Source organism: Athene noctua, chromosome 13 (genome assembly GCF_965140245.1).
Source record: "Athene noctua chromosome 13, bAthNoc1.hap1.1, whole genome shotgun sequence".
Taxonomy (NCBI): domain Eukaryota; kingdom Metazoa; phylum Chordata; class Aves; order Strigiformes; family Strigidae; genus Athene; species Athene noctua.
In genome coordinates, this window is record NC_134049.1 from 15421054 (window position 1) to 15529395 (window position 108342).

Sequence of the window (108342 nt, forward strand, 5' to 3'; positions counted from 1 at the left end):
AAACCTGAGCCAGCAGTGTTCATGTGCACTCACGAATCCAAGCACAAAGCGAAGCCCCAGCACTGGTTTAATGTGGGGCAGATGAACTGTTTTGAGTTGTTCAAATCAGAACCATCGTCTGCCGAGTTGTCGCAGACAATAGATGGTTCATTAAAAATGGGGTTTTATTGCCAAAAGTTGCAGTTTTACAAAACATTATCTGACTTTCAGGACCAAGCTAACAGCAGTAGCTTTCTCCTCATTCCATCAAATTTATGCTGTTTAAAGGAAGCTCCTTCTGTGTCACTCCGATATGAGGGAAAGCAGAATTTTAAAAATAACTCCTTGCTATCATTCAGTGCTGAGAAGCTGCACATAGCAGTTCCAAGTGCTCAACCAATTCCAGAGCCGTTCCCTGTCCCCAGATAATCACACGCATACGCGCGTTTGCACCACCCAGCTGGGTCTCTGCTCTTCTGAAGGCTCAGCCGCCACTGCAGGAAGAAGATGGCATCTGCCTTGTGAACCAGTTTCCTGCTGCTGGAGTCGATCGTGGGTGAAGCTTGTCCCAGTCACACCACGCTTCTCACTAGCCAGCTCTGTGCAGGGTAAAGCAATCAGCCAGATCAGCCTGAGCAGAGCCTTTCCTTTTTTTCACTCCTGTCAACGCAGAAAGTTCCCTATCTGAACACCATCTTTCAGCCCTACTGCTGCATGTGTCAGCACAAGAACAAGATGTTTCACGTTAAATTACTAGGGACTGACTTGCACATTTGACTGGCATCCAGGTGGTATAGATTCAGGAGGGAACCCAGCTCATCCTACCACCTCAGCAGCACACACACCTTGGACTCACCACCCCAAGCTGGGCCATAGCAGTACAGCCTGCACAGAGGTCCATGCTCTGGCCCTTCCCCTGACCCAGGTGCCAGAACTATTCCCCGATTCTGGACACATCTACTACAGTCTTTTTCTCCGGACTTCTCCCTTTGCTCTCCAAATTAATTCAAGCTGCTGCTGCTAAGATTCTTGGCATGCAGTTCCCACTACATCACCCCTCTCCACATCCCATCCCCTCTCTGCCTGTTAGCTAGATCTATCCTCGTTTGTTCTGCAGTACGCTCTCACCATCACTCTATTACTGGTTCTTGGCTTCTATCGCCTCATTCCCTACTTGTCTGGCTAGACTTTCTCCCAGCTCTCTTGTAAGTGTGACGAGCCAACACAAGCCAATCTGCTATGGCTTGTGTTTGCTCTGCGTGGGCACAAACAGCAGAGCACAACCTGAGGGTGGTTAGATAAGGTCACTTCGCTGCTGACAGAGACCAAATGGAAATCTGCAGCCCTTGCTGGAGATTTGTCCCGCTGCCTCCCCAACTCCACGCAGTTCTTTCTCTGCAACTTTATCCTGCAAACCACAGGTTTTTTTCAAAGAATGACTGACACCATACGTCTCCCTGTGCACCGAGGCAGGGTTTGGTGGATGCCCGTTAGGTGCTTCCCCATCAGCACTGCTGCGTGCACGGCAGCCGCTGCCCATGCTCCCCGCTGCCACGGGGACTGTCAGAGCACTGCTGAGCGTGCCTGGGCTGCACGCGCTAACACACACTTAGTGCCGTTCCAGTAACCACGGCTAAAATCTGATCTAAGCAAGCAGCTTATGTAGCTCAGAAACTATCACGCTCTGTATCTGCTCAAACATTTCATTTTTGTGACAACCTTCACTTACAGCAGCACAACAAAGGGTATTTATTCCAACAATGTTTGTGTGATAAGTACTGAGTTAATGGCACACAAAATTTGCTGGCCAGTGCTCTAACAGGCCTGGGATCTAATTAATCTCTGGCAAGTTCCCCTGAAATAGAAGCAGTGTTGGCCTCCACATCTAGCAGTCGAGACAAACTAATTGGAGCCAAGCTGTACAGTGAGATAGGAATAGCTTCACCAGGGTGGAGGTTTTTGCAGAGTTACAGTGCCAAAGTCTGCGTTTCTGCTCTATTAGAAGAGCACCATTTGTGCAATTCTCTCACTCCCAGTCAGAGTTCAAGAAGTATTTGAATCAGAGTCACAAACTAGCACAAAGCTGGGTGGTCCCGCACTCTGCAGAGCGAGGTGGTACCAACTTCTGGAGGTTGTGAGCAGCAGAGACAACTGAGCAGCAGGTTTCTGTACAAACCATGATGCCGGGACCTCGACCTGTGCTCGGTGGCATCTCCCTGCAGCCACGCAGGGAGCTGGCTGGGGAGCACCCTCTGAATGAACCACCAACCTGTCTCCAGTAAGATTCTCAACAAGCTTTGGTTCTTGGCTATTTTATGTGACAGAAAAGCAGATCAGTCTGAATATGTCACGCTTTCCCAGGCATTTGACTTATCAATTGATTTGTGCCAGGACATAAAAATCAAACCCCAATATGACTGACAGAGAAACACACTCCTCGCTTTCTATTTCTACCCGGGTCATTAAATTACCCAGCCACTTCCTGCATCACTTGCTGCCATCATCATCGGGATAAATCAATCTCTGTGCCAAGCACACACATGGAGAAGGATATAATTTTATCTCTCTTTGCTCTTGAACCCCTGAAGAGTCCCAGTCTTCACTGCAAGGATACAGCAAGGCCTTGTTCTCTCAGGGCGTCCTGCTCCCCGCTGCATGCCCCGGATCTCAGCTGGGTGCAGTGCCCTGGCAGAGGCACGCTTCTCCAGCTGGCGCCTGTCTGAGCTAGGTCTCGTGCCCACGCCAGGCGCCTCCTGGGAGCAGCCTGTGGTGATGGCCATGCAGAACCAGAGCCCGTGTGCAGTCGCTGGCAGGTCCCGGAGCCTGGCTGCTCTCCTGGCTGCCTGACTCCCACTTTCCCCTACGGCCGCTTCTCCCCGTTGCCCAGAACCACCAGCCACATGCACACAGACCCACCCGCTCTTCTCGCTGCCGCTGTGTTGGGGTCGGGGAGGAGACGTAACCACAGGTTAGCAGTGGGAAGTCTGGAACAATGCACTGCCAAAGCAATCCAGTGTCCGAGCTTTCATTTTACTCCTTTCACCTCCATTTTGTTCTGTGTTCCAAGAAAGGAAGAAGGGAGGAAACATGTTTAGACGGAAACCTTCATGCAGCCAGTGTTTACACACTGTGCTCCTGAACCAGTCAGGCATGATGCCGAGCTTAGGAAAAAACAAAGTGTGTGCCAGCCTCTTAGGAGCTGAATTTGACAAAAGCTCAGCTGCCAACTTGGCTGCTCTTGCTTCTTACTAGCGGCAATTTCAGAACAGTGCCTGACAGTCACAGGAAACGCTCTGCCCTGCACACGAAGCACCATGCCCAGACCAAGCGCGAGACCGTGCCTGCCACAAAGAACTGCCTGTGCGTAACCAACAGGGCAGGAGTGGGAATGGGAGCAGGTGGGGTACAACTTCCCAAAGCCGTACATCAGGTCAGAAGTGGGTGTAGAAACCAGAGCTGCTGCCTGCACCAAGAGAGCCAACAGAACAGGCTGTCCTATGTATTCATTACTGATTAAAACACACCCCAGAAGAAGATAACACCCCAAAGGAAGGGAATCTGTTTTGGCAGCAAGAATGGGTAAAGCTCAGGTTGTGGATGGAGACTGAGACAGAACAGCTGCTCAGTTTTTCTCACATACATGCATTTGCAAGAAAGTGGCTCATTTAATTTTCATGCCTGTGTGGGACTCTAGTTCCAGTTGTAAGGGGAAGATTTTGAAATATTGCTAGGGAAGATGTACATGTAAAGGTATCTATCTTGGGTCTCCAGGCCTTGCTGAGCACCTCTGCTGCTGAGAGAAAGCAAATTTGTTTTCAGAGGAGTGAAATTGTTGTGATGAGGCAACAGCACTGAGAGACAGTCAGTAAACCTGTGTTTTTAGCACTGTGGTCTGCAGCATGTGTGATAAATTATAATTAAGCAGCACATTCCAACAAGTATAAGGGAGCTGAATTTCCAAGTGAAGCCGAAGGCAGTGTGTCACATCCAAGCTGCAGTGCTCACCCCAGAAAGCTGGGACTGGACTCGGTAACACGTGCTCCTACCCGAGGGTGTGAATGCTGCGGAGCCAGGATTAGAAACAGAAGTGGGTGCAGGAGACATACCAAAAACTTCTCTCATTCACACATGCACCAGGAGATTGTCGCCATTAGATTCTGGTTCCCCACACAGCAAACAAAAGTGGGGTTTTCTGCTGTAGTAGGCAGGAGCTCCAGTCAGATAATGCAGCTCCTAAACACAGGAGCTTCTGCCTGGGGCCTCCTGGGGTGCGACGGTGCCCTGGGCAGGGCTGCAGAGTGAAACAGCAAACACTCTGCAAACCCGGAGCCCGGGGTAGCCCCGCAAGGCCCAGTGCATTAGCAAAGCAGTTTGGGAATGGCTGCGGAGGCAGAACACATGAAACAAGCATCTGGGTATGTGGAGATCCTGAGCTCATCCTGTAAGCACTCCCTGAGAAGCAGCTCACCCGTGGGCTGGCTTACGGCAACGAGGTGAGAGGGAACTGCAGGGTCTCTTTCGTTTGGGAGGGCTCTTAAACTGCCCCCCACCACGGCTGCCCCGCCCAGAGCAGAGGGAGCCTCGGTAACCTCCGCGCCTGCATGGGGCTTTCTGGGGCTGTACCGGGTGACACAGCCATGGCAGAGCAAAGCCCTGTCCCCGCGGACTGATTCTGTCCCAGAGGTAAAGCCTTATCACAAATATGGTAAATGGGAGGGCAGACAAGTAGAAGGGATAAAGAGAAGTGATAAGGAGCCTAAAGGAATGTAAAGATCAAAAGGAACTCAACCAGACCTGAATGCCTTCATGGGCCTGACAGAGCAGACTAGCCATGCTCCAGTTTGAGGACTGATTCATTTGCAGTGAAAGCGTGAGAAAAACGTGTCTCTGGGAATGTGCAGCGTTCAAATCCATCCCAACACTAGCAGAGCTGCAGACACGTCTTCAGAAAGATGATGCTCTGGCTACGAGGAGCCAGCCCGGTTCAGAGGAAAACGCCTCAAATAGCCTTTTGTCCTTAGCACATCTTTCTCCATCCTCACTGGGGCAATTTTGCTGGCTGGCTACACTGGAAACCAGAGCTCCTAGGCAGCAGTGGCTGCAGTTTCCAAAATGTTAGTGGTGGAGTCAGTAGCAAAGGGAAAGCTCTTCTTAAGCTTCTTATCCTTGAGCGTGTGATGTCTGAGGTTGGACCACCAGCAGCTCAGAGCCTTGTTTAAGCTCAAATGGATAAACAGGGAAACCAGAGCCCCTTGACCTTCAGCAGCTCCCTCATGCCGTGTCTCCTCTTAGGAACTCCCGTCAGCACAGGAGATCCTTGATTCATTTTTAGGTCGATGAGGAGCAAAGCAAGCAGTGTCCCAGGTTAGCAACCATCCAGGCATGGATTTGCAATGTAATAATAGCAAGCGCAGCGTCTCCTGCAATAATGCTAAACGGCAGTGTCTCCTGAAGCCAGAGAAACACCACCCGGCTCTCCAAGCCTTGCAGAATAGCTTCATTATCTCTGCCATACTTTGCTCTCCATCTGGTCTGAGCCGCGGGAAACCAGCAGGGTTTGAAATCCCGCCTGCTGCTGAGAGCAGCTGAACCTGCAGCAGCACACCCGGGGGCAGCCCGGGGTTCGCCGGAGGAGCGAGAAGGGACCTGCAGCAGAGGAGCAGGGGAGGCGGCCGGGGGATGCACAAACCCCCGCGGTGACGCAGGGGGAACGGGAGAGCCTGGGCTGACCCGCAAGGCTGGCGCTCAGCTGTCAGCTCGCACTGGCACTGCCCAGGTCCTGCACCCGTCACTTCCATGAACAACATAAATCAATCTTCCGCCTGTGTTTACTGCTCCCCCTTGGCTGCTGGCCGGTGGTCAGTGGGGTGTGAATTTCCTGTGAATGAGATTCAGTTCTGGAAAGGAGCTTTGGCTCACACTAGGCAGCAATCTGTATGCAAATCCGGGAGCTGATCTAGCTGTAGAGCAGAGGCCTCAGCCCTTGGAGCAGTCCTGGAAGAAGGTGGCTGGCATGCTGTGTCCTAATTCCTGTGCCTCCCCGAGCATGCTGGACAAAGCCAGCAGGCAACGAGAGGCTGCCTGAAATACCTGCCCGTTCGGTTCAGCAGCCGTGTAACGCGAGCCGCTCTCTGTGCCGCAGCACTGGAGAGCTATTCAAGGACGGATTCTCTCCAAGTCTTGTCATTTCAAAAGAGGAGGAAAAAAACCACCCATGGGTCAAAGCATCCAAACCGTCTGAGAACTGCTGCGAGAAGAGTCCTTTCCTCTGCCCCTTTCACATGCCTCCGCATGTGCCAAGCGCCGGGGGGCACTCAAAGCAGACACCAGTGTCTGACAGCCAAGAGCTCCACCAGCACGGCCGGAATGGCGTGTCCCCCCCAGAAGAGGACGTGCACCTCTAAGCCCCCCACACCAGCTGCTCCTCTGCTCTCCAAGAGTTTGCCTTCCTGGCCACAGGAGCAACTTTTGCTCCCAGACCTGCTGCCTAAAGTCAGGGCTTATTTTAGCTGCGGAGACTCCAGCCCTGTGTCAGTCTTCATCTCGCTTGGATTTTGTGGTTTGAACATACTTGTTTGCTCAGTTACCAGAGTGAGCAACCTGCGATGTAACTCCACAGATAAAATAACCTCTGTCCTGCTAACAGGGCAGCTTCCACTTTCAAATTCCTCCTTGCATACGTCCTGGGAGACATTCCAGAGTGGCCTCTGCAGCCAGGGCCTCTGAAACCATGAGCTGTACAGCATCGAGTGCCCTGTGTGCAATGGCACGGCTCCGCTCCTGCCCCAGCCCCCGGTGGGGCCCAGCCAGCCTTGCCCGGCCTGTGAGAGTGGGGGTAGAAGCACAGGGAACTCCATTTCAGTTCCAGTTTTGCTGAGGTGGTGTGAACTCTGCCGTAAGGATTCCCCCACGTCATATTCCCCTCCACAGCAGGCAGCTCCTTGGCCACATCCTCCCCACATTTCCACCTCGAATGGAAACAGGAGGAGCCTGAGTTACTTCAGCAACATTAACCACAAAGGCTCGGTAAATGAGGGGCAGGATAACGCAAGCAGCGAAAAGCACTGAAAATAGGGACTGAACAGTCTAATACAAATATTAAGTGTTAAAAGCTGAGGAGATCACCTTCGGGCACAGAGCCTTTCCTTCTGCAAACCCGCACAGCAAGGCAACCCCTCCGGCACAACGTGTTTTCCAGTGAGATTGGCAGGTCCATACAGATGTGCTGTACTCGCACAGATCTCTCCAAGATCCGTGTCCTGGTTTGCACATTCAGGCATGGAGAAAAACCTGAGTGTACTTTGAGAGTCCCATTCGCCATCCGGGCCGACCGCGTCTCACACAGACCCACTCAGTCGCCGGCCCCTGCATGACACAGGTCCCTGGCATGCCAAATCCTGCCGAGCAGGCGCTAGCAGGGGTGTTTATGTTAACACTAATTATCTGCCGCTTTAATGTGTCCTCAGCAGAGTGTTCAGTCTGCCTGCACACACCACTGTGCCAACCTACAGCTGCTGTATATTTTGACATTTTTGTTGTCCATGCTGAGGAGGGAAAGAAAATTGCTTCTACTTTAAATAAAATCTTAAATCCTGGAGCACAAGACCCAAACATGGGGGAAGAGACCCTGTTGCCAAGCCACCCTAAGCTGAGCACTCTCCTTCTCAGTATTTAGCATTCTTGTTAATGGAATTTGGACTGCAGCTAATGCTGATTAACATTTCCACGTTAGTTATTTCACATAATCTTTTCTCCAGCTGTGGCAGAGACTAGAAACACGCCGTTTATGCTTGTTGCTGGTGAAGTGTGCTTCCCTAGCTCTTGCCAGCCACTGCGAAGGAAAGGCTGCTGTGTTTAACCAGTCCTAATATGGATCGATTCCTAAAGGCGGGAACGGGGTTCTTGCCCTATAAACCTCCGCCTGGATAACAAGATTTTGATTGCAGGCTAATCCTGGGGTGGGAAATCGGCAGTAGGCAATTGGCATGAAGCATGGGAGGCAGAAGTGCAGGCACGAACCAGTGCTGCACTTTTTAGTGATGGAGCACTGGTAACCGCCAGCCCAGAAATAATACAGCTAATTTTACACCTGCACTCATTCTTCCCTGCTGGGAATTTCGTGCTGATATACCACCGCCTAAAATTAGAGCAGGTTACAGACATGATCTTTAACATATTAAAAGTAGAAACACGCCAGTGGATGCGATGTCCTCGCCCTGTTGTGAGGGTCAGCAGGGACATACCAGCCACTGCTCAGGGCACCTCCAGCGTTGGGTGACATAGTGTGGGCAACGTGGCACAAACATGGCACCCGCTGGGACCCAGCACAGTGCTGCCTCGGGGCTCTGCTTGGAGCTGCCCCTGTGAGGGCTGGGAGGTGTTGGGGGGTTGCAGAAAGCATCCAGAGGAGGGGCTTGGAGGGCCGACCACCGAAACTTTGTCACCTCTGTCAATTGGCAGCTCTGGCAAGCAAACCTGCCGTGATCCCCGCCTCAGCTCCGCCTGGTCCCGTCCCTCCTGCTGCCTTCACCGCTGCCGGCGGCACCACGGTGAGACGCAGGGAGCTGAGCGTGGCTGAGCAGAGGGAGAGGGTCCCTGAGCCCGCTGCCGGTAGCTCCCCGGGACTGCAGATGGCAGCTGCTGGGTCTCTGTCCTGCTGCCTGTTCTCCTTCCAGCCCTGCCCTGCTCAACCTCCTCTTACCTCCACCTGCCTCAGTTTCCCCAGCTCCTGTGGCAGGACTGATTTCATCCCAGGGCTGGCTCAGGCACCAGCATGGGGTTATTCTGGGGTAGATGGGTTTTCCCTCATGGTAAAATAAAAAATCCAAAATGCTTTGTGACACACCAGTTCTTCATCAAAATTAATTTTTATGTATCAATTATTCTCCCAGGATGAAAAAAAATTAACACTAGCATGTGTAACTGCATCTGTTTGCAAGGTATTATTCGGGCACCAGAGGTACCTCTGCTGTATGAAGGTGAGAAGAGCAATTTCTGGAAAGCAGAGGGTCCCTCACAAACAGCAGGGAAGACACATTCCTTGAGCTCTGTGGACCCTTAGACCCACTGCAGATCTTAGCTTTATGGCAGGACCAGCATTTTATTCGTCTCAACCTGCGGGCAGGTGAGGTTACGGCTGCTGTGCAGGTTCAGCTGGGGCAGACACACATCAGAGCAAATTACGGGGAAGAGCTTCTGATGTGAAACTCCCGTGAGAAAGAACGAACAGGAGAAACTACTCCCCAGCCGCTCCCAAGGGCTAATTGCTGAGAGCGATGGACCAAGAAGCATGCCAGGAAGGCCCAGGCAAGTATTTTTTCCTCCTGAGGAGGAGGAGCATCACCTTCACCCACAGCCAAGTTCAGGCAGAGGCCTGGAGGTTCGTGCGGGTCAGGGCTCCCAAGCGGCTGCCCCGTTGGGCTGGTTTGGGCGCAGTGGAGATTCCAGCCCTAGGCTGGGCCGGCAGCAGGACCAGGACATCAGGACTGGCAGGGGCTGCCAGCAGCAGGCAGGGGCTCAGGCACCCTGGCATTCCCCACTCCTGGGGCCTCCGGCAGTCACATGCTGTCACCAAGGGGCTTAAGGCAATCCAGGGAGTGACCAAATCCCTTGAAAATCAGCACGGCCAAGGCCCTGCCATGTGGTTCTCCTCTTCTGTCCCCTTGTCCCTCGGATGTCAACGGGCATCAGAGCAGTAGTGCTGGGCAGCCGGGAGCGCCAGGAACCCACCCTGTGGACCCACGAGCAAAGGGCCGACCAGCCTGTAACCCCCAAGCACCTTTGCAGACTGAGGGAGCTGGAGGTGATGGGGAGCAGAGCCGGGAGAGAGCACAGAGCCCCCAGGTCTCCACTTGGGGCAACCTGCCCTTCCCTGCAGTTTAAAGAAATAGAGACAAGAGAGAGAAGGAAAAATAGACAGGAGATGCACATGCCCTCTGTCTAGAGGAGAGGGGAATGTGGATTCCCTTTGTCCTCCAGAGCACCTTCAGGAGAGGACAAAAGGAAATCCCCTTGCTGCTGCCAGCTCTTCAAAAAAAAATTCCCCTTTTTCTCTTTTCCATAAATCTGTGCATTAGGTGTGCACAGCAGCAGCTGTGGCTCCTGCAGGGCTCACTCTGGGGCCTAACTCTGCCTCCGACTTCAGAGCAGTGCCCAGGCACCAGCGCCCGGTGCTCGCTGTGGTGTCAGGGCCAGAGAGAGGAAAACCCTCGGCTGCAGCCGGTCCCGTTGGCGGGGCTGGGCTGGGCTCCATGAGAAGCAGTGCTTTGCTCCTCCACTTATTTGTTGTTGGAGCCTCAAGAAATTAGGGAGTGGGGTTATTTTTGCAAGCTGTAACCATGCTGGCAGGAACTCGAGAGCCTCTTTCTGAACCCTCCAGGGGCATTTTGAAATAATGTTTTTAAAAGGAAAACCAAGACTGACCAACTGCAGATTTTTCTTGAGCTGTCTGTGGGGAAGGGAATGGGATGGAAATCACTAATTACCTTCCTCTGATTAAAACTGAGCCCTCCCAGCCACACCTGCAGCAGCTGTCCCATGGCACGTGTCCCCCACCACTGCTGGCAGAGCTGCTCGGTGGGACCCATGCTGGGACCAGTCAGCAGCACCATCAGCAGGAACCCCGGGCCAGCGGGAACCCCAAGCTGTTTCAGTCCCAACTTGGGGCACATCTACCCCAGCCCTGACAGACCCAGCGTTGGGGTGGCCGCAGGGACGATGCTCAGCCTGTTTCCATGGAGAGCTCAGAAACGAGGAGAAGAGATGAGAGAGGGGTGGGAGCTTCGTTAGCCCAACTCAGAGAGCTGGGCCCCTGGATTATAAATCCCTCTTGTTTGCACAGAAAGGGGATGCCATGTTTCCACTCTCCACCCAATTAAAAAAAAAAAACAAAAGCAGCGATTGCAGCAGCAGCAGCATCCGGCTGATAATGTTCCACAGCTCTGCGGGAGCCAACGCAGAGCGGGATGCCTCAGGCTGGGCTGCACCACACCAAAACCGCGCTGGCTCCTGGGTTCAGGTGTGACTGTGCCTCACTGGAGACCCACAGAGCCCTCTCCGCCCTGCCGGGGCTGGCAAAGGCACCGCAGGGCCAAAGCGTGAGGAAACAGCAGCAAGAGGACAGCAGGTGGGAACAGGGCTGCGTTTCACGCCTGGCACCAGCTCAGTGCTCCAGATGATCGTCAGTGTGCTGCAGCCCGAGAGGCCACAGCCCCAACAGCAACGGTGACAACACCCAGCAAATGCAACAACAAATGCAACAACAGCAGGCAGCGGCCTTGCCAGAACCATCCCACATTAGGGACCAGCTGGTTTTTTTGCTCCCAGAGCAACACCCCAGCAGCACCTCTGGTCCCCTCACCCCCCTGCACCCCAGCCACCAGCTGCCCTTCCTTCCCTGGGCCACATCCTTGCCAGCCTCTGCCCTGTCCGATGCCCTTCGGGGGTGTTCAGCCAGCAGCATAAACCCTCTGGGATGCTGTGGAGAGGTTCTACAGCCTCCTCCTGTGCTTCCCCAGCTGCACCTCAATGTCCCCAACCTGCCAAGGGCTCTGACACGGGGGACAGGCAGCTCTGGGCTCTCAGGGTAATGTCAGCCACTGGTTTTATGTCAGCACCTCTCCAGCCCTGAGGAGGCCCACAGGGCACCTGCCTGGCCCTGCCCACAGCCCCCAGCTCTCCCAGACACGTGTCCAGGCAGGAGCAGAAGATGATGGAGCAGGCAGGGACCCAAAGCTGCAGCTGCCCAAGGCATCACTCCCAGCAAACCCTACGCTGGCTGGAAGGGAGGCTGGTCCTGCACCATTACCCTGCTGCCCCCAAGCCAGCAGCTTTCCCAGCCCTCCTGGGGCCTGGACGCAGCCCCCCAGGGACACTGCGGTGGGGTCACCACAGGAGGCTGGGAGCAGCTGAGCCCACCAGGGCAAGAGGGAGAACTGTGGGCTCCTGGGCCAGGTCTGTACTGAAACAGCTCAGGGACCAAAGCAAGGAACCGATGCTGTTCTAAGGTCACAACAGCAGCTTTGGTGTTCTTCTGGCTTTTAAGCATCATCTCATTTTGCTATCAAGGGACTCAGGACTTCCTCAGCTGGGTCTGTGTTCACCAACTACGGCTTTAAAACCTCAGGGCAGAGGCAAGGCAGCTCCTTCCCCACCCTCTAGCTTCCTACAGCAGAACAGCCCTGCTCCCTTCTTCCCAGGGACAGCGGTTGAATCCAGCAGCCAAAATCCAGGTGGAAAATGGTCCGTGGCAGACTGTGGCGGGCAGCTGCCAGGACTCAGCTGCAAGGCCTAAACCACAGTGTGCCTGGCCCAAACCAGCTCCCTGCCCACACAAAAGTTTTAAGCAGGCACAAGGCAAACAGCCTTTAAGGAAAGGTATGCACAGGCATGTCCAGGCAGCCTGCACAAGCTCTACCCGGGCACTGAAAGCCTCAGGGGAGGTGGTGCAGGGCTCCAGGCTGTACCTGAGAGCTCCAATGCTCTGGAGTTAAAACAAGGACAAGCTTTTACTTCCCCAAGGACAACCAGAGGCTGCACAGAGGGAAAACATCTCAGCTTCTGCACTGAAGGGGTTCCCAGCACCACCAGGGCTCCCAGACAAGGGGCTGAGCGCCTTCCAGGCCTGGTGCTGCTCTTGGAGCTTCATCCCTCTGTGTGACCACAGTGGCAATGTCCCACACGGTGAAATGGTGGCTGGGGGGGGGGGTTGGAAAGGCCAAGGCCTACAGTGGTTCCACCCTCCTGGGCCTTCACTGGGAGGATGAGGAGTTCCTAAGACTTTTGTAGGGACTAGGGGAATCGCTCGGCCCTAGCAGAGGTCTGGGAGCAGTTAAAAACAAAACCAAAACCAAACATGTTCTGAGGGGGCATTTTGAATAAAATGACATTTTGGGTAAAACTTCTTTGGGCTCAACATTCTCCAAATTTAAAAAACAAACCTAAAGAACCCACCCAAAACTTTCTAAAACATTAGTGTCCCCTCTCTTCTCTGAGGACACGCTTTCCTGAAGCCAGGCTCCTGGGGATGTGAGGGAGGGAAGGAGTAGGGCAGAGAAAAAAAGTGAAATGAAAAACCAATGAAGGAAAAATTGCATGGCCCTGTTATTTCATTTGTGGAATTTGTCCAAATGCACCATTTGCCTTTCACAAAATTTCTCACATTCTCCACAGAATCCCAATCAGCCCTGGGAATCGGCACGATTTCTCAACCACTCTGCTTTTAAAAGCACTCCCGGCAGGAGCGGGGTGTCACATCCTCGGAAGCAGTGGGGCTGGAGCACATGGCCCCGGCCGGGCAGCAACACCCCCCCGGCACAGCCGGTGCTGCCTGTTCCCAAAGGAAAGCACTGGGGCAAGCAGGGCTGGTCTCAGCCGCTGCTTCCAACTCGCACCACGACGCGCTGTCACCCTAGCTTTGATCTCCACCAGCACTGGGAGATGCGAAGGAGGGAGGGTGCATGCAGGTTTGTTTTCTTTCAGCTCCATTAGCTGACCTAACAAAGTAACGACATCCCTCGGCAGCCCTTTCCAAGATGATTAAAGCAGCCTTTCAGGAGCAACTTAAAGAATAAACTAATTAGCAAGCAGCCTTTGTTTCGGGATTTAGCAACCCTTCAGTGCTAATTAAAGGTGAGGAGCAGCATCGGAGCCAGGCGCTGCACACGAGCCTGGCTGCGCTGGGTGCTCCTCACCCTCCCGCCAAGGCTGGCTCCCCTCGCTGGGGTGGCCTGACGCACCCAGGGGCTGTGGCACTCAGGGGTGACACGAAGCCCTTGGAGCACTTGCCACAGCGGTTCTGTGTGCATCGGGCATCCCTCCTTTTGCACACAGCTGGAGGCTGATGCAGGCAGGGTGGCATTTTTAAGAGCAGACACACCTGCGACACAAGCCCTGCCCTGCCTGTGTCACAGCATGAAAAATGAGAAGAAATGCTGTGATTTTTGCACGGAAATAAGCAGGGCCCAGGCACAGCCATGGAGGAGCCAGGCTGAGCTTTTCCTGTGGCCAGGAGCACAGCAGCAGCCCATGTCTCCAGGAAGTGCCAGTGTGGGCTGCGATTTCTCTGAGGGAAGGATGCCCACGAAAAGCCCGTCCTCCTGCAGCCCCAGAGGTGGGGGATGGCCTGTGGGCAGTCCCTGACCCCACTAGGTCTTCTGCCATTGTGAGATGGCAGCCACAGACTGGTCCACAGCCAGAGGGGGCAGAGAAAAGCACCCAACTGTTCCTCTGCTGCGCCTCGGCTTCCTCCTGTGCTTGCTGTCAATCTTCCTTTCATGAAGCCGACCTTGGCTAAGGGACTGGGGGTTCCTCTGTGGCTCCTGGGGTGCCCTCAAGGCCCCCTCACCCCTTCCCCAGCTGCAGGTGACATCCTGTGCCTCTGGGCAGTCACTCCAGCCTTTTCCCTTCTCCCTCCTGGCCCACAGACCGGTCTCCCTCCTTTACAGGGATATTTAACAGCAGCAGGAAGGTTTGTGCAACGCTTTGCAAACCAGCTCGGGGAGGAGCAGCAACGCGTGGCCCCAGCTTTGGGCAGGGTGGGCTCTGGCTTTACTGAGCAGGGAGGAAAACCAGGCGCTTGAGGGGGACAGTGTTCCTCGGAGTGTCTGATCCCTAGATACACCGTGTCTCCAGGCCCTGGGAGCTGGTGTCGGATACCAATGGGCAAAGAGAAAGGTTTTGAGCTCCATGGCATCCCCTAACAGTGCCACGCAGCAGCAGCTGCAGGAGGATCCTCAAGGGGAGAACAGGGTTTCTGGCAACCCTGGGCACCCCCGCTCCCTCCCGGGCCCAGCACAGCTGCAGAAATCCGATTTACTGGGAGAGAAGCCGATTACAGGTCCCTGAGGCCCAGGCAGGCGGCGCAGGCAGAGCCCATGGTGGAGCTGGGAGACTCCGGAGCCAGAGGCACCGGGGGGGGGGGGGGGGGGGCGCACTGGGGAACGCACTCCACAAGGCCTCTCCGCATTCCTCCACCGTTCAACTCCTTAATTCCACTTTGCGTTACTAATTAAGAGGAGCAAGCAGGGCAAGGCTTTGGCATAATCCCCACATGGCATTAGAGCGTGTGTAAAGCCCAGCGAGCACCCGCAAAAGCTGATTGCAGTTAATAGGAGCCACAGAGAAACTTAATGAACTTTGTCTCCAGCCCCATGGGGACACCTATTAGCCCATTACTCCCTGGCCTAAGTGCCTTCTCTCTCACGGGGACACACAGGACAGTGGGAAGGTGTTTCTGGGGGCAATCACTCACCTGTAAGGTGGCCACAGCTGAGCCAGGCCCAAGCAGCCGGGAGCTACTCTGCAACCTCCTCTCCTGCCCCTTCCAGGATGTCAGGGAGCAGCAGCTGAGGCAGCCAAGCGAGCTCACGGTGGGGCCTTGCCCCAGTGATGGAGGAGCTTCAGGATCTTGTTTGACACCATGTTGCTGCTCAGGATGGATCCTTCCCTCAGCATGTCCCCTGCACCACACAGCTGTGTCGATGGGCAACACACTGAGGGTGCCTCGATCCCACTGTCCACGCCCCCAAAAATGTTAAACAGCTCCAGTCCCAACCCTGCCTGGTCAGTGCTCTCCACTTGGAGACTGAGCTGCTGACCACAACTCTGAGTGCAGCCACTCAGACAGTTCCTGACCCACTGAGTGGTCCCTCCGTCAAACCCGCCTCCAATGTAGAGACAATGCTGTTGCAGGATGATGGTTTAATTCTTTGCTATCCGCAGATGAAGCCACTTAGAGGGAACTCCAGATCCTATCCCACGACACAGAACCAGGGGAAGGCAGCGTTTGCCAGGCAGAGCAAGCCTGACACACTGAGCACGGCCAAGCTGCCCGCCCTCACTGGGCTGGGGAATGAGCTTCCAAGGGAGGAAGCGTGTGTGCACAGAGTTTACAGACAGACAGGAGTTACTATAAAATTGACATACATGAGCTGTCACAGAAGAGTTTCTGAACAGGCCTGAGGGCAGAGGGAGACGCAGACACAGGAGCTGAACAGGAGATGGCTCCCAGACAGATTTCACTGAGGGGGCTGGAATAGCAAGTTTCTACTTCCTGATGCCTGGGTGCAGACAAGCTGCCTTGGGGAACACACCAGAAAGAGAAAAAGCCAGACAGGACAGACTTACACAATAGCATAAGCCATGTCCTGCACAGCTCAGAGCTAATGCCATTAGTGACCTGCCCCAAAAAAGCATGTAAACTTCCAGGGAACTTGCAACATGAAGAAGCAAGATAAGCTTTCCATGTCTAATACTGAGAGAGCAAAGCCAAGCCCGACACAAATCTGCCCATAAAATAATACACAGGAGGCACCTCACAGTGTCAGACCTTTCCCAGCAAGATTAGTTTATTTCCTTTACCGCTATTTCTTTACCACCTGCTCCAGATTTTGCCCCAGCCCTTCCTGCAGTGCTACTGAGACAAGAATCAGGAGCATGAGGAATTACAACAGCTTCCAGGAAGCCACTAAAACCAGCAACCCAAGCGGCCCGACTCCCAGCACCCCTCACCTGCCCTCCAGTCCATTTCAGGTGCTACAATACTTGTAAAACTGAATTGGAATAGCAGAGTGATTGACAGAAGTCAGGCAAAGTGTTCTCTGGGGGTTTGAGCTTTCAAGAACAAGCCTTTTAAGAATCCTGCAACAAAGGCAGTGAAACTGCATCATCACTACTTACAGACTCTATTATGATCCTGGAGAAGAATCCACTTTTTCCCCACTGGAATTGGATGCACAGGCTTTAACTACTAGTCCTTCAAATAAGAAACACACCATCTCCAAGTTAATATTGCAGAACTTTACACTCAATACACTTGGATCATACTTGACAGGACACTATAATAAGGCAGCAACCGATGCAAATACAAATATTAGAAACAACAATTGAAATTTAAAAAGTTTATTTGAAGATTTGTAAAACAGCTCTGTGAAAGACCAACAATTTCCAAGACACTACAATATGATAATGCATTTTCCTATTGTTAGAATATAAAAAAGTCACAGTCCTTCAACTATCTAAATAAAGGCATACATTTATGGACCAAACATTTTAATTCCAACACCAAGAAAGTAAATGGGTTTGAAAGTCAGACTAACCCATAGCACCAACACTGAATGATCACAACCCTCACGGGTCTGAGTCTGCGTTTGTCATTACTACGCCATAAAGCAATTAGTGAAGCAAATCTTACAAGACAGACCCACAAGCACTGAAGGTTCACACAATGAAGCATCATAATGTATTCTTTTTATATTCCATTGATGCAAACAACAGTAGCAAGCCAGAAACATCAGAGAGTTCCCATTAAACTCCAAGCTTCCATCTCGGGACAAGAAATCTTCAGAACTTACAAATGCCAGTTCTGTTTTAAACACACAACTTTATTCACTTCACGTGTACATCATTTGTGCAAGACACATGTGCAATAGGAAGGCAAAGAACAAGATGTAGAAGTGGACAGTGTTACAAGGATCCAATTAGCACTTCACTGCAAAGCAGCACAGTATTATACTGCTTTCCGGTGATACTCGGGAGGGGCTACTTCATAGTCACTGGCACTAAACAACGCAGAGGAATTCTTTGCTAAATACCTATGAAAAATAATTAAAAGATTAAATGACCTTCTTGCCTAAAGTCTCTGTTGTTTAGCATCACATGAGTGAATTGTCAGGTGTTTGCTGAGACCACAGAACATGACATCAAGAGTAGAAACCCAACATGTATCCACTAAAGAGTCAGTTGTGTAAAGCAATTGGAGATCTGACTGCTCATGCCAAAAAACCCCCCCAAAGAATCCCAACAAGTTGTCAAGCAACTCTGGCTTCAAGAGAGCACAGGGTGGTTATGATTACAGGATGAAGCAGTTTATGTCTGAGGTTCAGGCAGCTGCTGAACCAAGAACTGATTTACTACTGTTCATACTCAAAGGAAAAGGGAGAAGGAATAGGACACCATGAAGTCCTGTCTGCACAAATATGGAACCTCAGCTGCTAAAGGAATGATGGCTAGAGCAAAACAGCAACAGTCAATGAAGTGCAACAGCAGAAGATGAGCATTATCTTATTACCTTACTATTATCTTACTATTACAGTTGGACTTGATCTTAAAGGTCTTTTCCCCCAACCAATTCTACCATCAGGTGCCATGACATCTCATGGGATGGGTTCAGGGGTTCCTGGCCAAGGCACTGGCCTTGCATGTCCGTCTTTACAGCCAAAAGCTCTTCAGCACGTGCATTTACTTCAGACTTACCCAAAGGACTATGATACACTCAAGACTCTAGGACTACCCCAAGGGAAGTCTGCCCTGGAAATCCAGCTGATCCATTCCTAGTTCTACTGCAGAATTCTCAGATTTGCTGAGGGTTTTCTTTCAACTTCTGATAGCTTACCCAGTCACACCAAGGTAAAAGATGCTGGCAAAACACCTTAGTGCTTTGTTACCTTAATTATTTACAAATCAGTATCTCCTAACAGCAGACCACTAAAGCCTTGTATGAACATACACAGAACCTTTCTCTTCTCCATGAGACAACCACAAACAGAAGTTCATGGCTTTACTAAATTTGACCAAGAAAATCTGCCAGTACAGCAAAAGCAAAAAGCTGTGCCAATGCTGTAAGCTCACATACGGTTTCAGACCAGCCACCTGTCCCTACATCTAGGTGTAAGGGAATTGCAGGAGCATAACACCAAGTTCCTCCAGTGCAGCACGGACACACACAAGCTGCTGGAGTCATGCTTGTACATCCCTATGGGGGAACATGGGTACAACACCTCAGACACTAAACTGAAGCTTAATTCCATTTTAGACTCTCATATTCAGGAAACATTTACAAGCAAACTAAGCAGCAAGTGACTCCACAGTTCCTTACAGCAGTGAGGAAGTGTTTCATCACCTGTCTGAAATCAAATGTCTGGGTTTAAAAAAATATTTCACCTTCAAATCTTATATTATTGTTCAGGATGGGGTTTTCATCCTAAATACAACACGCCTACAGCACCACAGGGTACCACAGTGCACTACAGCTACCATGACAGTTTGTCCCAGAAATAACACCATCAAGGTTCATCAGTTAACATTTGCTCAATTGTTGTTGAGTAACTGTTGTGTAATTTAATAGCTTGTTGTAATTGTCATCTGCTTTTTTATAGCAACTACAAATAAACACTTCAACATTTATTTTGAAACAAGTAGCAGACTTGACAAGTTTCAAAGTGCAGACTAACAGATACATAAACACATGTCTAACTAGTAATAACCTCAGTGTAACTGGAGAGAAGCTAAAACCAGTCTTACTGGTGTTCCTGTAGAGCAGAGTTTGAGAAAGCTCCACTGCAATCTTCACTGAAGATCCCACACACAGGCCCAAGACAATGTGTGTTATATAACACTGAAACTGTTCACTGAAAATAGGCCACATGACAACAGTCTGGGCTTATGGAACTTTTTTCTTGCCAATAGACTTAAAAATTACTTACTTTAAGAAGTCATGCAGATAGTTTAACAGCAAAGCCAGGCTCTTCTCATCAAGAGGAGTGTAAGCAAGCATAGCTCCAATTCGTACTGTTTCAAAAGAAGTGGCACTTCTTAGTTATAAACAACAGCTTTAACAATTATTTAAGTACCACTGAAAACCTCACAGTAGCACATAAAAAGCAGCCCAAAAAGAAGCCCAGGAATCTATTCCAACACATCCAAGCTCACCTATAATAACCAGACTGTTAACAATCCATTTCCATTCCAAATCTCTGAACATTTTAGGTATATGGGGTGAACAAAGAATGAAACCATGTTTCACAGTTGCTTGTCATTTCTGTTGTTGCTATGCACTGAGACTCAGGACAGGACGAGAAAGCCTCTGAATACTTCTAACTACTCTTCTTCAATCTGTGGATACTCACCAAATAACCGCAGTAGGTGTGGGGCACCGTAGACTTGAGACATTGGAGCATCTGGGTGATCTGCTAAAATTTCAGCATATTGGGGCCTCTCAAACTTGTACAGTAGTTGAGTTCCCAGCATGACATTGAAGTATTCTTTAATTCCAGCCACAACTTCATTGACTGCATACTCCCTGGGGAACAGAGAAAACACTTTAAGCCTTGTTTAGTGACTGGATGGACCAAAATGAGAGTTGGCTTGGTAGGTCCAAAATCATAAATATCTTTTACAGGCTTTCAGATTTTTCAAGGAAATTTGTCTGGAGACCTTAAAACATGCAGCCGCAGGGAGCGCTGCATTTCAAAACCTCCTTTAGAAACAGACTGTTCTGAACTCGGAGTTTAGGCAAACGAAGTCTTCCATTTAGTTATCCACTCAGAAATTACCTCTTAGAGCAGGCCTTTCAGAGCAACAGTATTTTATAAAGACACCAGCTCTTCTGTTTTCAAACAAAGTTAATCCCCCCCCACACCAGTTTTAAAGCACAACACTAGTGTAAGTGATCAGACTGAACTCCTGCTTAAGAGAAAGAGACAGCCACCCAGTATTTCAGGCACCGACCCTTCCTGACTAGCCCTGCAACGCCACAGTTCTGCAGGCCTCCAACTTCTCAACTACTTGCAGAATAACTGTAAGGAATTAGCAGTGACACTGCACATCTGAAAAGTATAACCCTCACTCCACCCTGCAAACAAATTTAGAACAGACATTAGGGCAATTACATGCAAGAATGTTAAAACACCCTGACAAGTCAGTAATATGCTTCCTCTTGAATGGAAGAAAACACCTTCACACTTCCAGTTTCTCTCCCTTAAAACAGGAAAGCTTCATTGAAGAATAAGATCTTCAAAGCTATCAAAGTAATTAGCTTTGACCATCTGATTCTTTTAAAAGTCATCATCTACCTCCCTGTCCCCCACCCCACTACCTCCATGAGTCCACCTGCACAGTCATGCTTTGCTCACCTGCCAGGTAGCTTTTCTGACAGTTTGTGCAGCTCACACTGAGCAAGTGCCACTGAATTTATTCACCCAGTGTAGGAAGCCTGAGCTAGAACAAAGGGGTGAGGAACTCTTCATTTGGCTTGTATCAGCCTCCTTTTGGAAAAGGCTTACGGAAAGTGGGCGAAGCAGAAATAATATCCGGAAAGCAGAACTGCATTCTTGAATTACCACCTCAAAGATTTTAAACTCGATCACCTTGGTCTTGGAGCATGAGGCTGGACATAGGGCTGGGACACATTTAACAACCTTACTAAATTTTCCATGAAATATGAGTCCAACAACAACAGCAAAAGAAGTATTTAAAGTTTGCAGGGACCACTACTTACTTGTTATCAGTATTTCCTCGTGATTTTTTGTAGTTTGCATAATCCTCTAAAATGGAGTCAACATTTTTCTTGGCAGGAAGATAGAAGAGCTACACAAGAAGCAAAACCAAACAAATACAAGTTGTCTAATTCTTGCAGACATTTATATCTGCATGCCAGATTTAAATCAACACACATACGGACGTTTCTAGAATAAGATTAACAGGTTAAGATGTTAACTATTATGAAGGGAACACCCAACTGTTGTGCATTCCAAAAAAAACCCCGGAGACTATATCCATGTTTCCATTTAATACTTGTGCTGTTCAACAGTGACCTTAGTGAATATAAATCTTAAACTACTGATGCCAGTTATTCACCAAGAAAAGTCAGCTTTGTCCATATAGGACTTGGTTGAGATTTTCACATGTCTGGGATTGCAAGAACTGAGACAGCACTTGGGAGTAAGTTCCAGCATGCAGTTGCAGCCTTTCAAACAGTAAGTTTTTAACAGAATTATTTTCTATGCTTATTGCCAATTTTCACAGCAGTTTCATACAGGAAAAGTCAGGATTCATTCATACATTTTAAGTTCATGCAAGTGTTTTATAATGGAAAGCAAAGTTTAATTGACTGTATCAGGAAGCTTTATGTGGATCCAGCCCGGCAGAAGTTAAAGAATCACTATCCTCAGCAATCGCTTTCTGTCAAAGCTGTAGAACAACTTAAGGTACTTGCAGAACTTGGCAGCTAGTGACATGTCAACAAGGCAGGAAGGAGCTGAGGTAAAACTGTCATCACGTGTGATGCTCCTACAGGCCAGTTCTCTACCAGCTGAGTAAACTGTTCAAAACAAGCCAAACATGCTCAGAATTAGCACCACACTGAGTTTAAATAAGTTTAAATTATTTGCCTTTCTAGCTTAGACGTGGTCTAATCAAGCATATCCTACAAGTTTAGATGCAAATCTGCCAAGCCAGTGTCCTACTCACAGATGACCTCTGGTTAAAATCCAACCAGAATGAGAACTGTCAAGTGAGCCATCAAGGCTGCTGTCAAATTCCACAGGAGATTTCACTACACTGCACTTGAGGATATGAAATTCCAGTTTTTGTGTCTGCACTGATATATGCCCAGGTTGTTCTTTTGACAAATTACCTGCTTTTGCCTAGTGATCAAGTCCCAGTCATCTACCAGCCACGGTTTCAGCTCCTCTGGGATCTTCACCTTCACTTCAACTCTGTTCATAAATGTTTCTTCCTGAAAAAAGTGAAGCCAGACTGTAAGATAACTGTCCAAGCTAAGAGTCACCCATATTCCTTGTTTTTACAATTGAAATACAGCACTGGACTGAGGAATTCCTACGGTAATTCCTGTAGGCTCCACAGGGAACAAGGAAATAACTTAGATTTTTCAAGGCCACTTGGGAACCTTAGTTTTGCAAGTTGTAACATTTCACACTGCCATACTGCAGGACAAAGTATTGCTGTCTGTATTTCCAAGCAAAGCAACCTTCCCATTTTCTATCAAAAATCCTGTGAGAGAATCAAATACATACACTTTCAACCGTTGGATCTACTCGAGCCCTCTTCTTCCTGGGAGGCTGAGGAGTCTCACTGGTACTGCTCCCTTCTCCAATTCCTGGAGCTGTACAGAAGACAGACATTATGCTGCTTAAGAAATACCAGTAAAGAAAGATTTAGAAGGATTTAAAAGTAAAACTCAGATTTCTCTCATGTTATCTTTTCACTTGTTTTTCTGTTTTTGTTTTAAACACTGTATTCTGGAAGTCCCATATATTTGTGACCATTTAAACTACAATATTTATACTTAACTGAAAATGGAGGTTTCTGCACTAAAAAAAAAACCAGTATGTCAGTATCTGTAACGTTCTTCGGAAAAATTTTTGAAACCAGCAGTTCAGCTTTGCAGAAGTCACATTTCCATCTCAATAAAAAAAAGTAAGTTTGACTTAAAATTATTTCAGCAGCTCCATGGAGATACCACTTTGCTTTTAATTTGCAAGAGATCAAAATCTTCACAGACTGAAACCAGCAGCTTGTGTACACACCAGAAAAGCATGCATTTCTCCTGAGAGGAAGAGACATCTGAAGTCCAAGAAGAACGGCACAAGGTGATAGTAAGTAAACTTAGTTGAGGCAGATTTAAGGTCTTATTCGAGCTAAGAATCCTTCCCTAAGGATATCCACTTACATACAAAATAAAGACATACTTACTTTTCTGTTTGTTCTTTTTTGTTTTCCTGCAAGAAGAACACAAGTTATTGCAAATGTGAAGACAGCAGTACTTAAAGAATTGAGTGTAGAAAGCCAGAAAAATTGTCCACCAAGTTCAGAACAATGAACAAATACTCATTGGCCTATGGAGTATTTAGATAGAAGCACATGAAAGAACTGTCTGATCTGATTTAGCATCAGGGTTACGATAGTGCAAGGTTTTTCATGTAACAGGTTAGAATTTACCATTTTTGTGGGGAATCACTAAACCTGAACCTATAAAACCCCAGAAGGCATGCCAAGAATACATGAGTATTTAAAAACAGTACAGACACTCATGCAAGTAATATCTACAGATGTTTTATACTTTCCAAGTGCTCTTGGGAAACAATACTATATCTGCAGGTGTTTTATTTCTGTATTTTAGGAATCACTTAGAGGCAGAATATGGGACAAGGAAACAGAAGCGCTGGGAATCATCAGATAAATCTCAGTCATGGGAATTAACTTCCAGTAAAGCACTGAAAAAAACACAGTTTTATCACTACAGCAGTAGAGGGAAGTTTAAATAGCACTATCAGAATTATCTGCATGGATTGCCTACAATTCCATCATCAACTTTTAGGGGAGACTGTGATTACACTTGTCACTTATTAGAAACATTTAGAACAGTACTAAATAGCTTTGTCCCTAATATTTATCTTCTCCTAAATGCTTCCCTCAACATTTGTTTCTAATTTACACACTTCCCTAAAGTCTCTATCCTTAGCCCTTATTTTTATTCCAGATGAAGAGCTGTACCTCCAAAAGAATTTAAAGACATGTAAAATCCATTGCACACAACATGTAAATATTCGGAGATGTCAAGAGTATTAATGACAGAATTAAACTGTTCTACCAGGTATTTTTGTAATTACCTGAACTTGGTATATTTACTAACCATTTTCAGAAAATGTTCATTAGGAGTACTACTAGCTGTGTTCCAGTTTGCTCACTATTAATAGGAGTCCAGTTAAACCTCTCAAAAAATTGCAGATTGTGTGGATAAAACTCTTTACCAGTACAAAATTATTTCCTTGGAAATTCACCACTATCTCAAGTGACTCTTGTGTTCAGGCTTTGAACTGGGTTTATCTGGGTCAAGAAGTAGGCAGTTTCTAGGAAGGTCTGAAGATAGGAAGAGTAATGCTTTTTTTCAAGCTTCAAGTCAAACAAGCATTAGGCTTAAACTGTGGGCAGAAAAGATCATCTCTCTCCAGGAAGAAGGAACAATTGCCAAGTTAAGTCACTGATAATGGACTTGTGTATTGAAGAGAAAGTCTTTTCTTCCAAACCTAGAGTAAACAAGGAGGAACAGGGAGTTCTTTCCAGAATTAAAATCACAAGGTAAAAATAACGTTAAGCATTAGTCTAGAAGCAGAGTCTTAAAAAAATGGAACAGACAGTCAATATAAAGTACTTAAAGAACTACTGCAATTAAGACAGCAAACCACATCTATGTTACTGAAGCACAAAGTCTAGCATAAACCGTTCTAGGCAGTTGCTTGTGCTCTCCCACCTCATTCCTTATATTTTTCAAGTCATATGCCTCTGCTTCAAGTCAAAGCAGCCATCTGTTTGCAAAGTCTAAAAGACAAATCTGAGTTAGGGAACAAACAGAAAGAGCTAAGGTTAGAGACAAAACATTAGCATTTGGCAGCCTTTGATAGCCCCTACGGCAGTCTGTTGGGAATGATACTCTCACTAGGTGAAGGCAGCTGCGCAAGGCACAGTGCTGCTGCTTGTGCAGTAACCACAGCATGCTGTGCACTCGGCATCCCAGAGAGATGCAGCATCTGTATCAGAGGTTACAGACAGCCCTGCTGACAGAAGCTGTACCCGAGACGAGCAGCACATCTTAGCAAGCTACATTCTATTGATGGGACCAAGTAGACTCTTCTTGGGACATGCAGCTGAAGAACACCATGCGTGTTCCTCATGATGGTAGATAAAGCCCAAATGGAATGCAAGCCCTGAAGTGACACAAAGAGATGAAGCACAACCTAAGATAGGTTAAAACACATCCTTCTGTGCAACTTCAGCTACATTATGAGCAGCAAGCCCTACACTGCGGTACAGAAGCAGTATAAAAACTTTCATTGACTTCTCTTTATACAGCCAGTACAGCCCAGTTGCTGTTCTTCATTCATGTATTTCTCTATTGACTGGCATTTTTCACTGAAAACCAACAACAGAACTAAAAAGCAGCAGGGAAATTTCAAGGAAGCTTCTGTGGAAAGAGTTTTAATTAAAAGACTGAACACAGGTGCGAGGTGATGAAGATCTCTCTGTTCAAACTTAAAGGATCCATCTCACCATACTCCTCAAGTGAGCAGGTTGAGCAATCAGTTCTGGCAAGAAGCTAACCCAGGCCTCATTGCAGGGTTTTATTTCAGCAGAACAAGAACACGCAGCTATAACAAGAATAGTCAAGTATTAGGGATCAAAATGTGAGACTGAATCAGAAAGCCAAAAATAAACAAACTACTGACATAACCATCTAAGCTTGTGTAGATAATCAGAAGATGACAAACAGTATCCCAGCTTCCACAACAGCGCCCAACAATGAAATGTGATATATCAAAAGGGACAGACTCAGAGGAAAATAAGCGGTCTGTGCCACAAGAGCATAATACTGACATTCCAATCTCAGCGTGCAAAACAGGCCTGCATTCATGATCAAATGGTAAGACTAAAGAGGATGCTATAGGAGACCACATGCTGGAAGACTGCACTTCACCTTTCCACAGACATTCATCAGAAGAAAGAGAATCAAGTATCTGTCACAGAACCTTGGGTACCACCTGAAGAAGCCAGCAATCTTTGCCCAAAAAGAGTTGGTGTTCATGCTTAGAGCTCTAAACTGGAGTGTCTTCTGGGACATGTCTAGAGTACTGTCAGTCAAAAATAAGACTAGCTCAGAACATAGAATTCAACACAGACAAATGACATCAGGAAAAACACCAATTCTTTGGAATACTTACTCCACAACAGTCAGGAGTCTGTGACCAGGCAGACAAAACTGTTGTGGACAATAACAAGTATTTTCCTTTCTCAAAATCCATGTGCCTTTTAAAGGGACTTTGAGATCAGTCAGAACCTCCCTACAATAGTTGGTTGAGATAGGAACTGCAGAGAACAAAGGCAGCTACTGCTTGGTCTCAGACATTTGAGTTCAATACATTCATAAATGCCAGAAAAAGATTAGGTACCAACTTACTGATAAAACAGTTGTAACTAAGCTATATGAAATCATGAAGTCCCTCCTAATACAAGGTGTGTAGTAATAAAAAAGTTAAAAGATTGAAGTGTGAAAAATAAGTATGTTGGAAAAAAGCATGGTCAGCCACTCAAGCAGCTTGGTCAGTAACTTAGCTGTGAGAAGCAGCATTCCTATGGAGATTCAATTAAAACATTGAACATTATTAGCGGAAGGATGAAAACCAAAGTCAGAATTATATACAGATACATCCCCTGTGCCTGGTCAGGCAACCTAACCCTAGAAGGCACACAATAAAACTAGAAGAGGTAAAGAGAATGAAGAATAGTTGGAAGCATGCAACAGCTTTATACCAGGAGTAACCTGGCAGACAAGGGCTTTCTCAAGCTGACAATTGAGCAGGAAGAAGAGGGGAAATGTGGTAGAGGGATCACTAGCAATAAAAGAAAAGGCTTGAAGAATGAACCAATCCTTCCTCAAGATGGATGAAAAAGACCAAAGAAACCAAAGCAGCAGACATTAAAAAGATAGGAGTCATCATCCTCTTTCCTCCCCTCTTCAGAGTACTGAATTAAAACAAGAACACAGTGCCACAGGCTGATGGGGATACCAGAACTCCAAGCGGTTCAGGAGTTATTAGATAAATATAAGCCAGCCCTACAAAGGGTTATTATACCCACCGCACGGAGAAAGCCTCCAGCTCTAATGTCTCAATTACAAACTGCTAGAAGCAAAAAGGGTATTTGGGGGAGCACATAATTCTTGACTTGACCCACTGGATTATCCCCAAGCACTCGTTACTGGTAACCATTAGAGAGCGGAATAGGTTCTGAAAATCTGCAGCCTGAGCCAGTGTAGCCACCCCACTGTTGCCACAGCCCCAGACAACTGGCACGTAGGCAGCGTTCATATGCCGCTTGACATTTAGAGGACTCAAAGTAGCTTGTGAGAGCTACAAGCTGTGCCAAAGATAGCAAAGGATGCCACAAGAGACGTGCAGCAGGAGCATATGCTTTTGATAGTACGTTCAGATTAAGAATGAGACTACTATTAGAAGAAAAAACAGTAACTCCCAAGTTGAGATACTGTTTTGAGAGCATCTCTGATGCAATTGCTTGTATATCATTTAAAAAACAGATGCTATTCTCAGATTTGTCATTCAGTGACATATCTTCCCTTCAGAACACTCTCAGGTGCCCTTATTTTTCAAGCACCCATTAACTCTGTTTACTAATTTTTTTGCAGACTGATCACATTAGGCCCATCCATGAAAGGTAGCAGTGCTGGAATTCAGCAGAACTACACAGAAAAAGTCTGGAAAAGCCAGTATCTGTAGTGTTGTATTTTGGTTTTGGCCACTTGCTGTAAACATACCAAATTTTCTATGATAGCTTCTAGATATCATAAAATGAATAATAATTTTTTTAAAAAAATTAATACAACCTGCACTTCATGCATATTTCTATTTGATCAAATATTGTTTACAAATAGTCTCAAAAGCTTTTTGAACCAGTTGCTGCAGTATACAGAAACAGTTATTCTGAACAGACTCAAGCCAACAATAAAAATGCAGCATATTAAGCAGCAAGGTCAAGCCTTGCATTTCTAACAGCACCTCTCACAGCAGCCTCACTCCCAAGACTTACAGAGACAGCGCTGTCCATGGAAGCAGAACTCCAGGCTGCAGGATGCATGCAGACCCACCGTAACCTTTCACAACTATCCAGTTTCAAAAACCCCAAGTCAGTTGTCCTCTTCTTTTTAAGCAGCGGACACACTGAATGCATTTGACTACTCACATTGTACCCTATCCCAACGAAAAAGGTAAACATTTCAGAAAAAACTAAAAAAAAAGGTAACCCATAGTGGCTTTTAAAAAACCAAACCAAAATTACATACTGCAATACTTATAATCGTTAACTGAACTGCTACCAAAGCTTATATTACAACTGAGGACTTTAAGAGTCCCTAAAATAAATCTATGAAAGTAAGATTTGGATTTCAGGATGAAAATCCTGGTTTGACAATCCATCCTTAACTCACCGCGTCGATATTGTAGGGGTCTCCAAACAGCAAACAGTATGCGCTCCATCTCGTCTGAAAAATCTAGGCACAATGGGGGTTGAGTTAAGGAAAGAATGTCAGACCTAGTGTTTAGCCTTAAAGAGAATCTATTTAAGATTCAAAAATTTACCTTTTTAGCAGCATATTATAGTCTTATTGAACATTCCTGGAGGATAAGGTAGACTTAGACTGTTATTTCCTTTCCATTATTGTTTGGCTATCTGAAGAATGTTTCAAATGTATGTTACCTTTCCCTTTGTTTGATCCTCCAAGAATGCTACAAAAGGTAAATTTTGAGGCCCAAATAGGTTGACAGTGTTATCCTTTTAGAATAGCTGCGTGATCAGTTTCTCCCCCTCCCCACCATCAGTACTTCATATATCTACAAGGACCTTAGATTTACAACAAGAGAACAATCCAGAAGTTTTATTTTGGAAGTGTATTTTGAGATTTTTCAGAAGCCATCTTGCCTTTAGCTGTAAGCAGGATGCTAAGCAGCAGTAGTTTGGTCAATAACACATCAGCATCATAACCCTGCATCATTGCTAGGGTAAGTCAAAGTCTTTCCCTCAGCCTCCAAAGAGGGAAGAAAAACGGAGACTTTGTTGAAAGAAGCACAGGTCTAATTTAGAAGGATGCATTGGATGCTGGTAATGGCTAGAGACTAGGAGCAAGATCAGTGCAATAAGTATATGGGACCCTGTTCTAAATAACTGTGACAACACAAGACTGCTGTTCTAATGGTGATAGCTTTCCTCCTTCCCCTTTACAACTCTAGAAATCCACTGTCAAGGACTTAATTTTTCCAATCAACATGAAACTTAAGTTTCAGAGAATCAGTTTATTGTCTGTTTTGCTATGCTGGAAACCACGCCCCATGCTTAGGATAGTGATGACAGCAAAAAGCAAAGCTGCTTCCTTTCCCCAACCAGTTTCAACCAGAGTGAAAAGACATGCTTTCAAGCTTTCAACTTACACAGAGGCTAAAAATGAAGTCATTTTCACTGTGTGGGTCTCCCTTGGAAGCAACATTATTAGGTGTGGTTGAGAGGATTAGGCCAGGTTAACATTTAGCATTTACTCAGACAGAGAACAACTCATCTCGCTGCATCAGCCTGAATTACCAAGATGACTAAAGCTGACAGTATGGGGAACCTCATCCTGAAGTTACCATTGAGATGTTCTCTCTAAGGCAGATTATAGACATGTACAACTGAGTCATCCCTAGCCATGTCAAAGTTACACATGAAATTAATCCTACTCCCACTGACTAAAATGCAAGACAACTCTGGTGCAACAACCCCTTAAGCAGCCAAATTAGTAGTGGTCATAATTTACATCTGTATTAATTAGAATAATCAGGAACTGTCTAAACAGACATTTGGGTTGGGTTTTTCACCCCCCAAATGAAGACAAAGAGGTGACTAGGTCCCTGTCAGAGCCCACCAAACCCGTGGCGTTGAAGCAGCTCAGAACCCGCGGCAGACCCCGCAGGAGCACGCACGCAGCGTTACAGCCAGCTCCACTGGCCTGCCCAGTCCAGAGACCAAAAGCCAGTTTACAGTCTTGGCTAGGCTTTGACTAATCCCAAAGTGAAATCTGCGTTCAGGATCTAGAGCAAAAACACCTGCACCCACTACCACTGCACTTCTCAAGTCAATGATACATATTTCATAACAAAGTTGCCCATAAACGAGATGTGAAATCTGAGGCTGCTGTCAAATGCTTTTCTTAGGAATTGATGTCATTTCAGCAGCTTCCTCATGAAAACTAGAATTGTAAGTGTATTAAGAGTTCAAAACATCACATTAATAATGACAATCTTCATAATCAAGTACTACCCCACACAGAAGAAGTTTCACGGCACATGAGCAAAGCAGTAGAGCTGTACTGATTGTATAAGAATCTAAACATAACACCATAGAAGCCTATTCTGAAAAACAAAAAGAATGGAATGAAAGAAATCTGACAGTTACGCCCTGGAATTTTTTCTAATAAATGTCTGAGCTTGCTTCTGGTCTCTTAAGATGAAAAATTCATTTTTAATAGCATATGGGTTTAGTTTTGTCAAAAACAGTACAACAAAGACTCTTTAAATGCAGTTTTAACAATTGTACAGTAAGAAGGCAAGGCATTTTAAAGATTTTATTCAGAAGTGTTAGCACAGCTTGGAAGAACTGTAAAATTCTATATAGAAACTGATTTCACTGAGACACACGAGTCTTACAAGGACTCACCACTTTCTGAGTGTCAGGTCACTAACTCAGGAGGAATAGAGTATAAAAAAAGTGTGTTAGTTTTTACTCAGTACCTTGATTCAGTATTAAACACTGCACAATCTAAGGCAGTTTTAATGACATATGTCAAAAAAGGGCCTTTGCGGTATCACAATAGTGAAACACAACTTTTGTCTGGGTTGTGTCAGAAGTAATAGTTTAGCCTGCAGAACCATTCTAGCAATGACACTATTTAAGGATCAATAGTAAAACTGACAAGGAAAAGTTTGGGAGGTTTTTTGGGAGGGCAGTTTGGAGGTGGGTTGTTTTGTTTGTTTGTTTTTAAATAAAAAGCTTCTTACACTTCAACATTTTTCTGCTGCAGACCAGAAGTCTTCTTGCCCGGAGCAGCACCTCTCATCTTCCCCTCTGCATATTGTTCCCTTTAAAAAGAATAAATTTGTAAATAAGACTATAATGGAAAGCGAAGCTTGCTTTCTCTCAAAGGAGACCAGGTCATGCAAAACATTTAGAGAATGTCTAGTAAATGACACTGCAAATCAGTGTGTCATGAGCAGGAACAAATTTAAGTCATTATCAAGATTTAGGCTTCTTCACACAACACTTAAGATGAACACCCATTTCCTCCCCTTCCACCATCCTTGTTATTCTGAATCACGTGGAAGCAGCACACTGCTTCTGGAAAATATAAAACAACTTCTCAAAAGCATTTTATGAAATAAATACAAGATTAGCATTCATAAAAATCAAAATATCTGTAGGCATCTTGAAGCTGTCTGAGAAGATTCTTACCACTTCACAATATATGTTAAGGATACTGCATAAGGGTAATTTTTAGCCACCTAATTTCCTCATTACAGGATCTATTTGCAGTTAATCAGGCTGCCTCTCCATTTCATCAACCTACCCTTCCTTAAAACCTCAAATCACCATTTTAAAACTAAGTAGCTCTTTGTCCTCTAGCAGCTCAGAAAGAGCAAAGATCAGCACACTTCTATAAGCCAAAGCATCTGGAGAATAAATTAACATATGAACACCTCCTGAAGGCTTTTTTTTTTTTAAAGTAACTTCCCTTGATATATAGTTGTTGGACTGGAATTCCACAAAAAAATTATTTAGTGAGAAGGACTTCTAACAAAAATACTTACTGATTGGCCTTTTGAAGTTCTTTTTGTTTCTGCAAATTGGTATCCACGTATTTGAGCACTCTGCTTTCTGGAACCCATTCATCCCAGCTGAAAAAATTAAAAAAAAAATCAAACGATCATTCAAAAACTTTATATAACTGCATTCTACACATAACAGTCAATCAAAACTTCACAGAATTTGAGAATGAACTCTGATTTTGTATCAGGTCATGGACTGGCACAACTGAAAGTGTAAATTACCGAACGCATTCCCCACTGACTGAAGCTGTAACAATTTTTCTAGGGAAGTGCAACCCTCAGCCATTTCCAAAGAGTTTCCCAAACTTGAAGGGTGGGCAATTTAGGAGGGAGGGGACTGTAATTTAAAAGAAGCATCTCATGAAAATAAAAATCTTCTACACTTACTAAATTATGGGATGCTTGTAGCCATAACCATATTATGAAGCAAGTTTCCTTTATCTATTTTCAACATTGTATAGGTTAACAAATTCAGCAATAAGATCTTACTGTAAGAAGAAGAGCTCTGATTTCTGTCTGTGAAGGAAACCAAGATGGCATGAATATTTGAAGAATCTGAACGATTTAAGAGAACAGGTGTTGGGGAAATTGCCATTACGAGCAAGAATTCCACTTTGACAAAGAGTGGATCATCTGAGCAATCTGACAATTTAAACACATTAAAAGTGGCCAAGTTATTCTAAAGTATCCAAGTTAAAGCTCTATAATAAAGAGTTCGGTGTAATTTTCATTTTATGGCAACAGCTGCCTGTCTTGGAGCATCAAGGTGGCAAAACCAATACTACTGCAGGAGTATAAGGTCTTCAAGAGTGTTAAGACAAGGCAAGCTCAGCACCCAGAAGGCAGAGAAACACATGTCCAGCTGTACACATTCTAAGACTATGTGTTTATGCTTTGGTCAGATATTTAAGTCACTTCTCTTACTCCTGCCAGCACAGCCACAAGAGACCTTCAAAAAAAGTGCTATGTAACTGTGCAGCACATTGAAGTGTATAATGAAGACACTTTTTTTGTTTCCTAACTGTTGATATTTGCAAAAAAAAAATTAAGAAGTCAAGCAATTAACAAGTAACAAAGGACCATAAATATAGAAACCAAAATTAAGGAGTCATATTGCCCCAGTGGTCTAGATGTTGCAGCAACGCCACTTTTAATGTAGTTAATTGGAAGCTTGAAGGCAAAAAAACTCAAACAGCACAAGCAAGAAAAGCAGGAGTCATGACATCGCTTATGGCACCCTTCATCAGAGATAAACAAGGAGAGGAAGTATCAAATTCATGCTGCCTCATTAATATACAGCAGCCACCATACAAACCAGTTACAGTCCCTGTAACTGTTGGTGTTTACAATGAAACATTTATCTGTCCATTTGGCAGAGAGGGTGTGCAAATGCATTAAAGAAAGTTACATATTAAAACAGGAAGTTCAGCTTTTAGTCACATCAGTGAGATCAAGATACTAGTGACTAAGTCTTCACTCTAGAGTCTGCAGCATTCAAATGAAACAAAACCAAACTGAACAGGGACATGTTCTCTGAAAGACTGCTGGAGTCTGAAGAGATGAAGCTTTTAATTACCAAGAAAAAACTACATTCTCCTTAAATTCAAAACCTAGTGGCAGAACAGAATTCAAATGCAATTTAAAAAAAGAGAAGTACATAAAAGCAATAATCTTGTGAAAGTATTCACTTACAATAGGCTCAACATTTATCTCATGAAGCCACCTTTATTCTTCTGCAGTCTCTCACCTAGAATCCTACCATTTTTGCAGAAGGGAAAAGTATCTCTACCTTTACCTTAGCATGAGAGGCAAGAACTGAAATACAGGCTAAACCTGCCCCTGTGAAGGACTAATATAGACAGCCTTTCCCATTCTGAACACAGCCTTGGGTAAGGCATGCTTCTCCAAACCTTTGCCACCAAACGTGGTATAAAAGTAAAGTACACCATGTATTTGAGTAAAGAGTTTTGCTCCACCTCAGTAGGGGTTGCCTCTCCTACCAACACATAACAAGGAAGTTTTTGTACTAGATATTTCTGCCTGGGAGGAATTACAGCAACTATTCTCAAGCTTGAACAGAATGTTCTACAGCATTCCCAGTAGTGTACTGACACCCTAAGCTAGTCTGTCCATACAACCAAAGCTGTGAAGGAAGTGGTTAGTTAGGCAATGTTTCCTCTGTGTTACTATAAATCACTGGCTTATGTATCAAAATCATTTATGTTGATTCCAGAAACAATCTCCTGATGACACGGACATGGCAGAGCTAGTCCATCAAGCTCACATTCAAACTGACACACTTGTATTCTCCCATGAGGGAAAATGAAATACAGCTTTCATTTTATGCAATACTTACTTTTTATTCCAACCACTGTAATGGATAAAGTATTTCACTTGCTTGTCCTTTATAGCAACCTTTACACACTGGAACAGAGAAAAGAGTTCAGTCAGTACCAATGAGAACAAAGAGATCTGAATGAGTTTTGCTTTTCTTTTTTTAGTTTTCAGAGTTTAAGCATGCAGAGATTTCCATGCAAGCAACTGAAATACCAGCAGCTATTTCACAGCAGAAAGTAAGTTCTCCAACACAAGTCACTGCCTATTTACAGATTCGGAAGGGCTAGGCAAACAAGCGACTCTGCTCAGCTATCCAAAGGGACACCTTCAGTCACGAGAAGGATCAGAAACCCCTGAGGGTGACCAGAAAAGTAAACAAGCAGTCCTTCACTACCCCCAGGTTAGCCAAAAGCCATTCACTAGAGAGCTTGTTCACATGCAGGCCCCTACCTCACAGACAGGTAAGCTGGCTGAAGTAGAGGAGTCTTCAAAAGTAAAATAAATAATATGGATCTCTACAGCCACAAAGAGAGCATTATATTCAGTAGAAAGGTTGCAGTAAGGGCTTTTTCTAGGTTAAGAGTGTATACGTGAGGTAAATAAAAACAGTTATTTCCATCAAAGACTGACCTATGAATACAGTAACTTCCTCAAATACTGAGGCAAGCACATTAAAAGAGGAACATGTACATAACAAGGTGGCTCCAACCACTCCACAATATCACTCAGATTCAGAAGTGTCCCTCACAAACTCATCTGCCTTTAGTTTAGCACAGCCCTACTCGCAGTCTGCAAGACCTTGCCTCAGCTCAGAGGAACATGTCCAGGTGAGCTGGAATAACTGTGCATGCTGCCTGATAACAACACAACTTCCTCCTACCCCTGCAGTCTGGCAGGTAAGAGCTCAAGCTACCACATGTGGATAAAACAGCCAGAGACAAGCCTCAAAAAACAGCCCCAAACAGCCCAAAGCAGAAACTACATAACCCTAGGTAGTTTAATTATGTGCCCACCACACATCCCTGAACTTCTTGGCTATACCAAATTAAATGCACCAACTCTGGCACTTCACCCAGAAAGTTACTACACCTTGTTCTGGAGGTGCTGAGATACAGATGCCACTGTACCACTTTAACAGTGAAATAACGAGGGTGTTGTAAAACATGAAGAATCACACTCTTCAGCTCTACCTCTTAGTCCCTTTTCAAGGATTTTTTTTCCATTGAAGTAAAAAAATTACTCACAGAAGTTGTAATTGCTACTTTCTTGCCATGCTAATTGAGTCACCTTTAAGTATTTGAGGGGGCAGAGCCTTCTGTTATGCAACATTTTCTCAAGACCATTGTGGTGACCTCCATGTTGTGTACCCTCTTCAATTAAAAAGTTGTCAGAGGGGAACATCATATTTCAGTACTAACCTCCGAAATGCCACATATGGAACCTAAACTCAGTCTCACCTAGACTTGCAACTAGGAGTAAGGATATCCTAATCCTGCTTGATATACTACTGCTCCAGTGGCTCATTTTGACAGTCCTGAAGTTAATGCCAGCCAAATACAGACTGTGTGCTTAGGAAGCATCTACTTGTTTTGACAAAGAACTGAGCATGAAGTAAAAGAAGATTCAAATATATTTCTGTACCAAAATATCTTCCTTTCTGGAGGTTAAAAGTGTCTTAAGTGCATCTCATTTAACTCTGCATTACAAGTCCATACAGAGATGTACAGTTACTGTTTGCCATAATTTCTCATATTACTCTAACACAAACAAGTGCTTCTCTGATCATCTTGCTACGGGAAGCCAAGGATATGGTCACAAGGAACAAAGTAACTCATGTCTTGAGAATCACAGAAGAAAAACAGATCAAAGGAACAGGAGGAAAGTTGAGGTTATTATTCATTACTACCTACAAAGTACATTTGTAAAATTAAACCCAGTTCCTTCTGCCATTTCAGGAGTCCAGAAAGATCCCAGTTCTCAATATAAATAGCCAGCCAAAAGCTATCTTGCCAACTGGAAAACCCCTTCTAGCACCAAGTTGGCAGAGCCAGTTCCTGCAACACTCACTCCACCCTTGCATAAAGGAGAAGAGGGGCACAGCATAGCAGAGAGTAGCAGCTCTGGGCTGTTTAACTGACCAAAGAATTAAAATTACTGCTAACAGAAGTTTGTTTCCACAAAACCAGAAGCCTTGATTACTCTCCTCTCTGTACTAGCACCAGGGCAGGCACTGGCAGAAGACAACACTCGGAGCATACACTGACAACAAACTTGTCCTCCAGTTCTAGAGCAAGGGAGAGAACAGAGTATAATCCCTGAAGTGAAAATGTTTTAGACAAGCACGGTCCCTGTCAATGCTCTGGACATTAACATTAGAATGACTATTTCCTGATAGCATGAAAAGAGATGTCAAGTACTTCTAGCTGCCTCCCTACTACCACCTATCTGGAGCTGCCCCCTCAGTTAGGACTTACTGACTCTAAAACCAAACGGATTTAAGTATCTGTTTAAGGTGCTCTAGGAATTTTTGCAAGTCTTCTAATCCACACAGCTACAAAAGCCCTTTTTTCCCATGCCAGAGGAAGTAGAAACAGGCAGTCAAACCAGGAGCTATACGTTCAGTAAAAGAGACAGCAGGGCAGTGACATATACTTAAGGCCCACAAGAAGAGCACGTCACTGGGACTGCCATGGAAGGGGCCTGCAACTGAAGCAGCAGGGATATCCTCCAGGTCACAGATCTGCAGTGCATGGTCTCTGCGGTTAAAAAGCCACTTCCTTTGTCACTTTAATCCAGCATTATCTTCTGCTGTGTTGTCCCCTCTGAAGAGCACTGACCATACCCAGCCACCCACGTCTCCAAGGAAGCTCACGCTGCAGCTACCGTACCAGCTCATGCATTAGCACCAGCACCAGGTCCTGTGGGCACAAATGCTCTCCAGTGGCCTGGGAACCCAGATGTTCAATACATAAGACCACCCAGCCTTTAGTAGTTTATCAGAATAGCTGCATAGTACCACTGGGTTTTCTGAATTTTTTTCTGTAATATAGAGCTCCAGGATTTAAAACTGATTTCATACACTGTCAGGTGTTTGTTCATTTTAGTTTTGGTCCTTAATCCCAACTAGCGAGACACAGCAGGTAAACTAATACAACTCCTTATTTTTTTGAGGAACTGTCAGCAGCAATAAGCAACCACACATACCTTTGCTTCATAAAGGAGAGGTCCATGAAAACAAAGCACTCGTTCACCTGAAAGAAAGTTGCAGACAAACATCTTAGAACATCACCAATGTGCCATTTCTGTGAAACTTGTCATCAAGTACAATATAGAATGAATCCAGCATCAGCCTAGAAAGAAATTCAAAGGCAGATTCTGATATGAGAAGCAGACTGGTTGGTTGAGAAGCAAATGCACTCTCATACAAAAGAGGATCGGGGCCCTGATGATTTAGGCCACAAAGCAAAGATCCCCAAGGCCCTCCCTGAAGAGCACTCATGCAGGGACAGCAGCATGCAAACCACGTCCAAGCCTGCCCAGTGCTCTGCAGAATGGCTGCTGACTTCAGCAAACTGGCACCAAAACGTACATTCCTGCCCTGACCGCCAGCCACTGCTACCTCAAGTCAGACAGCCCTGCACCCTGTTGCAAGGCTGGCACAGAGAACCCCTTCACAGCCTTGAATTTCGGCTGCAGACACCAAAACACGCTGGCTCGATGCGAATGGACTACTTCAGCCTAAGTACTCAAAAAGTAATCAGGTAAAACTGTCTTACTACAAGGGATTTTTTTAATCTCCATGACATTGCATTTTGATTCACAGCAGAAAATTAGCTCTCATAAGAGATGTCATCTTAAGCTTCTACACAAATGGAAGCAAGTATTATTACCACTCTTTCCTGCAGGAAGTACACCACCTGGTATTTCTAGTTCAATGAAGTCAGGAAAAGACCCCGACATCATCTCCCCATCCAACTTGTCGGACAGAAGAATGCCAGGTTTGTGCAACAGCAAGAAAAATAGTTCACTTTGTGGTTTTTAAGTAGGAAGAGATTATTCTTCAGCCTGGTTTTTTTTCTTCAATGGCAAGGTCTTATTGTGCGGTTACATTGTGGGGATTTGAACATACTTAACACAGGATATCTGAGTACAGATGTTTCCTTCTTGAAAGCTGCAGTATCTCACAAGTTCAGGGGCAAGCTGCATAATACACTCCAGGGTGGAGCACACATCCAGTTCTTGCCACTGTTTGCAGGACACAGAAGACAGAAGAGAGCTGTCAGTCCCCACGAGCAGGCTGTGCAGCAGGCAGACACAGGCATTTGTCAGCCAGTCCCCAGACCGGGCACCTCACCAGCAACAGAACCCCAGCTGCTGCTGTCCTTGGGAGCAGCTCGGGAATGACATGGCATGGGAAGGACCAGGACATGGACTATAGGTTTAAAAGTACCCTCCACTGTAAATTTTCCTCTGCTCTTCAAAAATCCTTCCTGTATATTCAAGTGACAAGCAGTCAGTGGCACATCGTACCACTAACTGACTCTCCTGAATCCTGTTCAATTCTGGCTTTATTTGCCTCTTTACCCCACAGACACATAACACACACTGATGAAACTTTTAACCAGATGGGCTCTAAACACTGACTCTGCAAACAGGAGCTGATTTTTTTTTTTTTTTTTGCTGTGAGGGCACAGCAGGTCTTGCACTCATCCCCAAAACACACTGCTGGCAGGGTCAGGGAACTTACACAGTTTCAGGTGGCTGATGCCAAAGCACCTGATTTTGCCTGAAGCAGATGAGGGAGGATTCAGACACTCCACCAGCAAGACTGGGAGACAAGCAGGTACAGCAACAGCCTCTTCAACCAGCACAGCTCCTGTCACATCTCATCTAATACATCCAGACTCCAACTGAACAAGATGCAGCTATAAATTTACTACTTCATTCCTACATTGACTAGAAAGAACCAGTCGTGCTTTAAGACTTCATGTCTTCATGGTCTGTAGGATCCCATGCTCTCCATATAAAGCTGACACAAGTATTCACAGTAGTCTACCACCACCAAACTAGGTCAGAAATGTATTGTAAAATGCTTCTATGTATCAAGAAAGAAAAAGGTTTAAAAAGGTTCTTACAGAAGTGCCCATTTTGATACATTCAGTACTTTTATTTTTTAAAAAGTCTTCATAATCAGGGCTAGCAATCAGAAGTTACGTTATTATCCTCAGGCATCATAGTGCTCACTCATGCTACAGGAAAACACATCTCTATTTTAATTATTATGCAAGGTCTTTCTAGGTAAGATGTCCACAGTTACCAAGCATTATTTTATTCTTAAAAAACACAACATGAATCTGTTCTGCAAAAAGGGTTCTTCTGTTTTCATGATAACCTAAGGGGGTCTTGCTCCCTCACAGCTGACTGCAGACACGCACAAGGCCTCGCCTCTGAATCCACAGACCACTCTTTCCTACACCGCCACTGCCGCAGCGAAACACTCACACCTATTCCTTACCTCAAGGACAGCGTTCGTAGGAGAGCAGCTCTTCAGCTGAAATAGCTTATAGAAAATATCAGAACATGCTCCGTTAACACCCCTGAATGCCAAGTTGCATGGAGCCTTTCTGCTGCATATGAATGGCTGCCACACCAGCACCTGGACAGCAAGCATTTATTAATTTATAAATAAAGTATTTATCGAAACAAGAGGCTCTCAGTCTGTGCATCAAGGACTACCAATGCAGACCAGCTACCAATGAAAGTACTCCACTGATATCACAGCAGCAGGCTAATCAGCATCTTCAGAGCAGACCAGAAAACCCTAAAGTCTCATCAGCTTTGACAGAAGAAAAACCCTGCCTGAACTCAGAAGTTGAATCTGGCATCTGAGACTCTTCTGAATTTGCTTTAAAAAAATAATCAGTGTCAAGATGCAGAACACCTGAGTACCTACAACCCTTAACTCAGTTGCCCCAATGCTGATCTCATTTCTCATGCCTGCATAAATGCACCAGTCCCCTCATTGTAAGGGGTACTTGTACCTCTAGCCTGACATGTAGGTTTTCCTATCTCTTATAGGTTTTTCACAATAAATTCAGTCTCCTCATCCTCTGCTCTGTGAAAAATGAGAAAAATGCATAACTTCTAAGTCCACCTACCACTCTGATGTGCATTTAGCTTGAAAAGCTACAATTAAAATAATTTTCACTTGTCATGTTGTGAAGGGCCACAATAAAGCATTTAAGTTTTAGGCCTGTAGGATACTTTATTCACAGAACTTTTCTCCCTTTTAAGGTTATGGCTGAGATCACAAACACATTCACATTGTGGAAAATAGCCTAAAAATTTTAACTTATGCACTATATTTAGGTTGCTCATATTCCTACAGCTGTGAACATAATTTCAGCCTGGAATTCTACTTAAGTTTTAGTTTCTGCAGTTCACTTGATTTCACGTTAATTATTCTAATATGAATCAGACATTCAAATCTTGATTATTTCTGCAGGTTAATAATACCACTGGCATTACTGCATGGCGCAGAACGCCACTGCACGACTGAACACACTCCAACACAAGCAGCCATGAAGCGCACACACACAATTACAGTGTTGTCTAAGCCACCCAGAATGGCCGGCTTCCAGTCAGCCCTCTGCAAACTGCTCTTTTAGAGATAAAGCACAGTCGTGGGTAAAGTCCTGCTTAGATGCCAAAACGAGGGACAGACAGAGAGGAAAAAGTAAGCTCTCATTTACCACTGTCTAGCATCTTCATTCATCTATATGAGTATCGACCACAACCAGTATCTAAAAATCAAAACGTATGCAAAGTAAGTCTCAGAAAAAGCATAATCCTAGCCCTCATTCACCTAAAAAAATGTCCAGTGCTTTGTTGTAAATATGGATTCTACACCTGCCAGCTGTAGCCCAAATTCTGTCCCCATGAATCCTCCTGCATGAGGATCCCTAACTGAACCCCCCTTCTAGGAGGAACAAATAATAACGTTTCAAACTCCAGAAAATAAAAATCCTGACAAACTTAGGAGATTTCAACAGCTTTACTGCCAATTAACATCCATGCCCGCAAGAAAATGAAGCATGTTTAGAACAACAGGGGATAGGAAGGCCCCACACCTTCTCGCCAGGAAAGATGAGGAACAGGAAGAGAGACAAAGACTACAGGAATTCATTTTTCCCACACATTCTCACATTGTCAGGGCTGAGAAGTGAAAGCTAAACCCCAAACCACCCCCCTGTGCTGAGGATCGTAAATAGCGGGGTCCAAACCTGGCCTAACTAAAGGCCTTACCAAAAGCTTGCCTCAGAGCCACAAGCACTGCAAGATGGAGCAGCGGAATCGCCCTCGGCTTTATTACAAAGGAGAGAACTGGCCGCAGGCAGAGGCCGCCTCCAGCCCCACCCCAGCCCCGATGCGAGAGGGACAATTATTGACCTGCCGGGAGCCTCCTCCAGGGCCGCCGCGGGCCCGTTCTCGCCGCGCTGTCCCCGCCGCAGGCACCTCCCCTCGCAGCCTCGGCCCCCCTCGGACTGCGGCACTTCAGCGCGATCCCCCCCCCTTTAAACCGCTTCCTTTGTTTCTTCGCGGCCCACCCACTCCCGCGAGGGCCGAGAACCGATCGGCACCAGCCGGGCTCTCCCGAGAGAGACGCGGCAGCGGGAGCACACCGCGGGCCGGGCCGGGGGCCGAGTGCCGCCCCCCCACACCCGCACCGCCCGCTCCCACCAGGCCCCTGCCCTCCGCCCCCCCCAACACACCCTCAGACCTCCCCGCCTCAGCCTTTACCTCACACACACCCACCCTTACCCACACCGAGCCCCCCCCACCCGCACTCACCCTCCTGGAATTTGGGCTTGGGGTCCTGCTTGGGCGCCATTTATAAGTGACTCTCCCTCCTCCCGCCCCCTCCCCGCGGGGGCCTCACCACCTCCGCCGCATTATGCGCGGCCGCCCCCAGCCCGCCCCGCGCCGCGCAGGCGCGTTGCGCCCCCGCCGCAAGGGGGCCCCTCCGCCCCGTGGCATGCTGGGACTTGTAGTCTGGGGCGGGGGGAAGCATCGGGTGGGTTGTTCGTTGTGGGCCGCGAGGGCCGCGAGGAGCGCGAGTGGGCTCAAAAATTCGACAGAACAAAAAAAAAAAAATAAAGTCGCAGGAGGGTAAAAACCTCATACGCCCAACGTGGGGCTCGAACCCACGACCCTGGGATTAAGAGTCCCATGCTCTACCGACTGAGCTAGCCGGGCGACACGCGGGCTTGCCTCCCTCCGCTGTACTCATCAGCGCGCTCCCCGCCCGCCGCCAGGGGTTGCTGTCCCCAGTTCATTTGCATAATTAGCATTTTCCCTTAATTAATAAAATATAACCCCGCCGGGGCCGCAGCAGACATCACTGTCGAAGAAAGCTGCGGGGTTGCCCGTGGCGTCTGGACCACCGACAGCCCCCACTCCGCACGCTGCGTAGAGCAGCGAGGAAGTCAATTTATTTTATTTCACTTTTCTACGTTTATTCTGCTCCCTCCGCCCAGGTGGGACGCGAGGGCTCGGGGAGCATCCGGAGGGTGTCACCCGACTCCCCCCTGGTGGTGGACCTACACCCCCTGTGACAGGTATTTTGCGATGCGTTCGGACGGGACCGCGCTCAGAAATGCGGATTTTTGATCGTCCCGAAGGTGTCAGAGCTGCGGATAAGCCCGGTTGGAGGCCCCACAGCCCGGCTCTGTTAGACCTCGCTCCCCAGTCACCCTTAGAACGGGTTTAGGGGAAGTTAAACACGCGCTTTGCTGCTCTTTTGGGTTTTTTTTCCCGCCTGGCCGATTCCCCACGCAGCGGCCGCGCTCCCGCAGCGGCACTCGCTCGCGTTCCGGGCGGAAGGACAATTCCCCGACGAGGCGTTAGTTAAAGCGCGGCGGCTCAGCCGGGCTGTGCATTCCGCGCTCATTTTCGTCTGACAGGAAAATTTTAAAAAGAAAAAGATGCAACCAGAGAAAGCCTCAGCCTCGCTCCCGTGCCTGGGGGGGGGTTGGCAGCCTCGGAGAAAACCCCGTTTTCCCGTTTCCACTGAAATTTGCGCAGCTCCCGGCGGCGGGAAAAGGGAGCGGAGGCGGCGCTTCCCCGCGGCCGCGAGGGGGCGCCCTCGCCCCAGCCGCCCCGCCGGCCCGGCCCCGCGCGCGCCCTCCGCAGGCGCGGAGCCCCGCCCCTCCCGCCCCGCCCCGCCCCTCCCGCCGCCGCCCACCCCGCCGGTAATGCCGCCCCCTCCGCCGAGCTGCCGCCGCTGCCGCCCGCAGCCATGCCGGGCCCCGTCGGGCTCCTGCGCCTCGCCGCGCTGGCGCTGGCCGCGGGCGCGCAGGCGGGCGGAGGGACCGCGCGGACAGGTCCGTCGGGGGGGCGGGGAGCGGTGGGCGCGTTGGGGCGCGGGGGTGTCCGCGGGGCAGCTGCCGGAGCTGCGGAGACCGGTGACCCCCGACGCTGCGGCCCCCGTGCGGGGGGTGGGGGCGGGCACCCGGCTGTCCCCCGCTCCCCCTCGGCTGCCCCCCGGTTCTCCTCGGCTGCTCTAGACTCCCCACGCCCGCTCCCCGGTTCCCCTCGGCTGCCCCCCGGTTCCCCCCGCCTGCCTCCCGCCTACCCCCGGGTTCCCCTCGGCTCCCCCGGCCGCAGTACCGCTCACCCGGGGGGTGCTTTTCCCCTGGCGACGGCTTCGAAACACCATTTCAAAAGCGAGATTTGGGGTTTTTTGGGGGACAGTTCTTTGGCTTTTGTTGGTTTGTTGTTGTTTTTTTGTGTTGGGGTTTTTTTTGTTTTTTTTTTTTTATTTTTTTGTTTTTTTCCCCGGTAACTGTAATTAAACAGTGGGAACGTGTGCATGGAAACCGGGACCAGCCCCTCCTGAGCCACCTCCATCGCCCCTACCCCCGCCCTTAACCCTCTCCCGGGGGAGACCCCAGCCCTGACCCGCCGAGGGCAGGAGGGGCTGTGTGGGGTTCCTGCCCTTCCCCGCTCCGGCAGCAGACACCAGTTGCCAGATCCAACTGGTATTTGGGCACCCGACCCCACTGGGCTGCCTTGGGAGATCAGCACCCAGCTAAAGGGGTGGGAGAGGAAAGGTGAGCCCTAAAGCTGACCACTGCACCCCTTTTTTTCCCAGAGCCTGTTCTGCCGTACTCCAGCAGTGACATCGTTCATCCCATCAAGGTTGACGAGAGCGGGTCCTTCCTCTCCTACGATCTGTCCCACCGAGCGCTTCACCGAAGGTCTCCTTCCCCCAGGAGCAAGTCTCTCGCCTTCTATGAGCTGCACTACAAAGGACAACCCCTAAAATTTAACCTGAGCCTTAATAACAACCTCCTGGCTCCCGGGTTCGTCAGCGAGAGGCGATACGGGGGGATCGCTACCGCCAAGATCCAGTCCCACACCTACAACTCCTGCCATATGATCGGGGAGGTTCGGAGCCGGGCGCTGCCGGGGGGTCTGGCTGCGCTCAGCACCTGCGACGGCCTGGTGAGTACAGAGATCTTTAATCGGTGAGGAAGCAGCAGAAGCAGTGTGAAACTCTTTTTTGCACTGAAAGCGATAGCAAGACTCCCTACAGCAGCAGAGTCAGGTTCTCATCGTGTGGGTTTGATGCGGCCGTAGATGAGCTGACTCTGAATTTCCCACGGATTCCGGTGGTTTGGGAACGCCTGGACCGTGTTTCCTTGTTTGTATGAAAATTCCCAAAGAGAGCAATTCCCATATTGCCTCCGCCTTCTAGTACGTAAATGTAGGAATATGTGAAACACATTGAAAACAAGGTGTTCGCAGCCTGGAGGCGTTTATGATAACACAGCTCACGTGTAGCGAAGCTACTTTGTTTTGTGAACACCTCCGCTGCCTTACTCCACTGCAGATATTTTCAGAGGTGGTAGTGACCTGTACAAGTGTAAGTTTTGCTGAAAGGTGGATTGACTTTCACAGATAGGACTGTTGTGTTGACGCTCAGCACAGCAAATTCAGCATAAATGTGTGTATCTGCGCGAGCTTGCGGGTACTGGGTCCCCACGGGGGTTTAAAACCCCTTGGGGGTTTGCAGAGGTGTTACCACATAACTGGGTGGCTCCCGAGCAGGGGCTGGGGCATGCCAGAGGTGCTGGGGTTCCCCAGAGGTGGTGGGTGTATGGAGGGGGGGTGGTGGTGTCTCCTTTTTGGGGGGTGGAGGGAGGCAGCGCCAGGAGTGCTCATGCACAGTGTCGCTGGGTTTGGAGGGACGACAACCCCATGGGATCATCGCTCTGCTGGCTGCCACAGGTGGCTTTGTTCGCTGGGGGCTGCCTTTGCTTTTTAAGCTTCCTGTGTTTAAATAAAGCAGCGTGGGTCTGTGCGCTGCGTTAGCCCGGGGGCAGCGTTTAGATGGAAGGGGTGCAGAAGCCACCCAAAATCACTGCACTTCGTCCGGAGGCGCAAGAGCGCGTGGCTGGATTTTGGGGGGAGCAGAGCGCGGCGTGCAGGCGTGCGACAGGGAGCATCGCTGCTGCCTCTCCACCTCCTGGAGATGCCATCAGAGAGCTCAGACCTTCCCTGCCTTGGCTGCTGGCAGGGCAGGAGCTGGGCGTGTCCTGGAAGGTGCGGGTTGCTCTTTTCTTGCTAAATTTAACAGCAGCTGAGGTGTTTGGCACCCTGAGTTTCGTGCAGCACCCCTGTCTCCAGCAGGGTGAAGGCTACAGGAAATAACCAGGCTTATCAAAAATATAAAAATAATCAGGCTATTAAAAAATAGACCGAGGATCTTAGGAGGAACCTACAACCTTTTGATTAGCTTTTCTGTGAATGTTTTCATGAGAGAAACACTAAAGGCTGCAGTGTACACAGAAGTAGAAAGTGTTGTGACGGCTCCCGTGAGTGTGTGTTTACACGTGGACACCTCCAGTAACAGATGATGGTTCTGGGAATGTTTGTGTGGCCTTGTCCTGCCAACGAGATGAAATCTGCCCCCAGACTTAAGGATCCTGTCTTGCAGTGGGAGTCAGGCAAAGCCAAGGTGCTGATAGCAAATGGGCTGAAGCGATTAACCCAGGTCATTTGAAATAGATTCAGGTTAAGAAAATTAACCTTCTCTTTGTGAAGAACCACAGACAGGAGAGCAAAAAAAGTTATTCATTAAATAATTTGACATCCTCATTTTGTGTCACCTGAAAACACTCATTTCGTAGGGGTGTTTGGCAAACCCCACCATTAATGTCTGTAAAGTGGGTTGAAAATGAACAGTATCATGCAAATGCTACAGATTAGTATTATCTTTTAAGAATCAGAAAAAGTGACTAATTCACAAAAGGCATTAGCACAACATTGTGAGAGGGTCTGCAGCCCATAAACTGTGAGTAGTAAGCAAAATGCAGCCTGAAGTTGCTTTAAACCTTCACTACTCAGACTCAAAATAACTGTGGCTTTTTGTCCGACAGGTGCTAAACCATGGGAAACTGCGTTTAGCAATGTGCTGCATGTCTCTAAATTATTATAGGAAGTAAAGTGTGTTCTGAACTCTTGCTTATTACAGGGAGTTACTCACAGGTCTCTTGCAGGCACAGTTGGTATTACAGGGTGTGAAGAAGGGACTTCCTGCTGGTGTGGGGAAGCACAGAGCTGTAGTCTAGGGCAGTATATTACATTTATACATGTAATTTGGTGGCAATACCTTGTATTTTGAGCCCAGCACTGCTGCGCTGAAAGCTCTCCGCTGTTCCCAGTTTTAAAGCACAGATGGGCTATCCCAAAATTCCTGCTTCTGGCAGCTTCATGTGTTGAACCAGATCACATCAGCACCTCGGAGGGCCAAGTTCCGCTTTAGTGTTATTGGTGCAGCCTGTGCTCTAGCATTACTAATTGTACTTTGATTAACACCCTTGGCCAGCCTCTGCAACCCCTGTTCCCATGGCCAGGATTCATCTCTCTTACAACACTACTATAAGACTCTAAACTCCTTCTGTCAGTGATTTTTAAAATCCAGGGTAGTCGTAAGAGCTGGTTTCTGCTCCCACTGGGGTAGTTTTGCCAGTGCAATTCCACCTTCTCCAAGGCTATTTCCTACTCTTGCTCCAAACTGTGATGAGTGAGCGCAAGGGAGGCTAGTGTTAGGGATGCTGGTGCTGCTTACTGGGGTGGACTGGGACACACAAGGTGCGGAAAGCTGTGTTTTAAACAGAGAGAACCGGACCCTTCCACAGGTAATAAATGCCACTCTGTACTACTGCACAACCAACTGGTGACAAAACGTGCCCCCTGGGTAGATTTCAGCCAGGGCAGTGGTCTCTATTCTGAGCCAGGGAGGGAACAACCTGCATCAGGAAATGGAGAAGGAATCTCTGTGACCACCTTCCCTTCCTTCCCCATCCCCATGGTATTTCCTCCTCGTTATTTGACATTTGCAAGGAGTTAATTAGGGAGAAAGCTGTTTTCCCTGGCACTGTGTGAGCGCCAAGAAAGCGTCACTGATAGGCAGGGTCCTGTTGTATCTTGGAATGTTGGAAACAGTTGTAGAGGCATGTTTTGATCTTTGTCCCTGCCCTGTCCTGGGGTGTGAAAGCAATAAACATGTCAGAGCAGAAGCATGGTAACGGCTCCTGGGTAAGCATAGGACACCTCAGCCTGCTCTGGACGCTGTAAGGCTGATCCGAAGCAACTGTGGGTGGATGGAGTTGTCTTGTGGCACAAAATCCCTTTACAGAACGCTCCTCACGGCAACAGCCTGACTGGCCGAATGACGCTTGCAGGCTCCCGCCCAAGCTCCTTTCCTTGGGATGGAGCTTCCTGTGCAGCAAATGCTTGTGTTTGTTCTGGAGATGCAATGTGGAGGCTGGGGAGTCCTGGGGGGGGGGGGGGGGGGGGGGGGGGGCGGGCGGCAGCATAACAGTGTGTTGCAGCTGTGCCAGGTCAGGGGGGATCGTAATTAACCAGAGAGTGGTCATTTCCTGCTAAAGGAGAGATGCCAATAATGCATCATCCTGTTGTTGCATGGAGGAGCCATGCTCCTTGTCCTGGGACTGACTTTCCTTGATTGGAGCCCCTGCCATCACCAAGTGCTCCTGCAGGTTCCTCTTCCCTGGATGTTTTCTGGTCTCCGACCACAGGAAGTCTGTAACCCAATGGTTCACATCGGTGGTGCTTCGACAGCGCAAAAGGCCAGAAGCAACTTCCTGGGGAAACACCTCTGCTTGTGCAACGCTCACTCCAAGGCTGGGGCTGCGCTAGGGTCACGGCTGTCCTTTGAACCATCGGCCTGGCTGCCCCAGAGCATCTCCAGAGGGGTCAGAGGGAGGTGGGGGGGAGCACAGTCTGACTATATGTGCACCTGTTCCTGGTGTGGTGGGTCTCTGGAGAAGGTGTTGCTCTGTTTTGGCATCCCTGAGCTCCCCACTGTCAGGCACCCACTGAGATCACCACCCATCTGCACTTTGCAATGGGATCTCTCCAGCTTTTTGTTTAGTGATCACTCCATGCTGGCTTGTTCTCTTTTGTCTGGGAGTTTAGAGCTCAAAATATCCATAAAAACAGTTTCTCTAGAGAAGTCCTGTTTCCTCCAGGAAAACTTTCCAAACCCTCTCCCATTCCCAGGTGCTTCAATGTCAGTCTGTGCTAGATGCATCTTCATGGTGACAACTTTGTCTCTCCCTGCCAGAAAGGCGTATTTCAGCTCATGAACGAGGACTATTTCATTGAGCCAGTGTCCACCAGCTTTCGGGAGGATGGAACGGCGCAGCCCCACAGGATATACAAGCGCCAGGCGCCTGAGCATGGGTCAGAGCAAGGCAGGAGGCCACCAGCTCCACGGGAGACCTGTGCCGTGCAAGGTATTGTTCCCTTCCTCTTGCATTTTTGTAATGAGCTGGTAGCAGCTGCGCCCTGTGATTTGTATGAAGCACACTGTGGAAAGATAAAGGGAGCAAGTCCAAGCTTTAGCCCCCCACATTGTCTCCGCAGACTTGTTAGTCTTAAACCCCAGCGTTTGCTCCTGTCTTAAATTCAGCATCCATCAATGACGCCGGTTTCTTTTAGTCTGAGTTTTGCAAGTCAGGCTGGAGGTCCCTCTTGCTGTGTAGGCTGGCAAGAAAGAAAACCCTCGGACCAAGACACTGAACCAGCAGCGGGGAGTCAGCATCCTGCTGTGGAGTGGCTTTTGGCGTGGGGGGTGCGTGGTCAGCAGTGCCAGTGGTGGGTGGGTGTCTGATGGCTCGGAGCTGCTTGCACAGAGGACAGCCCTGGGGATGCCCACACAACCAGCCCCACGAGTGGTTTTATAATGGGAAGGCTCAATGAAATTGCTAGTCAGGAGAGCTTGCTGGCTGGGTGCCAGGCGGTGGGTTTGTGGCACTAATGACCAGAGCCCGCAAGTCACGGGAATCACTGCAGAGTACTGGCTTGTTTTTTTCTCCTGCCAGTTTTTCTGTATTTGCTTATGTTTCTCACATACAGGACTCAATGCTTGTCGAATCTCAGGCCTCTCGCTCTCATGTTTTTCTCCCCCGCCCTGTTGCACACGTCCCGTGATGTGGAGACTGAGTATTTGTTTTCATTTCCTTGCAAACATCAGTTTCTGGCCTGCCAGGACATTGGTGCTTTCAGAGTGAAAACCTGGTCACTGCCCCGGGAGTCTCTGCTGCGGGGAAGAGTGCATGTTGGTTCCTTCTCTGTCTGGAGCAGATGGGTTGGATAAACTTCCAAACCGAAGATTTCAAGCACTGAGGGATTCAGTGCATCCCCAGCAGCTCACGGGTGCTTTACTCCTCATCTGCATTGGTGAAGCTGCATCTTCCAGGCAGTGCATCTTGTTTTCCATATCTCCTAGAGCTCTGAGCTTTCAGAAACAGTTGTTTGTGGGGTTTTTTTTCTGTAATCAAGTTATCTTCGGCATTCTTCTGTTAATCTAAATTAATTATTTAATCTATGGTAATACTCATAATGGCTTCTTCTAGACTTCAAAGTCTGTTCACTGTAAATTAATTTCACTGGGTGTAATATGGCCTGTGTGTAGTGCACATGGATCTCTGCTGCAGTCTGGGCCAGCAAAGTGCATGTGGTGCCTATGCCCTGGCAAAGAAGCCAAGTCTGTAAGATTTTAATTACTGCAAGCCTTTCATTTTGTACTGATGTATTGCTGGTTTTCTTTGAACATCACCACCCAGGCAGATGGTGTTAGGCTGTCAGGTGTTATTTAGCTTCTGTCAATACCTGGTGCTGGCTGTGTGTACAGCTGGGCAAGGGTTTAAGAGGGATCTCAAAGGGAAAATGCCATATGAGCTCTCCCTGGGATCCCGGGAGCCCTCGGCACCCATCTCTGCAGTACTTTCACGTCCTGGCTGGGAGCTTAGCAGTGAAGGACACAATGGAAACAAGCTCCAAGGAAGCTCTTGCGATTAAACTGTCGCAGTGGTATTAGCAATTCGTCAAATTATCCAGATACTTGGGATTTTTCAGGCTGGGGGATGAAACACTCTTTCACAGCTAACGTACAGTATAGTCCATAAAATGTAAAAGTCCATTGTTAACAAAGTACAGCTCAGCCCTCAGAAACTGGTCATAAAAGCAATTCCCACTGTGTGGGATGTGGTTTGTAAAGCCTTTCCCCAGCTTGGGGCTGACCCTGACCTTGATCTTGGAGCAGAGTCACAGGAAAAGTCTCCGCATGAGAATTCCCAGTTGCTGGTGTGCGTGAGGAGCATCCGAGCTCTCCTTTGCCTCCTGTCTCGCTTCAGTCCATGAATGTTCCCGTTGTTTCTCCCGCGAAGGAGCAGAGTTCAGTTTCCATGTGGCCGAGGAAGTCTCTGTGCAATCCTGCAAGGGCTCCATCTTGCCCAGGACACAAATCTTTGGGATTTGGCTCAAGACATCAGTCCGGCTTTGGGGGTGCAGAGTTTATCATGTTGGGGAACTGCCTCTCCCTGGGAAATTCAGATTAGTGATGATGATATCCAGAAATGTGGAGCCACTGGGGTTGTTTCTCAGTGGTATGTGCTCAAGCATCTCTGCTGGGTTGCCTATAAATTCATATGTCAATACAGACCCTGAGCACTCTGCTCTGGGAGGCTCCGTGTTCCTGGGGGAATATTACAAACCCTGTTCCAGTCAAAGAAATTTCTTCAAATGCTTTTTTTTTTTTTTTCTACCATGCTGTGCAACAGACTGAGGTCAGAAGCTTCACCTCCCAGTGATTTTTTTTGGAACATACAGCACAGAAAAATCCACGTAGATTATGGGTCTAAGAGTGGTCCTTCCTTCTCAGCACCAAAAGGTTATTTCTTTGAAATTAAAGAAGAAAAGCCCTGATGATATTTTACCGAAGTTGCAGACATTTTACAAAAAAAGAAAAAGTCTTTTTTCCCCCTTTAACCCCTCAGAAACTCAGGAAAGCCTGGAGAGGTCTGAGAAGCGGAGGGAGCGATGGGAACAGAAGCAGCACAGGAAGAGAAGAATAAGGCAGCGCTCCATCAGCAGGGAGAAGTGGGTGGAAACGCTAGTGGTGGCAGACACCAAGATGATCGAATACCACGGGAGCGAGAACATAGAGAAGTATGTGCTGACCGTGATGAACATGGTGAGTCCTGGTCCTCTTAAATGGCAGAGCCACCCTGGGGATGTGGCTATGAGGCATATAGGCCCTGGAGCTTGCCAAGGCTCATCCCTGGTGAGACCTCGGCAAGCCAAAATGAACACGGGGGAGCAGCACAGCCTGCAGCGGTTTCACCTTCCCCATGGGGCTCAGGGGCTGTTCTGTCTCCTTCTCTCCCTGGGGATGGATAATGTGGCCTCCTGGGGAGATACCCCATGGGCAGAGCTGCTCCAGGGAAGGGAGGTGGTTGTGCCACCACCACCGCAGCTCTCCCCAGGCAAGCTTGGGCACGGGGACACAGCTGGAGCTGAAACCACCCCAGAGCCTGCACCAGGGGTCACCCACCGACTGCTGGGTGATAAGGAAACCTCCTCACAGGAAGAGAGACCCTCAGGGACCTGGGAGCTTTGCCTCAGGCTCCCCTGAACGCAGGGGAAGCATGCCCAGCAGCTGCTGTTGGAGCCAGTGCTGGCACTAGCCTGGTTAGCAGGAGGGACATGATCAGCTTTCCTGGGAAGGTGCCACTGAGGACAGTTAAGGGAAGGAGCACCAGGCTGTGGTGGTCTCCACTGGAAATCTGGAGGCTGTTTGCTGGTGCCGTAAAACAAGCAGATAAGTTTGGGTAAATTGGTTTAGTCTGTTCACTCTGCTGCTGCTGTGGTAGCACCTATTTGCATTTCAGAGGAGGGCTTTGGTTGATAGCCAAAAAAGAGGGTGGGATTGGGCAGAGGTAACACCCCTGCATTCCTGGGGGTTTGGGGAAGGCACCCAGAGAGCAGACTTCCTTTGAGATGTTAAACACCTCTACTAGGAGTGAAAGCAAAGGTATTCCTCCGGGCATTACTGGTTGAGTTTCAATCACAGATGATGTGATATCCATTTTAAATGGACCACATCATCGCACTCTGAACGCTTTATCTAGGTCTGCATCTGGTTTTGTCTTTTATTTTGGGGAATTCCCTGCAATGTTGTCAACAACCTCCAGTAGCTTCCCCTCGAGCTCATGTTTCCCTGCAGATGTACTTACCAGCAGCAATGTCACAGGGCAAGGTCTGTCTTTCAGGCTTTATTTATTTTTCCAAGGTCTTTCTTTCAGGCTCTGTTTCTTTGGCTTTTCCCTGTTGCAGGTGGCGGGTCTGTTCCACCATGCCAGCATCGGGAACCCCATCAACATTGCGATAGTGCGACTCATCCTGCTGGAAGACGAAGAGGTAAAAAAAAAAACACCAAGAAAACACAGTGACTCACCCTCCCGTCCTGGCAGCTAGGCTGGGGAGCTGGCCTCAACAGCCTGTAAGCTCTCTCTTGTGCTGTCTTCAAGGCCTGGATGAATTTGCATAAGATAAACGCAGGCACCTGTGCCTTGCTTCCTTGTCTTCTGCACGGGCTGTGTGTCCAGGGAATGGTGTGGTCAGAGGAGCTGCAGAGTCTGATTCCTGTAATCATTTCTGATAACTCAGCATTGCTGACGGTAGCGAGGGCTGTGAATTGCTGGTTGTTTGTGCTTCCAGCTGCAGCAGTGACTCTCAGGGAGCCTGACGATGCTGGGACGGGCTCCCCAGCTGTGTCCTTCGCCATCAGCCAGGATGGGATATTTTCTTGCAGTGTTTCTTAACCCTCATTACCAGATGATTTAATGTTTTGGTTGAATTACAGATGAAAAGAAAGCAGAAAAGGACTGTATTCCCATCCAGCCCACAACCTATAAATATGGAGCAATTCCATCTGGATGGCAGTGACTCCCAGTTCCACTCTGTGTCCGAGATCAGACCCCTCCTCGCTGCATCCTAAAAACCAGATCCAGCAGCAATATGACAGCAGGCTCTTAATTATCTTGGCAGGAGGATCTGAAAATCTCCCACCACGCAGACAACACCTTGAAAAGTTTTTGCAAATGGCAGAAGAGCATCAACGTTAAAGGAGATTCCCATCCCCTGCACCACGATGTCGCAGTCCTGCTCACAAGGTATTGTGCCCACATGCTAATTTTATGCTGTAGATGCTACGCTGGCAGCTAGAAACATGTCTGCTGGCTGCAGGCAGTGGGGCAGCCAGGGGAACATCTCAGGGGGAGCTGTTGAAATCTCACTGTCCATGGCTGAGCCCTGCCTGGACACCTGCACATAAGATAAGTAGCATGAAATCTGAAGAAAACCTGGTCCTAATGGCTGGAACTGATCTCAGGTTTAAACCTGGAGACAGCTCCCAGTTGGCTAGCAGTTGAGGTTTCCAAACCAGGTTTTCACCATGGCCCTATTGCCAAGCCCCAGAATGGCTGGATCCTCCCAGGAGACCTATGCAGGGATTAACTCTCCTTTTTCCCTGAGAGGCTAATGCTGAGACTGGCAGAGGAGCCTCGAGAAGGCCCCTGACCTCCCATGAAGCTCCTAGGAATTCGTGCCTCTGGCCAAGTTTATATACCTTGCAGCTTGATGGTTTCAGGCTGCAGTGACTTGGCTGTTGGCAGCATTGTGCTGGTTTGTGTGATGATTCACAACCCACAACAGTTTTATCTTCTTTAGAAAGTTTGCTTTGTAGTAGAAATAAGGCACTTAAGGCCATGTACTTCAGTGGAGTTGTTCTTCCTGGGTGGCTGGAGCTCCTCTGCTCTGGACCACAGCACCCCTGGGATGCGTTTCCCCAAGCAATGTAGTAATTGCTTAATTATTCCCAGCATCAGCTTTATTTATACAATGGAATAAACGTAGCCAGGCTGGCTAGCAGTTCCCATTAATCAGGCTTAATAATAAGCCGGGGATATGGGGAGAGTAAAGGGGAAAGGAAAGGTTGTAAATCTTTCCGTTGTGGAAAGTCGTTGGATGTCTCCTTTCTCACTTCTGTTTGGCCAGTGTCTGTGTGTCTTCCTCCGTGGGCTGGGCCACGTCCCGTGCTCCTTCCTGTGTCTCACGTTGGGTCCTGCTGCTTTCAAACTCCCTCTTTGCTCTGTGTCTATGTGTTTGTTGTCTCCATCGCCCAAGGAAGGACATCTGCGCAGCGATGAACAGACCCTGCGAGACCCTGGGTCTGTCCCACGTGGCGGGGATGTGCCAGCCCCACCGCAGCTGCAACATCAATGAGGACACGGGACTGCCCCTGGCCTTCACCGTGGCCCATGAGCTCGGACACAGGTACCACCACCCTCCTCCTCCTCTCCTCTGACCTCTGTCTGCTGCGCTGCTCAGTCAGGGCTTGAGAAGACACGGGTGGGAGGTGGGAGAAGGTCGCTGAGTGGTTCCTCACTGGTGCAAACCTTCCTCTGCACCTGCAAGGACTTACCCTGGGAATTTAATTCAGAGTTAAGTGTCTGGTTGCCTCAGGTTCAGTGAAAATCAGATAGTTCAATGCAACCTGGACAAACTGCACTTGTGTTGCTGATGCTGAAAGTTTTGGGGAAGAGGATTGCCCATTAAGTTTTAAAGTAGGGTCTGCATATAGAATCAGCAACAGAATTTTGCTTGCCCTAATTTCAATCAAATTTTGACAAGATCACTTGAACATTATAGTTTACAATAAATATTTTTGCATGGTAAAAACACATACCCAGTAAATTTAATTAATGTGATCTTGATCAGTAGTCTCACTCCTTTATTCTTGACTGAGTTTTCAGTAAGAAATCTGAAATAAGAGCATGGAGCAGAGTCCCTGGTATCACTAAAATGTCCCCCCCGGTGCCTGTTAATGGCCGAGTCCCTGTGCAGCTGGGACAGTTTGCGATGTCTGGTGTTGCGTGTCGTGCTGGAAGGCAGAGAGGCTGCGCGGTTGTAGCGGCGTGCGGCTCACCTCTCCTTTGTGGGGCTGTGCTCTTACACAGTTTTGGGATTCAGCATGATGGAAGCAGCAATGACTGTGAGCCAGTTGGGAAAAGACCTTTCATCATGTCTCCACAGCTCCTGTATGACACGTCCCCACTCACCTGGTCCCGCTGCAGCCGGGAGTACATCACACGATTCCTCGAGTAAGTCTTCCCTTCCTCTTCTTGCTCGCAGGATGCTGGGGGTGGCTCAGGGCTTGGGGACTGCCCCCGCCGATCGCACTCAGAAGCCAGCCCCAGGGCACATGGGGATGCTCTTACCTCGCTTGGTTGCCTTAGTCCTTGCTGCGAAGGATGGGGCCTTGAACACAGAAGCAGCACGAGCGTTCAGGTGGTGGGACAGGGGTTGTGGCTTGAACAAATAAAGCCAGAGTGGTTTTCTTCAATGCTCTGTGCAGTTTTCTTCAGTGCTCTGCACGGGGCAGATGGTGTTTGCCTCTAGGCGCAAGGCATCACGTGAGGAAGTGAGAGCGAGCCAAATTCTTCTGTGCATTTGTTTATTTTTAGCACCCCATGGCCAATTTTTCATCCTGTTGTTATTAAGTTCCTAGGAACATGGCCCAGAGATTTATGTTTGTCAGCCAGTGGCTTGCACTGGAGAAACATTTCCCTTTCTTGCTACGGGAAGGTTAGAAAACAGCGAGAGCATCGACAAGAAACGGTGATGGGGAGAGCTGGGTGAGGAACCAGCAGTTCCATAGTGGGGAGGCTGCCTGGGGCTGGGCTCCCAGTTCTAAATCCCAGCCTGGAACATGCGGGCTTGGCCCCCACGCAGGGTGAATTATTGTTGATTTACGGCTTTCGGTGGAACGGAGCTTTCTCGTATCCGCAGCGTTCTTGGCCCTCTGCTTTTAACCTTCACTTTTGGATTAAGAATTTCCTGCTTGCAATGACCTTGGGCTGCTACAAGCTTCGACAGGGAAGAAACAGAGCAGCTGGATGCTTCTCCAGTTGGGTTTTGGTGTGTCTGCTCCCCCAAGAAGGGGCAGCTCTTCCCTCAGAGTGGAGCAGAGCCCAGCAGGCGTCTTTTACCGGCTGCGACATCCTCCAGGCGAGGGAGAGGCCTGTTGCCAGCACAGCCCTGAGTGCGTTGTAATACGATGTTGGCAGGAGAGCAGGAAGGAGTGAGCCAAGAAAGTGAGACCCAGGTGACCTGGGGTTTCTGGATGTGCTTGGAACAGGCCTCATGTCTGGGGGAAAAGAAAAAGCACTCTCCGATAATGATTATTTGCAAAAGATTGTTATTTACAAACACTGCCGAACATATAAGTATTGGAAAATGATTCCCGTCATCGACCACAACACAGCCCCAGTGCCGTGGGTCCGGCCCTGGGCGCACCCTCTTGGTGAGGCTGAGGGTTGGGGCTCACTCGAACACCTGGGGCCATGGAAGAGGTCACCCCCCTGTTGTGGCATGGGGGCCCCTGAGGAGCAGGCACCCCTCCTTCGGGCTAACAAGGGGGGCCAGTGTGGGGATGCTCCTGCGGAGGAGGCACTGCTTCAGAGCCGGGCACCTCGTCAGCCCTGGGGTGTGCCAGCGCTTCCCAGGTGAGGCTGTTTTGGCATTCCATTATTTTTTCCCCTTTAACCCTCGGAGAAGTTGGAAGATGCTTTGCTCTCCACCCCTTGCCGTGGCGTGAGCTCTTTCACAGCCTGGCGGGTGGAATAACCCTTGTAACATGGGGTCTGGAGTCTCACACGGGCCCTGCCTGCACCACGCAATGGCACGGAGTGGCCTCTCTTCGCCCCAGCAGCAGCCTTGGAACAGCTGCAGGTTGTCTCCTCTCCCTTTAGTCTTTTCCCTAGATTGGGGCAACCAGTTTTTCAGCCTCTGTGTACAGTGCTGGAGGTCATCTTCTGTCATCCTCCTATGGGCTCCTTCCAGCCCATCCCCACCTTCCCAGAGCCTGGGGACAGCCGGTCTTCCCCCGCTGCCTCCCTTCTGCCCCTTCTGCCAGATCCCCTGTTTGTGCAGCTGATTCTTCCCAAGCTCCAAGCCTTGACTTTGTTTTTATTGAATTCCATCCTGGCTTTTTGGACCCTTCCTCCAGTTCTCCGAGATCTTATTGGGAGTGGGAATTTTAATCCCACTCTCAAATGTATCTGCAGATTTCCTCCAGCCTGATCACATAGGGGGATGTAATCATCACACCATCTCCTCCATCATCCTGCTCATTAATGAATGGACTGAAATAAGCAGACACAGCGCAGACCCCTGTGCATTTTTACTGAGGAATGGGGTTTATTGCATATCCCTGCAAAGCCAGAGGGAAACTCATGCCAATTTTTACTGGCTCGGTAATGTGTTTTGGCCAATTCAAGAGACGATTGTAAAATATTTGGATGACTGTAAAATATCTGAACGATTGTAAAATATGTGGGACGATCATAAAATATTTAATGAAGAAATAGATTTTGAACATAGCACTGGAAAGCTGACAGCAAATCTAAATCACCCGCTGTACCGGGACAGAGATCTCTCCATAAGCTGGGGGAAGACAGAAAGTGCCTGGAGCAGATAGAGGGGAGGGAGGGTTGGGGGTGGTTTTGGGGTGACGTGTGAGGCCCCATGTGCTGGTACCTGAATAGGCAGTTGGTGAGCTAGTCCAGAGGAACACCAGTATCATGCATGTAGCCCATGCAGGAACCCAGTGCTTAAGCCTGGACTTTTCCCAATAAAGATATCATTCCTCCCATGTTTAAAGAAAATACTCTTTTAAAGTGTTTTTCATCAGCAGATAAAGAAACTACCTGTGGAGGTGCAATGCAGTGACCTCTCTGCATGCCTGAAACAGGCTGCCCCGTGATACTGTGTCCAGCTGCCTAATCCACGCCTAATTCATCCCAGCTCAGCGCTGTGTTGTCCGCAGCAATCCTTCCCTCCCGGCCAGGCTGGGAGAGGCAGGATGCTCCCACAGTTGTGGACTTGAGAACAGAGAGTTTCCAGCCCCTGGGCTGCCGATTTTTTTCTGATTTTTTCCAATAAGGAAGCTGCTTATAAAAAACTATATATCAGTGATACTTTAAAGGGCTGTCTCCAGCCAAGTGAGCTGTTTGCAGGTGGCTGGTGTGGACCTCACTGGGGTGGAATGGGAGGAGGGGGTGTTGGTTCTGTCCAGCATCAGCCCCCAGCACTGCCGGCACCCTAGAGCTGGAGCTCTCCTGTCCTTCTGGCCCTTGTTTCTGCATTGCTGGTTTGGGTTAAAAAGGAATCTTATTTCAAGTTAATTTAGACCTGTTCCCAATCACAACAAGCCAAAGTAATCTAATCTGCTGAGAAACCCTCACCAGAGATTTTGCCTTGCTGGAAACAAGTTTGTTTAAATCAACACTGAAAGTTAGACTAGTGACAATTTCTTGTGTATTTGCGAAGTATCAGAGCAGGGAGTGGTGGCCATGACCATCCCTTGTGGCTCCTGCAGCCTGGCTGCCTGCCACCGGCTGCCTTGATGGCTTCATTTTAATATCTCTTTCCTAAAGACGTCCTGTCCAGCACAGTTTGAGCATGTTTGTAGTGGCAAATATGAGGATGAGTGCGTTTGCTGCTGACAGTCTACTTTATTTCTATTAGCAGGGCATTGACACGGGGGTTGTGGTGTCTGCAGGGATGTTTCTGGGGTCAGCATGATGTACAAACGCGGGAACACCATCTGTTTCTTGGCGATGCAATGTTTGTTCAATGGAACCTTTCACCTTGAATGGCAAAAGCAGAGTCCTGCCTCAGGGCTGAGCTGATGACCTGTTCACAAAGCAAAAATCTGTGGGGTTATTCCCAGGGAGAATGGCATTTCTAGCTTTCTGTTGGGGGGACGGGGGCATTTCAGGGGGAAGAAGGGAGCATGCAAGTCACTGGCCCAGCAGCTGCACGGAGAAGCCACCACTGCCTTTGCCTTCCCCTGTGACCCAGGGGCTGTGGGGCAATCGGGTACCTACACGTGCTTGTCTGCATGCTGGAGCGGCTCCAGGGTTCATTGGAAGCCAGGATCCTATCAGCTAGAAACACTAATTGCCTCTCATCGTGGTGGACATTAATGAGCTGTTTGGTTCCTCCATTAGCTGCTGTAGGACTGTGCCAGGCCAGTGGTGATGTCACTCTGATCTCTCTTTTTCAGCCGGGGCTGGGGGCTGTGTCTGGATGACCCCCCTGCCCAGGAGGTGCTGGACTACCCCTTGGTGCCCCCGGGCGTCCTCTACGACGTGGGCCACCAGTGCCGGCTGCAGTATGGCGCCTACTCCACCTTCTGCGACGACATGGACGTAAGCCAGGGTCCCTCCTGACATACCCCGGGCTTGTGTGGCTCCAAGGGGGTCTCTGGGGGGAAGGGGGGCTTTGCATGGGGCTGATCCTCTCCCTGAAATTGAAATTTATGCTGGTTGGTTAGCTGGTGCAGTAACAACGTCCTGCACAACCATGTTTTTCTGCAGAGTGTCTGCAATACACTGTGGTGCACAGTAGGGAACACATGCCACTCCAAGCTGGATGCTGCTGTTGACGGCACAGCCTGCGGGGAGAACAAGGTAATGGGGAGCAGTCCCCTCCGCGGCTGCAGAGACTCCACGTCCTACACACAGAAGAATTTCACAGGTTCTGGGCACACGGGCTCACCTCGCTGCCCTGGCTCTGCCCAAACACCCCCTGTTGCCAGGGAGGGGCTGCCTTCAATGAGGCTGAAAATGCCTCTGAAGAAGGTGAAACCCACAGTTAATTACCGTGGCAGGAGAGCATAAGGCTTGTTCCGCTCTCCATCTGCTGTGGTGGTGGATGTTTGTCTCCGGGAGCTCTGGGGCATGGCAGGGTCTGGCAGCGCCCGTGTTACCACAGGGTGTGGAGGGGACCAGCTCTGATCACCCTTGTGTGGGACAGAGCCATCATACGTTGCTCTTCCAGAACAGGGTTTTCCTGCCCAAGATAGCACGAAACTAGAGAGTCATAAAAAGCAGACATCTCTCCTTGTTAGGCTGAGTGTCCCCTCCCGAAGCCCTAGCCCCAGAGCACCAGGGATGACCTGGCCTTACCCACCGCTCCCCACAAAACCTCCTGCTGTGCCTTTGTCCATGTCTCTGCCTTGCTGGCTCTTCCCTCTAGGCTGGGATTGGGCTACAGATCCCCTGGCTGAGGGGTCTTGGTGGAGGTCTGGGTATGTTGCCTGAGACAAATCCTCAAACAGCCCAATATCTCTGAATTTCCCATTGCTTGCAGAGCCCAGCTGACCCCCAGGCACCTCCATGTGAGCAAAACACGGATTTTCATGGGGAAATACAGGTGCCGGACTTCGGTGCTCCCCGTGGCCGGGCTCTCTGACTCAACATCCATTATTCCATCCTTAAACCTCGTTTTCTCTTCATCTGGCCCTTTGCAGTGGTGCTTCAACGGCGAGTGCGTGCCCGTGGGTTACCGTCCCAGTGCCATCGACGGCAGCTGGGGCTCCTGGAGCTCGTGGGCCTCCTGCTCCCGCAGCTGCGGCGCGGGCGTGCAGAGCGCAGAGAGGCAGTGCAGCAACCCCACGTAAGCCAGCGCTTGCTCCCCCAGAGCTTCTCCACACCCCAGTTAGGAGAAGAACCCAACGCTTCCTTATTGCCCTGTAAAGCCAGGGACCGTCTTCTGACTGGTGCGGTCCTACTGCTCTCTGCATTGCACAGTGAAACTGTGCCATTGTGCCGTTAGACTGTAAACAGTGTGCTTTAGAAGCACTTGGGGGGTTCATTTCATGGGGCTATCCAGCCAGCTGGGCAGCGGGAGCTGCTGGAGTTTGCTCTGTCTCCTTCCACAGATAAGTCACTCCCACTCTGTGCAGGCAGAGCATTGCAATGTGACTCAAACAAAGAGCAAAGATCTACGCTTGTAGATGTAAACCACATCCATTGTCCTTTAATGACAGAAAAGAAAAACAGGTGTTCTTTGAGCCTAATTCAGAGTCATTTTGAAAAATCCAGCTGCAGTTTATCACCCTGTTGCTTTCCGTGAGTAGTTTCTGGTCTGTGCCCGGCAGAAGCTGCCTCCCCCAGCCCGTGACTCCGCAGCCAGTGCTGGCTCTTGCCTGGAAGCGTCTGGGCACTGACAGAGGAGCAGCCTTGTCCATCCCATGATTCCTGGAGTGACCCATCTGCTCCCCAGATGTCCCCTTCATCACCCAGTGGCTGTTGTGTTGGATTCAGCCACAGCCCCCGGCTTGCCCAGGTGTCAGCGCGCCTTGGGACAGGGAGAGAAAAGGGCTCTGTGAGCAATATTCCAGGGGCATTCTCTTTTCAACAGCTTGAGGAGCTCTGATGAGCTCTCTAATGAGCCCAGATATTCTTTCTGCCTAGTATCTTCCTTGGGCGCATTGTTTTTAGCACATGCTGTCGAGCTGTTTAAAGAAGTGCTGTGTAATCTCAGTCTCAGGTCAAGAGCTGGGCTTGTGTTTGACATGAGTTTTGTGGCAGAAGTGCAATTGTAGTTTATGGAGTGTTTTAAACACAGCTGCAGGCAGGGAGGAGAGCAAACACTGGAAAAGCAGCAGAATTTCCCCAGGCAGTTGTTTGCTTTGGCCACTGTAGGTAAATCCTCAGCTTTGCCTTTTGGATGAATAAATGTGGGCACTGGGCAGTCGTCCTCCCACAGGCATTTCCTCAGGGCAGGGTATGTAAATACAACCCTAAAATAATAATTAACTTTATTCTCTTCAGCAAAGCGTGCCCAGATTTTCTGGGGGAAAAGTAATTTTCATGAGGGTGTGGGGATGTGGGCCATGGAGAATGCTGTGGCCAAAGGAAAAGGCAAGCGTCAGGAGACAGTGGCAGCATTTAGAGTCTGTTGGCATTTGAGATAAACCTTTTGTTGCTTTTAAAGTCCCTCTTACTTTAAAAAGCCCAGCAGCAGCTTTGCCGTTCCCTTGGGCAGCAGAGGAATAGAGTGGGAAGCACATCCCAGGAGGGATGGAGGGCAGCTGCAGAATGGGCACCAAGCTGACCTGGCCTGTGGGAGCACTGGCAAGTCCGTAGCCACGTGCCCGAGGTGCTGAAGGAGATGTTTTACCCCCCAGGGAAAGGTGCCCGGCTGCAGGAGGTGGGGGGGGCTTCAGACATGAACACTGCCAGTGACGCATACTTTAATAACTGCTTTTATAGCATCATATACTAGACCTATAAAATTGGCCATATTTCCAACATTAAGGAGAGACTGTCAAGGGAGAGAAGACCCAAAATGTAGCTAATCCAGCTGGAGAGCAAAAGCTGCCTTTGATCCGTGGTCTCACCCTCTGTGGTCCCATGGCACAGTCCAGGGGCCACAGCAGCCGTGGGAAGCTGGTCCAGGAGGGACTTGGAGAAGAAGGACATGGGCTGTGGTTTCCAGGTGTTTCAAAAGCTTGCTCTTTGGAGTGGGGAACCTTCCGGGGTGGATGTTGGGTTTGTAGCCAGCTCCCTTACACGGACACTGTAGTGGGATGATGTGTGGGCTGTAACTGGGAGAGCTCCCAGTTGACTCCAGGTGGATTCAGGCCTGATACAACCACCGGTGATCAAACCTTAGCAGCAGATAAGAACCCACCCTCCCTGAGTAGTGAATAAAAAGGGAATTTCCCCTTGTGTGTGGTAGGTCTTTATTTAATAGGATGAGGGGTGATGGTTTTAAACTGACAGAGGAGAGATTTAGATGAGATCTAAGAAGAAATTCTTCCCTGTGAGGGGGGTGAGGCCCTGGCACAGGTTGCCCAGAGAAGCTGTGGCTGCCCCCTCCCTGGAAGGGTTCAAGGCCAGGTTGTATGGGGCTTTGGGCAACCTGGGCTAGTGGAATGTGCCCGGGGCAGGGGAGTTGGAACTAGGTGATCTTTAAGGTCCATTCTGACCCAAATCCTTCCATGACTCTGACTTTCTCTTTTCTCCCCCATGGACAGGCCGAAGTATGGAGGCAGGTACTGCCTGGGGGAGCGGAAGCGGTTCCGGATTTGCAATGTGAGGCCGTGTCCCCGTGACAAGCCCTCCTTCCGCCAGGTCCAGTGCAGCCAGTTCAACCCCATGCTCTACAAAGGGAAACTCTACAAGTGGACACCGGTGCCCAACAACAGTGAGTTGAGGGCAACGCCAGCTGCCGGGTTTCCACCCGCAAGCCCCAATGAAAAACCTGCAACGGCCTTGCCAACAGCTTGATTTTGCTGTTTGTGTCTGTAAGATTTGCCTTGCTGCATGTTTATGCCATATTTTAAATTATGGCTGGGCTTGCAGGGTTAATTTATGAGTTTGGAGATGGTTATGTGGCTCCCCGCAGCTGCTTGGGTTTAGTTTCTGTCTGTTGGGTTCCCTAGTTAACCCCTGCGAGCTGCACTGCCGGCCAGAGGATGAATACTTTGCAGAAAAGCTGCGGGATGCCGTCATTGACGGGACGCCATGCTACGAGATGAACGCCAGCCGTGACATGTGCATCAACGGCATCTGCAAGGTGGGTCCCGCGCTGAGGCCGCTGGGGAGGGACCCCAAGGACCCCCCCGTGCTTGGGGACATGCAGGCGGGTGTTGTGACCCCTCCCGAAGGTGAACGCCATCCCTGCTCTCGCATGCACTGATGCACTGAGCTTACTCATTTTGTCAGGAAGCTGTCCTTGTTTCCATGAGACATGCGGTACAGATGTATTTCAGCCTCTGGGCTGGCCTCAGGAAAATAGAACACAAACCCAAGGAAAAGAAGGAAGAAAAATTTCACTTGAAAATAAGGTTGGGGATATGTAAGGGCGTATAGAGGATGCCCAGCCCTGCTCCCCGAGTGTGGCCGGTGCTGGTGGCCATGTGTCTGACCTAGAGTGATGGACATGCCTCCCCAGGCTTGGCCGCCTCTCCCAGCATTGGGATTTGTCCTTCCTTCTGAGATGTTATTTTTCTTTCTTGGAAGCTCCCTACAAACATGCAGTGGTGTTCCTCTGGCTGCTGGCTGGGGAGGGCATCTCCCCGTGTGGAAGGCGTAGGAATCCGGTGGGGATGGCACGGTCTGTGCTGTGGATCATCTGGGAGGTGCTGGGGAGGCTTTGCTGAGCTGTTCCTGGGTCCTCCAGCTGCCTTCGTTTGCAGCATGATGGTCCCTTGATTCACACCTTCCCTTTCCCTAGGGGAGCAGTCCTGAGGTGTAGAAATAAGAGCACGTCAGACGCTGAATTCCTGTTAAATTAGGGAATTGGTGACAATCTGAGCTGCTGTGGTGCTGCGGTCTGCAGGCAGATTCCCACCATGGGACGGGAGGGGACGCAGTTGGGTTTGCCATAGTGTTAGGTAAGATATTTTCTGAAAGGCTTTTTAGCAAAATAGGCTTTTTGGACAGCACAAAGAGAAGCAGGAAAGAGGGAAAATAATCAGTCAATGAGTTTCCTTGCAACCTCTTATATAAAAACCATTCATGGAAACTTCCCGCTCTCTCGCTGGCCGTGCTGCCGGCAGCAGCAGGCAGGGACCCAAAGCAACTGGAGGCTCTGAGAAGGTCCCATTTCCTCCTGTAATGGGCTGTAAGTTACTTCAAAGGCTGCAGCACACAGATGCAGAGGCATGAGCTGGAGGGAGAGCACCGGGATTATGATTTTTACTTGGCACGTACAACAGGGCGCAATCCAGCAGCTCGTGGCAGATGACAGCACGTTTAGTCAGAGTTCACTGCACATAAAATCCTCATCACTGCTGAGCCTGCGGCTGGCTGCAACACTAGAGTTAAACCTGGCTCACTGCAGACTCTTTCAGTAGTTAAAACAGGGCTGCTTCTGCTGTAGGTGTGTGCCGGGGGTGCCTGGGCACCCCCTCAGGCAGTGGAGGCTGAAGGCTCCTTGCTGCCACGGGAACCCAGTGGGACCCTTTGGGGTCTTGGCTGCGGTTTTTATGGTGCAAAATCATAGGAAGGCTCTTGCTCTGCACAGCTTAACCAATGTGGCATGAGGTGTAGAGAGTTTCTACAGAGCTCTAGAGAGTTTCAGCAGAATATAAAACAGGCTTTCAGGAAGTGTTTTGAAACGGGACTAGCAGAGCCAAAGGCTTTCCCAGCTTGGCTTAGCACAGAACGTGTGTTGACAGGCTCTTCTGCCTGGGGACTCGGGTAGGAAAAGGTAAAAATGAGGTGTGGGTCATGATCCTCACTGTGTGCAAACAAGACAGCAGGACCATGGGGATGTGTTAGAGAAACCCATATTGCAGCGGATGTGGCTGCATCGCTGCCCATCCTGCAAAAAGACTCCAGCTCATCCCTCTCTCCCACCCACGTTCCTTATTTCCCACCACTTAGGACCAGGGCTGGTCCTCCCCTACCTTGTTCCCCCCATGTCATCGAGTGGTGGCATGGTGGGGGGCTGGGGGGTGCAGATGGCTGACGGGGATGCCTTGCAGAACGTGGGATGTGACTACGAGATCGACTCCAACGCAGTGGAGGACCGGTGTGGCGTCTGCCATGGGGACGGCTCCACCTGCCACACTGTCAGGAAGACCTTCGAGGACAGCGAGGGGCTGGGTAAGGGCGCTCAGCTCTGTCCCCAAATCACCAGGTGCCTGTTCTGCTCAGAGCCGGGCTCGCTGCTGCTGCTGCTCCTTTGCAGTGTGATCTTTAATCCACACTCATTTTGTTGGGATAAGACCTGAGCAGCAGCACAGAGAGATGTGGCATTGCCTTTCTACTTCTTGCTCCTCAGAAGAAAAATAATTCCTTCCTGCTCTTTGTGTCTAAAGGCTTGAAAACAAATCTGTGCATGCTGGGTCTGGTTTGGAGAAGTTTAAGGGGATTTGTGGGTTGACAAGGACATATTGAAAGAGAGTGGTAAACGCCTTGCCAGCACCCATGTGGGAAATGTCTCACTCTGCGATGGGCTCTCGCAGCAGGGAGCACAGCTGGGCACAGTGCAAGGTGGGGTTTGGTGCATGCAGGTGCCTTACAGAGGGGTAAGGATTGGCATGATGCTGGCACCCACCCGAGGGCGTGGATCGTCTCTGCCACGTTTTTGACTCCCCCAAGACCAATGCTCAGTTCTGTTCCCAGGTTATGTCGATATCGGGATTATCCCTGTGGGAGCCCGGGAGATCCGGATTGAAGAAGTTGCAGAAGCCGGGAATTTTCTGGCGCTACGGAGTGAGGACCCGGAGAAGTATTTCCTGAACGGTGGCTGGACCATCCAGTGGAACGGGGACTACAGGGTGGCGGGGACCACCTTCACCTACAAAAGGACAGGGAACTGGGAGAACCTCACCTCCCCGGGGCCCACCGTGGAGCCCGTGTGGATCCAGGTATGGTCCAGGATCTGCTGGTGGTCAGGGTGTGTGGTGGGGAGGATGAGGAGGGGCAGACCCACTGGATCTCCTGCCTCCCCTTGTGGGGCTGAGCTGCTGCCATCTCTCATGGCAGTTCGCCGCTGTCTGAGGGACGGGGCCACGTTTCTCTGGGAGCCAATGCCGGGAGCAGCTGAGCACGTGCTTCTGGCCCAAAGAGCGTGTTACCAGCCCATATCACTTCCCCTGAGCCTTGTCCCCTTTGCAACATTCCTCAAAATATTTACACAGCAGAGGGTGTGAGGAGAAAGAGCCCATTTCCTGAGGCCTCTCCCATATCTTATCAAGAGCAGGGGAAGAGTCCATGGCACTTCTGGCAGGGCTGGAGCAGCCGGCAGCAGCGCTGGGAGCTGGGAGCCGTCACGGTGCTGTGCACGGTGGCAGAGGGTGGCCCACCAGCACCCCTCGGCTGTGCCAAGCTCCCGCCGGCACCATGTCGAGGAGTTCAGCCCATGAGCTCTTGCTCTGTGATCTGAACCTGGGTGATGCTGCCCAGGGTGCCTGCAGGTCAGGCTGTGCTTCCTTGCGAAAGCCCTTGAGGCAGAAGGTGAAATTCCAAAAGGAACATTTGAAATCCTCTGAAGCAACTAGAAATTTCAAGTTTTACTCTCTTTTTTTTTTTTTTACATGGAAAATTCTGTAAAACTACTTCTCTCCCCAGAATAAGTCGTTCTTGTTCATCGGACCCCCGAGGCTTTGAGGAGGCGAGTCCATCAGGGAGCGATGCTGCCTGGTGTCAGCCACCGCTCCCAGGGCAGGGGAGGGCACCCAGGACCTGCCACTCTGCCTGGGTCTGGGCAGGAGACCTTACAATTAATCACATGGTCCAAAAAAAAAAAAAAATTTAAAGAAATTTGCATTGCAGCAGTCTATTTCCAGGGTGGCAGAGTTGTAGGCAGGAAAAGATCATGTGCCCAGCTCCTGCTCCCGTCAGCATTGCCTCAGCAGGCAGCCCTCATGCAGAGCAGGCAGCGAGGGAGCAGACTTAGATAATGAACTTCAGGAGTTATTTATTTCTCTGTGACCTGCGCACCCTAACAGTTCTTTTCTTGCTGGATTGGTAGGAGAGACTCGGTCTTTGCCCCAACAATGGGAGCACAAAGTTGCTCCCCAAGGTTGTGTGGCTGCCCAGGGACTGGTCCTGCTCCGAGCCTGGCCGCTGCCCCTGCTCTCCAGGAATCCCCTTCTCGAACTCACACATCCTGCAGACGCTTTTATCATGAACCCAACTTGACCGTTGCTAATCCCCTCCTCTGCTGCAGCCGTGGCAGCTCTAGCCCTTCTCTGGAAATTGCCTTATTTTGCAAACTGATCCCACTCTATTAACTTTTGCTTTGTTTCCATGGAAGAGACTTGCCTGGGGGATTACTTTTCAGCATGGCTTTATATTTCAGTGAGCTTTGCACAGCTTACAGGGGTTATAGCTGTTGGTGGGGAGGGTGGTGGAACGGCAGCATGGGGGGGGGGGGGGGGGGGCTCGGGGCCGTCCCGCTCCCTTTCGGGAGCTGCTGCTGTGCTTGTCTCGGCAATTTCCTGCCCCGGGAATGGCCACTGAGATGGCCAGAAGTGAGGGATCTATCGGTTAATACAAATCCTCGTGCCTGTGAAGCCAGGAGAAGCCATTGGGAATCATCCCCTGGCCAGTATCAGGCTGAACTCTTCATGGTGCAGTGTGTTGCAGAGGCGGTGACCACCACGGGGGTATGTCCCAGACTCCCCCAGCCCCACAATCAGCTCAGCCCCACGGGCTCTTCCCAAGCATCAGCCCTTTGCAGAAACTCGCCCTGGAGCCCGGCCACACCAAGCAGCCAAGTCTGTGTCTTTCGCCTTTCTTTCAGCAAGAGGCTCAGGAAGAAATGTGAGCGGGATCCTGGGCTTGTCTGCCGCCAAGTGCTGCTGTTAATGGGAACGCTGGCGTGCTCAGCACCAGCAAATCATTTTCTGGGATTCGTAACCTAATTAAAACCTTTTGAAAAAAAATGTTTCAATGTTCATGAAGAGGTTTTGGAAAGATGCCCTTGCTCCTGCCAAAGCTCCAAGAACAACAAAGCTTTGGCGATAATGGGAGCACTTAGGCTAAGAAAAACAAGGTTAAACTCCCAGCCTTTGCCGAGCACTGGTGCGGAGGGTGCTTTGGGCAGGATTTGTGTCAACCGCTGGAGCTGCTTCGTGCATGTTGAGAGCAGTGGGAACCTGTTTCAAGTGGGACTTAAGGAAATGCCTTCAGGCGCGTGTCGCTATCGCTGGCGTTGCCTGCTGGCGGCAGCCCCTTCTTCCACTGCAGGAACGGGGTGTCCCACCGGGCTGAGAGCGAAAACCTCCTGCCCCAGCTCTGACTTCAGGGAATGGGATGGGGAAGGGGATGTCAGGACATCCTGGGCCCTTCACTGGGCTGAACCTTTAGAGGGGCCTTGGATGAGGCTGAGTACAATGGTGGGACTGAACAGGACTAACAGGGGAATCCTTCCAGGGGAGACATAAAACCAAAGTCCTGGTGGCTCTCAGTGTTCTCACTGTTATTTTTTGTTATTACCTAATGTTTCCACAAGCCCAGTGCTCACAGCTGGGGCAGGTCCTCTGCTCCTACATCACTTTGGCCATTTCCTAACCCTGTTTCTGGAAAGGTCCTGTGCTGCTGCTGGGGTGTGGCAGCTGGAACCATTGCTGTCCCCACCCACAGACAGTGCAAGGGGACAAAACCAGCCTTGGTACAGAGCTGGACATGGAATGATGTCTTTATGGCAGGTTGTTACCTCCTGAAAAGACCCTGGGGGGCACCAGCTGCCCCCCTGACCGCCCATTGTCTCCCCATAGCTGCTGTTCCAGGAGACCAACCCTGGTGTGCGGTACCAATACACCATCCAGCGCCCAGCCGACAGTGAGAACGAGATCGAGCAGGCTGAGTTCCTCTGGCGCTTCGGCTCCTGGACTACGTGCACTGCCACGTGTGGGACCGGTGAGTCCAGCTCCTGTGGGACCCCGGGGCTCAGCTGCCCATGGTGGAGGAGCGGGGCAGGCAGAGCATCACTGTACCATGGGGATGCCTTAGAAATTCCTGGGTCTTTGGTTTCAGGAGGTCTTGGGGGTGGGGGAAAGAAGCGACATCTGCTGAGGTCACCACTCTCTGGTGCCCTCACCCCACTCGCCAGCCGGACCTAACACTTTATCAGCGCTTTGCTCCTTGCTCGGTGTTCTGTTACTCTACCAGGTGTTCCTCGGCATCAGGACGATGGAGACAAAAGAGTTTTAGAGAAATTCAGGGAGTGTCGAAGGACCAGTCTCCTGCCTAGCTGGGCCTCTCCAGGGAGGATCGTTTCCAGGGTTTTATGGAGAGCACGTGGGAGGGTGCCAGATGTGGGCAGAGCTCCGGGGTCCTGTGCTGCCACATGGTGTTGGATATCACTTCCCCTCTTCTGACACACTGCACTGCTAGCCAGGCATCCCAGGGCCCCCTGGGCAGCTTTTGGGGTGGCCATTGGAAAGGGACAGTCTGGGCACGCTGCAGGCAGTTCCTCGAGAGCAGCTGCCACAAAAAAGGGAAATTAAGGAGGCTCATGCTTTCTAGGTAGTACAGAGTGCCAGGAGACATTTCCTGCCTGTTCCTGGAGATGGGTGTGGACTCCTGCTTGGAGCAGGAGGGTTGTGGCAGGAGCTGGCAGGGTGTTTTACGTACATTTACACTGGGAGCTCTTTGCTCTGGGTTTGCTCAGGCCCTGCAGCGTGGGAAGTCCAGGAGGATGGAAGGGCACTTGTTTTTGTTTAAAACCAGCTTTTCTTTGCAAGGTTTGAGTGCTTGACTTCCAGAACAGAAGGGAAATACAGGAGCAAGTGAGGCAGGAGTCGGGTGAGGATGCTCACCCTGTCCAGCCACAGGCGAGTGGCTGGAGGAGGATTGAGCTCCTCTCCCCGGATGGATGATGGTGTGAGCTGAAACGTGGGATTTGGGGGAGCTCAGGCTTCTGCAGGGGCCAGCCTCAGGGCCCCAGCCCTGTCAGCCCCGTAAGCTCCTGAGCGCTTGAGCTCAGTAGCTTCAGCATGGTCATTATTAATCTCGGCCGAGGACAGTGGTTAATCTTTACAGTTCTCCCAAATCATGGGTCAAGTTTGTGTTGCAGAAAGGAACACAAAAGCAGCAGCGAGGCAGCATGTTGAGGGCGAGTCATCCTGAAAAACATTGTCCCGTGAGCACTGCAGCCCAGGGCCTTTGGTGGGTGATTTATCCATGAGCTGGGGCTGGAGCAGAAAGCTGACAAAAAAGAGCTGTGCTGCTGCTAGTTGGCTCCCCTTTGGACACAGCCTACCCAAAAACCTCAGTGTCTGTGTGTGCGTACGTGCAGACACGTGCTCTGAAGGCTGGATGTGACTCTGGGCAGTGGTGCCAGGATGCTGCTTCCCTCCACGGCTGCAGCATCTCTACTGTTGGCCATCCTGCCCCACACATCCTCCTCCACGTGACTTTAGCAGCCCCAAGGACATGGTGCATCCTGCACCACGGCTGTAGCGGCTTTTTGCAAGGGGAGAGGTGGGAAAAGGCTTTTCCCCCTGGCTCAGAGGTCCCTCCGGTGTTTTCTGCAGAGCCCTCAGCAGGTGCGTCACTATTAATTCCTATTGGGCAGCTTGTGGAAGGGTGTTTTTCTGCATCTTTTTATATATGACTATCTCTCTTATATATGATTATAAAAGCTGTAGGATAGTAAAGGTTTTACTCCAGAGATTCCTGCTCAGCAGCTCGCCCAGCAATGCCCTTTGCATTGCCTGTGACCAAAGGAGGCAGCTGGGGACCACCAGGACCAAGCGGGGGTCGTTACAGGACTTTGAGAGTGGGATCCAGCAGAAGGGTGCTGATGTTCCTGCTTTTAACTCATCTTGTCCCTGTGAACTGCTGGATACAGAGACCAAGCAGCAGGAGAGTGAGCAGAGAGGTCCCGTGGAGGTTGCGAGGTTGAAGCAAGCTGTCTCTCTGTGTCTGGGGTCTGCTGACAGTTCTGGCCGGGGTTGCCCTCACCTTGTTTTATGTGGAAACTCCTGCCATTCCTTAGCTATTTCCTGACGTCCCTAAGCCCTGAAAGAACAGGTATAATACAGCATCTTTTTTCTAAGGGAGAACGAGATTTGCCAACTCTTTCTGCAATGTTTGTAGCTTTCTGTGTGAGCAGCCCTGGTGTGGTTTTGGGGCAGGAGATGAGGTTTCCCTTGTGCTGGACAGACAGACACTATGTCCCGCCAGCCCCAGGGATGGACTTTGGCTGCCTGTAATGCCCAGGACCCCATGTTCTGGCTGGACTTGTGTTACATCCATCCATCCCTCCATCCTCAGGTGTCCCTACTTTGCATCGGCCTCATTTTCCAGCCTAGTTGAGAGTGGCCAGTGTGAGGTTAATGGCTGGACTAGATGATCTTCAAGGTCTTTTCCAACCTCAGTGATTCTGTGATTCTGTAAGCTCTGTGGTTCTCATCACACACACATCCAAGACCAGGCGTCCAGCTCTGCTTTTCCTACCTGGGCACACTGGAAGCACTGGTGCCATGGGGCTCTGTGAGGGCGTCAGTACCTCAGCAGAAGTACTGCCAGTTGCCCACTGGCAGAGGGTGCCCGGTGGTTCGGTTCGATTTGCCTTGAGCCAGGCCCTCGCGTGTGTCCGCAGGGGTGCAGCGGCAGGTCGTGCACTGTGTGGAGAAGCTGGCCGGCATCGTGGAGGAGCGGTACTGCGACGCGCTTACCCGCCCCGACGACCAGCAAAGGACATGCAGTGAGGAGCCCTGCCCGGCCAGGTCTGCGGGCTTCCCCCTCCCTCTTTCTCAGAAAAGCTTTAATGTCCAAATTGCCCGAAGGGGGTTGCCGGAGTTGGGGGACCCTCAGTCACTGCAGTGCCTGGATTGTACCAGGACATGTGCAGCTATTTGCACCCCTGGGTCTGCACCTCTCCTTCATGCTTGAGAATGGGTCCCAGACCCTGCATTGGTCCACGGGAGCAGATCTCAGTGGTTGCCCAGCTGCTGTAGTGTGCTGCTTGTCCACAGCTGCATGGGCAGGCCCTGTCCTGGAGCCCTTTGGTGCAAAGAACCATCCCCAGCACAACATGGGGACTAGTCCACCCCCAACCCTCGGGCCAGGCACCCTGACCTTGGGCTGAAACACAAGTTGGGATCTTAATTTCCCTATGACCCTGGGCCCCACTGAAGTATTTCACATGCATTTCCTTGGCCCTAAACACCTCTTGGCTGGCTAAAACCCCCCACCTCACAGTGGAGCATGGGACAGAGCCCAGCTCGTGGCTGCTCGTGCCAGCTGAGACATCTCCCCCTTCATGTTTCCCCAGGTGGTGGGTCGGTGAATGGCAGAAATGCTCGGCCACCTGCGGCCAGTCAGGACTGATGAAGAGGACTGTGCTCTGCATCCAGAGCGTGGGGCTGGATGAGCAGAGGGCGTTGCAGCAAGCAGACTGCCAGCACCTCTCCAAGCCAGATGCCACCGTGCCCTGTCACCGGGATGTCCCCTGTCCCTCCCAGTGGGCTGCAGGGAACTGGTCCGAGGTGAGAAGGAGCGTCAGGAAGATCCCAGGTTCTTATAAAGCTGGAGGGAGCTGGGGACAAAGTGCCCCCAGACATCCTCAGCCTGCCCAAGGGTGATGGACATGCTCCTGCTGACAAGAAAAGCTTATGGATGCGTTTCTGTGGGCTCATGTTGTAACACTACCTCACATAAATGTGAATTCCATTGCATGGGAAGGTCTCAGGGTGAGGAAGGAGCACCAGACTGTTTGACTCTGCCCCGTCTTCTCTGAGTCTTGCTGCTCCCTCAGGGTGATGGCCACACGCCATGCTGGATGCAAGGAGGGCAGAAACGAGGCGTTCAACCCCTTAATATATTTTCCAGCACCACGAGTCTTCCCCTTTATTTTGGCAGAAGCCTTAAAATAATTTCTTGCAGGGTGTTAGGGACAAGCTGGGGTCTGGGTGCTACGGGTACGTGTGTACCGATCAGTGGGCATCTGCTCTCTGGCAGCATGACCTGGCATTGGACAAAGCTGCCTCATCTCTGCTGCAGGGGTGGGCAGAGACAGGGATGCCCCCAGGGAATGGGGGGGGCATCACAAATTTTTCAACAATTTTTTTAAAAAAGAAAGGGAGAGATCAAAAAAACCCCCCGTGTATAAAATGTCATGGTCTGTGGACACCCTGTGTAGCCTTAATTTATTTTTGTATTTCTGCGGATTGGGTTAACCTCAGGTTGAGGGTTTTAACCAGAAAATTATAACCCCTAATTTAAGCAGTGGTTTCACAAAGTATTCAGCGTGAAGACAAATATCAGGAGAGAAATGAGAGAGCCTGGGAACTGGCTTGTTGCTAAGAAACAAACGGAATAAAAATGCGAACAGAAAATTTGAAGGCTAAATGAGAGCTATTTAGAAATATTTTTCTAGGGGCCCACAAAAGCCACAATTGCAGGGCTGAGAAAGACAGATGCAACAGTTTAAGGGGAAAGTCATGAATTGCCCATGGGTCCATGCACGGAGCCAGCCCAAGTCATCCTCTGTGGTGTTGACATCAACAAGATATGTGAGCCCAGGAAAAATGTGCTCAAGATTTTGAGACGTCTGTAATTTTTCTGTCCTCCTGCTATTTAAAGTGAGAGCCCTCCTTCTTCTTCTTAATTACCACCACCACCAGTTAGTAGAGAAATATGAGGGGCTTGGAAGCTTCCCAGAGACATGGTCCTTCTGCCCAGTGATAATAACGGGGGTTATTGGGTGTTTTGTACTTGCAGATGCTGGGGCAGGGCCCCACGCCCGCCTGCCTGGCGCTGGCAGCACCCAGCCGGCCCGCGAGGCCAGAGAGGTTATTTGCGGTTTGGGCAGCCCAACAAAGTTGCTTAAACACTGGCACTTGGTGCCTCCAGAGGGACCCTAAAGCAGTGTATATCCAGCTTTATGGACTTCCCAATTGAAGTTAGCGGTGTGGCTTATTTGTTGTCCATTAAGACATGAACGGGAGCGTCTGTCTCCAGGCAGGAGTACATCCCACCCTGCAGCCTGCTGTGATGCCTCCTGCAGTCATGTGGTTGATGCTGAACCCTCCTGCAAGCTCTGGGTGTTCCTCTGGGAGGCTCTGAACAGCCACCCTTTCTTATCTGTGTCCCAGAGGCTTTCCTGATAACAGAGCCTTGGCAAATAACCCCTCTCCTTCTCCCTGCAAGAGCTGTGATCCCTGGAATTTATCTCCTGGATGGAGCTGAGGGCATTTGCTGAGAAATTTTAGTTGAAGGCGCACACTGTGGGTGCTGACCTCTGCTTTCCCTGTTTGACAGTGCCATTCCAGCAGGGAGAAGCAGCTTGCTTGCACCCCTCCCACTGATGTTAATGGGCAGTAATGTTGTATTTTGCAACGTTGTGTAGCTGGTGGACATGCCCGGCAGTGGCCGTGCTGTGTTACAGACTGTCTCTCCTGCCAGGCACAGTCCTCAGGGTTGTTTCTGCTCCCATCCAGCATCGCCCAGGAGACACGGAGCTGGGGGGGCCACAGCCGGGTTGTTTTTGCACCCACCCGGGAGGGGCACAGAGAGCAGAACGGGTCCTGACCAGGCACCTGGCCCTCACAATGGCTGAACAAAGAGAAGAAAGGCTCAAAATACAGGAATATTTATTGTCTGAGAAGCACATCTCGCGGCCAGCCCAGCCCAGCAGCTCTGCCTGTCCACCTTAATCTCTTAATTTCCACGTGCTGGTGACTCTACATGAAGCCCTTGCCTCAGCCATCTGTTTTTACCCAAACAGCAGGGATTTCAGCAAAAATCCCCTCCATTGGGTTTGTTTGCCTTGTTGACCATTTGTTCTCCTTGGCTGGCTTGTATAAGGCGCTTTGATGTACGTGACTAATGCTCTGTGCATCTGTCACTGCAAACTGCTGTGGCCTGTGGCTTGTGCAGCCCATGTGTGATGTTAGTAGCACTAGGATTTACTTATCCAGCAGAAAATTTTGTTGTCCTCCTTTCCAGCTTGTGGGTTTCTTTTATACTGAACAATCTCAAAGAGACCATTGTGGTGGAGGAGGGGGTGTCCTCAACAAAGCTGCTTATTGACCCTTGCTTTTTCCCTACTAGGACAACACCCATGTTATTATCCCCTGCTTCAAAAAATTCTCTTCTGGAAGAAGAGATGTAATTCATGGTGATAGGTCACAGAAAAGGCCTATTAGATCATCTTACCCAACGCCCTTCACAATGTCCATCTCCCGGGAAAATTGTTTCTGGCTGGAGTACAGGTCAAGGATCACCCTGACCAAAGCACCCTGCCATACCACCCCTGCCCTGGCATGGGGAGGCCACCCAGGGGGGAGCTTACTGCTGTGACCAGTACCCGCTGCTCCTCACTCCTGGCACAGGGCACCCTGTGCCCCCGCTGGGCCTGGCACAGCAGACATTTCGGGACCTGGGTGGGTGGTGGGAGCATGGCAGAGTGACATGGAGCCCCTTCTCCCTGTACCTAAAGTATTGTGGCACGTGGGATGGGTGAGCTTTCATATCTCAGAGGGGAGCACCGGCGAGGGGCATGGGCACCACGGCTGGCCCCTTCCCCGCTCCTCCTGCATTGCCTGCGCTCCTGTCCCTGACGTTTGCATTTCTCTTCCTTTCCCAGTGCTCTGTGACATGTGGAAATGGGACACGGCAGCGCCCTGTTTTCTGCAGCAACAGCACTGGGGCCGCCTGTGACCCTGCAGAAAGACCCAGCTCAGAAACTATTTGCTCCTTGCCGCAGTGCCAGAAGAAATTAGACAATGCCAACACAGACTGGTCTGGCAGCGGGTCCTCCAGCAGAGAGATATTTAATGAAATCCATTACATCCCCAGCAACCACATTGCTAAATTTAACCCCTTAATTCCAAATATTCCGGAGTCCAATGATGTCAATATCATCACTGAGGAGGACTTCTCAGCCAGGAAGGGAAATGTCTTTGTTGATGATTTTTACTATGATTATAATTTTATCAACTTTCATGAGGATCTGTCTTACTATCCCTTCACGGAGAAGGACACCAAAGGTGAGGAGCATAAGCCAGAGCTGAACACCAACGATGTGGAGGGGCCCCGTGAGATGCCTTCTGATGTCCTGCACACTGCCAGGCCAGGAGGAGGAGCGAGCGAGGACCATCTGAGGACCAACAAAACAAACGCTTCTACTCCTGTGCATGGTGAAGGAGAGACAGAGCCTGGGGGTTTAGCCGTGAATGACCTCCTGAGCATGGTCCCCAAAGATGTGGGGACAACCCCTCCTAAATTTGCCAGCCCGGATTTCATGGGTGAGGAGGAGGACGTGACACTTATGCCCCACTCTGAGGACCACACACCCACCCAGAGCACCACGAGTCATGAATCTGTAAGCAGCCCCGATCACCCACCCCTGGATGAAGCCTGGGGAGCTGTGCCGACGAGGGCTGGTCCTGGGTATGATGCTTCAACCCGTGACCTCACTCCCTGGGCTCCTTACCCGGCTGATCCCTCCCCGCCGCTGCCCGCTGCCAGGGGCAGTGTGGGCACAGACATGTCCGGCAGCATGGGAGAGCCAGGGAGCCACGGCGAGGGGCGTGCAAGCACAGAGGGGCCCGGTAATGCTGGCAGCGAGAACCATGAGGTGGTCGGGTCTGCGGGGAGAGGCCAGGGAGACTCAAGGGAGATGAGTCTCGTCATCACTAACAGTGCTGCCCCCAAGGCCAAGCAGCAGGAAGGGTGGTCAGAAGTGCCAGCACCAGAGGGGACAGTGGGCACACGTGCAGCCCTGGTGGCCGATGAGCAAGCCCATGGGACAGAGAAGGCAGGTCTTTCCTTCCCCACCCCGTGGGGACTGGGGTGGGAGATGGGAAGCAGGACTGGTGGCATCCATTCTCCTGCCAGTCCCTATCCCACGGGTGCTGATGGGAGCTCCATGGAGCAGGCAGAGCACCCCCCAGAGCTCCGCACCCCCACATCCCCAAGCTCGTCCCCCTTGGGGGCCACTACAGCCTTTTCACCAGCAGTGCCCCTGTCCCCAGCCATGCCCAGGCCAGCCACCCAGCTCACATCCAGCGGCCTCACCCAGCAAGATGCCCTGGTGCCAGCCATACCCATGGCCCCGGCCCACAGCCCCCCCATGCACCTGGCAGGAGCATCGCCCTCTGAGTACCCCCCAGCGTGGTGGACTGTGGGGGTGTCCCACCCCCCGGCATCGCCTCGTGCAGAGCCAACCTCCCACGGGGCCCTGCTCAGCAGCACCATGCCAGGGAGACGTTCACCATGGACGACCCCAGGGACATTTGCTTTCAGCGATGGGGAGCACGAGTTATCCCAGCCCACCCCCCCGCCACGCTGGGAGATGGAAGAGACAGAGAAGGAGGAGGTTTGGCTTCTGCCGTCGGCCACCATGGCAGCCACTGCAGTGCCCAGCTGGGAGGTCGGGAACTGGAGTGAGGTGGGTGTTGCGTTCCATTAAAAGTGTGATGTGGCTGGTGCGAAGGCGAGGGGCCTGTCCCTCCCTTGGCTGGTCTGCTCTTGGCGTGCAAAAAATATGCACAGCTCACCCAGATGTTTCTGCATTTTGACTGAATACTGAAGGCCCCCAGCACCGTGGGGCGGAGCAGGGATGCAGCTGGTCCCACCGTGGGCCACAGTAGCCGGGAGCTGCTCCCTGGGGTGAGTCAGCAGCCGTGTCCCACGCTCCGGCTGCTGCTCCATCCTGTCCCGCTCCCTCGGGCACCAGCAACTTGCGCCCTGCCATGCCCGGCTCAGCCCGTCCCGGCACCTTTCCAAGCAGCTCCCGGTTGCATCCCTGGCCCACCTCCCTGCTGCCCTCCCTGGCAGGGAAACACGTTCCCACCCAAATCCCTGCCTGCTCTGGAGGAGCAGGTAAGTCCAGAGCCCCCGCACCAGGGCTGGGCACCCTGCAGACCCCATGGCACAGGAGCAAGCTCCTGCCATTGTACAGGAGAGAGTATCTTAAAACGTGCCATGGGAAGAGATTTAAATATTGAGTTTAAGGTGCATGGAGGCTGCAAATTACCAAAGGGAAGGGACTGTGCTGAATGCAGTGAATGGGGGATTATCAGCAATTATCAGCGATCATCTCCCAGTCCGGCTCTCCTGGGGCTGCTCCCTGCATCACGTTGGCAGTGACAGACAAATGGCTGCTACAGTTCAGAGGAATGGGCTTTTATCAGAAAGCACAAAAATAAGAAGCCTCCAGTGTTGTGGAGTACTGGAGACTGAGCGTTGGGGGAGCCTTTTAAGAAGTCTGCACAAAGGAGCCAGTAATGGTCAGGGCAATGCTTAATACCAGCAAAAATACAGTCTCACATGTGGGTTTTATAAAAGGGCTTTGAACATTGCTTGAGCTGGGGCGTTGGAGGGAGGTCTGCCGCGGAGAAGGGACTGGTGACAGTGCTGGCACACAGAGGCACATGGGTGTGTTCTGAAAGCCCGGCAAAAGCTTTTAAGATGGAAAGGCTGCTAGAAACTAAATCGGATCCGTCTGGACAGAGAGGGGTGGATCCAAAAGAGGAGGTGGAGGCACTGTCTTTCAGGTGGAGAGAAATCTTTACTGGAGCTTTTAACACTGAAAGAGCAGGGGACAGACAGTGCTTGTGAAAGGAGGACATGAAAGAGCTTCATGAGACAGGAGTCAAAGGGTTGGAGCCATTAGTGCTAATTAGAGAGACCTAGCAACAGAAAAGCTAAAGGCACCCCCAGCCGCAGAGATCCCCGGTGCTGCCCTGTTTCCCACCAGGGCGCTGGCGCGGGGCAGTAGCCATCGCTGCTGGGGTCAATCCTCCTGGAACCTCAAAGCTGAACAGGGAAAGGACAGTTCCAGCCAGACCAGAAATGACCGAAATGGGTTATGGAGGAGGGTTTTCCCCCTCCTTCCCCCAGACCAGAGGCTACCTGATACGGGGCTGGTAGAGGGGAGCCTCTCATGATGCAGAGCTCACCATGGATCTGGGTCCTGTGCCAGGCAGTGCTGGGCACAGCCTCTGGGAAAACTCTTCTCTTCATGTCATTCCACACCCCTGCCTCCACGCACCCCCATTTTCCTGGCACCCCTCCTAGTGCCCACAGAGGAGGCGACAAGCTGAGTCCCCAGGGACCTTTTTGCTGGGCCACCGGGCTCTGTCCTTAGCCAGAGCCAGCCACGGGGCATCCTGAGGGGCGTGAGGGGTGTGGGGGGCATCGGGAGATGCAGAGGAGCAGGATCTCCTCGTGTGTTGCAGTGCTCGGCCACCTGCGGCGTGGGTGCGATCTGGAGGACCGTGCGCTGCAGCACTGGCAGCGATGACGGCTGCGCCGCTGCGAACAAACCCGTCCCCGCTCGGAGGTGTTTGCTGAGACCGTGCTCATCCTGGCGCGTGGGGAACTGGAGCAAGGTAAACAGGCACACGGCTGGTGGAGAGGGTCCCAAAAAATCCATGGAGAAATGCAGCAGGTGGTGCCTGCCCCGTGGCTGGAGCGGTGCAGGCTCTGGCCCTGTGCCTCACAAAGGCAGAGGGTAAAGATTTGCATTTGCTGCAAAGCTGAAACCACTTCATCCCACAATAATATTTTCATTTTTCCTGCTCTTGAGCTGATGAAAAAGCCAGGAATTTGTAAAAGCTAAACAAAGGTGTGTTTGAAAGTCTCTAGAAAACACTCTGGCCACTCTGCACTACTGGCGTGTTTGCAGTTGGGTGAACCCGATAGGTTCAGTGGTGGGGAACAACCCTCCTTGCTCTGGGTGGGTGCTGCCCCTTGGGCAGTTGTCTAATGGATAATGACTTTGTTGCTGTTACAACTGGAAACAGATTGTGCTCAGAGGGACCAGTGACAGATTCAGAGCTGCATGGACTTTTATCTAGCTTGGACTAGAGAAAGAGGTGGAAAGAGGTTGAGTATCAACTCAATCCAACCCAAGGCAGAGTGTCTCTGGGGTCACCTCCATTGCCAGAGGGACCCCACCTACGCCGCCCCTTGCCACCCTTCCCTGCAGTGACGCTCATGTTGTTTGTCAGTGCTCCAGGAGCTGCGGCGGGGGGGTGAAGGTTCGGGACGTGCATTGTGTCGACACCAGAGACCAGAGGCTGCTACGGCCCTTCCACTGCCAGGCTGTCCTCTACAAACCGGTGGCACAGCTCACCTGCCAGAGCATGCCATGCCTGGACTGGTACACATCCTCCTGGAGAGAGGTAGGTGCTGCTGGGGGGGTACTGAGTCAGGGGGGCAGCATTCAACCCCCAAGCATCCTGGTGGGGCTTTGTCCCACCTGCAGCGTGCGTGCCTGTGCTGGGGTGTTTCACACCCACAGATTTTTTTTTTCCTCTCCCTCCCTGGAAGCGCGTTCAGCCAGTGCTTGGTGTTCACTTGCCCAGAGCAAACGCTCAGTGGCTGGGCCAGCATGTGGCCGCAGGGGCTGTGAGCTGCCTGCGGCGATGAGCTTCACTGGACCCCCTCCTCCCTGCCCTGGTCACTGTGGGCAGGGAGACAGTGGGCTCGGACTGCACGTTCACACACCTGCGAAATTCAAGCAGATAATTCCAGTGGGTCTGCTGGATCCTCCTGCCTCTGGGATTCTCCCAGCTAGTTTCAAGCTCTGAGAAGGGAACAACCCACTGATAAGAGGGGTAGCTGCAAAGTGGGCATTTTGTGGGTGCTCGTAGGTTTGTAGGGTGAGTTTGCAGTGTATTTCCTTAAGACACCAGTGCATGGAGCGTGTTGGCCTTTCTGTTGTGCTGCTGGCTTCCCTCTTCCACGGCTTATGTCTCGGCAGTGCTCGGAGTCATGCGGTGGCGGGGAGCAGGAGCGGCTGGTGACGTGCCCAGAGCTGGGCCGCTGTGAGGAGACATCACGGCCCAATGCCACCCGGCCCTGCAACACGCACCCCTGCACCACCTGGGTGGTGGGCTCCTGGGGAGAGGTGAGCAGGCAACGGCTCCTCTCCATGGGGCTCCTGCACGAAACGTGAGGAACGGTGGGGAAAACCCAACCTCCAAAACCAAACTGGGGGCTGCTGCAATAAAAACCTCCTGGGGTCTGATGCTACTGGCGCTGGGGCGTGGGCTTGGTGGGGTGTGGGGACAGGTCCATCCTTCCAGGGCTGATGGGGCTGCCCTGTTCCCGCAGTGCACGGCCCCCTGCGGTGGGGGCATCCAGCGGCGCCAGGTCAAGTGCATCAACACCAAGACGGGGCTGGCCGAGGAGGACAGCAGCCTCTGTGACCACGAGCCCTGGCCAGAGAGCACCCAGAAGTGCAACCCGCAGGACTGCGAGAGCTCCGAGTCAGGTAAGCAAGCGGCGCCCCAAGGCCCTTCTGCCCGTCCTGAAAGCTGAATGCGTTGTCATTACTGTGATTGTGCTCCCCAAGAGCTCGTGTGTGCTGTCTGGGATAAATGCTGCGTTTTGAGGACATGGCAGTATTTATGGAGATTGTATGAAAACCACCCAGTGTCTGCTCAGGGGGAACAGAGCTGGCAGCTCTTCCATCATCGCTTTTCTGGAGGAGCCATGCAGCATCCTCCATTGCCATCCTCTGCTGTAGTTGGAGACACTTTTCCACTGCAGAGCACCAGTGAGCGCTGATAAAGCGAAACTCAGGTGTGCCCAGTTCCTACGCTCATTGTGGGTCCTGCAGGAAGGTGACGGGGCACAGCGCAGTGTCACGGGGTGTGCTGTGGGTGAGGGAAATGTAAACGGCTCTGTGTTGGTGGGCACTGGGTGGGCTGCTCATCTCTCTGAAGCCACTCCATGAAACAACGTAAAGACCACGACCCATTTTGGGGTCCAGAAACTGGAGATGTTTTTTCTAGCCAAGTTTAGACTCATTCTTTATTTTTCTTCTCCCCACCTTTCACTTCTTGGTCCCCCCAGACAGTCTGGAGGAGGACACCAGCAATAACTGGCCTTGCTGAAAGACGAGCTACACTCAATTAATTTTTCCAGGACGGGTCATGTCCCGCGCTCTCCCAGCTGGCCAGCGGGACGACGCCGTCCTGCTGCCGGGAAGGGACCCCAGGAAGGGCTGTGCAGCCGGGGTGGGATGCGCTGGGTGCTGGGGTGAGCTGGGGACTGGGTGTGGGATAGGGAGATGGGTACATGGTGCTCACGGTGCTGCCAGATGGGGAACTGGTGCCAGCTGGGCTGCAGCAAGGAGAGGGATGGAGGGGAGGAAAACCCAGTCAGCCCGCTAAAAAGCAGTGTGTCTGTGGGAAGATGGATGGAGAGAGTGTTTTATACATGAATTGTGTAAGGCTAGCTTGGCTAGCTCAGTGATAATTAAGTGGGAATGTTATAACCACCTATAGATGTCCAGAGTATTTGGCTCTCAAGGGGCCCAGTGTGGTTTTTTACTGGCAGGAATGTGAGCTGGGATGTGCTTGTCCCAGCAAAGGATCCACCAGCACCCGCCTGAGAGACCACCCTGGGGGTGAAACAGGGCAAAGGGACCTGGTTCAGGAGCAATGTGTAATTCAGAGAAAAGAATCTAGAAGGAAATGAAGCTGAAAGCACTTAAGCTCTCTGACCACCAGAAAGCTGTTTAGTGATCAATTCCCAGAACACAAAACTTATGAAACAAGCCTGGGCTCACCACTAGATAGTCAGATAAAAGACCAACTCTCCATCCAGCACCTTCAGTCAGCCCCATTTTAACCTGAGCCCTGCAGACTGCCCGCCAGCTGCTTCTACCTGCTCTGGCTGCAGCCATGGTGCTCACTTGGCTTTTCCTCTCCCTCTCACTTGGAGAGATACATCCCACGGCACCAGGCAGTAAGGTGACCACCTTACCACCTGTAAGCCGGAAATCTGCAGGCAGAAAGGGTTAACAGCACTTAAAAGGAAAAGCAATATAAAGAGGGGATCAGATGGCATTGATATTAGCACGTTAATCATTAATCAACCTTATCTTTTTAATGTGTCTGTGCAAAAAAGATAGCTTTTTGATTGCCCAGAAACGTTAGACCCTCAGGAGGTTTATGGAACAAAGAGCAGGCTGAGAGCTGGAGCAGAGTAGGAGGGCAGTAGGTGCCCTGGGTGCAGGAGCTGGCCCCAGGGCTGCCCCACACCTCTGTCAGCCCCCCTCTGCAGCCTAGGACACCCACTCTCATCCTTTCAGCTCTTTTTATTTGTCCTGTATCCAGCTGGGTTCCTCCAAACACCTATTCTGGAGAGGGCAGAAGCATTGGCTTTGGCTAACTGGGGTGTGGAGACCGTGACCGCTGGCCATCGGGATGCTTTTAGCCATTAAACCGCTCCTTTTCGGCGGCTGCATGACCCTCCTGCATTTGCAAGTCCATCGGGCAGTTCAACATTTAGGAAATAATTAGTCAGTCTTGCTCAAGAAATGATGTGTGGTTCCAGCTATTTTTATCAAGAGAAAATTTCCGTGCCGGGCTTGGTGATGAGAGCTGCGGAGCCGTGCGGCATAGCCAAGGTTGTACCAGAATAACCGCTTAGATATGTAGGAAACACACAAATAAATGTTAAAATCCTGGATTCAAAATGACATAAATGCTCTGGCTGTAGCCCAGGGCAGGAAACGCCTCTTGGAAATACAAATATTTCCTGCCAAACCATGAAGAGGAACAAAACTTTCACATGGCAGGAAATCACAGATGTGTAAATCCACAGGCAGAGGCTCCCAGAAAAGGCATGAATGTAAACTCAAGCCCTTTCCTGTGTTTTAAAGGATCTTTACTGCACAAGGTTAATGCAGGCTGGGGGTGATTCATGTGTTAGAAGCACAAGGAGCCTCTATCTCCATTAACATGAAGTGCACTGATACCAGCAAAATCATGTATTTGTCTTTGTGAGCAATCGTGTTCTTGCTGGACACAAAAATGTGAGTAACCCCAGTAGAGTTTAAATGTTAAAACCATTATCAGATAAATTTTTAACAGCGATGGAACAGATCAAACATAAACAAACATCTCACCGGCAATCAGCTCCCTTCAATCAGAGGAGGTCGGAATTAATTAGAACCAGAATCCTGTTATGTTGCCAGGTTATAAATTAATTGATGATTACACAGAGGTTATTTTTAACTGTGCCTGTTATTTTACAGCTGCATCCAGCTGTGAGGGGAGCAGATAAGGTTTGCCATGTCCTTAGATGCCTCCCGGGGAGCATCGGATCCTGTTGGGCACCCAGATGCCTCCATGCGATGCCCCAGCACAGCTGGGGACGTTTATCTTACTCCGTCCTAAGACAAGGAACTCAAACAAATGCAACTCCAGTACAGAAAAATCTGCCACGGGGGCTGAGAGCCCTTGCTTGCTCTTGCCCAGTCTGGCAGCAGCTGGGAAAGCCCTGCAGATCCTTCCTGGTGTCCAGGGCCAGAGAGGACATCGCTGTCCTGGCAGCACGGCCTGGGTGACAGGAGCAGGGACAGATTTGCGGGACTTTGGGCAGGGCTGCCTGGGAGATAAGAGCAGCCTCAGGCTCGGGAAAGCCTGTTGCTATCTGGTTGCCACCCATGCCTAGCTCTGAGCCCAAGCAGTGCTCACGCCCACATCAGCCGCTCCTGTTACCTGATCATTTCTTGTAACTCAGAAAGCTGGAAAAAAACCAGCTCTCACAGCATGTTTATTTCTGTGTTTAAGTATTACACTTTGGTTTATGGCCATCTTGGAAAGGAGCTGAGCTGCCTGTCCCACGTGAGAGCTCAGAGAAGCCGGCACCAGTTTATCTAGCAGGTCAAACAGTTTTAAAACACAAAAGCAGCAATTGCTTTATATCAGGAGAGGATGTGATGGGTGAACTGAGCCTCCATCCCCCTGCTGCTGAGAGGGTGGTGGCTGTGCCTGCGCCATGGCTTTTGGCCAGCCCCCATCAGTGATGGGTGAAACAAGCCTGTTCAGGACCAAACGCGTGCAGCCTGTGGGGTGCTCATGGTGGTAAATGCCATTAAATTAATAATTTTCCTCATGCCTGTTTCTCTGGATCCAATACTGGGTCTGCAAGTTCCCCAAGTTCACTCCAAGTGCGTGTCTAGCAGGTGATGGGTCTGGTTCTTCGCTCCAACCAAGGCACCTTAGCAAAACACAGCTGGTCCCCGCAAGCATCTCGGGCTCTAAATACCAAAGGAATGAAGGTAAAGCGTTCAGCTGGCCTGAGAACAAATATGTATAAAGTGGCTGTGAGTCCAGCTTCTGTGGGAATGGGACAAAGGTTTCTAGCCAGCGGGAAGGGACAGAGCAGCATGGAGTTCAGCCTTGTGCCCTGGGAGCAGCCAGCAAAGGGGACCGTGTTTGGTGGGGCTGTGAGAGGGGGGATGCCTCAGGGGAAACCGAGGGGTGAAATCCCCTTCCTCACACCAGGGATGTGCTGGGTTGAATTCCAGACACCTGGCACCCTCCCAGCTGCTGCTGTTTGCAGTGCTCCAGGCTCCTTATCCAGAGTCTGGTTGTATTTCTAGTTGCCTCAAGATTAATTGGCAATTAAACATTATATTCCTGCTTGCTTTGAGTAGGGAAATGAAATTATTCATGGTTCTGCATGTAGCTGAGTTTGTCTGCAAGGGATACATGCTAGAAAGAATTGCAGCAAATTCAAATTTTCTCTGTCATGTAAGCATGTAAGCCTGTATCCAAGTGGCAAGACAGGGAGGTGCTGCTGAGTGAGTCGTTAAGTGCCCTTTATTTACTGCTAATTAACAACAGCCGTCTATGAAAAACACGTGCTTGGGAAAGGATTCCGTTTTCATTAAATGTAGGAAAAATGAATTTTACACATTTCAGCCTTATGGATAAAGAGGCTTTGAGTGACACGGGCTGGCAGAGGCTGCTCAGGCGTCCCCGTATTGGCCCATCCTCCCGAGGCGTCAGTGCAGATGCCAGGTCTGAGCAGTGACGGGGCTGTGCAGGTCCCCGTAATGCACCTGGACACCACCCCAGCCCACCCACGCCATGTCACCAAAACCTGGGCGATGGGAGAGCAAACCGTCAACAGGCAGCTGGAACAGGAAAGGCACATTTCCTCACCCCGACAAGAGGAGTGGGGTTCTCTTATTGCAGTGCTGCACACTGTGGGTCTGAAGGACCTTGGTTTGGCCAGCAGTGGTGGAAGATGCTTCTGTGGTGGTGAGAGATCTTCTCTTCCCTCCTTCTTGGCAGCTGCTGAGTAAATTTATGTTTTAGAAAGCATAAATCACAATGGACCTCAAGCAGCTGGTGCAAAAAGAGTGCAAGAATCTGCTTCTTGTCTGCTGTGGGTGTGCGGGCACGGGGCACCCTGTGCAGCACCCCAGCCTCTTGCCAAGCCTCCAATAACAGAGACAAAGCCTAGTTGCAACAACAAAAGATTAACCCTTACTTAACTTGTTTGAAAACTCTCCAGAATACATCAAAGGCATATTTTTCCCTGTGGAAGAAAGACCTTCAGCAGAGAGGTTATTGGCCTTGGCCTTGAAATGCAAAAAACAGAGAAAGCAAGGACAGAAATGAAGAAATAGTGCTTTACCCGTGGCTGGAGGAACAACTGCACTCAGCCACAGCAGTTGTGCTCTGGGGGTCCTGCCTGGAGTCAGCTTCCCTTGGCCTTGAGATAGAGAAGGGCTCAGTGCTGCTGCCAAGCACCTTTACCCTGCCTAATCTTCATGTTAAAAAAAAAGCAAAAGAAGCAAAGACTCCATAGATGTGACAGGGCTGTCTGCTAAGCCCAACTGCTTCTTGCAGGGTTAGCTGGGGGAAGCTCTGGACACGGCGTGCTTAAAGCGATTTTGGATTTTGGAGAGGAAGGCAGGGTCATGGTCATCAACTCGTTTTGGCAGAGTTGGCTTTTTCTTCCCGTCTCTGCACTCATGAGAAGGAGGGGGAAGACAACACAGAGTGAGGGAGGGTCCTGGCTCTGCCACAACTCTTTGGAAATGAGAATTTCTCTCTGTCAGATCCAGGAACTCTAAAAAAGTAATAAACCTTCTCAACCTCTTAATGAGCACCAGCATTTTCCCGCCCCTGGTCTCTCATCCCCAGGCTGGATGCTTAGAGGGTGTCGATGGGAGCTCTGTCATGGTGATGAGCAAGACATATTGGGAGCAGCAGGGCTGAGACCTGAAAACCAGTGGGTTTTTGTGCTTTTCTACGAGTTTTCCAAGCTGCGGCCATGCCAGTGCCTGCCTGTGCAGGCAAACCTGGCAGCTGGGTGTCCGCTGCCTGCAATGGAACATGCTGCCTTTGCCAGCGCTCATTCCCAGGGTTGGGGACCGCGGGCCCCGCAGCAGGAGCCTGGGATAATACTTGTTAAATTCGGCACCAGCTCCGAGAGCATCCCGAAGGGCAGAGGTCAGCAGCTTAATTCTCTGGTTTTGCTAGCTCAGCTCTAAGCTCAACCTTTCCTTGTTTTTACAAAACCTGCTCCAGGAAGTTTATTTTTCACGAGCATAAAAGTAAATGCTTAGGTCTGTATGGCAGAAGCTTAAATGAAATTTAAAGCGACTTCCACGCCAACTTAAAAAAACAATCAAAAAAAGGTGGGGGTTTTCAGTTTCTAATGTGCTGACTTAGCCTGGATTTTAAAAGCCCTGCTTTAAGCTATTTCTTTAGACTGAAATTTGGCATAGACTTGAACACTGGAGCGTATGTTCAAATGAAGCGTTAGGATTATATAAAAAAAAAAAAGTTAATAGAAAAAAATAACAGTAAAAGGATTAAATGAAAATTGGGTCAATTCTGTAGGGACCCTCTCTGAAGAGCTGACAAATTAAGTGCTTATTACAGCTTCCCTTGCCCAAGACCAAATTCCAGGGAGGAATCACAAGCTCGGCCAAGATTTTCAGACCTGAGCTTGACCCCACACACATCTACGCTGAGACGCTACATCAGGGCAAAGCACAGCCCAATCTGGAAAAATGATGAGCGCTCAATGACTCCCCTTGTCTTGATTTTATTAAAATGCTTTGGGAACCTGGAATGCTCTGTGGGGCCTCATGCGAGGTCAGCAGAGCAGTTGCAGCAATGCCTGTGGGTGAGGGTCATGGCTCTTCACCCTCTGCTCAGCCCATCCCCACTGTTTTTCCTCATACTGTTGCAGATAACGTGATGTAAAAAGAGAAATAGCTCCTGCCAGGAACCCAGTGGGCTGATTTATGCCTATGTACAGCTCTGGATAGTGCAGGTACAGGAATTTCCTACCAGCACTCAGGGTTTTGACCTGTTGGAAAGGGACCAGAAAAGAACTAAGCCATTCCCTTTGGTCCTGGAAAGCGACCTTCCCGTGAGAGGCTCCAGAAACCTAACCTCCACAGCTCTTTCAAGGGAAGGCAGGAGGGAACTTGATTGCGATCCATAAATAGCTTTCTAGGAAGACTGTTGCGATAAGCAGAGGCTGAGCAGAAACGAGCTCAGCCAGGCCCAGCAGCAATGTGATAAAAATACCGAGGCGCTCGGCGGGGGTCTGCCTCAGCATGACCCTCCAAATTGCTGGTGACATTCCCATCCATCCGTGCAGTATTTTTAACTGAGTTCTTCTAAACGCCGTGGAGTTCGTGCTGCTCCATGCAATGCGGTGAATAATTAACCCCCCGGAGCACACCAGCCCCTGCTGGGGAGTTGTCGCTCTGTTCTCCATCCCTCCTACTCAATATCTCTTCCCAAACCAGCAACACCATGAGTTTATAAACCCTTCAGGAAGCACAGGTGGGGGTTACTCAGCGGTCATGCCCTGGTGAAGAGTAAATGATTACGGAATCCCACACCAGGGGAGAGATGGCTGAGATCAGTGTGCTAAGCCAGAGCTGGGCACTGGTGCGTTTTAAGGCACTGGTGGACCCTGGTATTGCCATTGCCAGCCCTAAGAAGCAGACAGGGGTCTCCAGGCTGACATGCCCTCAGGTTTTTTTCTCTCATTAGACACCCCAGAGGTGTTTTGGGATCCCAGCTTGAGACATCCCTGTCCTGCAGCACGTGCAAACGGAAATAGGTGTATTCATGTGCTTGACTGTGCCCATGCAAAAGGGCCCTGGGGGTTCAGGGGATGCTCCCGGGGATACCATCCTTGAGACCCCCATGGAGCATCACACCAGCACACGCTTCCCTTTTCCCACCCGGCTCTGGTGCTCTTGCATGGCGTGGCTGCACTCGTGGCAGGGCGGGGGCTCTGCACTGCTCCAGCCTGGCCTGCTCGGCAGTTCCTCATCTGCTCTGCTTAACCAGAAGGAAAAATCTGCATTAACCCCAGCACCCAGGGGGTCAGACCAAACCCCCAGCCTGGGAGTGTGATGCAGAACTGGGATCCAGTGCTCAGTCCCAGTCCACCGGCAACTGTTGGATCTGGCAGCAGCTTCTGTGAAATGTTTTTTTTGGGGGCACAGAGACACTATTGCTGGGTAGAAAGAGCTGTTGCTTGAGAGAAAGAGAGGAAACAGCTCTACCGGAATAGAAAATTAATTTTAGGCAAGTATAGTGACCTCCTTACTGATGGGCTGGGGGCAGGGGTGAGGGCTGTGACTGAAATCCCAAACGGGAGGAAAAGTCTCTGCTCTGCATCCTGCGCGTTACCCTCCGTGGGTCAGCTTGTCCCCGTGGGAATCGGGGCAGCAGCTTTTCCCTGAACAAAGCCTTTTGTTCGCAGAGGGGAGATGGCAAGGGGCAATGGTCAGCAAGAGCTCCCCCACCTTGGTCCCCGTGTTTACGTAGCAGAAAAGTGTCCTGAGAATGAGAAAACCCCATTTTCTTGCTTTGTTTCTGCATCTGCTCGGTGTGGTCCTGGGGAGAGACAGTGTGGAGGGACCAGGGATTGCCAGTCCTGCCCGTACACCCCTGGGAGAATCAACTCTGCCCTTTTTCAGAGAAAAGCTGCCATTTGTTTTAATTGCTTGTACAGGAGGTAAAATTAGAGCTGATGTAATTTAAATGTCTTAGACACCTGGGTGAGATGCTGAAGGCTCAGCGAGGTGCACGCTTGCTTTGATATAAAGCAGAAAAGGAGGAAACTAAAACCTAAAGCAAATCAACTATATATTCTTATAAACAGAGCATATTTGGTGATGGGTCTTTTCTGCTGTGACTAAGCTGAGCTGCAGCCCGTTTGAGCCCAGTCTGGCTGGCGCTGGGAGCTGCTGGGGTTGTCCCCTCCTCGTCATGTCCCATGCCGGGATGCACGGCGGTGGTTTGCGCATGGTAGCGGGTGTGAGGGTGTTTCGGGGTGGGGGGAGGTTCACTCCCCAAGGACGAGGCGTGTCTGGGACAGCGCTCGCGTTTCCCCCACCCCCCCACCCCGCTGTGAACCCGAGCCCTGGACAAACACCCCGACGAGGCACTCCCAAGCCCAGAGAGGGATTTGTGATTTCCAGACTGTTTGCAGAGAGGAAACAGTTTCTGCAAACAGTTTGCTCAGCCTGTGAGTGACTCAGCCAGGGCAGCCAGGCTGCGAACCACGGCCACCCCGACAACTGCTGCCGCTGGCCCGGGTGCTACCCCCACAGCGGGTCTGGGTGCTGGCACGGGAGCAGCAGTTCCCAGAACAAAGCCCATCCTCAAAGCAGCGCTGATGTTGTTTTGAAGTTTGTGAGACACCTGCAGGAAGTGAACCAGATGATGCGGGTGCTCAAAATAATCTAAACACAATGCAGAGAGAAATGAATTATCGCCTTTCTGCCGCCTTCTGCTGGCATTGCGGGGAAGATCTGGGGACTGGGAGGAGACGTCATTGTGGGGAGGTCTGTAGCCTCTCCCAGGCCCTCACCATGGACCCTCCTCCCCGGGGAGTGAGCCCCGGGCTCAGCCCCACTCCCCTGTATGGTTTCTCTACCCTGGGAAGATGCTGCAGAACTGCAGGCAGCAGCAGAAGTGTTATTTCTGCTGTCAGTGAGAAATAATAAGGATGCTCAGTATGCAGGTGAAGGTGGGCTCTGCATTTCCTGAGCTCTGTCTTTGCCAATTTTCACCTCGAATGCTCAGTAACGGCAGTGCCAGCTCTAACACTGTCCTTGCCCTCTCACCTCCCCTCCAGGCTTCGTCTGCGAGCGTGACCGCTTGACATTTGGCTTCTGCCAGACCCTGCGGGTCCTGGGAAGGTGCCACCTCCCGACGGTCTATCTCCAGTGCTGCCGAAGCTGCCGCCAGCACAGGCACCACGCGGTGCCTGACCGGGACCGCGGGGATGAGCGGGCCTCCAGAAGGTGACAGGACCGTCCCCAGGGTTGAGAAGTGCCAGGACCCGCGGTGGCTCCTCAGTGAAGGAGGAATCTGGGTCACAACCAGGACTTGCGGCTCTGCCTCATCCCATGGCAGTGCCGGACGGTGCCGCCTGCGAGCCGCGCGGTGCTCTTACAAAACACAGGGAAGGCTTGATTTCTTTTTTTTTGTGCTACACTATAACGGTGCTCAAACCATCGGTCTGAAAAATAAGGTCTTGCATGGGCTGGGTGTGCAGGTCCTGCCGGTCCCAGTGGAGATTCCGGGGCAGCTGCGACCCTCTGTCGGGGTCACGCTGCCACTGGGTGACCGGCGGGGAGACATTTTGGGGAAGGGAAACCAAAAGCAGCAATAATGCAGGGGAGACCTCTCAGAAATGCTTATGGTGCTATCATTTGACATTTTCAGCCTCTTAATAAGTGTTGGCTGGCCAGCACGAAACTCGACTTTTATTATAATTTTTATATATATGAAGTGAGCATCTAGCATTCCACCCGTATAGCCAACCCTTTGGGCTAGGTTTTGTTTTTTCCTTAAGGGACTTGAAGCTGACAACCCATTTCTGTAATTTTCACTAAAATGTTTACGCACTGAAGCTAAACAGCTGTAATTTAAGAAATGGTGACAGGGCAGAGGAATAAATATCAGCTTCAGTTACCCCCATGAGTCCAGGGCTTGTGAAGGCTCCATACCCTCGTCTCCCTGCTGCTGGCTTTCTCTGCCAAAGCCATTGCCTGAACCACTCTGGAGCAGAGGGGATGGTCAGGGACACCAAGGCACAAGCAAAATGACACGTTGGGTTTGGAGTCCAACCTCATGTTCCCCTGCGTGTGTTTGTGAAGGAGAGGGGAAGCTGCTCTGGCCCTGGTGGCGAGCAGCACGTCCCTTTCACTGTCTCCTTCCTCGAGAGCAGCAAAGTACTTACCTGCCTGGATTTCTGTATGCAGATACGGCGTAGCAGCTTAATGGTTGGTTAAGGTGTTTTTCTGTGTTCTTACAAACTAAAAACCTTTTTTACTGCTTATATAGATTCACCTCTGTTAAGTTTAGCTGATTCTTTTAACTAGAATATCCAATATTGTACGAGGAGCAGCACTCGTCTGGCACAGCCCTTACCGCCCGGTCCAGGAGTGCCCTATGTTAATCCCTCCCTGATTTAGGGAGGATTTGCTGTTAGGTTGGTCCCTGAAGGAGGGTCAGGAGCATTTAGGTAGGAATTCCTTTCTGTATTACTCTTGAGACTACGGAGGACACCCAGAAACTGGGAGAACGTGAAGGCAATCCTACTGGCATTGAACGGAGAAAGGCTTGAGCGCGTCAGCCACGCCATGGGGTCACGCAGCCCAGGGCACGTTTCTTCATCACCTGCGCTGTCGGGAACAACATTGAGTCCCGTAACAGGGGAAATTCCTGTGTGTAATTTGTATGTAAAACACAAGCCATGACTTCATCATCTGTGTTTTATTCCTTTCCAATGTGGTGTAAATTTTTATGTTTCAAGAGACTGTGTTCAGTCCTGTTTTCCTTCTCACCAGCGTCATCCATCCCATGCTGCCATCGTGCTCCCAGGTTTTGCTAAGGGATAGCCACTAAATGTGTTGGGGTTTAACAGCTATAGCTCATGAGTGTGTTAAATTAAACAGTTACTGAGGGAAATGGTAGGGTTTCACATTTTCTCTTCCCCTTGAGGAATTTTGAGGGATTTTTCACTGAAAATGCATTTAAGTGGAGACAGTTTAGGTACTGGCAACAGTGGGAGTGTGATTACACTCTCTTAGCTGCAGCAGAAAGGGGCAATCAGTTTGCATCTGAAACTCATTTAAGACAACTGGGGTTTGTGTGATTAAACCGTGAACTGGGTTGATGGGGTAAGTGCTGGCAGCTCACTGGTGACTTGCAGACCGAAAGGCTTCAGCCCCTGCTTGGCATCAATGCCTACTCCGGCTTTGCAAATCAGTTGGTTTCAGTGGTGTGTAAAACTGAGCCTGGCGAGCGTCTCCCGCAGGACCTGTCCATGCACAGGGTCACATCCACGGCTGGGATGAGGCCATGGGATAATCCCTCCCACAGGACACCTGGGCAAACCCACTGCACCGTCTGGGCAACGGCGTTGGGAACACCGGAGAAGCGACTGCAGCCGAGGGGAAGATCCTAACGGCAGCTGCCGTTTTGTAAATGCTTCAGCCTGGCCAAACATAAACCTCTGGGAATAGGCTGATGAAACAGGCCCTAAATCAAAGGCACTGAGCTTCTGTGAGAGCTCTGTGCACCGCAAGCTGTGCAGCAGGCAGGTTTTCTTGCTAGCCCAGCAGTGTTTCATGCACCCTCAAGTGGAGCCAGTCCCTGAGCATCCCCAGCTGGCACGGCCACAGCTCCAGTTCATGGCCACAGCACAGAGACCACCAGCACCTTCGAGTCCCTGCAGCCCCGACTGGCTTGGGGCTCTGCAGCAGCCAGGGAAAACCTTCCCGTTTCAACCCAGAAACCTTCCTGTTTCAAGAAGGGCCAACCCCAATGAACCTGAAGCCTCGAGGTTTTGCAGAGCAGAGCTGGGTGGCCACGGCTCCATGATGACACAACACAGGGGCCAGGGTGTCCTTCTGGGAGGGGCTGAGCAGAGCCGGTTCCCAAGTGCTCGGAGCAGCAGGAATTAACGTAAACCAGAAGTGTGGCCAGCCCCCGAGCCCAGCAGCTCCCAGACTGTGGAGGTTTCTGGTGGGTGCTGAAGCAGGAGAAGTTTGCATCGCAGTGTGGGAACCTCCACTGGAAGGGCATTTCATCTGCTTTTTAGCCAGATAATAAGCCAGGCCTCCTACAAGCACATAAATTACATTATAAGTAACAATTACACACACCTTGCTTAAATACCTGCAATATTTTCTTTCAATGAGTCACCTACAGCTTGGAAAATGGGCTGCAGCTGTAAATTAAAAGCCCCAGAACTGGAGCAGTTCTGTCTCCCAGGCTTGTCGTCATGAGCTCTGACATGTCTGACGTGCATGCAGCTCCTCGCCTCCTCCTTCAGCAAAGCCAGACCTTTCCCAGGAGCAGAGCTGGCTGTTCACTTGCTCGGCTGTGTTAGTATCTCTATTTTCACTTGCTCCTTGTAACCAGGGAACTAACTAGAAATGCCTTTTTTTTTCCTTTTAAAGAAGCTTTTAGGAATGTGTCGACACAAGAAGGACGTTATTCAGAAATAACTGCTGCGGTAGCATGCAAAGGAAAGCAGGAAAGTAATTATGAATCAAAATATGTTTGAAATAGAAGGATGCTTTTCCCTGGGGTATCTAAGGGGGTTTGCCAGGACAGCAAGTTTATCCTTTTTGCTAGGTTAATTAGAGCAGAGTATGAAAGACAAAAGCAAGAATCTGTCAGCCCCCCATCAGCGAGGTTCCCCAGCTCCACGGGCAGTGCAGGAGGAAGCCCACCAGCGCCGTTCCCTGCCAGGACTGCACCTGTCATGCCAAGAACACGCATGTGTTTGCCCAGGGCCCCCTCAGTGCCTTCCCCTCCGTGCCTCCCAAAGAGCCCTGGCTGTGACCAGTGCAGACAGAAGAAAAGCCCTAAATCATGCCTTTCATTGGAGGTACAGGATGCGTGGGGACCAGGATGCATTCACTTTGTCATTCTAAGATACTTTTGGTTCATTACTTCAGAAAGACCCCATTGAAGACCAGCACTGCAGAACTCACATGCTTCATTTGGCACAGAGTAAAGGGGGGGATTCCCACTCATTGTGACCCGCAGGGATGGGGGGGGGGGGGGGGGGGGGGGGGGGCGGCGAAGTCTCTTCGACCTTTGGCCACTCGGTTTTACTTGGCCTGTCTGAAAAACATTTGATTTCTCTGCTAAACTATCAGAGGCTACAGGGAATTACGTTCTTGCAGCCTCGTCATCTCCCAGCACCAGCTGAACATCTGCAGTGGGTTAAGTGGAGCTGAGGGCTGGTTTTTTAAGGCAGGAATGTACATTTATACAAATCTAAGCAAGCTTAATTACAACAGCAACTGATACCAGAGCTATGTGCCCTCTTTCAAATTGAGTTGTTCTTAAAATTTAATGCCACTGAAGACTTTTATGGACCCGCGGCAGAGACCGTGCCTACCTCAGCAGGCTCAGGTTAACAGAGACCTGCTGGCCCCTGTCTCTGCATGTACACGTATATAGATACACACATATATATAGACATATATAGGTACATTCAGTCAGAGCCCCCGCTGTCACCACTGCTAGGACAGGGATGTGGGAAAGCACACCTCTCCTCTGCCCACTGCTTTCCCTGTGCCTCCACGCCCCCCCATACCCCCAGCACCAAGCTCTGACAGCCACTCCTGAGTAGTTTTTTCCTATATTCTCCACAGAGGAAACAGAACAAACAATATGTTTTTAGAAGAGGATTTCAGCTAAGTTTCCTGAAATCTATTGTAATCTCCAGATGGTAATTACCAAACAGGGAAGGAATTGCTCACAGGTTTCACTGGCCCTTTTTTGGACTAACAGGATAAATCCAATAGAAGATGGAAAACCCTCATGTTGTGTAGGCTTCATTCTTGAGAAGTTGCTGATGAAGTCAATTTTAAAAATAATTTGATTCTGGAGACAATCAACCCTAAAGTTCAGGTTTTTCATCTGCTCAGGCATGGTTTGGTAGCTGGAGGCTGTGTGAGCAGCTCTGGATGCACAGGGGCTGTACGAGCAACTTGGACCAAACCAGAGAGGATTTAAGTTTACTGTAAACACAGGTGAACTAACCCCCTTTGCCAGGCCACTTGCTCCTTCAGAGTAATATTTAAACCTGGTCAGTTGACTATTTTATTTGCAGAAATACTGACTTAAATGAAAGTCCTTTTGCCCCTGATTTTGCTGTCTTCCCATCCAGCCTGCAGCTGTGGCTCCCGTTAAAGCCATCATGACATTCACGAAACTGAACTTACAAAGGACTTGGTGTGGGTTTTTTTCAGGGATGACTGTAAATATAAAACATCCTTAAAATATTTTATGTTTCTCCGTAGGCTTTCTGTTTAAGCTTTTATTTATAAACATCCAATTTTGCTACAAGCCAGCCTGCAAACCATTGACATAAAGACACTGTCAAGGTTGGCCCATGCTCAGGGTCCCCACCTCTTCTGTCTTCATCCAGAATCTTTTTCGTAGCCTCTCCTCACCCCCATCCTTATCGGAGGTAGGATTAAATCAGTCATCTCCGCACTGCATCTGTCAGGGGAGCTGGTTCCAGCCCAGTTTCTGGAGGCAGATGGCAGGTGTGATTTAAGGAAAAATTTTGCAAGATGTGAGAGCTCACTTTTAGTGGGCAACAAACAGTGTGGGAAAGAACTGGGCTAGGATCCATCAGGAAATTTGTGAAGGCGGCCTGTGGCTATAAAAGGAGCCCAAGGATGGTGGTGTTAAGCCAGGGGAAGAGGAAAGAAAGGTGCTCAGACCGAGCACCCTGCCCTGCCCAGTGTTCTGGGCTGCGTGGGCAAGGCTTGTCCCCATGTGGTGGTGGTGGGACAAGGGACAGGAGAGATTTGGAAATGTAAGTGCCCAGCAAAACTATTAGATGTAACTAAAATAATGAGGCCTTCTAAAAGAAGCTGAGCCCAAGGCCTTGTCCGTCAGCACAGCTTAGTCAGAGGAAGAAGCTCACAGATGTTCATTGATGAAAAATTGTGCTGAGCTCAGCCAGCTCTGCCGGGGAGGCTTCCCCAAGTGAGGGAATCATAGAATCACGGAACAGTTTGGGTTGGAAGGGACCTTAAAGCCCACCCAGTCCCACCCCCCTGCCCTGGGCAGGGACACCTTCCACTAGCCCAGGTTGCCCAAAGCCCCGTCCAACCTGGCCTTGAACCCTGCCAGGGAGGGGGCAGCCACAGCTCCTCTGGGCAACCTGTGCCAGGGCCTCACCCCCCTCACAGGGAAGAATTTCTTCCTTAGATCTCATCTAAATCTCCCCTCTGTCAGTTTAAAACTGTTACCCCTCATTCTATCCCTACCCCCCTGATGATGAGTCCCTCCTCCCTTTCCTGCAGCCCCTTTCAGCCCTGGGAGGCCTCTCTAAGGTCTTCCCGGAGCCTTCTCTTCTCCAGCTGAACCCCCAACTCTCTCAGCCTGTCCTCACAGGGGAGGTGCTCCAGCCCCCTGAGAATCTTCATGGTCTCCTCTGGCCCCACTCGAGCAGGTCCGTGTCTTTCTGATGTTAGTGCCTCCAAAGCTGGACCCAGCACTGCAGAGGGGTCTCACGAGAGCAGACCTAGAAAAACAAATGAGATCTGCTGAAACTGGAGCTCTGGGAACATGTTGACAAGTCTGGTGGCTTCAGCCTGGGCAGTGGGGAGAGGCTGTGAGCACGGCAGGCGCTTGGCAGTGGCATCAGTGTGTCAAATGATGGGAAGAGGTGTTGGGTGCTCCCCAGTCCCACAGCCACCCCAGACTGTGATTGCCTGGGGATTGGGTAGGGATGTCCTGCAGGGGTGTTTTTTCCAGGGGAAAGGAAGGAATGGGAATATTTTAAACAGCCACTTCAGCTGGGAAGCTGGGAAATTGGTGACTGGGAGATGGGTGACTGGCAGACGGGTGACAAGCACCAGCAGTGTCCTAGCAATCAGCATCAGAATGGTGCTTGTAAACACTTTGAGAGTCCTCCTGATTGCAGCATCACAGGAGAATCTGCATGAGGAAGGTGTTAGGGCAGTGACCTGTAACTCATGTTTTACTGTTGCTTCTATTTATTCACCAGGATCTGCCTCTCCCCAGAGCTTCTCCAAGAGGAGCCAGAGGCTTCTGGCTTCAGATTAGAAATGAGACCTTCTGCCTCCCCTGGTCACCTCCAGACGTTTCCAGAGTTGGAGACAGGAAGGAACCGAGAGCTCGTTAATTGGGAAGCAGCAGGCATTTTATGGAGGAGGTTGTTTGCGTCTCTTATTAACAGTAACACTTAAACTGCTTCCGCATCTCCAGAAGCAGTTGGGTCACCCTGTCAGAACACCTGTGTTTTGCAGGCTCTCAGATCTTACCCAAGTGCTCCTGTCCGGACCAGATGATCTCAGCTGGAGTATTTTAATCCCCAAAGAGCCAGAGGGGTCACCAGTCCTCCCGCCCAGCATCAGCTGCAATGACCGGCGAGGGATGTGGTCCCGCCAGTGACCCGAGCACACGAGAAGGCAGCAAAGTCCAGACAGACCAGGAATAGCTCACAATACCCATCCGTGCCTCTTCAGCTAAGAATGAGACATGTTTTTATTTTCTCTTATTCTTAAAGCCTCTAGCCCTTGTGCTACATAGAAAGGTTTCACCAGCACAGCCTCAAAGGTCAGAAAAGAAAAGGCAGGACAGTAGGAAACGGAGCTGAATAATTCAGTTGTTTTACCTTTTGGGGGCTTTTATATTGCAGCTGATCTCTGTCATCGTCTGACTGCTTTGGGGTGCCAAACCCCAGCAAAGTGCTCCAGCAGGTCATGGCCATCCCAGGGCTGCCTGTTGCAGGCAGCAAGCGGGCAGAGGGACATTCCCAGTGGGAAGTACAAAAAAAATAAAATAGTAGGAGGAAAGCAAAGGGAGAGGAATAATCTGCCTCCTTCTTTGGCCGCATAGCTGGCACCAAGGCATGACATGCTTTGCTCACCCAGAGCAACCATTTTTGTTGAGAAATTAAATAGAGCTGTTTCACACATGTGGAAGGAGGGGAGGAGGAGATGGAGGACCTGCACAGCCCAGGTCAGAGCTCGCCTCCCCAGGACCCCCAGTTGCTGACCTGCAGTTGTGCTTTAAGGGAAGTTCAGCATGACTGGATGTAAATATTTAGAAATATCTAATGCTAAAAATAACTCTATCTATATGCTCTGTTGCCATCTGTAGTGACTAACGGTTACACCCCATGAAAAGTTTTTGCAAGTAAACCCCATCATCCATTTATACAGCCCTGCTGCCCTCAAGGCAGGGGCAAGACCTCCTGGGTGCAAGTGTAAGAGCCCCTTTACCTCACAGCTTACATCTCACTTGCAAGGGCTTGCAGCCCAATGATCTGGGATCGGAAACATGGATTTCAAATCTGTGATGTCCTGTCTGGAAGAACAGAAGCTGCTATAAATCCCTCTGCATGCAACAGGAGCCCAGCAAAAGGGCAAAAGGATGATGCTGGCTTTTTCTGGAAGAATTGGTGATGGGGAATGGCCTGCGTCCATGCTGGTGCTGCGGTCTGAGGCAGCGCTGCGGGCCAGGATCTTGGGAAGCTCCCCCCTGCCCCGCAGGTGATCTGGGTGGGATGAAAGTATCTCACCAGCATCCCCTCGGCTGAGGTCCCCATGGCACATGTGGTGGGGGGTGCTACGCTCCTCTCACATCCCTGCAGACGTTTTCCAGATTCCCTCTGAGCCTCTGGCAGAGGGGTAACCCCAGGCGCCTGCACTCCCGCCATGAAATGTGGCTCCCCTGTGATGGGCATGAGCAGAGAGAGCCAGAACCCTATAGAAACCATCACAGTTCAGGTCACTGCCAGCTTCTCTGCTTCCCAGCTTGTCCACAGCTCCTCCAGCAAACACCCGGCGGCTCTGCAGCTGCAGGAGACACCAGCCTGGTGCCACATCGGTACCCGGCCCCGGGCTGCCCGGCTGTGGCCTGGCGGAGCTGCGGGCGGCGATGGGCAGCAGGAGCCCAGGGCAGAGATGCTGCTCACCCAGCAGACAGCAATGACTGCTTGTAATACTGCTCTGCGGCTTGCTGGTGCCCTCTGCAGTCGTTTCTCTTTATTGTAAATGCAAAATATTAATAATAAGGGACAATTTTATGATTTGATGACAGCAAGTGAGGACAGTGCCTGTCTTCCCAGGTTTGGAGAAACATCGCATGGTCCTCACACACCTCAAATCCTGCCCAGTACAGCCCTCCACTTGCACACAGACACCGTGACCTCTCACGGGCTGTTTCTCTGCTGCCTTCACCGACATGGTGACCCCCAAACCCCGTGGCTGTGATGGGAGTGCAGCGAAGCCTCTGCCCACCCTGGTCTGCAGGGCAGCAGCAGCAATGGGGACGGACAAAGCTCCCCAGCCCCTGTTCAAATGGAAATGCTGAAAAGTTCATTTTCCTGAGCTGCTGGAGCCCAGCCTGGGGGAGCCATCTCTCAGTCCCCCCCAGCAGCAACCCATTCCCTGAGGAACTGGGACTATTCCTGGTTTCAGAGTTTCACAGCTTTTGAGGTCAGGTCCATTTTCCCTAATTGCTGTTCCAAAGAAGGACGTTAGCCTCTGTGCTCCAGCGCAACATGTCAGTGCTGATTATCTCAACGTGCTGCAGAAACAGGGAAAGGCCTCTCCTGGTCACCAAAGCATCCTATTCCCCGTCCACCAAGGCAAAGCTTTTGTCTGAGGCAGGAAGGCCTGCCTCTGGGTGTTTTGTGGAAGGTCCGTTTGCTCCAGCTCAGTTTGTGTCATGTTGCTCTTCATGAGGCTGGACAAAGATGTAAAAAGGTAGAATCAGGCTATTTCAGCAAAAAAAGGAACTTCATTTTATTTTGGGAAGGAGTTTGTTTTCTACATTTAGTTTTAAAAACTCAAATCTAGACCAGAAGCTGGATTTTGGGGTTTTAAGTAGACATCTCAGAAGAACAGCCAAACCCCTGAATCCTGATAACCTTTTGGTGGTGCAACCTGGGGCTGTACACAGGCCCCAGGCACACAGTAACCAGGGAACTCATCTGAGAAGAGGAGCTGCATATCTCATGGTTGCAATATTTCACAAAACCTCATTGCTCCCAGCAGATATCTTCATTCTGAAAAGAAATTATCAGTCCCCTCACTGGAAAGCAAAAAAAAAACAAGTTCCAGGAAAACAACTGGCAGATAATGCCAGCTCACACTCGCAGGTTTGTTTCGTTGTCTGCCTGCAGTAACCTCTTCAAAACAGGGAGGTCACAGCGCAGGGCGCGTGGCCCCGCTGCACCGATGCAGTGACGCACTCTTGTTCCTTCCCTCAGATTTCAGAAAGTCAGAGAAGCTGCCTGGGCAGTGAAATGCCCTCTGTGCAGGGATGCTTTCTTCTCTCGTGAGAGAGAGAAGTGGAAGGAGGTGCCTTATATCTAGTTCTAAGTTAAAAAAACAAGCTTGCTTTTCCTGAATTGCTTTTTTTGCTGTTGTTCTGTGGCAGTTTTTCAGGTCTGGTAGGCACAGGGGCAATCCCTGCCTGCATCCTCTCCAATTCTCTCTGTATGGGGTTTTCTCACTTCTGGGCCACTGCAAATTCATGACTTAAGCAAATGTCTCCTAAGGCTTTGGTTAGAACAACTCGCTGCTTCATCTTGTGCCAGCACCCGGAGGTCTTGCTGACATACCTGGCACAAGACAGCCTGTCCCTGGTACCTGCAGGCAGCTGCCTGACACACGTGCACCTTCAGTCACACAAATCCATGCTGGGGAGCGGTGAAACCCCCTGGGCATACAGCAAAGCTGTTACCAAAAATGACATTATATCTTTGAAATTATGTTTTGCCACAGCTGCATTTGCTGTCCTGGTTAGACCTCAGCTATATGGTATTTCTAGAAAATTGCATCTTTTGATCATCTGTCAAGCAAAACATAAACTGGAAAAATCCATTATTTTAGTCATTTTAGTAATTTGAAATAGACCTGTGCCTGTCAAGAAGCTAAACAACCTGCAGACATTCCCCTTGTCATCTTATCTGGGTGTCACTAACACCACCAAACTCCCTTGCTTGGAAAACAACTGGCTCTTCGGAGGTGAAAACCTCCTCTGGGCAGGAGTTTTGATCTCCTACAAAAGTAAAGTTAAAAAGTCAGCTCCCGAGCTCCATTAATCTCTGGGCCTAAGCAGGACTTAGCAATTGCAACTGAAACACGAGCTGGACCCCGCTTTTATGTAAAACTCTGGGAAATCAAATCCATCCCCCAGGGAAGCTGTGAGGCTTTGCTAGACTGGTCTGGAGGCAAATAGCCCATGGCGCCGGTGGCTTCAGGGATGTCCAAAGCAGCTGAAACCAGCACTGCCACTGGAGAAAAAAAACTCTTTGAAGTTCCGTATTGGCATTTAAAAATATTTTAGCCATCTCTGGCCAGATACCGATAGCTCCAGATGGGTTCCAAGGGCCTGTGTGCAGAGAGATATGGAACAGCCAACAGTCACCGGCTGCCCTCAGCCTTTTATGTGCAAATCTCACACTCACTTATCTTACTACAATCCAGAAGCTGTTTATTCCAATTAAAGGTTATCTGAAACACGTTGAAACTCTGAAAGCATGACTGGGAGCATTTTTGTGTTGGATCAGGAAATGGAATAAGATAATCCTTCTGGGATTAAATTTCTAGAGAAATAAAGTGAATCACTGCCACTTCCCTCCCCAAGAAAAGCCTTTTCCTTTTCCCAGGACATTTCTCATGGCGTTTTAAAGGATACACTTACACTGAAATTGGAAGAGAGCTAGTGTAATTTGAGCAGAATTACCCTCCCGATGCCTGCTGAATTTTCTGGGAGGTTTTGCTCATGGTCAATGAGCTTTAAGCACACAACAACCCCCAGTAATTCTGCAACGCAAAGCGCATGGGTACAGGCAGTGCTCCCTCCTGCACACAGACTTTCATCCCCTGAAAATTAGTTTAGCAGAAGCTTCCTCTGGGCCATATCATTCAAACGAAAACTGATCTGCCGAGCAGCTGTGTCTGGGCTGTGGCAAAATCGAGCAGGGAATGGGAAAATGAGTCTCACCTTTCAGGGCGGCCATTAATCCCTTCCCAGAACTCAGGAATGACAGCCTCTGCCGCCAAGCCGTGCCGTCGAGGCTTTCCCACCGGCACCAGGACACTGTTTCCCTTTGTTACATGACTTGGGTACTCTAGGGATGGCCCCAGAGCTGCTGCTGATTTTGCAGGGAAGTCCTAAAATGGACTTTGTGGATGACACTGGAGCAAACCTGGGATGCGATGGGACAGGATGGGATGCAGCCCCTGTGCCCGCTGCCGCTGGAGGCTGGTGCCAGTGGCTGTGTGCGGCGCTGCTCCCCGGCACCACAGCGAGCTCCCTGCGAGGAGGTGGCTGGGCTTGCTCCCCATTGGCGAACAAACTCCCGGGGCATGTTTCGAGGAGCATCCAGCCCCAGCTGGGGGGGAGCGGACAAACGCGGGCACATGGGCGAGGAGAAGCAGGTGCCGCATGACTCGGAAACGGGTGGGAAAGTGTGAAACCTCTCTTCCTCCCCCCACCCTGTGTAAAACTGTTATCTCAGAGAGATTTCCCTCCTGTAATTATTTTCAGGGGGCAGTAGGGAAGCAGAGAGCCCCAGATGAGTTGTGATTAAAGCTCTGTGTTCATTTCCATGTAAAATGGCTGAAACTGTTGCCCGTTTCCTTCCTTTTATGAATCCTGGCAAGCAGTGCCTCTCCTCACACAGCAACGGCAGGACACACTTGCCTGACATAAGGAACATTTATTCCAAACAAGATGCTGTAATTTTTCTCTTGATGCTTTCTATGTGGGAGTAGATCTGTCAGAGAGAAGCTGTAACAGCTCATGGAAATGTCATGAAAATGCTGTATTGTGCGACAACAATATTGATGTTCTTGCTTTAAAAAAAAAAACTGTTATCAAGTGGAAAATAAAACCCATTCAGTTTATAGGCCTACTACATCAGGATGTTATTTGATTATTCAGTCAATTTTAAATGGCATCCTTATATGATGCTTAAGGAAGTATTTTCAAGAAAATCCACCCAGGACAAGAAATATTCTCATCTAATAAATACCAACCAAAGCAAATAGTTATGCTTACACTTCTTGTCCTAATAACATTTTAAAATAATGCTTTAAAATATCAGAAAGAGAAAAAAAGGGTTGGTTAGAATAATTTATCAAAATTTGTCTTGTCTATCACCAGCACTTTGATGGAAGTAGCTTTGCCACAGATTTCATCAAAGCCACCCAAAGAGCAGGGTTGGGAGACCCCTACATTCACACAACTCCCAGCATCAGAGGCATTTCACTTTTAGACTTAAAAAGCACTTCTGGAGTACAATTTACACCTGCAGCACATGGCACCACAGACAGAACTGCTCTAAAATTTGCGTGATACAAATCCAGATCTATCTTTAAATGTAGTATCCATGAAGACATCTCTTACTGCCAACATGTAAGAGGGCTTAGAGTTTTTCTTCTCTGCTTGAGTCTCGCATTTGAAACCTGACCTCTCCTGTCTAGTTCCCAGAGTATCGACATGAAAGATCAAACCCCAGAGCTTTGGAGGGGACAAAGAGAAAAAAAGGCATGTAAGTGCTATTTGGGGATGGCTGGTGCGAACATGTATGTTTTCTCAAGGGATAAAGTTTCCTGATAAAGTTTCTGCTTAAAGGCAAAAAATGTAAAATGTGAAATTAGAAGATAAAGTGACGGTGCTGGGGGACAACTCCCCAGACTCTAATGGCAGCTTTAAACCAGTGTAACCGGGAATTCTGATAAAGAAAATTATCTTTGCCCCCATATATTGACATCTTGGACCATTATTAAACAGCTCACAAAAAGAAAAGACAAACAGCAAATAACAACAGCCTTTGAGCTGTGGCTGCCCCCCCCGGCCAGCAGCCTGCACACTCTCAGCCGTCCCCTGCGTCGGCACCAGGCCAGGACCTGGGCTACAGCCCTGGGTTTGGCTGCTGGTGGGTGCACTAGGCTTCCCTCTGAGGCGAAAAGAATTGATTTTAAGGAATGAAAAAGGGAAAATAAAAAGAAGGAACATGAGCACAGGTTTGTTGAAAGCTCCCAAACACAGAGAGTGGATCGAGAGGAGGCCATGAAAATGATGCCAGGGCTGGAACACGCCTATGGAGAGAGAGGTGGGGCGTGTTCAGCCTGGAGAAGAGAAAGCTCAGGGGAGACCTTTCAATAAAGGGCGCTTCAAGAAAAGATGGAGAGATACTTTTTTACCAGGACCTGAAGTGATAGGATCAGAGGTAACAGTTTTAAACTAAGAGAGGACAGATTTAGATGAGGTCTAAGGAAGAAATTCTTCCCTGTGAGGGGGGTGAGGCCCTGGCACAGGTTGCCCAGAGCAGCTGTGGCTGCCCCCTCCCTGGCAGGGTTCAAGGCCAGGTTGGACGGGGCTTTGGGCAACCTGGGCTAGAGGAAGGTGTCCCTGCCCAGGGCAGGGGGGTGGGACTGGGTGGGCTTTAATTTCCCTTCCAACCCAAACCATTCTGTGAGTCTGTTATCTTTTCTCAATGCTCCCCCTCGTGGAAAAACACTTCCAGAACACTTTCAGCTCCCCTCACCTCTTCCTCTCCAGAAATCATTCATAGGTAAAAAATCCTTTGCTTTTGTTTTTTCCCTTTTGAAAAGGGAAAAGAAAAATGACAGATTGCTTCTACTTAACGGAAACAAAGTCAGTTTAGATGTAATTTTAAACTTGAAATTGAGGCTTTTCTATATGAAGTATTATTCTCTTTTAAACTGACTTTGGGCAGAGGTGCAGACATCGCCTTGAAGCCCTTTTGGACATGATGCGTGACAGCAAGTCTTACAGAGCAATAAACAAAAACAGAAGGGGCAAGGATCAGTACAAGCATCATAGTGCATCATGGTTTAGCAATGCAAAAAAATTTGGAAGAACAGTTTGTATTAGAAGTGCTGGGCTGACGATGACAAGTGACTACACAGAATAAATCCCTTATACTGAACCGAACTGCTAATTGCATTTACTGAAACTACAATTTGCAATGGTCACCACTTAACTAGTTTATTAAGGAGTAAACAGTGGGGAAGAAAAACATTGTTCTTGTTCTATACTTCTGCTTTAATGGTGTGGCACAGCAAAGCATTTCCCCCTGCTTTTCATAGAAAGGAAACTATTTTACAGAAGTAGTTGCCATTTAATGGGTTTTCTCAGCTGAAAAAAAAAACCCCAAACCAACAACCAGACAAAACCCAACCAAAGAAACACAAAAACCCAACAGAAAACCTTGCAAAATGCATCTTTGAGGATATTTCATCATAGACCATTCCAGCAGGAGTCTAAATACACAGATTTTAGGTTTTGCCCAAAGTAGGATTTTAAAGAAAAAATGGTCGATGGGCTCTTTACTTATTTGAGAAACAGTAGCAAGTTTTTAGTTTCTCTTGCAGACATCAAGCAGGTTGTTGAATACCTGAGGTAGTGGACATAGTGTCCCACATGTAGATTTACATCTAATTACACTTGACAGAAGCATCTGCAGGAAGTGCTGCTTAAGTACGAACTTCCCTCAAGCTAAATTCAGGGTGAGCAATGAGGCCACAAACGCTTCTGAAATTTAAGTAAGATTTAATTGAAGCTGAGTAGCTGACCTTACGAAAAGTAACTTTCCACGCATATGCTAGAACTGACAGTTCTGCAGATGTATAATAACCCATGGAAAAAGGCGATTGTTCTCTCCCTTTTTTTTTTTTCCAAGATAACTTTGGCACTGAAAGTAGGGAGATTAGGAGCTCTTGTTGGCACAGCTGTGACGCGTCAGCGTACTGCTTTACAAAGGGAAAAATTTCCCCTACTGTTTCTAATGCGCAGCCTAGCTGGAGTCCACTCAATCATTTCATGCCTTCAGGAAAGCTTCATGTGGCTTATTACTAAAATGGTTACAAATCCCCGAAATCTCAACAGATGTTTGCACTGAACTCCAAGGATTTCTTCACCGTTTAACCAAATACAAGCCCATTAGAGTAATCGCTGTCTCACAGAGGAATGGCTCCCTAAATCTCTCAGGAACTGCTGCAGAGGGTAACTCTACGCACTGATGGGGTAACACATCCCTGGAATACCCCCAAAATCTCTCAGGGTACGAGACGGGCAGCTGCAGACTCCCCCCTCTGCACGTTCACCACCAAGGCCCGCCCGCAGCTGCAGAGCAGATCCTGAACATCCCTGCTGCTGGGAGAAAGACAGCTGAGTGAGGAATAGCTGCCCAGTTCCTCAGGGAAAGGTAAATCCATGGTCAAATCCACAGCTGTGGTGTAAACTAACCACAGGGAACTTCTCCAGTGACGGCTGGCAACGTTGTGGCTGGCCCCA

General features: G+C 49.9%; 2 protein-coding genes and 1 non-coding gene across 5 annotated transcripts; 1 reads left to right on the forward strand and 2 right to left on the reverse strand.

Moving 5' to 3' along the window:
* Positions 1–16862: 16862 nt before the first annotated feature.
* MORF4L1 (mortality factor 4 like 1) lies at positions 16863–42522 on the reverse strand. Of its 3 annotated transcripts, none has more exons than XM_074916807.1 (13): positions 42384–42522; positions 37737–37783; positions 34552–34619; positions 32178–32264; positions 31371–31451; positions 28772–28834; positions 23470–23495; positions 22791–22879; positions 22391–22492; positions 21254–21342; positions 19884–20056; positions 19461–19545; positions 16863–17570 (listed from the first exon to the last, which is right to left on the reverse strand). In XM_074916807.1, exons 1-13 carry the CDS (start codon positions 42421–42423, stop codon positions 17486–17488), a joined length of 1035 nt encoding a protein of 344 aa, XP_074772908.1. In that variant the 5' UTR covers positions 42424–42522; the 3' UTR covers positions 16863–17485. The 3 variants fall into 3 exon arrangements, with proteins under 3 accessions (XP_074772908.1, XP_074772910.1, XP_074772909.1); XM_074916809.1 differs by lacking the exon at positions 42384–42522 and adding an exon at positions 41982–42034; XM_074916808.1 differs by lacking the exon at positions 28772–28834.
* A 193-nt stretch (positions 42523–42715) lies between these two features.
* TRNAK-CUU (transfer RNA lysine (anticodon CUU)) lies at positions 42716–42788 on the reverse strand. The gene has a single exon. It is a non-coding gene; the product is annotated as a tRNA-Lys (tRNA).
* Positions 42789–43816: 1028 nt separating this feature from the next.
* On the forward strand, positions 43817–93879 carry ADAMTS7 (ADAM metallopeptidase with thrombospondin type 1 motif 7). The gene is made up of 24 exons (XM_074916871.1): positions 43817–43915; positions 44686–45038; positions 49189–49360; positions 51905–52101; positions 53244–53327; positions 53958–54082; positions 55095–55244; positions 55928–56071; positions 60040–60184; positions 60353–60445; positions 61288–61433; positions 63802–63971; positions 64210–64343; positions 66259–66379; positions 66902–67146; positions 70003–70144; positions 72834–72960; positions 73509–73722; positions 76824–78629; positions 80422–80574; positions 81196–81369; positions 81951–82097; positions 82304–82463; positions 92123–93879. The coding sequence occupies exons 1-24, from the start codon at positions 43831–43833 to the stop codon at positions 92293–92295; spliced, it is 5460 nt and encodes a 1819-aa protein (XP_074772972.1). The 5' UTR covers positions 43817–43830; the 3' UTR covers positions 92296–93879.
* Positions 93880–108342: the final 14463 nt, after the last annotated feature.

What these genes read in the sequence shown, in the direction of transcription:
- MORF4L1 (XM_074916807.1), bottom strand. Translation starts at nt 42,423, where the DNA reads ATGGCGCCCAAGCAGGACCCCAAGCCCAAATTCCAGGAGG. An exon ending in TACAGTGGTTGGAATAAAAA is followed by an intron (nt 32,265 to 34,551) that starts GTAAGTATTGCA and finishes TAATTTTTTCAG; the next exon opens with CTGGGATGAATGGGTTCCAG. An exon ending in CAGCAGAAAAATGTTGAAGT is followed by an intron (nt 28,835 to 31,370) that starts GTAAGAAGCTTT and finishes CATTGTGCCTAG; the next exon opens with ATTTTTCAGACGAGATGGAG.
- ADAMTS7 (XM_074916871.1), top strand. Translation starts at nt 43,831, where the DNA reads ATGCCGGGCCCCGTCGGGCTCCTGCGCCTCGCCGCGCTGGCGCTGGCC. An exon ending in GACACCGGTGCCCAACAACA is followed by an intron (nt 63,972 to 64,209) that starts GTGAGTTGAGGG and finishes TGGGTTCCCTAG; the next exon opens with TTAACCCCTGCGAGCTGCAC. An exon ending in TGGTGGGCTCCTGGGGAGAG is followed by an intron (nt 82,098 to 82,303) that starts GTGAGCAGGCAA and finishes CTGTTCCCGCAG; the next exon opens with TGCACGGCCCCCTGCGGTGG.